The sequence below is a fragment of the Eulemur rufifrons genome, chromosome 15, assembly GCF_041146395.1.
Source record: "Eulemur rufifrons isolate Redbay chromosome 15, OSU_ERuf_1, whole genome shotgun sequence".
NCBI classification, from domain to species: domain Eukaryota; kingdom Metazoa; phylum Chordata; class Mammalia; order Primates; family Lemuridae; genus Eulemur; species Eulemur rufifrons.
The window spans coordinates 2,540,294-2,674,567 of NC_090997.1; the positions used below are offsets into that span (position 1 = coordinate 2,540,294).

The 134,274-nt window shown below is 51.3% G+C and overlaps 11 protein-coding genes, 1 long non-coding RNA gene, 4 other non-coding genes and 2 pseudogenes across 29 annotated transcripts in view; 10 read left to right on the forward strand and 8 right to left on the reverse strand.

Moving 5' to 3' along the window:
* Positions 1 to 1,912: 1,912 nt before the first annotated feature.
* Positions 1,913 to 22,234, forward strand: MSH5 (mutS homolog 5). The gene is made up of 25 exons (XM_069487572.1): positions 1,913 to 2,192; positions 2,290 to 2,427; positions 2,985 to 3,108; positions 3,802 to 3,882; positions 4,034 to 4,096; positions 4,864 to 4,985; positions 5,167 to 5,276; positions 5,507 to 5,542; positions 5,881 to 5,963; positions 7,219 to 7,264; positions 11,644 to 11,782; positions 11,914 to 11,976; positions 17,915 to 18,043; positions 18,341 to 18,413; positions 18,572 to 18,681; positions 18,904 to 18,984; positions 19,219 to 19,306; positions 19,518 to 19,707; positions 19,809 to 19,935; positions 20,381 to 20,530; positions 20,874 to 20,948; positions 21,153 to 21,296; positions 21,500 to 21,637; positions 21,802 to 21,875; positions 22,111 to 22,234. Exons 1-25 carry the CDS (start codon positions 2,097 to 2,099, stop codon positions 22,220 to 22,222), a joined length of 2,592 nt encoding a protein of 863 aa, XP_069343673.1. The 5' UTR covers positions 1,913 to 2,096; the 3' UTR covers positions 22,223 to 22,234.
* A 432-nt stretch (positions 22,235 to 22,666) lies between these two features.
* On the forward strand, positions 22,667 to 24,772 carry SAPCD1 (suppressor APC domain containing 1). 3 transcript variants are annotated; one of them, XM_069487573.1, is made up of 5 exons: positions 22,667 to 22,864; positions 23,116 to 23,256; positions 24,045 to 24,140; positions 24,230 to 24,334; positions 24,430 to 24,772. In XM_069487573.1, exons 1-5 carry the CDS (start codon positions 22,667 to 22,669, stop codon positions 24,523 to 24,525), a joined length of 636 nt encoding a protein of 211 aa, XP_069343674.1. In that variant the 3' UTR covers positions 24,526 to 24,772. The 3 variants fall into 3 exon arrangements, with proteins under 3 accessions (XP_069343674.1, XP_069343675.1, XP_069343676.1); XM_069487574.1 differs by having other exon boundaries at positions 24,245 to 24,334; XM_069487575.1 differs by having other exon boundaries at positions 24,269 to 24,334.
* Positions 24,773 to 25,200: 428 nt separating this feature from the next.
* On the reverse strand, positions 25,201 to 33,269 carry VWA7 (von Willebrand factor A domain containing 7). Its single transcript, XM_069488419.1, has 17 exons — positions 33,051 to 33,269; positions 32,484 to 32,732; positions 31,881 to 32,162; positions 31,288 to 31,384; positions 30,609 to 30,719; positions 30,035 to 30,230; positions 29,760 to 29,929; positions 29,242 to 29,354; positions 28,893 to 29,009; positions 28,222 to 28,407; positions 27,241 to 27,373; positions 26,980 to 27,132; positions 26,776 to 26,868; positions 26,114 to 26,415; positions 25,899 to 26,038; positions 25,496 to 25,670; positions 25,201 to 25,382 (listed from the first exon to the last, which is right to left on the reverse strand). Exons 2-17 carry the CDS (start codon positions 32,715 to 32,717, stop codon positions 25,209 to 25,211), a joined length of 2,676 nt encoding a protein of 891 aa, XP_069344520.1. The 5' UTR covers positions 32,718 to 32,732; positions 33,051 to 33,269; the 3' UTR covers positions 25,201 to 25,208.
* Positions 33,270 to 33,502: 233 nt separating this feature from the next.
* On the reverse strand, positions 33,503 to 48,027 carry VARS1 (valyl-tRNA synthetase 1). Of its 2 annotated transcripts, none has more exons than XM_069487590.1 (30): positions 47,848 to 48,027; positions 47,138 to 47,553; positions 45,636 to 45,770; positions 45,409 to 45,547; positions 45,042 to 45,166; positions 44,869 to 44,953; positions 44,537 to 44,637; positions 44,276 to 44,403; positions 40,280 to 40,444; positions 39,957 to 40,038; positions 39,403 to 39,522; positions 39,206 to 39,314; positions 39,025 to 39,119; positions 38,717 to 38,807; positions 38,341 to 38,465; positions 38,152 to 38,255; positions 37,763 to 37,921; positions 37,583 to 37,673; positions 37,348 to 37,453; positions 37,188 to 37,258; positions 36,981 to 37,106; positions 36,557 to 36,661; positions 36,406 to 36,474; positions 36,245 to 36,323; positions 36,014 to 36,141; positions 35,575 to 35,730; positions 35,196 to 35,402; positions 35,010 to 35,121; positions 34,568 to 34,893; positions 33,503 to 33,619 (listed from the first exon to the last, which is right to left on the reverse strand). In XM_069487590.1, the coding sequence occupies exons 2-30, from the start codon at positions 47,522 to 47,524 to the stop codon at positions 33,551 to 33,553; spliced, it is 3,795 nt and encodes a 1,264-aa protein (XP_069343691.1). In that variant the 5' UTR covers positions 47,525 to 47,553; positions 47,848 to 48,027; the 3' UTR covers positions 33,503 to 33,550. The 2 variants fall into 2 exon arrangements, with proteins under 2 accessions (XP_069343691.1, XP_069343690.1); XM_069487589.1 differs by having other exon boundaries at positions 44,869 to 44,956.
* Positions 48,028 to 49,319: 1,292 nt separating this feature from the next.
* Positions 49,320 to 56,588, reverse strand: LSM2 (LSM2 homolog, U6 small nuclear RNA and mRNA degradation associated). Its single transcript, XM_069488200.1, has 5 exons — positions 56,377 to 56,588; positions 55,688 to 55,755; positions 50,098 to 50,128; positions 49,924 to 49,983; positions 49,320 to 49,818 (listed from the first exon to the last, which is right to left on the reverse strand). Exons 1-5 carry the CDS (start codon positions 56,377 to 56,379, stop codon positions 49,693 to 49,695), a joined length of 288 nt encoding a protein of 95 aa, XP_069344301.1. The 5' UTR covers positions 56,380 to 56,588; the 3' UTR covers positions 49,320 to 49,692.
* A 944-nt stretch (positions 56,589 to 57,532) lies between these two features.
* On the reverse strand, positions 57,533 to 61,865 carry LOC138395290 (heat shock 70 kDa protein 1-like). The gene is made up of 2 exons (XM_069487973.1): positions 61,789 to 61,865; positions 57,533 to 59,914 (listed from the first exon to the last, which is right to left on the reverse strand). Exon 2 carries the CDS (start codon positions 59,899 to 59,901, stop codon positions 57,976 to 57,978), a length of 1,926 nt encoding a protein of 641 aa, XP_069344074.1. The 5' UTR covers positions 59,902 to 59,914; positions 61,789 to 61,865; the 3' UTR covers positions 57,533 to 57,975.
* A 596-nt stretch (positions 61,866 to 62,461) lies between these two features.
* On the forward strand, positions 62,462 to 64,812 carry LOC138395353 (heat shock 70 kDa protein 1B). The gene has a single exon (XM_069488110.1). It carries the CDS (start codon positions 62,634 to 62,636, stop codon positions 64,557 to 64,559), a length of 1,926 nt encoding a protein of 641 aa, XP_069344211.1. The 5' UTR covers positions 62,462 to 62,633; the 3' UTR covers positions 64,560 to 64,812.
* Positions 64,813 to 74,059: 9,247 nt separating this feature from the next.
* LOC138395362 (heat shock 70 kDa protein 1) lies at positions 74,060 to 76,465 on the forward strand. Its single transcript, XM_069488140.1, has one exon. The coding sequence runs from the start codon at positions 74,228 to 74,230 to the stop codon at positions 76,151 to 76,153; it is 1,926 nt and encodes a 641-aa protein (XP_069344241.1). The 5' UTR covers positions 74,060 to 74,227; the 3' UTR covers positions 76,154 to 76,465.
* A 4,837-nt stretch (positions 76,466 to 81,302) lies between these two features.
* Positions 81,303 to 83,536, forward strand: LOC138395403 (uncharacterized). The gene is made up of 3 exons (XR_011235541.1): positions 81,303 to 81,631; positions 81,856 to 81,896; positions 83,136 to 83,536. It is a non-coding gene; the product is annotated as an uncharacterized lncRNA (long non-coding RNA).
* LOC138396191 (small nucleolar RNA SNORD48) lies at positions 81,691 to 81,752 on the forward strand. The gene has a single exon (XR_011235656.1). It is a non-coding gene; the product is annotated as a small nucleolar RNA SNORD48 (small nucleolar RNA).
* LOC138396186 (small nucleolar RNA SNORD52) lies at positions 82,971 to 83,037 on the forward strand. The gene has a single exon (XR_011235651.1). It is a non-coding gene; the product is annotated as a small nucleolar RNA SNORD52 (small nucleolar RNA).
* On the forward strand, positions 83,353 to 83,435 carry LOC138396224 (small nucleolar RNA ZL8). Its single transcript, XR_011235680.1, has one exon. It is a non-coding gene; the product is annotated as a small nucleolar RNA ZL8 (small nucleolar RNA).
* Positions 83,537 to 89,949: 6,413 nt separating the features above from the next.
* LOC138396076 (U2 spliceosomal RNA) lies at positions 89,950 to 90,047 on the reverse strand (annotated as a pseudogene).
* Positions 90,048 to 96,253: 6,206 nt separating this feature from the next.
* LOC138395315 (glyceraldehyde-3-phosphate dehydrogenase pseudogene) lies at positions 96,254 to 97,400 on the forward strand (annotated as a pseudogene).
* A 5,616-nt stretch (positions 97,401 to 103,016) lies between these two features.
* NEU1 (neuraminidase 1) lies at positions 103,017 to 107,421 on the reverse strand. Its single transcript, XM_069487606.1, has 6 exons — positions 107,173 to 107,421; positions 106,574 to 106,766; positions 105,339 to 105,601; positions 104,399 to 104,581; positions 104,028 to 104,250; positions 103,017 to 103,931 (listed from the first exon to the last, which is right to left on the reverse strand). The coding sequence occupies exons 1-6, from the start codon at positions 107,332 to 107,334 to the stop codon at positions 103,705 to 103,707; spliced, it is 1,251 nt and encodes a 416-aa protein (XP_069343707.1). The 5' UTR covers positions 107,335 to 107,421; the 3' UTR covers positions 103,017 to 103,704.
* On the forward strand, positions 105,685 to 105,801 carry LOC138396098 (U5 spliceosomal RNA). The gene has a single exon (XR_011235579.1). It is a non-coding gene; the product is annotated as a U5 spliceosomal RNA (small nuclear RNA).
* Positions 107,422 to 107,815: 394 nt separating the features above from the next.
* Positions 107,816 to 119,760, reverse strand: SLC44A4 (solute carrier family 44 member 4). 2 transcript variants are annotated; one of them, XM_069488041.1, is made up of 21 exons: positions 119,724 to 119,760; positions 118,028 to 118,076; positions 117,404 to 117,477; positions 117,214 to 117,292; positions 116,208 to 116,307; positions 116,000 to 116,125; positions 115,739 to 115,799; positions 113,847 to 113,928; positions 113,681 to 113,764; positions 113,175 to 113,410; positions 112,971 to 113,070; positions 112,224 to 112,316; positions 111,870 to 111,972; positions 109,788 to 110,041; positions 109,601 to 109,695; positions 109,394 to 109,497; positions 109,208 to 109,281; positions 108,907 to 108,977; positions 108,709 to 108,803; positions 108,546 to 108,630; positions 107,816 to 107,968 (listed from the first exon to the last, which is right to left on the reverse strand). In XM_069488041.1, the coding sequence occupies exons 1-21, from the start codon at positions 119,758 to 119,760 to the stop codon at positions 107,832 to 107,834; spliced, it is 2,139 nt and encodes a 712-aa protein (XP_069344142.1). In that variant the 3' UTR covers positions 107,816 to 107,831. The 2 variants fall into 2 exon arrangements, with proteins under 2 accessions (XP_069344142.1, XP_069344143.1); XM_069488042.1 differs by lacking the exon at positions 116,000 to 116,125.
* A 453-nt stretch (positions 119,761 to 120,213) lies between these two features.
* EHMT2 (euchromatic histone lysine methyltransferase 2) overlaps positions 120,214 to 134,274 on the reverse strand; it is a 15,953-nt gene continuing 1,892 nt past the window's right edge. The window contains exons 5-28 of one of the 10 annotated variants that reach the window (XM_069488973.1): positions 132,618 to 132,702; positions 132,490 to 132,530; positions 132,200 to 132,355; positions 130,273 to 130,407; positions 130,049 to 130,163; positions 129,790 to 129,891; positions 129,423 to 129,571; positions 129,189 to 129,332; positions 128,868 to 129,103; positions 128,608 to 128,790; positions 128,433 to 128,515; positions 127,865 to 127,971; positions 127,660 to 127,782; positions 127,462 to 127,563; positions 125,730 to 125,834; positions 125,456 to 125,610; positions 125,204 to 125,371; positions 123,959 to 124,103; positions 123,520 to 123,597; positions 123,030 to 123,145; positions 122,850 to 122,936; positions 121,440 to 121,518; positions 121,103 to 121,278; positions 120,214 to 120,717 (exon numbers count right to left, since the gene is read on the reverse strand). In XM_069488973.1, coding sequence (XP_069345074.1) covers positions 120,537 to 120,717; positions 121,103 to 121,278; positions 121,440 to 121,518; positions 122,850 to 122,936; positions 123,030 to 123,145; positions 123,520 to 123,597; positions 123,959 to 124,103; positions 125,204 to 125,371; positions 125,456 to 125,610; positions 125,730 to 125,834; positions 127,462 to 127,563; positions 127,660 to 127,782; positions 127,865 to 127,971; positions 128,433 to 128,515; positions 128,608 to 128,790; positions 128,868 to 129,103; positions 129,189 to 129,332; positions 129,423 to 129,571; positions 129,790 to 129,891; positions 130,049 to 130,163; positions 130,273 to 130,407; positions 132,200 to 132,355; positions 132,490 to 132,530; positions 132,618 to 132,702 — 3,051 coding nt within the window. In that variant the 3' untranslated portion in view covers positions 120,214 to 120,536. Of the gene's footprint in view, positions 120,718 to 121,102; positions 121,279 to 121,439; positions 121,519 to 122,849; positions 122,937 to 123,029; positions 123,146 to 123,519; positions 123,598 to 123,958; positions 124,104 to 125,203; positions 125,372 to 125,455; positions 125,611 to 125,711; positions 125,880 to 127,461; positions 127,564 to 127,659; positions 127,783 to 127,864; positions 127,972 to 128,432; positions 128,516 to 128,607; positions 128,791 to 128,867; positions 129,104 to 129,188; positions 129,333 to 129,422; positions 129,572 to 129,789; positions 129,892 to 130,048; positions 130,164 to 130,272; positions 130,408 to 132,199; positions 132,356 to 132,489; positions 132,531 to 132,617; positions 132,703 to 134,274 lie in introns of all 10 variants that reach the window. The other 9 variants (XM_069488974.1, XM_069488971.1, XM_069488978.1 and 6 more) reach the window with 9 other exon arrangements.

The following is a 134,274-nucleotide window of genomic DNA, read 5'->3' on the forward strand; positions in this document are numbered from 1 at the left end:
GGGGAAGGCCTGTTCCTCTCCAGACAGAGGGAATATATTTGGTATTTGCTCCCTTGAACTGTAACAACCTATTAGGACATAGAATGATTCCATGAGTGCATGTGTGAATCCTGTCCATGGTGACCCTAAAAATCTGCACACAGGACCCTTTCCTACTGAGGGGTGGGGATCACAGCAGCTCCACTTCCAACTGGTCAGTGTCAACTAGAGGATATCTGCCCCACAAAGATCATCCCTCTGAGAGAAGCCTTGGGTCAATGGAGCTAGTTTGAGACTTAAACAGGTTTGGCAGCCTCTCCCCTGCCTCTCTTTTCTCTCCTACAGCTTTGTGGCTACAGCTGCCCTGATCATCAATATTGACTTTGCCTGGCTGGCATGGCTACCCACAGGGTATCTTGCTTTAACTTCCCAGGTGACAGGCAACACTACCCTCTCCTGGAACCATCCAGCAATGCCTCATGGATCTGAGGCCAGGGCTGCACCCCCAAGTCCTGCATCACAGGTTTCTCTCCCATCTCATCTCCCTGTCCTTGTTTTTCTCCCATTTCAGTATCTCCCCTTTCCTTCCCTAGGCTTCTTTCCACTCCCTCCCCTTCCTGGGCTTGGTAAACCAGTCTCTAATCTCTTCACACCCTAGATTGGAAGGTGTGTCCCTCTCTGACACTCCCCAGAGCTGTCACCAACCTTCTCCAGGTTTCCATAGCTCCATTGCTCAACAATTTGCCAGGGGTAACCATTAACCCAGCCCTTAACTCTGCTCCACCACCTTTCTCCCTGGAGGGAATTTTCCAATCACTGGTCAGCACAGCCAGGTCATCTCACTCCCACCATCTTTCCTAACCTCTTGGGAAGGAGGAATCTCCTTATCTCAGGGTACTGAGAACAAAGCTGGGGAGGAAGGTGCATTTTAAGGGACTTTTAAAAAGTATTTATTGGTTTATTTCTTTCTCCCTCACAATCTCCTCCCCGCCTACCCCCAACACACACACATACACACTAATAAGCTTTATGGAGCAGAGACTTTATTATGTCCACCGCTTTAAATCTATCCCCTGGCCCAGAGTAGGCACTAAATAAATAGTCGCTGAATGTATGCATGCTACCCCTCTGTCCTTAGGACTGTGTATGTGTATGTAGGGATATGGACATGTCCCAATAGTAGGTGGTGTTCTGATCAGATCTACTTCTCTCTGCCAGAATTTGGTGTAATTCCAATGCTTCCACCTCCGCTTGAGCAGCCCAAATAATACATTAGGCACTGTAATACCTTTGTGAGAGTGGTCATGGCTTGCACCCAGGAAACAGGCAAAGTAGGGTTGAGACAGGAGTCCCGATTATTTCCGCTTATAAATTTAAAAAACTTGCGTAGCTCTTACTTTGCCAGGCAGTGTTCTAAGCTCTTTCCAAATATTAACTCAGAGGGTACAATATTAACTTAGAGTTGTTGTTGGCATGGGTTGAGTCAATGTTGCTTATCTCCACTCTCCAGGAAAAAAATAGTGCCTCTGGCCCTTTAAGGTCGGCCTCCTCCGCATACCCACCCTCAACGCCCCCAAGACTCCTTCCCCGGGCGGGGACTCTAGTTCGGCTTCCGACCTTCTCGCCCGCTCCCGCTGAGCCAATCAAAGCCCAGAAACTCTGAGACCGGAGGCCCGGCTGCTAAACAACTACGGAGGGCGGGAAGTTTGAACGTTCTGGACCCGCCTCGAATGAGAATAGGCCAATCACTGTCCAGACTTTTCAGCCTCTGCAGTTCACTCCTCCCTCTCGCCCTGTCGGATCTCTAGGCTGGATCCGGGTATCTCCGACCGATAGCGGCTGGGAGGGCGGGGCGTGTGCGTGCGCACCTCGCCCACGCGCTGGCGCCAACCCTCACCGCGGGCTCGTGGCGGTTGGTCAGTGGGGTGGTGTGGCTCACGTCGCGACCCAGGTGACAGAAAAGGCGGGAAAACGCCGCGAGTTGGCGGCAACTAGGGGAGGAGGGAGTCCAGAGCGTGAGACGTGATTACCAGAGGCAGTGAAGTTGGACGTGCACAGCTCGCTCACTGGGCCTCTCAGACGATCTCCTTCCAAAGTACAACCTCCGCGTGACAGAAATGAGGGTGGGGCACGTAACTGACAAGTGCCCTCTCAAAATGCCCCCATCCCTGTCACCACAGCTTTCCAGGCCCCTCTCAGCCCTCTCGCAGAAGGTCTCAATGGGACTTGCATTTCTGCGCGCCACCTTACCCCAGCCTCCTCGTGGGTGAAATGTCACTTCTGAACTGCCTTCACTTTCCGCATCCGCAGAGCCTCATGGCCTCCTTAGGAGCGACCCCAGGCAGGACGCCGCAGGGACCGGAACCGGGGGCGACCTCTGTCAGCTTTCCCAGCCCGGGCCCCAGGGAGGCACAGCAGGAGAACGACGCCGAGGAGGAGCTGGCCGAGGTCTCTGGGGGTGTGCCGGAGCTCCAGTCGAGAGAGCAGGGAGTTGACGGGAATGTTAGAATAAAAGGGGGTTGGGAAGAGCTCGGCAACTCTCTTAGCTCTGCTGAGCGTCTGTTTCACATTTACTAAGTGGGGGTGATGATGCCTGTCCCAGAGATTTGATACAATGATTAACATTTACACACATAAATAATGTAGTGCTTTTGGTTGTCACTATTCTCCACCATTCACAGAACAAAAGTTTGGTATTTAAGTCTTCCACAATCTTCCATTACTGTCCCTTTCCACATTTACTGTAATGTAGTAAATGACACTACCAAAACGTCCCTTGGCCTGACCCTGGATGTGTGGACTTCCTCGGGTTGCTCCTACCCATTAGAATACCTTTGCCTCATCTCTGCACGGTAAAAATCCACCTGCCAATGGTCAGATGGTGACAACTGTGGAAATAAAGACAACAAAATGAGGGTGAGAAAGGTTAACATGAAATAAACATGGCAATAGCCTACACTTATGAATGATTCAAATATTAGTTTTCTTTCTTCCTCACTGGACAGATCCATCTGTGTGTGCTGTGGAATGCAGGATACTTGGGCATTGCCTACTATGACACTAGTGACTCCACCATCCACTTCATGCCAGATGCCCCAGACCACGAGAGCCTCAAGCTTCTCCAGAGAGGTGGGGACAGAACCATGAACTCTCCTACTCTCTGGGGTTGGAAGTGTGTTTCATACATGTGTCCTTACCTGACCATCTTAGTCCATTTTGTGTTGCTATAAAGGAATACATGAGGCTGGTAATTTATAAAGAAATAAGATTTATTTGGCTCACAATTCTGAATGGCTGGAAAGTTCAAGATTGGGCATCTGCACCTAGTGAAGGCCTCAGGCTGCTTCCACTCATGGCAGAAGGGGAGGTACCACGTGCAGAGATCATATGGTGAAAAGAGGAAGCAAGAGAGGGAGGGGGATGCCTCCCTCTCTTGCTTAAGCCATCCTCCCACCTCAGTCTCCAGACTAGCTGGGACTACAGGCATGTGCCACCACACCCAGCTAATTTTTTAAAATTTTCGTAAAGACAGAGTCTTGCTATGTTGCCCAGGCTAGTCTGAAACTCCTGGCCTGTAGCGATCCTCCCACCTCAGCCTCCCAAAGTGCTGGGATTATAGTCATGAGCCACGACACCTGGCCAACTTTTCTAAATCTCATTCCTGACTCTTACCTATGTTCCCATTGTGCAAAGCACTCCCTATCCTTAGAGGGAGGAAGTAAGTTTTAGAGGGGGAAAGGGGTAGCAAGAGGAGGTTATGGGTTCTCTCTTAGACAAACATAAAGATCCTTTAACTCATGTGGTCTCTGTTCTCCTTCCAAGTTCTGGATGAAATCAATCCCGAATCTGTTGTTACAAGTGCCAAACAGGATGAGAATATGACTCAGTTTCTGGGGAAGCTAGGTAAGGACTGGGGAAGGGAGAGAGAGAAAATGGAGAAGAACTAATGTATGGAATATTATAAGAGGCTAAAATTGGGTGAGAGGGAGGGTCAGACAGAGAGAGAAGGACTGAGATGTACAGAATAATGGCCCTTTCTTTGCCTCCCCCACAGCCTCCCGGGAGCACAGAGAGCCTAAGAGACCTGAAATCATATTTTTGCCGAGTGTGGATTTTGGTATCTCTTTCCTTTTGCTTTGTACAATCACCCCTCCAGTGTCCCAACCTTTTCTCCTAACTCCACCCCCATCATCAGAAATCTTCCCTCAGCCTTATCTCATCCTAAGCCTTTGTTCTTTCCATGCCCGGTGACCAGTCTCCCCAAGATCTCTTTTCCTCCCTACCCTTTAATAATATGCAGTTTATTGTGAAGCCCCTGCTTAGGCATGTCTAGGGATGAGGGCCTACCCTAAGAGGGAATGGTGATACTTTTTTGGGACAGGTTTGATGGTTGGAATTTTCCCCATGAAGCCAAAGCCATATATCACCAAAAAAAAAGGCACTGCCTCAGCGATGATCCATAAGGCACTTTCATAGCCTTTCCAGGTTTACAATAAGGACAGAGAATGTTTAATTAGATGTTGAAGCATTAGTGTTATTAGTTCCTCTATAAATACAATTTTTTTTTACCAAAATCCCCAATTCCAGACAGATATCTTATTCCCTTGAACCATGTATCTTTTTCAGATTGTGCTCTCAGCCAAATATCTTTATATTATATGTAGACTAAAAAGAGAATTAGACTAAGAGCCTGCAAATTTGGTTCTTGCTTCAGCTTTCTGTTAACTGCCAGTGTGAGCTTGAGTAAGTTACATTATCTCTCTTGCTTCTATTGTCCCATTCTTAAAATGGGATGAAAAAATTGGGCTATAAAATTTGGCTTAAAATGGGATGAAAAAATTGGGCTATGAAAAATAATTTCCTCCTCTTGCCTTCCCCAAATAGGTCTGGAGATAAGCAAGCAGCGCCTCCTTTCTGGAAACTACGCCTTTATCCCAGACTCCATGACTGCCACTGAGAAAGTTCTCTTCCTCTCCTCCATTATTCCCTTTGACAGCCTCCTCACAGTGAGATGGGTCCTGGGAGGGCTGGGAGGGGGCAGCTTGGAGAAAGGTACAAGAACCTTAGTCCTGGGGTTGAGTTCTGTTGGGAACTGGCCCAGCCCTGGAAAAGAGCCATTTTCCCTGGTGTTGTGCAGCCCCCAGGACATTAGGATTTACCTCAACTCCACTGCTGATTCCCTCCCAGGTTCGAGCACTTGGAGGGCTGCTCAAGTTCCTTGGTCGAAGAAGAATTGGGGTTGAACTGGAAGACTGTAATGTCAGCGTTCCCATCCTGGGCTTTAAGAAATTTGTGTTGTAGGTGATTCATCCTAACCTCAGTCAAAGTAAGGTCGGGGTGGGAGGGCGGTGGGCAGTGACCCAGTGGGCAAAGTGCTCTAGGACACACAGGAGAACCCGAGAGGATGTGGAGCTCTGGGGAGAAGATGGGGGCAATATTCAGGGAGTGGGGCAAAGGAGGTGGAGCTTTGGAATTAACTCAGACTCCTCATACCCCAACCACCTTCCTGCTGGTTTTCTGTCCTCAGGACCCATCTGGTGAGCATAGATCAAGACACTTACAGGTAAGGAGGTGGAGGCAGGCTGCCACCTCTGGGGAGGGAGAAGGATTAAGTTTAAAGCTCTCATAATCCTAATGAGGCTCTAGTTTCCCTAATCCTGGGGCTATTAAGATCTCTCTTCCTGAAGAAAGGGGAGGGGGGTGAGGAGGAAGAAAAACACATAGGTATCACCTTCCTTTTCTAAAGGGAGAAACTGAGGTACAGAAAAGTGAGGGACAAACTTTATGTCAAGATTTGATCTCAGGAGGATATCCCCAGCCCCATCCCATTTTCTCAGTCCTCAATTCCCATTCCCTTGAAAAATCCAGATTACCCTGAACTACTCCATTTCTCCCTGACAGTGTTCTACAGATTTTTAAGAGTGAGTTTCACCCCTCGGTGTACAAAGTGGCCAGTGGACTAAAGGAAGGGCTCAGCCTCTTTGGTAGGTGTGCCCCATTCCTCATCTCACACTACAGAAACCTGCCAGAAAAGCAGTTGGCTCCACAGATGTATCCCAGCTCTTCTCTTGCCACTTCTCTCCCATCTTCAGATGTTTCTTCCACTCCAATCCAGGTTTTTTTTTTTTTTTTTTTGAGACAGAGTCCCACTCTGTTTCCCGGGCTAGAGTGCCATGGCATCTGCCTAGCTCACAGCAACCTCAAACTCCTGGGCTCAAGCCATCCTCCTGCCTCAGCCTCCCGAGTAGCTGGGACTACAGGCACACACCACCATGCCCGGCTAATTTTTTCTATCTATTTTTAGTTGTCCAGCTAATTTCTTTCTATTTTTAGTAAAGACGGGATCTCGCTCTTGCTCAGGCTGGCCTTGAACTCCTGAGCTCAAACAATCCTCCTGCCTCGGCCTCCCAGAGTGCTAGGATTACAGGCGTGAGCCACTGCGCCCGGCCTAACCCAGCTTTCTTCACCTCTTTGTACCCTCTCTGAGCTTGAGCATCTCCCCGTGCTCCATAGCTATACAGGTTGTTTGCATATCAGTTGTTCTTTCACCAATTCTATGTTTCTTTCCTGGGTTTGTATGAATGTTTCTACTACTTGGGCACCTGTTAGGGACTTTGGGAGGCCCTATGTATAGAGGAGAACTACGCAACTGCTCAACTGCCTGCGTTTGATTTGCATAGTCTTTATCAGTTGCCTGGCTTAAAGGTATATTAGGGACATTGCCGAAAGTATGTCAGTGAGTTGTGTCCAAGTTTTATGTAAGTGTGTTGAGCTCTTTGTGAGTTTTACCTAGGCCTGCCTTGTGTATTTTTCTGGCTGAGTGTTTCTGTGAGTGTCCATCCCTCCCCCCATGTCCATATACAGTAATCCTGGCTCAGATTTGTGGCCAGGCAGGCACCAGCTTTGGCTGCCATTGTGTCCTGTATCCTGGCCCCCCAAGGCAGCCTGCCCAATACCAGCACCTCTGAAGAAAGGGGAGGGGGGTGAGGAGGAAGAAAAACACATAGGTATCACCTTCCTTTTCTAAAGGGAGAAACTGAGGCACAGAAAAGTGAGGGACAAACCTTATGTCAAGATTTGATCTCAGGAGGATATCCCCAACCCCATCCCATTTTCTCAGTCTTCAATTCCCATTCCCTTGAAAAATCCAGATTACCCTGAACTACTCCATTTCTCCCTGATGCCTCAGTTTAGACACATACACATGTCCCATTCCCTGCCTCTACCCTCCCCCCACAGGAATCCTCAACAGATGCCGCTGTAAGTGGGGAGAGAAGCTGCTCAGGTGAGTGGGTCTCACATGCATGCTACATGCTAATGATGAGTTCCATGTACCCACTACATACTGAGGCCTACTAATAGCAGTATACAGATTCTCACACACACCACCCCATTGAGCAGTAGTGAAACAACCGCCCTTTACTGAGAACTGGCTAAATATATTTCATCCTTACAACAGCCCCATGTGGTAGCTCGTATTATTCTCATTTTTTGTTGTCAGCACAGATACACATACACCTATTGATGATACACAGACGTGCACACACAAAGCAGCAGAAACACAACCGTAAAATGCTACTGTAACTCAGAGTAATATCTTTTATTATAAAAGACAAACTTCACATTTCCTTAATGACTCTGAGATTGTTTCTCTAGTTTCTAACTCCATATGTGGCATATTAATTGTGTATCATTGCCACCTGCGCTTTTCACAGGCCGCTCAAACTCAGTGCATCTAGACTGATACCCACGACGTATTCGTCTTCCTGGGTTCCCTTTTCAGGCTAATGGCATTGCTGGCAGTACAGCTTCTCAAGCTATGAACCTTGAATTGATGCTTCTCCCTCAACTCCCACATTCAGTTGTTCACTAAGGCCTATTAATTCCATCCTGAAATGTCTCTCCCAGCCATCCTTTTCTCTCTCTTTCCATTGCTCTAATTCTGGCTATGATCTAACCTGGAGCATTGCATTTGCCTCCAAATTGGTCTCTCTGCCTCAAATCTCTTCTTTTTCTAATTCATCTTTCATTCTAAAGTATGTGTCATTCCAAAATAGAGATCTAAGCATATCACTCCACTTTCAAATGCCTTAAGTAGAAACAAACAAAATAACATAAACCTCAGGAGGATTTTCCATTACCTTCAGGATGAAGATTAGCATCTTTAGCAGTGTAGTGTTCAGGGTCTTTCCCATTCCCCCCAATTTTAATTTCTAGGCTCTTCTTCCGAAGCCCCTTTAAGTCCTTTCCTACTGGATCTGCTGTATATTCCAGTCATTTAGGGCCACTTGCCGTTATGGAAACACATGATGCCTGTGTTTGTGCTGTTCCCTCTGGAAAGTCATACCCCTGTTCACCTGTCAAAATCTTACATCCTCTTTAAGGTGCAACCCAACTATTACCTTTTTTTTTTTTTTTTTTTTGAGACAGAGTCTCGCTCTGTTGCCTGGGCTAGAGTGCCGTGGCATCAAGCTCACAGCAACCTCAAACTCCTGGGCTCAAGCGATCCTCCTGCCTCAGCCTCCTGAGTAGCCGGGACTGCAGGCATGTGCCACCATGCCCGGCTAATTTTTTTTCTATATATATAATTTTAGCTGTCCAGATCATTTCTTTCTATTTTTAGTAGAGACAGGGTCTCACTTTTGCTCAGGCTGGTCTCGAACTCCTGACCTTGAGCGATCCTCCCGCCTCGGCCTCCCAGAGTGCTAGGATTAGAGGCCTGAGCCACTGCGCCCGGCACCTCCCCCCCCCCTTTTTTTTTTTGAGACAGAGTCTCACTCTGTTTCCCGGGCTAGAGTGCCATGACGTCAGCCTAGCTCACAGCAACTTCAAACTCTTGGGCTCAAGCAATCCTCCTGCCTCAGCCTCCCAAGTAGCTGCCACCATGCCCAGCTAATTTTTTCTATATATATTTTTAGTTGCCCATATAATTTCTTTATATTTTTTTTATTAGCGACGGGGGTCTCGCTCTTGCTCAGGCTGGTCTCGAACTCCTGAGCTCAAACAATCCACCTGCCTCAGCCTCCTAGAGTGCTAGGATTACAGGTGTGAGCCACCGTGCCCGGCCCGACTATTACCTTTTTGATGAAGCTTTCACAGGTACCTTTAAGGAGATCGAAGTGCACCTTCCTTGTGCTCACATAGTGCTTGTTTATGTTTTTCTAGTTCCACTGTCACATCAGGTTAGAATTAGAAGTCAGTGAATCTGCTTGGCTCCGTAGCTGTGCACTTTGTCCAGTGGCCATTCCTGTTACCTCAGTGCCTGACACATGACCTTTTACATAGGAGCGCTCAGTGAGTGAACACAGTACATGAATGCAAGCGTATGGGTCACATCATCTCTAAAAACTCAGAGTGGAAACCTTTGCTAGCCTACAGGTACACAATCCCTTCCCCACTTCACCTGCCCTGCAATGTGTGTCTTTTAGGGATTAATTTAGGATAATCTCTGAGGTCATCTCCAGATAATTGGTGGGGTAATTTAATTACCCACACATTCTCCAGTGCCTCCGGTGTAGATCTCTACTCTCAACCAGGGATGGAGGGAAGGAATTCTCAGTGAAGAGGTGGGGCTTAAAGGTGGGGAAGGAGTGCAGATTCCCCAGATGGGATCCAGCAGGGCATGGAATCATATAACCTGAATGATGAAATAAGGACCTAACTAGCCTAAAGCAGGACAGGATACAAAGAAGGTAACTGAATGTCACGGTATGTGCTAAAGAGCACTGTCCTAGCATTCTGAAGACCTGAGTTTGAGACTCAGCTGTAATTTTCACTACCAGATGACTGTGAATAAGTTGCTTATCCTCTAATGGCCTCATTTCCTTGGCTGTAAACTTAGGGAGTTTGGCTTGACTAAGGTCTCTCCTGGCTCTAGCAGATCATGAGCCAGAAATACCTATGTGTTTCACAAGAAAGTCTGCTTAGTGAGGCTCATGTGCTCTCCCAAGTGGGGATGGGTATTCACAGTCTGATCTACACTGCTGTGGCTGAAGCCCTCAATGGTCAAGGAGCACAGGTACCTAAAACCCACCCTGAAGCCATATGGGTGCTCCGCTTCATTCTACTCTGGGGAATTCTAACCCTGAGTAACTGGCCATAGACTGCAATGTGAGATACAAATTCTGAGGCCCTAGTGTCTTAACAAATCGGCTTTTTTTTTTTTTTTTTTTTTTGAGACAAGATCTTGCTCTGTTGCCAGGGCTAGAGTGCAGTGGCATCATCATAGCTCATTTGCAACCTCAAACTCCTGGGCTCAAGCAATCCTCCTGCTTCAGCCTTCCAAGTAGCTGGGACCACAGGTGTGAACCACCATGCCCAGCTGAATTATTTATTTATTTATTTATTTATTTGTAGAGACGGGTTCTCGCTATTGCCCAGGCTGGTCTTGAACTCCTGGCCTCAAGTGATCCTCTCTGCCTCAGCCTCCCAAAGTGCTGGGATTACAGGCATGAGCCACCATGCCTGGCACACATTGGCTTTTTTTTTTTTTTTTTTTTTTTTTTTTGAGACAGAGTCTCACTTTGTTGCCCAGGCTAGAGTGAGTACCGTGGCATCAGCCTAGCTCACAGCAACCTCAAACTCCTGGGCTCAAGCAATCCTGCCTCAGCCTCCCGAGTAGCTGGGACTACAGGCATGCGCCACCACGCCCGGCTAATATTTTCTATATATTTTTAGTTGTCCAGCCAATTTCTGTCTATTTTTAGTAGAGACGGGGTCTTATCTTTGCTCAGGCTGGTCTTGAACTCCTGACCTCGAGTGATCCGCCCGCCTCGGCCTCCCAGAGTGCTAGGATTACTGGCGTGAGCCACCACGCCCGGCACACATTGGCTTTTATATAAAATGGCTGCTCAGTTTTATGTAGAAAAGAATCTGCAGGCTCACAAGTCCTTATAGAGTCTCACATTCTTCATAGCCATAGGAAGATAGGGACACCCAGAATTGGACAAACACAGATGAGACATTATTTCTGTATACTCATGTATTTTAATTTATTAGGAAATACCTCCAACATGCAAAAAGATAATAATAATAGTAATAGTATAAACCTCTGAATATCCACCAGCCAATTTTGGAATAAGATGTTGTTGAAGCCCCTTAAATGTCCCCCATCCTTCTTTATTCTCTGTAGAGATGACCATTATTATGAATTAAAGGCTTATCATTCCACACGGGATAGCTACATACTTTCACAGAAAGGGCACAAAAAGGCGAATGTCTGTTCTATTAATTAGCTTTCACAGCTAATATAGACACTTGCACAGCTAAATACAGACATACAAACTCATACTGACTCACCCTGTCCTACTCAGCCAGAGAGAGAGCTGCAGTGCTGGCACACAAATACCTCAACACACTGCTCTCCCTCTAAAACATTGACAAGCTCCGCCACATACCCACACGGAATGACACATGGTCTTATCCATCAAAACCGTGATATGCAGACACAGTCATGCTCTCATCCAGAGATTTTCAGTAGATACACATAAACATACCCGCATGGATAGGACACTACATTTGTCACTACATTCCTGTAGCGTGTCACGGATACATACTGCCACAATCCCCAGGGACCTGAAAACACACATTTTGGCTAATTGAGATCAAGACAATGATGAGGACAGATGTAATTTCTAGTCCCCTCACCTCAACTCTCACTTCCAGGCTGTGGTTCAAACGTCCCACTCAGGACCTAGGGGAACTCAATTCCCGTCTGGACGTCATTCAGTTTTTTCTGCTGCCCCAGAATCTGGACATGGCTCAGATGCTGCATCGGCTGCTTGGTCACATCAAGAACGTGCCTGTGAGCTCTGGGTTGGGGGCAGGGAGGTGGCGGAGGAGGTTGCGGGGCCCACACTGGACACTGAACTGGGTTTCTGAGGGGCATTACAGTGTGGGAGGGAAAACAGTGGCTGTCACCTTGTCTGACTGTAGCTGATTTTGAAACGCATGAAGTTATCCCACACCAAGGTCAGCGACTGGCAGGTTCTCTACAAGGTAAGGCCTCCCTTCTTGAATGCCAGAAGTCCAGGTTAAGCCCCTCAGCTTGTCTTCCAGACCCTCTGTACTTGGGACACCCTGTTCAACTTTATTCCCATCACTTTTTAAAAACTTTGTAGGCCGGGCACAGTGGCTCACGCCTGTAATCCTAGCACTCTGGGAGGCCGAGGCAGGAGGATTGTTTGAGCTCAGGAGTTCAAGACCAGCCTGAGCAAGAGCAAGACCCCGTCTCTACTAGAAATTAGAAGGAAATTATCTGGACAACTAAAAATATATAGAAAAAATAGCCGGGCATGGTAGCACATGCCTATAGTCCCAGCTAGTCGGGAGGCTGAAGCAGGAGGATTGCTTGAGCCCAGGAGTTTGAGGTTGCTGTGAGCTAGGCTGATGCCACGGCACTCTAGCCCAGGCAACAGAGCAAGACTCTGTCTCAAAAAAAAAAAAAAAAAAAAAATTAAAAACTTTGTATTGGCCGGGCGCGGTGGCTCACGCCTGTAATCCTAGCACTCTGGGAGGCTGAGGTGGGCGGATCGTTTGAGCTCAGGAGTTCGAGACCAGCCTGAGCAAGAGCGAGACCCCATCTCTACTAAAAATAGAAAGAAATTATATGGACAGCTAAAAATATATATAGAAAAAATTAGCCGGGCATGGTGGTGCATGCCTGTAGTCCCAGCTACTCGGGAGGCTGAGACAGGAGGATCGCTTGAGCTCAGGAGTTTGAGGTTGCTGTGAGCTAGGCTAACGCCACGGCACTCACTCTAGCCTGGGCAACAGAGTGAGACTCTGTCTCAAAAAAAAAAAAAAAAAAAAAAAGAAAAACTTTGTATTGTAGAAAATGTCAAAAACATTTAGAGAGAATAATATAATTAATCCCCATGTGTCCACCAATGCAGCCTCAATACTTTGACTCATGCCAATCTTGTTTCATCGATATCTTCTCCCACTTTCCCCTTCTTGGATTATTTTGAAGCAAAATTCCAGTATTATATAATTTTATCCATAAATATTTCAGTATGATTTCTAAAAGAAAATTATTTTTATTTGTGTATGTATTTTTTTTTTTTTTGAGAGAGAGAGAGAGTCTCACTCTGTCACCAGAGCTAGAGTGCTGTGGCATCAGCCTAACTCACAGCAACCTCAAACTTGGCTCAAGCAATCCTCTTGCCTCAGCCTCCAGAGCAGCTGGGATTACAGGTGTGCACCACTGCACCTGGCTAACTTTTACTATTTTTAGTAGTGATGGGACCTTGCTCTTGCTCAGGTTGGTCTCCAGCTCCTGAGCTCAAGCGATCCTCCCACCTCAGCCTCCCAGAGTGCTAGGATTACAGGTGTGAGCCACTGCACCCAGCCAAGAAAATTATTTTTTAAAAGAATAACAATGCCACTGTCTTACCTAAAAAATTAATATAATTCTTTAATATCATCAAATATCTGATATTTAAATTTATAATCATCTCTTCAATGTCATGGTTTTATTACAGTTCATTTAATTAGGATCCACATACAGTCAACATATGGCAATGGATGGGATGATGGCTCTTTAGTCTCCTTTAATCTGTGGGTTCCTTCTCCATCTCACCTCCCTCATTCTCTCGCTCTCTCTTTTTTTCTTCCCCTTGCAAGTTATTTGTTTATCTTTTTTTTTTTTTTTTTGAGACAGAATCTCACCCCGTTGCCTGGTCTAGAGTGCTGTGGCATCAGCCTAGCTCACAGCAACCTCAAACTCCTGGGCTCAAGTGATCCTTCTGCCTCAGCTTCCTGAGTAGCTGGGTCTACAGGCATGCGCCATCATGCCCGGCTAATTTTTTCTGTATATTTTTAGCTGTCCAGATCATTTCTTTCTATTTTTAGTAGTGACGGGGTCTCGCTCTTGCTCAGGCTGGTCTCGAATTCCTGACCTCGAGTGATCCACCCGCCTCAGCCTCCCAGAGTGATAGGATTACAGGTGTGAGCCACCGTGCCTGGCCTCAATACTCTTTCATAATGGAGGAACATAATGTCTGATATGTCTGTCTCTTTGTAATGTTAGCAGCTTCTGATGTTTAATACCTAAATCCATTAATTCTTTAGGGATTACCAAGTAGTGTTATTCTAAGTCTGTCATTCCTTCTTCATTAATTAGCCAGAAATTTCTGTAAAGAGAAACTTCCTCTCAACTATATTTGCTTACCCAGTGATAGAATTCATATAGAAATGTAGAAAATTGGCCGGGCGCGGTGGCTCACGCCTGTAATCCTAGCACTCTAGGAGGCGAGGCGGGAGGATTGCTTGAGGTCAGGAGTTCGAGACCAGCCTGAGCAAGAGCAAGACCCCGTCTCTACTAAAAAATAGAAAGAAATTATCTGGACAACTAAAAATATATATAGAAAAAAAATTAGCTGGGCATGGTGGTGCATGCCTGTAGTCCCAGCTACTTGGGAGGCTGAGGCAGAAGGATTGCTTGAGCCCAGGAGTTTGAGGTTGCTGTGAGCTAGGCTGATTCCATGGCACTCTAGCCTGGGCAACAGAAAAAAAACAAAAAAACCTTTATTAAAAAAAAAAAGAAATGTAGAAAATTGCTTTTTTCCCCCCCTCGTTTATCACCCGTCAATATAGTCAATTAGTTTCCTAAGATCCTCTAAAGTAGCCAGTGAGTTTTTTTGTTACTGTTGCTGTTGTTTTAGTATCATTACAAACTTATGGGTTTACGCATGTGTTTCAATCGCTGCATTTTAATTCTTCTTTTTTCTTATTTTATATTTTTCTTCCTTTTAAAACCTAAGTTAGAAACATTTTAATTCTTTATATGTGTTCCAATTATTCCATCTTTGGCCAGTGAGAGCCTCTTTATGTTGGCTTCTGAGCCTTTGAAATATCGCTTCCCTGCTCTCTGGTCTGCCAAGGCGTATCAGATACACTGTCTGCATCACCTGCTTCTCACCCAGAATCAGACATTTCTCCAAGGAGCCCTGGGTTCTTTTAGAGGGGAGGGATATTTCAGTAGCACAGTCTGGAGGACAGAAGGTGCTCAGTATGTTTTGCTTATTGCTTTTAGGCCTTTCCTATGGACAGATCTAGGAAATTTAGAAAATAAAATAAAATACACGATAAATTGGTACTGGTACCACTAATTCGAATTCAGAACCACCGGGTTCTTACCTCCTATATTTCTTTACTTCCTCAATATTTCCTTTCTTCCACGCTGAAAATTCTGGTTCTCAGTAACACCAGGAATGATAAAATTAGGTTATCATTCATTTGCTTTTCCTCACACTACATCCACAACAATCTTAGAACTGCAATACCAGCACTACTACCAACTATATGATTACTGAAAATTGTTTTTTTTGTCTTTCTTTTTTTAGGAGTAGGGACAGTTCTTTTTGTCTCCACTAGGGATATACAGTCAATTACTGTGTTTTAGTCACCTGGAATAGTTTCTTTCTATGTGGTTATGTTGCTACTTGGATATACATTATGTTCATTTGTTCCATCCTATTTTTGATTTTTAGGAGTTATTTTTTCAAATTTTACTTGATTTTATAATTATGTAAAATATTTACATAGTTCCAAACAAAGTGTACTTAACTAATTCTGGCTTCTATCCTTGTCGTCTCTCACCACTTTTAGATAACTTTCTTTTTTTGAATTTTAAGATTGATCCTTCTATTGTTTTAACTATTTATTTTTTAAATAATCGAGACAAAGAAAAGTTGCAAAAATTATAGAGTCCTCATATAGCCTTTCATCCAACTTATAGTAGCTTTGGTCATTGGGAGTTCTTTCATGTTGGGTTTTTTTTTTAGAGATGAGGTCTTTCTTTGTTGTCCAGACTGGTCTTGAACTCCTGGGCTCAAGTGATCCTCCCACCTCAACCCCATTTATTAGCTAGGACTGTTGGCTCTGGTTGGCTTTTTTTTTTTTTTTTGAAACACAGTCTCACTCTGTTACCCAGGCTAGACTTCCGTAGCATCAGCCTAGCTCACAGCAACCTCAAATTCCTGGGTTCAAGCGATCCTCCTGCCTCAGCCTCCCAAGTAGCTGGGACTGTAGGTGGAAGCCACCACACCTGGCTAATTTTTTCTATTTTTAGTTGCCCAACTAACTTTACTATATTTTTAGTAGAGATGGGGTCTTGCTCTTGCTCAGGCTGGTCTCAAACTCCTGAGCTGAAGCAATACTCCCACGTCAACCTCTCTGAGTGCTAGGATTTCAGGCGTGAGCCACCACACCCAGCTCTGGCTGGCTTTTGATATGCCCTTTTGACATGTTCTCCAATTCTTTTTTTTTGAGCACTTCCTAACTTTTTTTTACTTTAGACTCATCTTGTGTTTTCCTTCCCCAGCCCTGGAGTCAGTTTCTCTAAGGAGCCCTGTTACTTTTTGGAGAATGGTATAAGAAACCAAGATCTGGCTTCTAGGTGTAGTTACTGCTCCTGGGGTATCTGACACTTCTTCTAGGCCCTCACCATAGATGGTGCTGGGAAATATATGTATGTATACTAACCCATGCACACACATCTATATTCCTGTATCTGTCTATAATAAAGAAACCCTGAGTTCGTAATGATATTACTGATTCCAGTCCACTACCACAGGGTTCACTCTAGACTTTTCCTCCTTTCCTTATTTGTACCTTCTTTCTCTGATAGTGAGAAATGTGGTTCTCATTATCTGCAGTACATATGCTTAACACATAAAGTAATCTCAGTTTTTAAAAATATGAGTAGACACGTATGACTATTTGTATCCTCCTTTCCCACTGCTTCTTAACATTACCCTCTGCTTCAGCCAGGCTGCATTTCAGCCCTCTGCCTAGGATACCCACCGTGCCCCTGCCCAGGAGAGTGTGCTGGTGAAAAGCCAGACACCTGGGTTCAAATCCCAGCTCTCCCATTTACTCGCTGTGAGACCCTGAGGAAATTACATCACCTCTTTGTGCTTTAGGTTGGTTATGTGTAAAATTGAGATAATAGTAGTTCCTACCTCATAGGAGTATTTTGAGCAATGAATGAAATGAACACATGTAAAAGGTTAGAACATTGCCTGCACAGAGCAAACAGTCCGTAAATGTTAGCTCTTATTCCTACCACTGTTCATTAGCCCATGCATGCTCTTGCCCTCACACACAATTCCTGCCTGCCTGCCTTCATAGGAGCCTTATTTAAAGCCCAACTCATTTCCTTTTCTCTGCAAGGACATCCCAAACTATCTTAGCTACAGAATAAGACTGTATTAGTCTTACTCTCTGAACTTCCTTAGTAATTTGAGTCAGTTTTACAACTTGGGCAGTCTCTCTTATGGTTAATCATTGTTTTTGCTACTTGTTTGTTTCCATCATGGCTAGATTATAACCCCTTTGATTTAAATGCTTTATACATCCCCTGCCACAAAGTAAGGCACCATAAATGTCCAAGGGATTGGGTCTGTCCACTCAGTCTAATCCGTAGTTAGACTGGCTGCCTCAGGTCTCTAACCTTCACCCTGGGGAACTAACTCTCAATGGCTCCCAGCCTTCCTCTCTTCCTGCTCTCCTTTATCCCAATGCCGCCATTGCCCCTCCTCACATATACCTCTTCCCTGCCCTTCATAGCCGTGTTTCTCTTTCTTCCTCCTCTATCCAAACTCTTTCTTTGGGAGTTTGTGCAAACCTCTATCAAAGCACTTACCACCTTATTTTTAAATCTTTAGCATGTATTTCTGTCTTCCTTACTAGACTGAGAGCTCATCTGGGACAGGGACCATATCTTAGTTGTCTTTGTAGCCTCAATGTTTATTACAGTACCTGACACATAGTTTTATAGATGCCATTTTCTCTCTCACTGTTCCTTTTTGCCTTTGAGAGCTCTCTTTGTTATTGTGCTTTTCCATGGTGGTCTTTGTTCTTGTGCGTCTGTGTCCCCTCACCTCAGCCCAGCCTGGATGCAGGCCCCTTCCTCGATGCGTTTCTCCCATAGACTGTGTACAGTGCCCTGGGCCTGAGGGATGCCTGCCGCTCCCTGCCCCAGTCCATCCAGCTCTTTCGGGACATTGCTCAAGAGTTCTCTGACGACCTGCACCACATCGTCAGCCTCATTGGGAAGGTGGTGAGTGGAAGGAAAGAGGCAGCGCACCTGGGGAGGTTGGACTAGAGCGGAGAGGGACTGGGGCCTGGTTCTCCACGGGGAAGGCTGTGTGGGAGAGGGGGAAGCATGGGAGATGTTGAGGTCAGTTGTGTGGCTAGAGAATGGGATGATGAGAGAAGGTGGCAGAACTTCAGGGAAGTGCCTGAAGGGTGAGGGTAAAGCAGGACTGTAGGGACAATTGGGGCCCAAGGAGAGCCGAGGAACAGGACAGAGAGAGGGGGGCTGGCTGCTGGGAAACTGGACTTCTTATCTCCACAGGTGGACTTTGAGGGCAGTCTTGCTGAAAATCGCTTCACAGTCCTCCCCAACATAGATCCCGAAATTGACGAGAGTGAGTGTTGGGTGTGCGGATGGCCTGGGAGCCCTGGAACAGGAGCCTGCGCAGTGATGGGGCACCATCCTTGGCAGGCAGTCACCACAGCTGGGGATCGTCATAGCAACCAGGCAGGAACCTCACTTTGGATATCCATATCTTTTCCACCCTCCTAGAAAAGCGAAGGCTGATGGGACTTCCCAGTTTCCTCACTGAGATCGCCTGGAAGGAGCTGGGAAATCTGGACTCTCGTATTCCTTCATGCAGTGTCATCTACATCCCTCTGGTGAGGGCAGGAAAGTGGGTGTAGCCTCCAGGAGAGGGTCTTTTAGGGGAGATATTAGGCCTATGAGGGATATATTGGTAAGTAAGGAAACTTAGGGGAGCCTGAAGAGCATGAACACCTTTTGGTGAGGACACAGGGGTCTCTGGGCTTCCTCTGCAGAGAGAAGGTGCCCAGTAGGTCTCCTAGCAGGAGAGTAGAGTATCTCCTCTTCACTGTCCCCAGATCGGCTTCCTTCTTTCTGTTCCCCGCCTGCCTTCCATGGTAGAGGCCAGTGACTTTGAGATTGAGGGACTGGATTTCATGGTAAGACCCTCGACCTCTATAGGGAGGGGATAAGGAAAATGAATCAGCAGCTGAGGAAGGGCCGTCCCCCATTAGCACTGCCCAATGTGGGATCTCTCTGTAGTTTTCTCCGAGCTTTCCATCTCTGAGACAAACGAGAGAGAAGTCAGGATGGGGGCTGGAGGTGGCGTTAGGTGGAAGAGGAGAGGAGGACCAAGAGATACAAAGCCCGTGGCTTTGACCTCTTGTACCCAGTTTCTCTCAGAGGAGAAGCTGCACTATCGTAGTGCTCGAACCAAGGAGCTGGATGCTTTGCTGGGGGACCTGCACTGCGAGATCCGGGGTGAGGAGAAGCCAGAGGCTGAAGGGAGCGAACAGCTCGCCGATGCTTCCCTTGCTGCTGTCTGTCTCTCTCGCTCTGACTCTGCATCTTTTCAGCTGAATGTCTCTGGGGGTCTCAGACGGTATCTGCACACCTGTTTCTAGGTCCCTCTGGGGACCTCTGCCTCTCCTTCACTTTCCCCTGGATCTGACCCCTCCCTCACCCCCTGCAGACCAGGAGACCCTGTTGATGTACCAGCTGCAGTGCCAGGTGCTGGCGCGGGCAGCTGTCTTGACCCGGGTATTGGACCTTGCCTCCCGCCTGGACGTCCTGCTGGCTCTTGCCAGTGCTGCCCGGGAATATGGCTACTCAAGACCCCGTTACTCCCCCCAGCTCCTTGGGGTACGAATCCAGAATGGCAGGTGAGAATAGAAGGGGAGAATAGAACCCCAAAGGCCCCATCCTCTGGGGTTCATCTATCTGGATCTACTGGCCACGTGAGGTGCCTTTCCACCCACTGCAGACATCCGCTGATGGAACTCTGTGCCCGAACCTTCGTGCCCAACTCTGCAGAATGCGGCGGGAACAAAGGGAGGGTCAAAGTCATCACTGGACCCAACTCCTCGGGAAAGAGCATATACCTCAAACAGGTGAGAAGCCCTACAGCCTGGGCACCTGGCATCTTCTCCATCTTCTCCACCCCCCCTGCTGGCCAACCCAGGCCCCTACAGCTCTCCTCCCCTGTGTTCCAGCCCCACCTGTCATGAAAAGACCACCAGGCACAGCCCGGCTCTTCCACCTCACATGTTCTCATTCTCTACTGAGGGAGAGCCGTGCTCTCATGAATCTTTCCATGGCTTGAACTCCCTGCACCCACCTCTGAACAGGCACATGCCATCCCGCAGTGTGCCTCTGCCCACTCCCCGGGGCCCCCTCACTGACTCTAATGAGGCGCTATGATCAGGCTTGGGGGAGGAGAGGGACAGGGTGCGCTATGCCCGTCTCTCTTTGATCTATCACTCATGCCCTCAGCTGAGCCTCACTTTCACCTCACCCACAGCACCAGGCCCCAGCCCTGTCCCCTCCCCTCTTCAGGTGGGCTTGATCACATTCATGGCCCTTGTGGGCAGCTTTGTGCCAGCAGAGGAGGCCGAAATTGGGGCAGTAAACGCCATCTTCACCCGAATTCATAGCTGCGAATCCATCTCCCTTGGCCTCTCCACCTTCATGATCGACCTCAACCAGGTCAACGGGAGCAAAGGGAGGTGGGACTGGGGTGGGGATAATGAGGAAGGAAGCCCTGAAAATGCTCAGAACGGAATGCAGTCCCTCTGCTGCATGCCCTGCACTGGGGTGGGGAGCACCCAGGCCAGAGACGGGAGGAATCAGCCCCGCAAAACTTTCCTGAATCTTTGCTTCTTGCGGGGCACTGCTGGCAGTGGAAGGATGAACAATCGCGCTCCTCACCACGGGAACCCGCAGTGCAGCAGGGGCACCGACGCAGCTTCGTTCCTGGGCAGACTGTGGTCAGTGCACCACAGGCCTCAGATACTAACGAACCTTTCCCTCGTCACCCCCTGCCCGGCAGGTGGCAAAGGCAGTGAACAATGCCACTGCGCAGTCTCTGGTCCTCATTGATGAATTTGGAAAGGGAACCAACACGGTGAGGGGACAAGCTGATGAGGAAAGGAGGGAAGAAATGGAGGAGGATGAAGGAGGGGGACGGGGAGGCTGGGCCCTGGGAAAACAATAGGGATGTGTGGACAGAAAAGAAACAGAAAACACTAGGAAGGGAAAGGCCAGGGCAGGTGCAGGGGGCACGTGGGGTCCCCACGGCTCTGCACCTTCACCTGTGCCCTCTGTGCAGGTGGACGGGCTCGCACTTCTGGCCGCTGTGCTCCGACACTGGCTGGCGCTTGGACCCACGTGTCCCCACATCTTTGTGGCCACCAACTTTCTGAGCCTTGTTCAGCTACAGCTGCTGCCACAAGGGCCCCTGGTGCAGTATTTGGTGCGGAAACCAATCTAGGCCCCAGGAGTCCCTAAGCTGAGCATCTCCCAGGGGGGCATCGGCTTCTCTATAAGAACAGCAGTTCCCTGGGCACAGAGACCACATCCCTTCCCGTTTCTCACTCCCCACAGGGACCGGCCAAGGGTTTCAGGGCAGGAATCAGGTGATTGAGGACACACTATCCCCTTTTATTCTCTTTTAAGGCCATGGAGACCTGTGAGGATGGGAACGACCTGGTCTTCCTCTATCAGGTTTGCGAAGGTGTTGCCAACGCCAGCCATGCCTCCTACACAGCTGCCCAGGCTGGGCTTCCTGACAAACTCATTGCTCGTGGCAAGGAGGTGACAAGATCTGAATATCCATCCGCCCCCACCTCAGGGCTCCCTTCCACTGGCCTGACTCCTCTTGGAGATCTCGGTTTCTGGACCCACAGGATTTCTCACCCTTGTTTCCTCTTCTCTTCCCAAACACCCCACTGCCATCCCTTCCTCCTTGTCGTTCCTAGGTCTCAGACTTGATCCGCAGTGGAAAACCCATCGAGCCAGTCAAGGAGCTGCTAAAGGAGAACCAGATGAAAAAGTGAGTGTGTGGCCTCCGTGTCTTCACTCTCTCGAGCATCTCCTGCAGCTCTGTCCTCTTTCCCAGGGGCTCAGCCAGCCTTCTCCAGCATTTTGCCCTTCAGAGACCCATTCTTTCTTTCTGAAGTCCCTAAATCTTCAAGGCGCTGGGTTTCCTGTGCCACAGCCTCTCCCCTCTGCGCAGAGACTCAGTTATCCATTCTCCCATAAATCTTGCTCTTCTCTCTCCCATTCAGTTGCCAAGCTTTAGTGGAGAAGTTTCTGAAACTGGATTTGGAAGACCCTAACCTGGATTTGGACATTTTCATGAGGCAGGAAGTGCTGCCTGCCGCCACCGCCATCCACTGAGAGTCCTTCCTGTGCCCTCCCCAAACCCCTGAGACCCCGGTGGGCTGCCATCTCTCTGTTTCCTTATCTCCTTCAGACCCAGAATTCTTAGTTTCCCTAGAAATTTTGTTTCATATTAGGAATAAAGTTTCTTTCAGAGAAAAGTATTGTTCCCTGAGGCCAGCCAAAACAAAACAAGAGAATAGGAAAGAGCTGAAACCTCAAGCAGGAGTCCACACAGGAACTTGCCCCGCCTCATTAAAAATACAGGGACACTGCTGTAGGGAGACCCTCAGATTCTACCCAAGGGGACTTCATGAGAACAAACCACTTAGGCCCTACAGAAACAGATTGGAGGGAAGACACAGGGGCCCAAGGGAGATGGTCTCTCCCCACAAGTAGGAACACCCCAGCCTCAGACACACATGGCAAGAAGGGGCCAGGGAGACTGCAAGACAAGGCAGGATGGGTGTGAGGCAGGGGTGGAGGGGGAGGGACCAGCCTGGGTTACACCAGTGGGAGTGGCTCCACCCTTCCCAGCTCAGAGCCATGGGGAGCCGGGGTCCCGGTGGGCTGCCTCTGGTGCAGGCTCCGTACACAGTTCTGCTGCTGCCGCTGGGGACAAGCCGCCAAGACCCAGGGGCCCAGAGCTTCTTCCTCTGGGTGAGTATTACCCCAACAAGAGGTCCCAGAGGAAGCCCCTCTACCTAGATCTGCCCTTTATATTTCCACTCAACTTGAGGACCCACAAAGTCTTCCTGCCTGCTCCCCCTTGCCCTCCCGGTCCTCAGTGGCCAGTCTGGGCTCACACTCAGTGACCAGACAGTGAACCCAACCAGGGGTGGAAAGAAAGGGCCATGGCCCAGAGCCCTGCTGTGGCACAAGAGTCAGCTTCTGCTGCTTGTCTTTCCCAGCTGCAGAGGATGCAGGCTCTGGAGAGAGAACAGGATGCCCTGTGGCAGGGGCTGGAGCTGCTAGAGCACGGCCAGGCCTGGTTTGAAGACCGTCTGAGGGAGGCACAGCAACAGCAGCTGCATCTGGGGGCCCTTGGTGAGGTATGGGGCTGCCCCTCTGTGTGAATGGGGGGCAGGGGAGGGAGAGCAGAGCATGTGAGGACACAGCCTGAGACCACTCTGGAGAGGGGAGAGTTAATGGGCAGGGATCATGAATTGGAGGCAGCATCATAATGACAAGATGCCACCAAGCATTATGTTGGTGTTCATTGTTGGTGCTGGTGAGGCTGGTCTGCATTCCATTCAGAGGGACTGGATTTGGATCACTCCACAGAGATGAGGGCGTGGCCGGGATTATTCCAATGGAGCAGGGATGGACAGGGAGGATCCACATAGAATAGGGAAAGGGGGAACCGTGCTATCTGGGGGGGATGGAGAGACTGACATGTTAAAGAGATGGAGGGGAGGCTGGGTGGTGGCTCACGGCTGTAATCCTAGCACTCTGGAAGCCTGAGGCGGGAGGATCGCTCGAGTTCAAGACCAGCCTGAACAAGAGAGAGACCTCGTCTCTACTAAAAATAGAAAAAATTAGCCAAGCATGGTGGGGTGCACCTGTAGTCCCAGCTACTCGGGAGGCTGAGGCAGGAGGATCGCTTGAGCCCAGGAGTTTGAGGCTGCTGTGAGCTACAATGCTACCACTGCACTCTAGCCTGGGTGAGAGTGAGGCTCTCTCAAATAGATAGAGATGGAGGGGAGAGTACTGGATTTCCCACCGGCCTGGGATGGTATTGGATGAGGGGATGCAGATGAGGAGAAGGTGGTGACAGAACAAGAGTGGCAGGTGGACATCAGGTTTTCACCATGTTGTCAGCCTCCAACTCCTCCTTTAGAATTTTCTAACAGATTCACACCCAGAGCCTGGTGGCCCCCAGTTAGCCCAGATTCAAAAGGTGAACATCTGTTTGCAGAATCTGATTCAGGGGAAGGTGAGTTTATTGTCTTCAGCTTAGACTTTTGGGAAGTGGGACTATTGAGGGGAGTGTTGGGGTCAGCACTAGTTTAACAGAAAGCACAGCGAATCTCCCCTCAGTTCTCCCCATGTCCACTGAACAAGGCCAGTTCCTGTGCCTCGCGGGATTGGAAGGAAAGGCTATGGAAGCAGAATGTGTGGCAGCAACAGGTAAACTGTAAGGGCGTGAGGGGAGGGCAGAAACCCCCACCCCACAGGGTAGGGAGAGGCCCAGATGCCTAGTTCATTTCTCTCCTCTTCTCCAGGAGTTGTCAAAGCAGCAGAAAGGAGTCACCCAGCCAAAAGGGGAGACGGCTAAGCTGGGCTGCCCCAAGGAACGAAGGGGTCCTACCCGTGTCTAAACCCTCTTCTCACTCCGCTTAGTCTGGTGAAGGAGCAGGCTGAGTCAAGACCCCCAGCCTCCTTATTCTGCTTCTTAACTCAGCAGCTAAATGGCTCCAGCTAGTGGGTCAATGAAGTTCAAACTTGGTGTAAAGTTTCTCCTGTGGTTCGGAAAACTTCTGTTTCATCTTGGTGTGCCATGCCCTCTCTCTGCCCTATATGATGCGTAAAAATGATCTGTCTTGGAAATCCCTCTGGGTAGAAGACATGTTTATTGAAACTGTTCTTTAGGCTTAAATATAAAAATAAAACAGAAACTTTTCCAGAATTTAATACAAAAACAATCTATAAATAACATTTTCTGGTATCTTCCTACCCCACTCCCAATGCTCGTCTCCTCCCCAGATATCTTCCCCTCTACCTGAGCCTGGGAGAACATGACTAGTTAGTGGAATAAAGATGCTACAGAGAAACTGAAAGTAACTTTCTCCAAAAACTCCTTTGGTTTGTTTCCCATAGGATTAGGGAAAATCCTCTACCCTCTATCCCCATCTCGCAGTTTTTAAGAAAGAGAAGGCACAAGTGCATGAGAAGGAACATCTCTCCAGCTGGGAGAGAGAAAGCCCAAGGCCCCTGTGACCTCCTTACCAATGGGTCCGATTGAAAATAGTGCTGGGGACCCATCCCCCGAGGGGCTGTTGTGTCACCAGGATGCCAAGCCTAGCAGGAGCAGCCCCCCTCCAACTGTGCCCCATAAGGGGTTGCCAGCCATCCCCCCACCTGCCCTGCCCTGAGTCACTAAAGTGAAGGGGCAAAAGGCAGGGGTGGGCGTGGTGAGGACAGGGCCAGAGGAGTGGGCAGGGGCAGCGAGCTGGTCCTAGGGGAAAGAGGGAGAGAATGTCAGGGTGTGCTGGGGCTGTACCCAAATTAAGCCTACACCGCGCTCCCTCTGCCCTGCCCACCCTGCGATGGAGAGTGGGGGGACCTCACCTGCAGGGCTGGGGCCAGCACCAGGAGCCGGAGGAAAGCATGGGTCGGGGGCACTGGGCTGGCTTCTTGACCCACCGCGGTCACAGTCACCATCACTACGGAGTCCGGGGCGGCTGAGTCCGGGACCTCCAGCCACAAGCGGCCCCAAGCGGACTCATTCTGTCCCAGGCGAACCCTGGAGAGTGGTCCCAGGCGTCCGGCTGAAGTCTCAGGCAACCCCTAGCCGAGAGCCAGGGGCGGAGCCAAGGGCGGGGGCGGGGAGGCGAGCACTCGGAGGGCCAATAGGAAGGTCCAGGGGCGGGGCTTGGGTGGAGCGCGTGGGCCGGAGTATCCAAGCCAGATGGGCGGCGCCGGGAGAGCCGAAAGGTGTGGCCGGAGGGAGCTGGAGGGTTCTGGGGCCTACCTGGACAGGTTGGAGGTGAGGGCGAAGCTGGGGCTCACTGACATCGTAAGGTCAAGATCCTGAGGGGCCGAGAAGCTGGCGATGCGGAGGCTGAGCGGGACCTTGCTGCCCGGGGTCAAGAAACCTGGGGGGCCGCTGAGCTGTGGAGAAGGGCCGGTCAGGGCAGGACCCCAGCTCTACTCCAGCCTCAGCCGCACCTTCCCTTTGCGTCTCACCTCCAGAAGGACGGGGACCACAGTGCAAGGCTGAGGGGCTGCCCTGTGCAGACGCCGCCCCGCTCCGTCCTGCCCGAGCAGCTGCAGGGAGAAGGGCCCAAGCGTGGACAGCAGCGTGGGCGGCAGCGAAGCCGCGAGGAGTCCTCGCTCTGGGGGTCCCACGGGCTCCAAAGGCACCCGGCCTAGTTCAGCGCCCTCCAGGACCCCTCGAAGGATGACGTGGGAGAAATGCGGCCAAGGATCCCCAGAGTTGCCTCTGGATCCCAACCCTATCACTTCTACCAGCAGCTGGGTCTGGAGACCTGGGACAGGGGAAGGGAGGGGAACACGGTGGTCTGCATGAGATTCAGAGACACGGGGAAAATGAATGAATGGCTTTCGGAGTAGGGCTTACATCTGGGGACACGGATGGGGAAAGGGGTTCCTGAGGGGTGTTGATGGGGAGCACCAGGAGGGGGCCCAGGGTGCAGGTAATGTTCTGTATCTTGAACTGGCAATGGTTATATGAAATGCACCAAGCAGTGTACTTAAGTTTAGTGTACTTTACTATAAGTAAATTATAACTCAATAAAAAGGGCATATATATACACATGCATATATGTATGTATACATATACATAAAACTAATGAGCTGGGGTGGGGAGGGTCAGGGAATGGACGTACCTGCAACTGGCTGAGTCAGGGGGTACAGGCCAGGGTGGGGTCCATCCTCCATGGGGATCCCAAAGTGGAAGAGGAAGTCCAGGGAGGTCTGTGCTGGGAGAGACCAAAGGCAGTCAGAGACTTTCCCCAAAAGCATGTGACTGATGCTGCTCTCAGAGGCCTGCAGTCTCCCCTGCCCCTTCCCAGGAATACCTCCCTCCTTACCTTGCACTCTTACCCGGGGGGTACCCTCAGCTGTAACCTGGATCTCCCAGGTTCCCGTCTGTGGGGGGTCATTCATGGTCACCATCCAGAACTGCCCAAAGTGGCGAGTGTGACCTAGAGGACCCACACCTTCCTCCTGGCCCTGGGAGATCCCTGGGGTCAGGGCAAGAGATTGTCATGTGAAACAATTCCTTTCCCTTAGTACGCCCCCCAGTTGTCCATCCCCCATTCTTCCCTCTGCCTTGACACGCAGGGAGGTACCTGCAGGGTTCTTGATCCAGAAGCTGCTGATGTCCCCGTGGATCCGGACTGTGACTTTCTGGAGCAGCCCATCCACACTGAACACAAGTGGCCTCCCAGACACCACAATAGGAGGGTCCAGCGGAAGAGTCACCTTGGGGGATGGGCGGGATCCAAAAATGAAGGAAAAGATAAGGTATGGGCCGGGCGCGGTGGCTCACGCCTGTAATCCTAGCACTCTGGGAGGCCAAGGCGGGCGGATCTTTTCACCTCAGGAGTTCGAGACCAGCCTGAGCAAGAGCGAGGACCCATCTCCACTAAAAATAGAAAGAAGTTAGCTGGACAACTAAAAATATACAGAAAAAATTAGCCAGGCATGGTGGCGCATGCCTGTAGTCCCAGCTACTCGAGAGGCTGAGGCGGGAGGATGGCTTGAGCCCAGGAGTTTGAGGTTGCTGTGAGCTAGGCTGACGCCACGGCACTCACTCTAGCCTGGGCAACAGCGCAAGACTCTGTCTCAAAAAAAAAAAAAAAAAAAAAAAGATAAGGTATGGAATGAGGTGGGAACAAAGACAGGAGAAAGGTGGAGACAGAAAGAAACCAATGCACATACGGAAAGAAATCAGGACACCAGCAAGAGAGGGGCCCAGGGCCAGGGATGGAGTTTTATGGTCAATGACAAAGGTGGAGGCGAGGGATTCAGGATGAGGCAATCACTTCTTGTCCCCCCCTTAAAAGATGGCAGGACTTTCTGTGGCAGCCCTGAGGGCAGGAAACTGGAGGCCAAGGTGGGGGAGGGCTTTACTAATATGGAAGGACAATGCGGAAGGTGGGTAGCCATGGACCTCAGAGGGAGAGCAGCTTCCTTTCCCACCCCTGTGACCGGAATAGCAACACAGCAGTGGGAACCATTCCCCCTTCTCCAACAGGAAGAGAGACACAGCGTTACCACCCTTTAGCTCTGAACTGAGGGCACCGGCCCCTGGGGCCCCACGTACTCACCAGGGCAGCCATGCTCTCCCCAACAATGGCTGCCACGTCCCGAATGTGCTGGTCTTTGGTGAAGATCACCTCTCCTCCTGAGGCCAGGGCCACTGCTTCATATGGCTCAAAACGCAGAGGGGACAAGACCTCGCGCCGAGCTCGGGCCTGAACCCTCGATGGGTCTTCAGTCACCAGGAATGTTACCTATGGCCAGAAGAGAGCCCAGTGCTTGGGGTGTCTGAGTGCCTTCTACTGTTAAAATGAGAATCCCAGTGCTCGAGCTTTCTTCAGAGCTTATGATTAGCAGTAAGTTCTCTCTGTTTACCCTCTGGCTGCTACAGCAGGGTCTGCTAGCGACACAGCTCCTGGCCTTCAGTTAGCCATTGGTCACCCCCTTGTAACTGTCAATATTTCACAGTGGGTTTCTGGCAACTAGATCTCCAGCTCTTCAAATGGTTTATGGGGCAAGTCCAAATATACATTCAGCATCACTAAAGGGGTAGGGCCTCCCACGTGCGAGTATTGTTAAGGGTATGAGAAAATGTTATGTTCATTGTCTACTTCTTCCATCACGCGCCAAGGCTGGTTGGGCCACCAGAGCGTGGTGTGACCCGTGTTACGAGATTGTCGTCACAGGGTCTCCCACATCCCTGGGTGGCTAACACTGGGTCTCCCACAGCCACGCTCACCCTGCAGCGCCGCTCCTGAGTCAGGGATTCCACCTGGTTGGTGAGAAAGGCATCCTTGGGGGAGGCGTCCGTGAATACAAAGATGTCTGAGAATGGAGGTGTGTGCAGCAGGGCCAGCTGGCGGAGAGGGAAAGGGCCACTGTTAAAAGTGGCAATGGCAGGGGAATGGGTAGAGCCGGGGGACAGAGCAGAAAGGAATATGGCCCTGGAACCCTGAAGTGAAGCTAGTGAAACTATTAAACAGGTTCTAAAGGCGGAGGGGACAGAGCGGGAGGCGAGGAGCCCTCGGAAGGATCTAGCTCCCCCTAGCGGAGACCTGGGGGATAAGCGGGGAAGGGCGGCGCCCGACCTGCAGGGCAGACAGGCACATCTCAGGCTCGTCTCCGCCCCCCAAGGCGTGGATCTCATTGAGTTGTTGCCAGAAGCTGTCAGGGTCACTGGCTGTAAAGACTGGGCCGAACCCTGGGGAGGGGGAAGGAGGTTGAGATGAGTGAGGAAAGCGCTCCCCCCCCCCCCCCCCGTTCCTCCCCAGGGCCACCTCCCCCGTTGAGAGGCCTACTGTGCTCCTGCGGTGGACAAGTAGTTTTTATTTTTGAAAGGCAAGCATGAAATTGAGGTTTACTGAGGAGAGGAAGCTAGGATCATAGAGCAAGAGCCAGATACAGGTTTACCGAGTGTGACAGACACACCACAGAGGACAACTGGACCCCCTGTCGCAGGTATGCAGAAGAGGCTCACTCAGGACCACAGGAAGGGCCCCAGTTTTGTTTAGGAAGTGGAGTCACAAGGCCCACTTCCTCATCAGAAGCCTTCATCCCCTGCCCTGGACTTCCCTTCCCTCCGCTGTCCTGGCCAGACCGCAGTCACCTGGGTCATGGAAAGGCACCAGGACATAGTGGGCAGGCTCCATGGGGCTGCCGCGCCGCTGCTCCACGATGCGGCGAGCCTGGATTTTGGCAGCGGTGATCTCCTCGCCCATACTGCCTGTGGTGTCCAGGACGAAGCTCAGGCTGGAGGCTGGGGTGATGTCCAGCAGCCTGGGGAGCAGGCCAGAGGCACAGTGAAGGGCCTGCGCGTCCGTCCCCAGCCCCAGGTTTCTCAGCTCCCCCGGGAGCACCTACTCATCTCCAGAGGCCGCTCACCTGGAGAAACCCCTGTCTCCCAGGCGGCTTCGCAGCAGGCTGAAGGCCTGGATGGAGGCCAGAAGGGCCAGTTTTGCAGCCTGGAGGTGCAGCATGTGGTGGGGGGAGAAGCCTGGGGATGTGCTATCCTTGTTGATGCCTCCCCGGGGCGGCTGGGAGCTGCTCCGGTCAAAATGGCCCCCGTGGCTACATTTCCCTGGGATGGGGACAGGGGTCTGGAGAGCGGGAGGCCAAAAGCCCACTGCCTCTTACGCAACAGACGCCCTTTCTGGCCTGGCCTGTCCCTCTCACCCCTCTGCAAAGGATCAGCAGAAAATGATGACACTCTCTGGGGGGCAGTCATCACAGCACATGGTGGATCCCTGATCCGCCAGCCAGGCCCCAGAAGCTGCCCCCACCCTGGCGCCCAGGCCCCTCAGCGGGCCTTCCTCCGCCCGCCCTGTTCCCGACATCCTCTCCCCCTAGGAAGGGGTGCCCCAGGAAATGGGACACGGCCTACAGGACTGAGGTCCTGCGCAGGATCGAAGGCAGTGACTTTCTCCCCTTCCTTCTGGGGAGCTTTCCTGCCTGGTACCTGGAGGTTTGGGGGGATGAGTTCCAAAGTAGCCAGAAGTGAGCCGCGTGAAGCCCAGCCAATTCCCGGGGCAGCTCAGCCCCTCGCAATCGGAGCAAGTAGGGTCGCCCACTGGGGAGAGAGGGCAGGTGGCTGGAACCCAAGACCCTGCCACCCTGGCCTTTGTCCCTGTCCACCCAGACTTCTTCAGCTTTTCCTCCCCGCTGGGACAGGGGGAGAGCCCGCGGGCTCCCTGGCAAGCTTTCCGAACCAAAATCTAGGATTCGTGGGCTGGGGGTGACACTGAATATTTGCGACTGGGACTGGGCTAGAAAACCAGGAAAGGTGGGACCCAGTCCTATGGGGACTGTGGACAGGATGCGAACCTATAATGGACGGGGGCAGCTCCTGGTCCTACTTTGGTCGGGAGGATGAGGGGACTGTGAGAGAAGGGCCGTGGGAGCCAGCGGGGGGAGGAAGCCGCACGAAAGACTGGACTGAGGTCTGGAGACCCAGTCCTGCTACTCCCCCGTGTGACCTTGGGAAACCACTTCACTGACCTGGCCTTTGGTTGGACTGGGGGACCTCACTGTCCTTGCAGAGATGACCTATGTGACCTCAGAATGTGACACGGTGGGGCTGGGTGGACTGAAGAGGTGGCTCTGTGGGCTCCGCCCCACCACTGGGGTCGTGGCCGTACCTTGTGCCAGGCTCTGGAGCTCCGGCCTGGGCCAGAGGAGGTGAGGGTGTGGCTGCTGCTCCCCCAGTTCCACCCAGTTGCTGTGACTGTAGAAATCCTGGTCCCAGGACAGGAGAGAGGGACAGGCACTCGTCTGACTGTTCTCACCATCTCCTGCCCCGATGTGCCTCCAAGTTCCCCACCCAGAAAGTCTCCTCCCAGCCCCGCTGCTCCTGCCAGACACCCCACGTCCCCTCTGCTGCCCTCTGCTCTGCCTCGAGCAGAGCTTTGCCAAGTGGGAACGTCCCAGCGTCTCTGCCCACCTCACTCAGCGTCTAACCGAGGCCTCTCAGCAGCTGCGAGGCCCTGCACCAAGTACTGCCCCCCCCCCCCCCGCCTTCCTCCCTCCTTGCTCACCCTCCCCTCTCTCCAGCACCCTCCTTGCTGTTCCCACAGGGAGCACTGCAGGGAGGAGGTGGGGAGCGGGGACACAGCCTCCAGGCCCTGGCAAGCAGCAGTCCCTCTCAGAGGAGGGGGCACGATTAAGGCTTCCATCCCAGACAGGAGACCGGAGGTGAAGGCCCCTCTAACCATTGCCCCAACTCTGTTGTCACCTGCAAGGCATGAAGCGCAGCCCCAAGGCGCTGGCGGGCCAGGCTGTGGTCAAGGGCTCTGGCTGCCACCAGGGTCTCCCGCAGAGCCCCCACCAGGCGTGTGCGCCCCTGGCCCAGTCGCTCGGCATCAAAGTGCAGGTCGGGGTCGTTCCTGGAAGTTGGCAGGAAGTCCTGGGCTGCATTGGCACGAGACACCTCGCCTAAGGCTGCTCGGAAGCGCCGAGAAGGAGCCCCAGGTCCAAAGTAGGCGGCAAAGAGGTCGTCGGCAAGGAGGGTCCTGCCCTGGAGAGAATGGTGGGGACAAGGGCTCCAGGGAAGCCCCTTGGATGGGACCGTTGCCGGCATCATCTCAGCAACTGCACTGGAGGCTGCGCGTGGGCAGAACCGAGGTGCTGAGCCCTGCCAGGGAGGGCGGCCCTGGCCCTATGTAAGGGGGGACTCCTGAGCTCAGAGCCAGGACCACCGAGTACTGCTGCTGCAGGGGTGGGGGTGGCGAGCAGGTGGGGCAGTGGGTGCCCCTTCTCTCGGCAACCAGAGCCCTCAAGGAGGTCCCAGGGAATTGGGGAACCTGGCGGGGAAGTAACAGGACCCAGGGATGCTCACCAGGAAGTCCTCAAGACGCAGGAGGGGCCGGCCCGGGGGTGGCTGCTCCAGGAAGAGCTGCAGGGTGACGTTGAGCGCTGCCTCCTCAGTCAGGTCCTGGTGGGTGATGGAGCCAGGGGCAGCCAGCAGGCTCCAGATGTTGGGGAAGAAGGCAGATGTGGGGGGCAGCAGCAGCTGCAGCAGAAGCAGCGCTGAGGGGCCCAGCAGGGGTGGGGGCACGTCTGCGCAGAGCATGGCTGAGGCATGGACCTGGGGGACAGAAGGCTCTCAAGGGAGGAAGCAGCAGCGACTCCAGGGCAGTCCCCGCTCCACTGTCTCCACGGGCACCTGCTTTGCCTCAAACACCTTGTCTGCTCCGGCCTGGCTTCCCTGCCCCGGCTGTCACCCAGACAACCCGGGGCCCTTATCAGGCCAATAGGGACATGCACCTGCCAGGAGTGGGGTCTAAGGCTCCTCCCCCAAGGTCCCCTTCCCAGCCCCAGGCCGAGTCCCCAGCCCTGCTGCAGGGACACCCGACCCCTGCCACGCACAAGAAGTCTAAGTCTCTCCTCTCAGGCCCCTCCATACCTGGTTGCTGGGTCTCCTGGGCAGGGCTGGCCCGGGCGTGGTGTCACAGGGCACTTAGGTCAGAGTTATAATTAACCGGGACTCAATGGAGGGGGAGGGAGGCCCCAGCACGGTGAGGCCGGGACAGGCAACCCCTGGCCCCTCTGCTCAGGCCTGCCCAAGGCCACAAGCAGCAGCCGGTGCCAGGGCGGACCTCCCTGGACCGCAGTGCAGAGTGAGAGCTGGGGAGGAAGGCGTGAGCAGCACAGCATGACTCAGGCCTGGCACAGTGCCAGGCACAGACCCAGACAGACACCCCCCTCTGCACCCCAGGACCAGGGCCTGGCTCCCTGCCTGCAGCCCCCGCACTGCTCACAGGCAGCCTCCGAGGACTCAGGAACCCAGCCCTCTGCACCCTCCCCATCCCCCCTGCAGACAGACACGATTTTGTGGCAAAATATTTTATTGTTGCCATCCCCATGGTGGACTGCTGGGGGCTGTGAGGGCTGAAGCTGGGTGGATCACAGCATCTTCTGAAACAGGGCGATGGCCTCGTCCACCTTCCTGAGCTCTGCTTCCGTCTGCTGGAGCTGGAATGGGGGGCGGGGGGCCAGGGGTGGTGGTGAGGACCCAGGCCCAAGCCAGGAGACCCTCAAACACCCAGGATGGCAAAGTTGGAAAGATGGGTGAGGCCCATGAGAGGGCAGGAGTTTGGGGGGATGTGTGCGTGGCTGGCCCTGCACCCCCTAATTCTCACCAGCCTTCCCATCAGCAACACCCCCTCTTTTCCACCACGACCCAGCCTCTTGGGTCTTGCTTTTCCCATACAGTGGTCAGTCCCTAAGGACAAGGGGCCTCAATTTCGTTGTAAGAATGTACAAGAAAAAAACAAAAAACAAAAATTAAAAAACAAGGGGCCTCAGAGCCCACGTGCCTGCCCCGTGCCCAACCTGGGCAGGAGAGCACAGGCCCCGGGCAAGCCACTCAGCCTTCCTGTGTGACACGAAGATGGCGCAACTCGAGGGCTACTGGGGAACCACGTCCACTCCAGGCTCCCGCTCTGGGCCTCCGTGCCTGTGTTTCCCTGTGTCTGTGCCGTTCACCCCACTGCTCCTCCCTGGAGGAAGCCAGGAGGCTGGGGGCCTGCGGGGCAGGGGACATGAGGAGGCGAGCCCGGTCTTCCAGGGCCAGCCCAGTGGGCTGGGAAGGGGTGCTAGGCCCAGGGCTCCTGACTGTCACGTGCGTTTCCATGTTCCGGGCAGCTGGGTGGGGTACGAGGGGTCTGGCTGGGAGGCAGGATGGCTGGGTCTAGGTCGGCTTCTGTCTCCAACCTGTCCTGTGAGCCTGGGCTGTGTCCCCACCCCTGGCTATTCCCACGTCGGGGGCCTGAGGGGAGGGCACTGCATGGTCCCTGCTCGAGGGGCCTGGGCTCCGTGCTCCCCCATGGACACGCCAGGGCTCAGTACAGGGTCCAACTTCCAGACCAGGGTTTCGATGGAGGGGCAGATGGTGTGGGAAATGCCCCTGGCGCCACACACCTTGGCTTCGTCTGCCTCCTGGACTTCGAGGGGCACCTTGACAGGGTAGCCGGAGGCGGCGCGGCGTTCCCGCAGCCGCTGGGCCTGCCGCTGCGCCTCAGCCCGCTTGGCCTGCAGCTTGCCCAGCTCCCGGGCCGGGTCCACCAGTCCCTGCAGCTGCAGGTGGATGGAGCAGCGGTCAGAGGCCAGGGCCACAGCGCAGCCCTGTGGTGCGGGCGCCCCCAGGGCCAGGACAGCCACCACACCCGCGCTGGCCAGCGCCTGCACGTAGCCCGACACAGCCGATGCCAGGACACCTGTGGCCTCGTCAGCCACTTCCAGGAAACCTGCCGGGTAGGGAGGAAGGTGAGGCCTGGGCCCAAAGAGGTAGGAGGCTAGGCAGCCACAGCCGGATTCTGGGCCTGGGGACAGCGGGACGGGGACGTGGGGGCCCGAGGCTCACAGTCGGGCCGGATCCGGGTGAGGTTGTAGTCGGCACGCAGGGAGCGAACGGCTCGAGTGATGCTTAGTGCCAGCTCAAAGGCGGCTTCCGCCTCAGGGTCCTTCCAGGAGCACTGTGGGGCGGAGGACAGGGTGAGGTGGCCTGGGAGGGCAGGCCAGAGTCCCCCCTCCAGCCCGTGCCCCGTACCTCCGAGGGCTCCGGGTAGGGGGTGACGCAGAGGCTCGGGGGAGCCTGTGGCGTCTTCCGAGGCAGCCTCTGGAACAGCTCCTCTGTCACGAAGGGCATGAAGGGCGACAGCAGCCGTAAGCCGACATCCAGGCAGGTGTAGAGGGTCTGGCGGGCACACTCGGCCGCCACCTGGTCCACCCCATTCAGTACAGGTTTCAGACACTCCTAGGGCACAGAGGCACAGGGCTCAGGGCTGGAGGTCTAGCCTCAAGCCCTCTGTGAGCCCATGAGGACCAGGAGGGGACGGGTTGGCTCAGGGCTCACGGCCATCCCCGGCAAAGCTGGGCCCAGGGCTCCGCCATCCTCTCCCGGACCCCTCCTCTCGCCTGCTTCTCACCAAGTAGACGTCACAGAGCTCGTAGAGCCAGAAGCTGTACTGGGCAGTGGTGACAGCTGGGAAGTCGTAGGCCTGGAAACCGTGGTTGCTGAGCCGCACGGCCTCGGTCAGCCGGCTGAGGATCCAGCGGTCCGCCAGGCTCTCGCGGCCTCCAGGCTGGGGAGAAGGCGCATCAGCCAGCGGGCCCTGGGGCGCGGCCAGGAACCGTGGGCGAGTTCGCACCAGGAGTCTGATGGGGTCCAAAGCAACCGAGCATGTGCCCTGGATCAGGGCACGAGGGACAGGCCCCCGGCCACCTCGGGGAGGACCCCAATGCCCGGGCTTTCCCTGTAACCATGTGTCTCTGTGTCTATCTGTCCCTCCAGCTACACGGAGGCCCTACAGGGCAGGGGAGCAAACTGTGTGGGTGCTGGCAACCTTGCCACCCACCAGGCCTTACCCTGGAGGTGGGCGAGGGCACGAAGCCCTTCCCAAGGCCACGCAGGGCAAACTTGGTGGCATTCCAGAGCTTGTTGCAGAAGTGGCGGTAACCCAATATCCGGTTCACATCCAGGTTGATGTCACGACCTGGGTGGGGAGTGAAGCGCACCGTTGTGGCTCTCAGCCCACGCCTGCCACAGGCCAGGGCAGAGGCCGGGGACGGGCCTCATGGGAGGTCTGGGGGCCATACCCTGGGACGTGTAGGCGCACAGCCCAAACCGGAGAGCATCGGTGCCACACTCGGGAATCCCCGCCGGGAAGTCTGCCTTCTGCAGGGAGGAGGCAGAGCGGGAATGTCCTCAGCCAGCCCCCGCCCTCCCCTCACACCCCACCCGGGCCCACCCTGCATACCTGCCCTTCTTTGGCCTTCTCCACCTCGCTGGGATCCAGGTTGCTATTCAGTAACTGGTCATGGAGGCCCTGAGGGCGGAGGTGGGAGCGGTCAGGTGGCCGTGGCCACGGCCCCACAGCCCTTCCCGGCTGGCCCAGCGCCCGGCCCCACCTGCAGGGAGACTCCGAAGATGACGTCCAGGGGGTCGATGACGTTGCCTAGAGACTTGCTCATCTTCCGGCCGTGAGCGTCCCGCACGATGGCGTGGAGGTAGACCTGCAGGGCAGGTTGGGGAGGCCGAGGGGCTGAGTCCCCTCCCTCCCTGGCCTCGGTGCCCCTCAACCAGCCTACCCCACTCTGAACCTCAGGCCCCACCAGTGTCTGCACCAGCCCGTTCGGCCCCTTTATGTGAATCAGAAGCGCTCCCCACCCCCTCTGCCTCCCCGCCGGGAAGACAAAGTCCCGGGAGTCACCGAGTGGAGCTGGCCTGCCCGCAGCCGGCCACAGGCCGCCCGTCGCCCCCCCACCGCCCCCTCCCCCGTGCTGAGCCAGAGCTGCGGCGGGGCGGGCGAGGGGGCCTCGGCTCTGTCCGCACCTCTCTGAAGGGCAGCCTGCCGGTGAGCTTCAGGCCGAGCATGACCATCCGGGCCACCCAGAAGAAGAGGATGTCGTGGCCTGTCTCCAGCAGTGTCCCCGGGTAGAACACGCTCAGGTCTTCTGACTGTGGGCAGACCAGGTGTGGAGGAGAGCCTAGCACCCACCTTCAAGGCCCCCACCCCGCCGCCCTGGCCCCAGAACACACCTGGTTGGGCCAGCCCAAGATAGAGAAGGGGAAGAGGCCGGAGGAGAACCAGGTGTCCAATACGTCCTCATCTGAGGGAGGCCAAAGGTCAGAGGTTAGAGGGGGTGGAGCAAAGAAGAAAGCCCCAGCTCTGGCCCCCCATGCCCAGGCCCCGCCTTGCCTTGCTGGAGACCGATCCTGTCAGGGGACACTCCAAACTCCTTGGCTGCCTTCTCCCGGGCCTCCGCCTCGCTGCGTCCGCTCACCCAGTACCGCTCGTCAGGGTCCTGCCACGGTAGCGGGAGCACCGAGGGGTGCCTCGTCTCTGCCTTGCCCTGCCCCTCCCCCCACCAAGGACCCAGTAACCCCAAAGCTCCCCGAGATGTCCCAGTGTCCAGCTCTGGCCCTGTCCTCACCTCCCCAGGGGGTACCGCTGGGTCGTTGACGGTGACAAAGTAGGCTGGGATGCGATGGCCCCACCACAGCTGCCGGGAAATGCACCAGTCCCTGCAAATGTGGGGGGGGGCATCACGGAGGGCCTGGAGGTGCCCCGGCCTGTGCCCTGGCCAGCCCCTGGCCCAGGCCCTCCTACGCACCGGATGTTGTCCATCCAGGCATGCCACGTCCGTCGATGGGCCTCGGGCAAGATGCAGAGGTCGCCCCGAGTGACAGCAGCGCTGGCGGCCTGGGCCATCTCCCCACAGCGCACGTACCACTGTGGCCGCAGCAGAGGCTCCACCACGTCCTTAGACCGGCTGGGGGACAGGAGGGGTGGGGAGGTCAGGTGGCGAACACCTTGAGGAGCACCCGCCCCGCCACCCTCCCTGGCCCCGCCCCGCCCCGCCACCCTCCCTGGCCCCGCCTCGCCACCCTCCCTGGCCCCGCCTCGCCACCCTCCCTGGCCCGCCTCGCCACCCTCCCTGGCCCCGCCCCGCCCCGCCCCCCTCCCTGGCCCCGCCTCGCCACCCTCCCTGGCCCGCCTCACTTGCACAGTGGCACCACCATGGGGTTGTCCTTGATGCCACGGAACAGTCCCCGATCTTTCAGTGCTGCCAGCACCACCTTCCTGGCCTCAAACCTGGGCAAGCCCTGGGTAGGAAAGAGGCCTCGTCACGGCGATGCCTGGGGCCCCCCATCTCCCCGACCCGGGGCCCCACACCCCGGCCTGCCTCACCAGGAAGGGCGGGGGCACGTTGACAAGGGCCCCACGGGCGTCCATGATGCTCACGGCCTCCAGCCCGTGCCGCTGCCCAACCTCATAGTCATTCTGGTCGTGTGCTGGGGTGATCTTCACCGCACCTGGGTGTGCATGGGGTGTCGGGGTCACGAGGGACTTGCAGAGCTCCTCCCCGCACTCACCTCTTCTGCTGAAGGACGCGCTACAGACCACCCTGGCCCCACTTCCCTAACACGGTCCCCTGAGAACCAGCCCAAGTCCTGCCCATTTGGCTAAAGCTTATTTTCTGTCTCTCTGAGAGTGAAGATAGATGGCTGGGCTGTGCTGTGCCCTGCAGTCCCCTGCTGTCCCCGGGGAACTGCCCCGTGCTCACCTGTGCCGAACTCCATGTCCACAAATTCATCAAAGACAATGGGGAGGCTCCGAGACAGGAACGGGTGGACCACGCTCTTCCCCTTCAGGTTCTGGGGGCGCAGGGAGATGTCAGAAATGTGCGAAGTCCAGGGTCCTGATGACCCAACATCAAACTCCCCCAAACGGTCCCAACGCCTCCACCCTCAGAGCGGGGAAAGGAGCTGGAAGATGAGTTTCTACCCAATTTCCTCTCCTCAGGCGGTGGCCTCAGACCCTACCCAGCCCCAGCCCCGTGAGTGGGGCCCTTCCGGCCAGCACTCTCCCCACCTGGTATCTGGGATCTTTGGGGTGCACAGCTATAGCCACATCTCCCAGCATTGTCTCGATCCGAGTCGTTGCCACCACGACCTCCTCGTCGCTGTCTGGGGTGACAGAAGGCCTTGTGGTCTCAGCCCTGGCGCCTCCCTGTCCCCTACCCAGCCCAGGATCTGTGTGCCCCGGCTCCCACCTGAGCCTTGGACCTTGTAGGCAAAGGACACAAGGACCCCAAACTCCACCTTCTCCTTGTAGCCAGGCACAGAGAGCAGGGTGCGACCTGTCAGCTCCTTCTTGTCCACCTGTAAGACGGGCACTTAGAGAAGTGGCCCAGGGGCCAGGGCTGGGGGCAGAATGGAGATGGAGACAGGCTGGGTGTGGGGGGCACACCTCAATGTCAGAGATGGCGGAGTTGAGGGTGCAGGACCAGTTGACGAGGCGGGTACTGCGGTAGATGACGCCTTCTTCGTGAAGCCGGACAAAAGCCTCCGTCACGGCCGTGGACAGTTTCTGGGGTGAGCAGGGGAAATCAGAGAGGGGCCTTGGTGCCCGGGGCCCAGGCAGACACCCGAGGCAGCAGGCTCCCGGGAGGTCTGTTCCGTCCAGAGTCCCACCGGCCGGCACACAGACCCCTTTGAGGGGAGAAATACTTTACTTGAGGGGAAGAGGGGACTATGGGAACACAGGGGCAGGCAACAAGCCTTGCGATGCTGGACATGGCAGGGAAGTCGCTCGGCGGGGGACAGGTGCTGACGCAGAGAATCTTGGGAGTTCAGGCCCCACGGGAGGGATGTGCAGCCGCCAGAGGCGGGCTGGGGAACACACAGGGCCATGGCATGGGCTGAGAAGTGCAGGTGAGCCCTCAGCGGTGTCCTACGGGTAGGCTCAGCTCCTGGGGAAGAGCCTCCCCATCCTGCCCCAGCCCCAAGACCCCTCCTACGCACAGGGTCCATAGTGAAACAGGCTCGGTCCCAGTCCAAGGAGCTGCCAAGCTTCTTTAACTGGTGGTAAATCCGGTCACCTTTCCTGGAAGTGGACAGACAGGCCGGGGTCGGCACTCAGGCCTCGGCTGGAGGGAGACGTTGGGCGGGTGATGGGCAGCGTGGGCATTTTTCAGCCCTCCAAAATGGACCCAGGCCTGTAGCCAGCTGCCACTCTGCCTCTGTGAGTGGAGTCCGGGGCTATGGCTAGGGGTGGCTGGTGACAGAGGTCTTTTCTGGACGGGATGGGGGCAGGGCTGCAGTACCCAGGGATGCCGCACACTCACTCCTCCTTCCACTTCCAGACCTCCTGCAGAAAGGCCTCTCGGCCCAGCTGGTGCCGGCTCAGCCCCTGCTCGCGCCACAGTTTCTTCTCCACCACCACCTGGGTGGCGATGCCCGCGTGGTCACAGCCAGGGTTCCACAGGGTGGTCTCCCCGCGCATGCGGTGCCTGCGGGAGGGGTAGGGAGGACAGGGGGTGAGCGGGCTGGCGGAGCCCGGCACCAAAGGAAGCAGAGGCTTCGGCAGGGAGTCAAGGGACTCTCCGGAAAGAAGCCAGGTAGGCGGAGCTGGAACCTGTGGATTCTAAAACTAGAGGGGAGAGAAGATTTGCAAGAAGAGTCAAGGCAGTCTAGAAAAAGAACAAAGAGGAGACTCTTGTCCAGCTGGATAGCAAAACATGAAAAAGTTAGGATTGTTAAAAAAAGTTACTACACGAGAACGTAGTAACAGATTAGGAGAACAAAACAGTGTCTGGAAACAAACCCAAGCAAATTTAGTATTTGTGAAATGTGCCATCACATATCAGTAGGGTAAGGATAAACTATTCATTTAATGTGTTTGGAACAACTAGCTAATTATTTGGAAAAAATCTCCCTACTTCCCAATATTCACAAAAGGAAATTCTAGACAAATTAAAGAGTTCAACATAAGAAAACCAAACTGTAAGAAAAGCATTAGAAAATGATATCATTTCCCAGAAATAAAAGATAAGAAAATAACATAAGTAAACATGTTTATAATTTTGAGGCAGGACAAACCTTCTGTAACAAGACACAAAGAACAACATCGGGAAACTGACTAGATCCAAAGGTGAAACCGACTAGATCCAAAGGTGAAACCTTGGAACAATAAAACTTCTAAGTAAGGTTAAAAGACAAGTCCTAGACCACTTTGGAGAAAATGATTGGGAACTAGTAATGCTTTAGGAAATTAATCCGGAGATGAACTAGACAGACGGAGATAATATTATCTTTTTTTGTGACCTTTTAGAATCACTAGGCAAACTAAAAGGGGAGAAAAGGAACTTACTATAAAAACACAGTGACATTGTATCGCTACGTTATTTTAAATGACTCATAACACTATGCATATTCATTACTTTATAGGTCTGTTTATGCTACTATGTTCAGATCTCAAGGACAGAGACTGTAGCAACTCTATTCCCTTGAAGATAACAGATACTCAGGAAATGTTGCTTATACACCACAGAGGACAGAAACATATTTTATGAACTCCATGATGCTGTTAGGTGTTACTATTAGAGAAGTGAGGCATAAGAAATCTTATTAAGAAATGAAGATCAAACTACTGTTTCACGAAAAGTATCTTTTGGGGCTCAGATAAACTTAGCAAAAAATACATCAGTAAAATGTCATAGACATTTGCAGAAAATTCTCTGATTGAAAAAGAAAAAAGGAAACACGCGGGGCACGGGTGTGGACTTACACTTATAATCCTAGCTCTCTGGGAGGCCAAGGTGGGAGGATCGCTTGAGCTCAGGAGTTCAAGACCAGCCTCAGTAAGAGTGAGACTCTGTCTCTACTAAAAATAGAAAAAAATTAGCCAGGCATGGTCGTGCGCACCTGTAGTCCCAGCTGCTTGGGGGGCTGAGGCAGGAGAATTGCTTGAGCCCAGGAGTTTGAGGTTGCTGTGAGCTAGGCTGTCGCCATGGCACTCTAGCCCAGGCAACAGAGCAAGACTCTGTTTTAAAAAAAAGAAAGAAAGAAAAAAGGAAATAATACATACAACTCACTGTCATTTCACTTTTTATTCTAAAATATTGATGTAAATCCATTTAATTAAAGTAATCAGAGTTTCCAACATTTTATTTAACCATGTTCATTAGAAAAAATGTTTCTACCTTAAGACTTTTATAAGAAGTGTTAATTCTGTTCTCAGGTAAACAACTTGGCTATTATATGTTATGTGTACTTAATACCACTGTTTTTCTAGCTCTCAGTTTGCAAAATGCTAAACATGGTATTCCCAGTGCCCAGAACACAGCTGGCACAGTCACGTCCAGTAAATATTTTTTGATCAAATTAATTTGGTAAGTAAGACACAGGAAAAAATTCTCAAAAAAAAAATTTTTTTTTGAGACAGAGTCTTGCTCTGTTGCCGGGCTAGAATGCCATGGCATCAAGCTCATAGCAACCTCAAACTCCTGGGCTTAAGAAATCCTTCTGCCTCAGCCTCCCGAGTAGCTGGGACTACAGGCATGCGCCACCATGCCCAGCTAAGTTTTTTCTATATATATTTTTAGCTGTCCAGATAATTTCTTTCTATTTTTAGTAGAGACGGGGGTCTCACTCTTGCTCAGGCTGGTCTCGAACTCCTGACCTCGAGCGATCCTCCTGCCTCGGCCTCCCAGAGTGCTAGGATTATAGGTATGAGCCACCACGCGCGGCCTAAAATACATTTTAAGGAAATTTGTTTCCACTGAGTGTGGTAGCTCATGCCTATAATCCCAACACTTTGGCAGGATTGCTTGAGGCCAGGAATTAGAGATCAGCCTGGACAACACAGTGAGACTCTATCTCTACAAAAAATATTAAAAATTAGCCGGGCATGGTACGCCTGTAGTCCCAGCAACTGGGGAGGCTGAAACAGAAGGATCACTTGAGCCCAGAAGTTCAAGGCTGCAGTGAACTATGATGGTGCCACTGTACTCCAGCCTGGGTGACAGAGTGAGACCCTGTCTCTTAAAAAAAAAAAAAAGTTAAAAAAAAAAAATCTGTCACCTAAAATATTAGACCTTATAGTTGTTACTAATTAAAACATTAACAGTGAAAAGAAAGCAAAACAAGAGAAACATATACAATAATAGAACTACCATACAATAACAATACAATGAGAACATTTACAACATTTACAACAAAAAAACAATACCAAGGGTAGGTAAAGAATTCTCTAACAAACCAATTAAAAATGAAAAACAGTAAAGAATCAACTAAATGGGCAAAAGATACGCACAGTCAATTCACATCAGGGGAAATCTGACTGGCCAGGAAACATATGAGAAGAGGCACAGCCTCAATAGTAATCAAAGAAACACACAGTGAAATAAGAGAAGTACCATTTTTTTGCCCATCGGATGGGCAACATGAAGACCAATAAAGCCCAGGGTTGGCAAGGATGGGGAGATGAATATCCTCCGGTGCAATTCCTGGAGGTAGAGAACAGTAGAGCAGGCCTAGAGGGCAACTTGGCAGCTTCCGGGCATACTTAGTATAGGTGTGCCCTGCCCACCTAGCAGTTTCACTTCCTAGTGGCTACACCAGAGAGATCCTTCCACACGTGCTTCAGCACAGATGTACAGGGATGTACCTTCCAGCAAGGTTTCCACAGAAAAGAATTAGAAACAACCATTAATAAAAAAGTGACTCCACGATGGTATAGCCACACTATAGAATACTATGGAGCAATTAAAAAGAAAGAAGTCAGTCTGTACACAAAGACAACGGAAGACCTCCAAAAGAAACTGTTAAGCGCAAGAAGGAAGCTGCGGTATAAGATGTTTGGTGTGAACCCTTTGTGATAGAAAATAGAATAAAAAGGAAAACTATAAATTTCTGTGGGTACATAGACATGTAAGTAAATAGATAGGAAAGGTCTGGAAAGACACATCAAAGTGATAACAATGGCTAAATCTTGGGAGGAGTAGGTGGGGGGGTCAAAGAGACTTGAAACTTTAAATTTCTCACAAGAATATATTCACGTATTTCTAGTTAAATTCAAAATAAAGTTACTTTTTGTAGAAAGAGAAATGAGAGAAGAGAGTCTGCGAGTGGGGGTGTTGGATGGGATTATGTGACTAGGAGAGGACGCTAAATGATCACATGGGAAATGACAGAAACAGAGAGAAAGAGAAAGCGTAGCGCCACCAGGGGGCAGAGCTGAGGGCCAAGCCAGAAGGAAGGAGGCTGGCGGGCAGGGTCGGGGAAGAGAAGGGCGCAGAGAGGAAAGGAGGAGGCAGGCCGAGTTGCAGACAGGAGCTCACCATCGAGTCAGGGAGTCCTGGATGGCGTTGGTGAGCGCGTGGCCCAGGTGCAGGGAGCCTGTCACGTTGGGGGGTGGGATGCACATCATGAAGACACCTCGGGGATTTGGTGCTGACACATTAGGACGCTGATGGTGGAGAAGGATGGCATGCGCTAAGGCCTCATGTCACCTCTCCCAGCCCCGTCCCAGGCAATGTTTCCTTCAGCCCTGCCCTTTCCCCCCACTCCACCCCCTGGGCCAGGCAGCAGTGCCCACTTACCCCATACTCTGGCTTGAAGAAGCCCTGCTGCTCCCACCAAGGGTACCAGGCGGCCTCCACATACTGAGGGCTGTAGGAGTCGGGCATGGTGCCACTGACATCTGGGGGAGAGGAGGGCAGGGCTCAGCACGAGGCTGGGAACAGCTAAGAGGAGGACAGGCCAGCAGAGAAGGATCAGGGGCCCTGTGGCTCACATCACAAGACAGGCATTGGAGGCCTGGGGGACTCTGCAAACTCTCACCAAGCAAAGTGGTGGGAGCAAGAACAGAGCAAGAAGGGGTGAACACTTGGAAGGAACAGCTGAAGGGCAGGCCCCTTCCCCCTCCTAGTACCTTTCTTTTCCCCGGGTGGGGTTGGGAGGTCATAGGTAATGACCCCAGGATCCCGTTTTTCCCTCTTCTCTGCTTTCGGTTTCTTCTGCTTGGGAGGGAAAAGACATAGGCCCAGACATTAGCCACCCCACCATGGCATCAACCTTCCTTCCAGCTCCGCCCTGGCCTCTCACCTCCCCCAGAGGTGGATGCTGCTGTTGGATCTTCTGTTTCTGTTGGTATTTCTCTAACTTCTCCCGTTTCTTTGCCTCTTTCTTAAGCTGAGCAGCTGTCTTTGGGGGTGCAGGGACCTCGGAGCCTGGACAGAGGCACAGAAATTCAGACTCGGCCTGCTGGGGACCCTGTGTGAATGGTGCTAGCAGGTTTCAGACGGGCTATTTCAGTTGCCCAAGGGCTCACCCAGGCTGTCCTTCCACCTTACCCTCCCCTCCCGCAGGCCACTGCCCCAGTGATTCTGCCATTCTTATGAGAAGAAAGAAAGTGAGTTGTACGGGAGGCCCCACAGGAGCCCCCATCCTCCCACTCCTTACCCTTCCTAACCTGACTGTTGAGAGAGAGGCCTGGCCCCTGAGAATAGAACCACTTCTCCCAGTACGGCCCGGAACTCTGGCTGTCGGACACACATGAGAAACCAGCGAGTCACATTACCCCAGATCTGGCGGGCAGGTGGGTCGAGGACCTGGGATGGGAAAGAAATGATGACCCTCAGTCACTCTACAGTGAGGTCTGAGGGGAGCACTCTTCTTCCCCAGGCCCCGGTGACTCACGTATCGGAAAGGCAGCAGCAAGGCTGTGACAGCCGCCAGGTCAGCCAGAGTGGGGGCCTCCCCGGCTAGGTAGGTGTGCAGCCGAAGCCACTCCTCCAAGGGGCTCAGGGCCCTGCCCAGGGCCCCCAGCACAGCCTGGCAGGAAGGGGAAGGGTATGAGACAAGGCTTGACCCACCTCAGTCCCCACCCTCGCCTCCAACCCCACCCAACCCATTTGGCCTCCCTCCACTCCTACTGCCACACATCACCACCTCTGAGGCCAGGTTCTTCTTCACTCCAATGGGGATAATAAAAATACTTCTGATTCACCCAATAAATCCCCACTGAACACACATGCAATATATTAAGCACAGAGCAACACAGTAATGCCAGGTCCAGAGCATCAACAAGTGTCTATTCAGCACCTCTCGAAGGAATGAGACAGGCCGGGCGCCATGGCTCGCGCCTGTAATCCTAGCACTCTGGGAGGCCGAGGCAGGTGGATCGTTTGAGCTCAGGAGTTCGAGACCAGCCTGAGCAAGAGTGAGACCCCCGTCTCTACTAAAAATAGAAAGAAATGATCTGGACAGCTACAATTATATATATAGAAAAAACTTAGCCGGGCATGGTGGCACATGCCTGTAGTCCCAGCTACCCAGGAGGCTGAGGCAGTAGGATCGCTTAAGCCCAGGAGTTTGAGGTTGCTGTGAGCTAGGCTGACGCCATGGCACTCTAGCCCGGGTAACAGAGTGAGACTCTGTCTCAAAAATAAATAAATAAGGAATGAGACAACAGGAACAGAGCCCTGACCTGGAATAGTTTACATTCTAGTGGGGGAACAATAAATGAGCAAATACATAATACATTGCCCTATTTTCTGAACTCCTATGAAGGAAAACAAAGCAGGCTGAGGGGAACAGGAAATTCCAGGAGAGAGGGGCTATTTTTGATAGGGTAATCAGGATATGAAGGAGCAAGCCAGGGTCTGTCACACAGTCATTCATTCATTCAAGAAATACTATGTATCCACCATATGCTCAACACTGTGCAAGGAGGCAGAGCCGTCAGTACACTAGGCACAGCTCGACTCTAGAAGCACTTCCAGTTACAATCTAGTGGTGTTCTCTCCCTCACTGCCCTTCCTCATTGCATTCCTCCTGTATCTCCTCCCAGCAACTGTATCTCTTCCCTCACCCAGTCTTTCCCTGCAATTCAAATAATCTCTACTCTCATCAGTTTCAGACTCATCAAACTTTTACTCAGAGACAGACCATGTGCTCTGTGCAAATCTTTTAATCTCATTAACTCAGTGAGGCAGGTATTACCTCAACTTGTGTGTTTATAGACTAGGAAGACCAAGGCTCAGAGAATTTAACAACTGTGCCCAGCGTTACCGTACCAGGTAGCAATCTGGGATTTGAGCACTCTTTTTCCACATGTGACAAGCTACCTTCCTGTCTCATTATCCATTCCAATCCTTGCTTCTTTCCTCTGAATGTCCCCTCTCCACCCCCGCTCTCACCTGGGGGTCTTGTGTGGAGCTTCGAAGTCCCAGGGCTGGCAGCGTGGCCCCACAGGCAGCTGGTATTAGCTCCGTGTCGGCGTAACTGACCCACTGTTGGACGAGGACAGCTGCCCTGCTGCCCCCAGGACCCCCCAGGCCTGCTGGCCACAGCAGCTGGGCCACAGCCGTGGCCCCCCACACCCAGAGTCCCCCCGGCCCCTGCTCCAGGGCTGGCAGGCGGGGTGGGGGAAAGGGAGTCCTGCTGGTCGGGGGCGGCTGGAGACAGATGCGGGGGGGTGCTCCTCCCCAACCGGGACCCTGCCCAGCCTCCCCATAGCGAGCGGCTATGAGGGCTCGGAGGCTGGGGAAGGCATCCGGGTGAGGGGAGACGTAGAGGATGGACATAGTTGAGGGGTCCGAACGAAGTGGAAAACCTAGGGAGAAGGAGACACGCGGAAGACTGAGGGACCCAGGGGGTCCTATGTTTGAATAGAGAGGGGCCCCTCTCGCCTGGGTCCTCCGGAGGCCCCCAAAATCCCGAGGACTGAGGGTCTGATTAAGCTATAGGACATGAGGACCCGGCTCTCAGAGTGGCAGTGACAGTGGGGAACACCTGGGAAGAGGGGGACGGGGGACTGCCCGCGATCGCGGGGCCTCGGGGAGTGTGGGAGACTCGCGGGAGCGGGTCGGCGTCCGCTAGGATGCGGGTTCGAGCCGCGTTTACGTACTGGCGGGAGAGGATCAGACCGGGCCGGGAATCCACCTCACAGCCAGGCGCCGGCTGCGGCTGGACCGGCCGGACGGCCCGGGCGGAGGAGTCGGCCGGGTGGCGACGAGGGGCGGCTCTCCGGGTGACCCTAGCTCCTGGAGACCGCAGCCCGGGAAGTCGCCGCCCACGTGTTCCCCCCTTTGTGACAGGGAGCGCTTCCGGGCCTGCGGGTCCTGGCGGGGGCGGCCGTGCCCCGCCTGCACGTGCGCGCGGGGCCCAGCCCGACACCGCCCCCGCGGCCGCGCCGCTCGCCACCCGCCGCGCTCACGGAGAACAGCGCGGGGCGCGGGCGCAGGACCGGAGGACGCCCCCGGAGAACGCGCTTCCGTCAGGCGCCGCCGAGGGCACCTCGCACGGGTCCTCGGGCCGGGCCGCGAGGGCGGCGCCCAGCGGGTGGCGGGGGAACAGGCCGGGAGGGTCGGGCCCGGGGCGAGAGCGGTCCCCAGCTGGTAGCCCGAGCCAGCTGAGGCGGGAGCTGCGTGACAGGGACCGAAGGAGAGGTCCATTTGCTACGGCCCTGAGCGTCCAGCTTCCTCCCTGAACCTCATTTCTTTTTTTTTTTTTTTTTTTTGAGACAGAGTCTCGCTCTGTTGCCCGGGCTAGAGTGAGTGCCGTGGCGTCAGCCTAGCTCACAGCAACCTCAAACTCCTGGGCTTAAGCGATCCTACTGCCTCAGCCTCCTGAGTAGCTGGGACTACAGGCATGCGCCACCATGCCCGGCTAATTTTTTTTTTTTGTATATATATATTTTAGTTGTCCATATAATTTCTTTCTATTTTTAGTAGAGACGGGGTTTCGCTCTTGCTCAGGCTGGTCTCGAACTCCTGACCTCGAGCGATCCACCCGCCTCGGCCTCCCAGAGTGCTAGGATTACAGGCGTGAGCCACCACGCCCGGCCCTCATTTCTTCATATATGAGAAGAGGGCCACGCTAGATGGTCTTTAAGGTCTCTAAGGCTGAGAATTCTCATTTGTTCAGGAACTCGTATTTGCTGAGTGAATGAAATGTAGTCATCCCCACATATCTTCTCTTCACAATACAAATTGCATCACTTGTTTTTATTTATCTTCTACAGATATTCAGAAAAAGTGTATTGATTTGGCTGGATTGACGATGAAACCCACCAGCATCAAATGCATTTTGGTGTCTCTTGACACTGTCACATTAATAGGACACAGAGATGGAAGGGCAGGAAGCACTCCAGTTGTAGGTACAGTATAAGCAAAACGCCAGAGGGAGAACATGGAGGTAGGGGCGTGTTCAGGAAACATGGTGTAGTCCAATTGTATTATATGCTTTCTACCAAGGAGAGTGGTGGCAGATAATGCTGGGAAGTTGGGTTGGGTTCTTGGCTGGGGGAATGGGAAGTAACAGGGCTGGGATGAATTCAACATCCTTTTCCACCCTCCAGTCCCCTTCCCAAAACACAAACTACGGAACCAGAACTCAAATTTGCATCATAAACTTTATTCCCGATGCGGGACAGATTCCTTCCATCCCCCAAATGAATCACATGCTGCCCCGGAAATAACTTGGAAACTCTCCCAGCATCTCCAGGGAAGGACAGAGTGGCAGATGCTGGGGACTGGGAAGGCTTTGTAGTTTCCCAGCCTACCTATCCTCCCCTTCTCAACAAAGGATAGCTGTTCCCCACTATTACTCCTCTTATCCCTTTAAAAAAAAAAAATCACTATGTAAAAGAAAAAAAAAAAAAAAAACACCTCAAGTGCTGGGGGAGAGGGGTCCTGGGCTGGGACTTGAGGTTATGGGTCAACAATGGAAGAAGAGGACAGAGGAGGAGCCGTCACTGTTTCTGTTGCAGGGCTTCCTTCCTTGCTGCATCCTGTAGCAACTGCGTGTCCACCTCATCTGCCGGCAACTGCACATAGCGGACCACTGAGCCCCGGATGAAGCAGTTCTTCACTGATAACTAGACAAAGATAGACAAATATGAAAACACCCTTTAAAATGTCCTCTAGCCACTGGGGCCAAATGCTTTAGAGGTGTTTCCTCTTCCCCACGCTTCCCAACTCACCATGTGAGGATATTTCTCAGGATCTGTGACACTGATGTCAGTTAGTTTTATGTTGAGATACTACGAGAGGAAAATGAACACCATCACAACCCGAGAGACACAATGCAAATACCTAACCCTTAAGGTCTCTCCTCTCCTCTAAGAACCGATTCCGGGCCCTTGCTAATAGCTCACCTGATCCACAGAATGGAGGGTTCCACAGATGCTGTCAAGGGCAGAGGAAGGGAAGAGCCAAATTAGTTTACACCGAAATCAACATAGAGGTGACTTCAGAGCTATGATGAGAACATGGCTGGGTGAAGTCAAGGACTTGAGAAGCCAGAGAAGGTGGAATCAAAAGCGGCATTCCTAGGCCTGGAGTAGGAAAGACAGAGCTGACGAGTGGTTTGTTACTTTAGACCCCACCTCTCTCCCTAAACCAATCCGTTCTTTTTTTTTTTTTTTTTTTGAGACAGAGTCTCTCTCTGTTGCCCAGGCTAGAGAGAGTGCCGTGGCGTCAGCCTAGCTCACAGCAACCTAACTCCTGAGCTCAAGGGATCCTCCTGTCTCAGCCTCCCGAGTAGCTGGGACTACAGGCATGCACCACCATGCCCGGCTAATTTTTTCTATATATATTTTTAGCTGTCCATATAATTTCTTTCTATTTTTAGTAGAGATGGGGTCTCGCTCTTGGTCAGGCTGGTCTCGAACTCCTGAGCTCAAACGATCCGCCCACCTCGGCCTCCCAGAGTGCTAGGATTACAGGCGTGAGCCACCGCGCCCGGTGGTTCTTGATAGCTACCATTAAACAACTGTTGCGGGCTACACCTGTACTCTATATAGTATTTGTAATCTTACCATCCAGGGGTTCAGAGACATTGTTCTAAATTTTTTTTTTTTTTAAGGAGACCGAGACTCATTATGTTACCCAGGCTGGCCTTGAACTTCTGGCCTCACTCAATCAATCCTCCCACCTTGGCCTCTTAAAGTGCTAGGATTACAGACATTGGCCACTGCACCCAGGCCCATCAACTATCTTCAAACCTTTGTTGCTTGGGAATCAGAGTCCCATACGTAAATAAAGGTAGCTAGCACTGCTCTTGATGATGCAGGCACAACTGATGTCCTTTCTTCCCCAATTCTCAAAACCCCTGAAATGTTGAAGACTGCTTCCAAAACGCCACTGCTCCAAGCCATGCTACCTCTCTCCCAACTTAATTCTGTCAATGGCTTCAATACTACATCTTACAACCTCAAATCCCATGAGTTGTACTTCTTTACCTTCCATGTCCGTGAATCCCCATCTTCTGCTGACTTGTTTTGAACATTTCTGTAATTCCCTTTTTAGTCTGACCTCTGCAAACCAAGGTCTTTTGTTTGTTTGTTTTGAAACAGAATCTCACTCTGTGGCCTGGGCTAGAGTGCTGTGACGTTGGCCTAGCTCATAGCAACCTCAAACTCCTGGGCTCAAGTAATCCTCCTGCCTCAGCCTCCCAAGTAGCTGAGACTACAGTCGTTCGCCACCATGCCCGGCTAATTTTTTGATTCTATTTTCAGTTGGCTGGCTAATTTTTTCTATTTTTAGTAGAGACGGGGGTCTCACTCTTGCTCACGCTGGTCTTGAACTCCGGACCTCAAGCGATCCTCCCCCCTCGGCCTCCCGGAGTGCTAGGATTACAGGTGTGAGCCACCACACCCAGCCAAAGCAAGGTCTTATTACTTTGCACCTCAATCCAGGTCAGGCCAGGCAGGGAGGCTCACACCTGTAATCCTAGCACTCTGGGAGGCTGACATGGGAGGATCGCTTAAGCTAAGGGGGTCGAGACCAGCATGTGCAAGAGCGAGATGCTGTCTCTACTAAAAACAGAAAAAATTAGCCAGGCATTATGGCGCACACCTGTAGTCCCAGCTACTCAGGGGGCTGAGGCAGGAGGATCACTTCAGCCTAGGAGTTTGAGGTTCCTGTGAGCTAGGCTGATGCCATGTTACTCTAGTCTGGACAACAGAGCATGTCTGTCTCAGAAAAAGACAAAAAAAGAAAAAAATCCAGGCCAGCCTTTCATCTGGCCACTTTGATCATAACTGTCCTGCATGTCATCACCAGATTCTAAGAATCATTTATGTGTACTCAAATGTTTCATGAGCCCACAACAAAAAACCACAATATAGTGTATGTATGTGGTGTGCTAAAGGTTGCCAATAGTTTTTCCCTAAGAATAATTGCTTTTCAATTGCCCTTCCTGGTTTTTTTGGTATTTAAAAAAAAGAAAAAGGGCAGGTGTGATGGCTCATTCCTGTAATCCCAGCACTTGTGGAGGCTAGGCAGGAGGAATGATTGAGGCCAGGAGTTTGAGACAAGCCTGGGCAAGCCCGTCTCTACAAAAAATTTAAAAATTAGCCAGGTGTGGTGGCTTACATCTGTAGTCCTAGGTACTCGGGAGGCTGAGGCAGGAGGATCACTTGAGCCCTGGAGTTCCAGGCTGCAGTGAGCTATGATTGTACCAGTGCACTTCAGCCCGAGTGACAGAACAAGCAAGACCTGTCTCAAAAAAAAAAAAACAAAAAAAAAACACAAAGTTTTTAAATAAAATGATTGTAATAAATGGCAGTTTTAAAAATGTTCTTACCTTGCCAAAAACGAAGTTAGCAGTTCTCTGTTGGAACCCAATTTTTGTAAAATTCTAAAAAAGTCTTTGAAATCCAGTATCTGAGACCTACTGCCTCAGTGGTGTTCTCACCATAGACCTAGATGCTGAAATACTTTTGACAGCACACCACCATCTGCAGCAGTGAAGTAACATTTAGGAATTGCATAAACGGGTATCATTTCATTCATTCCCTTAAGGAGGAGATATGTGACACGGAAGTGGTCTGACAACAAGCATGAGAGAAGGAGCTTTTCTCTCAATACATAAGTTACGTTAGGGGTTGGGGCTATAACACAACAGGTATGCTTGCCATATGAAAGGTCTAGGCAGGACAAATGAGGAAAATCAAAGACAAGTCATCTTACCAAATTGCCTAAGGCTTGTTTTGATTTCCACACTTGTCTTGTTTTAGGGCTCCAACCTATATGCCATCAATAAATACCTCTTGCACTGCCAGTGCCATAAACGGAAACCTCTGCTCTAAAAGGCAAAGGCCATCAAAGTCCCTCTCATCATTCCCTGCCATGTCAATGTGTCCTCCACCAAGAAATTATCTTACTTAGAAATGTGGAAGACATTTTGGGGAAGAGAATACTTTGATCTAATCTTTTTAAAGGACAATCAGGTAGTACGTATATTTTAAATGCACATTTTAAAGGATTTTTTCTAAAGAAACAAACAGATGTGTATAAAGATATGTGCATGAGGATGTATAGGGCAGCATCTTTTGTTTTCTCATTTTGTTTTTTTCTGAGACAGAGGCTCACTCTGTTGCCCGCACTAGAGCACCGTGGTGTCATCACAGCTCACAGCAACCTCAAACTCCCCGGCTCAAGCAATCCTCCTGCCTCAGCCTCCTGAGTAGCTGGGGCTACAGGCATGCGCCACCACACCAGCTAATTTTTTCTATTTTTAGTAGAGACAGGGTCTTGGGGTCTCACTCTTGCTCAGGTTGGTCTGGAACTCCTGACCTCTAGTGATTCTCCTGCCTCAGCTTCCCAGAGTGCTAGGATTATAGGCCTGAGCCACTGCACCTCAGCCAGGGGCAGCATCTTTTGTAAAAAACAAAGAACTGGAAAAAGCCTAAGTGACCAACAGCAAGGATTTGGTTAAATTACTTCCAGCTATCCAATAAAAGTGCCATTCAGACGTTAAGAATGTTAAAGATCAGGCTGGGGACGCTGGCTTATGCCTGTAATCCTAGCACTTTAGGAGGCCAAGGTGGGAGGATTGCTTGAAGCCAGGAGTTCAAGACCAGCCTGAGCAATGTATTGATACCCCATCTGTATGAAAAAAACATTTTTTGTTATATTTTTTCTTTTTTTATTCTTTTACTTTATTCTTTTTTTATTTTTTTGAGCACCATCTGGAGAGGAGAATTTAAAATTTAGCCAGTCATGGTGGTGTGCGCCTTTAATCCCAGCTACTGAGGCTGAAGCAGGACTGCTTGAGCCTAGGAGTTCCAGGTCACAGTGAGCTCTGCTTGTGCCATGCACTCCAGCCTGGGTTACAGAGTAAGACCCTGTCTCAAAAAAAAAAAAAAAAAAAAGAATGTTAAGATCAACTGCTTTATTGACATGGAAAATATCCACAAGACACAATATACTGTTAAGTTCTGAGCTGAGATGGCATTTAAAGAAAAAAGAACAACATACTGTTAAGTGAAAGGTTTCACAAATGCACAGAGAATATGATCTTTGGCTGGGCACAGTGGCTCACACCTGTAATCCTAGCATTCAGGGAGAGCAAGGCAGGAGGATTGCTTGAGCTCAGGAATTCAAGACCAGCCTAAGCAAGAGAGACCCCATTTCTACTAAAAATAGAAAAAAAAAATTAGCTGGGCAACTAATAATAGAAAAAATTAGCTGGGTGTGGTGGCATGTGCCTGTAATCCCAACTACTCAGGAGGCTGAGACAGGAGGATTGCTTGAGCCCAGGAGTTTGAGGTTGCTGTGAGCCAGGCTGACAACACAGCACTCTAGCCCCTGCAACAGAGCAAGACTCTTCTCACAAAGAAAAAAAAAAAAAGAGAGAGAGAACATGATCTTGTTTTTTAATTAAAAAAAAAGGAGCCAGACAGAATTGGATTTCAGTTCTGGCTGTGTCATTTACTAGTTTTGTAGACTTGAACAAGTTTCTTAGCCTATCTAAGCCTTAGTTTCCTTATGTGTAAAACAGCAGCAATACTATATATCACTTTGGGGTGTTGTGAGAATTACATTAGTAAGTGTATTCAGAATAGTGCTGAGTCAATAGGTCTTCAAATGTTAGCTATTTTCCTTTCTTTAAGCACCTACCATATACCTGGCCTATGCTAGGCATTAGGTACACAGTGGAGAGCTTAGATATGGTCCTGGCCCTGTACAAAGAAGAGACCATAAACAGAAAATATCATTCTATGAAATCACAATTTGAGAAGCACCCACTAGGAAGAAAATTGACTCTATGATAGAGGGGTCTACTTGGCTAGAAGGATCAGAAGTCTCTCCAAGGATACAGCATTTAACCCAAGTCCTGAAAGATGTTCAGGAGCCAATGATAGTAGGGGTAGGGGATGTAAAAGCAGTACATACAGAAGGGACTGCATTAGTCTTCTGTTTATCCTTTACATTTTAACACAAGGGAGATTATGCCACATATACTATTCTGCAAATGCCTTCCACAGCAGTACATCTAATTACTATGTGATAGCTATATAATATAGAAGTATCACAATTTAATCCACTACCTTTCGATGGGTTGATAATAGATGGATATTTAAGGTGTTTTCAATTTTTGGCTGTTACAAATAAAGCTACAAACATCTTTCAGTATATATTTTTGTGTAACTGATTCTCAAATTTCTAGAAGCTACATTAGAGTATATAATTTAATCAGAAAAAAACTATGGTTTTCGAAAAAATTTATTGATGCCTCTTCTGACCTCTCTCTAGTACTCACTCTTTAAACTATATATTGCTTGTATTGTTTCCAATACATGATACAACTCCCCAGCTAATGTGTAAACTTAAGGCACAAGTCATTCGTGTCTTCTGTATCTCCCATCTTGCCCAGCCCTCAAATACTTGTCAAATTAAAGAGGTTCCAGGACTCTGGGCACACTTACCCGCTACAAACTTGTTGGAATAGGTACCTACCTCAGGTCATTCTTGAGTTCCACGACCACATCCTTGCCCACAAGGGACTTGAAAAAGGAATAGAAGAGCTGTTGGGCGAGAGGGGGAAAGACATCATATAGGAAGGAACATGGTAGGGAGGAATGTCCCCCTGCCAGTATTATCAAACACTGGGTATTGGGATTACCATTGCATCTCTGGCAGTTCTCAAAACTTCACAGCAAAGAATACTAGGTTGACAGGTGTGAAAGGCTGGTGCCCAAATAACTCCACATACTTCACTGAACCCCTCTCTTAAAGCCCGAGACTCTGCCCTGCACCCCTCGGCGGCCCCGGCCTGCTCTTTCAATCGACCTCTCCTGGGGTCCCTCAGCACTCTTTTCAATGAATTGCAGAAACGTCCCACCCGCACCCTCCCTAAGCCTGGTCTCCGGCAGGGAAATGCTCCTGGAGGTCTAGCTTTTCCATCGCCTGCTGTCTCCACCTATTCTCTCGGAGTTGTTGAGTTTTTTCCCTCATAACGGAAAAAAAACCCCATCTGCCTTCAGGTGTCTTCTCAAAGAACTTGAGGAGCAGGACTAAAGATGGAAAGAAAAACCCCGGGCCTAACTCCAGCCCAGAGGAACAAATCCCGGACTCCCACACGACTCCAACCGTCCGAACAGCCCGCGCTCTGCGAAGGCGCCCCCTTGTGACGTCACGGTACCCACCATGGCGCTGGCGCCGCGGGCTACGGGCCGGACCGGGAAGGTGAGGGCTGGGTGCTGCGGGCCGCACACCGGGAAGGAACCGGGGCGGGAACCCGCGCGTGGGGCGGGATGACAGCCGCGCAGGCGCAGCGGAAAGGGCCGCGGAAAGCTCCAAGTGCTGAAGACTAGAGCGCAGCAGCAAGACCGTAGCTCCACGAGAGCGGGCGGGGTAGAGCCGCCGGGACCCGGAAGCCGAGAAAAAGGCGGGGCTTCCTGCCTTCTGACTTCCTCCGAGGGCGGTCGGCTCCCACTGCGCAGGTGCGGCCCTAGGAGCGGGCCTTGGGGTCAGGGGAGGTTCGCGCTCCTTCGGAAAGATTTTTGTTCTTTTACAAAACAGTGCCTTTTCACAGCGTGATTTGCTGACACCCTACACACTTCCTATTGAGAACTGTTGGGGAGTTTGTGCAAAATTATGATTTGCACACTTTTCTATATATGTTACACTTGGATAAGTGAAAACATTAAAAAATGTTGAGGAGTCACCAAGATCAGGGGGAGCTTGAGCACAAATCTTGATTTTATCAAAGATACTGAATAAATACAATTCTCCCAGGGACTCAACCTCAGTCTCCACGTTTCTTACACACTTTTGCCTAGGACTATTCTGTAAAGGACTGAGTAAAACTAAACAGACTGTGGCTCACGATACAAATAACCCATTATAATATTTCACTTCCAAATTTTGCTCCTTCAAACACACAGGGACACAAATGCACAGTTACATATAATTCTATACTCATGTCCTCCGAGGTTTTTATAAATATATGTTATTACGATACAATAAGTGAAAATTCTTTTACTGGAATAATTATAGATCCTCATTTTTCATCTTGCATAAAAGTACGCATTTGTCAGGAGTTTGTTGTACAAATATTTTCAGCATGCAATGGATGTAATAATGGACTCTGTGAGTGCAGATACTGACTCTCCTGGACCCCACCTATAAGGACATCAAGCAGGGTTTCTCTCCCCGCTCCCAAACCTAAACACCTAAACCAGCCTATAACTGATTATAAGCAGTAACTATAGTTAACAACTACTCCATCAGGGCAAAAGTGCCTGAAGATCAAAAATTACTTTCCTGTTTGAAACAATGAGCTTGTGAGAATTCAAACAGTTTCCCTTACCAGTTTAATCATTCACAATGAGCTCACAATCAGAGAATCATGCTCTTTCCATGAACTCTCATTTTCCATATTTTTCAAGGTACACTCACAGCCTAAAGATACCAGAAGTAATTTCCATTAGGAACAAATTTACTGAGTGACAAATAACCATCCACACAGGAAGAAGAAAGTTAGGGTGGCCAGAAATAAATAACAGACATTCACATTCATCAAATGGTTCCAAGAGGGGCGTTGTTATCCTAAGAGTCCACTCCAGAGTGAAAAACAGGACGCTGAGGAGTGTGAAAAGATGGTGTATGAGACTCCTCCATCAGAATCCCAAAAGGTAGTAACTTAGGTTCAGGTCCAGTCAATTCCAGAATCGTAATGATATTTGAAGATGAGGGGAAAATTCACTTAGAGGCACCCTAGAACACTCCAATTCCTGAAAAGATTAATCTACTTCTTCAATGGTGGGGCCTGTAGCAGGCCTTCCAGGCGTGTACCCTGTTCCACAGGTAGGCCCAGTGCATCCTCCTTGGTAGAGTTTTGTGATGATGGGGTTACACACCTGCTCCAATTCCTTCCTCTTATGATCAAACTCGTCTTTCTCAGCCAGTTGATTGGCCTCCAGCCACGAAAGGACCTCCTTGCATTTATCCAGTATTTTCTTTTTATCAGATTCACTAATCTTGCCCTTCAGACCTTCGTCACTCACAGCACTCTTCATGTTAAAAGCATAGGATTCTAAGGCATTTTTTGCAGCGATTTTCTCCCTCTGGACCTCATCTTCAGCTTTATATTTCTCTGCATCCAGAACCATGCGCTCAATCTCCTCCTTGGTCAGACGGCCCTTGTCATTGGTGATGGTTATCTTGTTGGCCTTGCCGGTGCTCTTGTCCATGGCTGTGACATTGAGAATACCATTGGCATCAATGTCAAAGGTCACCTCGATCTGAGGAACTCCCCTTGGTGCAGGAGGGATTCCAGTCAGGTCAAAGCGCCCGAGAAGGTTGTTATCCCGTGTCATGGCCCTCTCACCTTCATACACCTGGATCAATACCCCAGGCTGGTTATCTGAGTATGTGGTGAAGATCTGCGTCTGCTTGGTGGGGATGGTGGAGTTGCGCTTGATCAGGACAGTCATCACGCCCCCAGCTGTCTCTAACCCTAGGGACAAGGGAGCCACATCCAACAAAAGCAGGTCTTGTACCTTCTCAGACTTGTCACCCATCAAAATGGCTGCCTGTACCGCAGCCCCATAGGCTACTGCCTCATCAGGGTTGATGCTCTTGTTGAGCTCACGTCCATTAAAGTAGTCTTGAAGCAGCCTCTGCACCTTGGGGATGCGGGTGGATCCCCCTACTAAAACAATGTCATGGATTTTTGCTTTATCCATCTTGGCATCCCGAAGAGCTTTTTCCACAGGCTCCAGCGTGCCTCTAAACAGGTCTGCACACAACTCTTCAAACCGGGCTCTGGTGATGGATGTGTAGAAATCAACGCCTTCATAAAGTGAATCAATTTCCAGGTTGGCCTGGGTGCTGGACGACAGGGTCCTCTTGGCCCTCTCACAGGCGGTGCGCAGCCGCCGCACAGCTCGCTTGTTCTGGCTGATGTCCTTCTTGTGTTTCCGCTTGAACTCTTCCACGAAGTGGCTCACAAGCCTATTGTCAAAGTCCTCTCCACCCAGGTGGGTGTCGCCAGCCGTGGCCTTTACCTCAAAAATCCCATCATCTATGGTCAGGATGGACACATCAAATGTACCTCCACCGAGATCAAAGATCAGGACATGTCGCTCTCCCTGACCTCCTTTATCTAAACCGTAGGCAATGGCAGCAGCTGTGGGTTCATTGATGATTCTTAGCACATTGAGTCCCGCAATCACACCTGCATCCTTTGTAGCCTGCCGTTGAGAGTCATTGAAATAGGCTGGCACTGTGATCACAGCATTCGTGACAGGGTAGCCCAAAAAAGCCTCAGCAGTCTCCTTCATCTTAGTCAGTACCATCGAAGAGATTTCCTCAGGGTAGAAAGCTTTATTCTCCCCTTTGTAGGACACCAGCACCTTGGGTTTGCCTCCTTCATTGATCACTTGAAAAGGCCAAAGTTTCATATCTGATTGCACAACCGGATCATTAAATTTCCTGCCAATCAGACGTTTGGCATCAAAGACAGTGTTCTGGGGATTCATGGCTACCTGGTTCTTGGCGGCATCTCCAATGAGCCTTTCTGTGTCTGTAAAGGCCACGTAGCTGGGGGTGGTGCGGTTGCCCTGGTCATTGGCAATGATCTCCACCTTGCCGTGCTGGAACACCCCCACACACGAGTAGGTGGTGCCCAAGTCGATGCCTATGGCCATTCCCTTGGCAGTAGCCATGGTTTTCCGAGGCCTATGGAGAAAGAATGAGATACTATTTTGGCAGATTGCTTTTTATTTGTTATTTATTATTTTTTCAAAGGGAAGATACCTACCCATTATATTTATTTTATTTTATTGATTTATTTATTTTTGAGACAGTCTCGCTCTGTTGCCTGGGCTAGAGTGCTGTACGTCAGCCTAGCTCACAGCAACCTCAAACTCCTGGGCTCAAGCGATCCTCCTGCCTCAGCCTCCCGAGTAGCTGGGACTACAGGCATGTGCCACCATGCCCGGCTAATTTTTTTCTATATATATTTTTAGCTGTCCAAATCATTTCTTTCTATGTTTTAGTAGAGATGGGGTCTTTGTCTTGCTCAGTCTGGTCTCGAACTCCTGACCTCAAGCGATCCTCCTGCCTCGGCCTCCCAGAGTGCTCAGATTACAAGCATGAGCCACCGAGCCCGGCCCCATTACTTTTTATTTTGGTAAAATACACACAAAATGTACCATCTTAACCATTTTTAAGTGTACAGTTTGGGAGTGAGTTCAATCACAGTGGTGTCCAACCATTTTCCAGAACTCTATTCATCTTGCAAAACTGAAACTCGGCAGTCATTAAACAACTTCCCAATTCCCCCTCCCCCAACTCTCTGGAAACCACCATTCTTTTTTCTATCTCTATGAATTTGACTATACTCGGTACCTCATATAAGTGAAATTATATAGTATTTGTCCTTTTGTGACTTGGCTTATTTCACTTAGCATGATGTCCTCAAGACTCATCCATGTTGTAGCATGTGTCAGAACTTCCTCTCCTTCTAAGGCTGATTAATACTCATTATACGTATACACCACACTTTGCTTACCTCTTCATCTCTCCACAAACATGGGCATACAAATATATGGAGACGCTACTTTCACAGCAGAGTGATTTTTGACAGGGCAGACAAAAGTATTTTCATCCTAGCACTCTGGGAGGCCGAGGTGGGCGGATCGTTTGAGCTCAGAAGTTCGAGACCAGCCTGAGCAAGAGCTAGAACCCATCTCTACTAAAAATAGGAAGAAATTATATGGACAGCTAAAAATATATATAGAAAAAATTAGCCGGGCATGGTGGCGCATGCCTGTAGTCCCAGCTACTTGGGAGGCTGAGACAGGAGGATCGCTTGAGCTCAGGAGTTTGAGGTTGCTGTGAGCTAGGCTGACGCCACGGCACTCACTCTAGCCTGGGCAACAGAGTGAGACTCTATCTCAAAAAAAAAAAAAAAAAAAAAAAAAAAATTAAAAAAGTATTTTCAGCTACTCAAAGAAAGGAAAAGGGTGTATATTGTTTTCAATTTTTCACAGGACTTGATTAAACTGTCCTTTTCCTATGCCAGTGATATATTTTGTTGTGAGGCAGTATCTGCCTTTTGCAGAACTAAGATTATTTTACATTCTGGTCTCCTCAAGAAGCTGCCTTGCTGGGCTGCTTCACCCTCTGTTAGGGACTCATGGGGAATAAAGTCTGGCCACTATGAAAACAGCTACAAGGAACTCAATCAGCCCTCACAAGTTATCTCAGAGGAGGTGGGGCTCTCTAGACAGCAGTTTCTCTATCCTCCTCTCCTGAGTAAAACCCCTGTTTTCTGGAGCCAAATTGAGCAGATCAAGAAAGGCTTTAGGATCTGCCCCCTCCCCTCCCCAAATTCCTAGGATGTACCCCCAACCTTGAGCCTAATTTCAACACCTCTGAACAATCCCAACCACCTAGGCTTTCCTCAGGTGATCCCCCTTCCCTGATAGGCCAATGCCCCATACCTCAGACTTAAACAAACTAGGGAACTTTATAGCATTTTCTCAAACCAGGGTCTACTGGGCCTTGCAGATTCCCACCTCGTTCCAATCAGATCTCTACTGGCTCACCTAGTTTCCCGTCGCCTTCGCTCCAGTTTGGAAACGTTCAGATTATGAAGCCCCTACGAGTGGGGGCTCCCTCAACATCCAAACTCCACAGCCGGCGTCCCCCCACCCCCCTCCCCGCCCCGTCCTGCAACTTTGAGCCGGCGCTGGCCCGGTCCTCCTGATTCCAAACTGGGCCCTGAGGTCAGAGGGAGCGTAGCCATTGTAACGCACCAGGTGGGCGATGTCAAAACAAACGCCCTCACTCCACCCTCCCTGCGTCAACCCACACTCCCCCGCGCCCCTACCCACAACTGCGCAAGCACCGCACGGGCCTATGACGACTAGTCTAGCGCGGCCCCTGCCTGTCAATTGCGCACAGCGGGCGGGCGGCCAGCTTCGCCTCAGAGACCCAGTCAACCCGCACCTCGCCCCCGCCTCTCCCCTCCTCTCGGCGCCTGGTCCGCCCCGCCCCCCGCCCAGTGAATCCCAGAAGAATCTGGAGAGTTCCGAGGACGGGCGGCACCCTGGACGCTGATTGGTCCCAGGAAGCCCGGGGGCAGGACGGGAGGCGAAACCCCTGGAATATTCCCGACCGGGCAGCCCCGCCGACCTCGGTGATTGGCTGAAGACGGAAAAGGCGGGGCTGGCGGCTGACTTATAAAAGCCGCGCTGAGCACCCGGCGCGAGCAGCAGCCTGAGGAAAAGCCAAGAGCAGTGGGTGGGCTTCCCGGCGTCACTCCGCAGCTGCCCAGGCCTCCGGCGCGGCGCGTCCAGTTTCCAGTTTTGAGAAGAAACCGAGATCCTGTCGCGGATCGCTCACAGATCGCCCGAGCGTCAGAGCAGAGCCGAGAGAGCGAGGCACCAGCATGGCCAAAGCCACGGCGATCGGCATCGACCTGGGCACCACCTACTCGTGCGTGGGGGTGTTCCAGCACGGCAAGGTGGAGATCATCGCCAACGACCAGGGCAACCGCACCACCCCCAGCTACGTGGCCTTCACGGACACCGAGCGGCTCATCGGGGATGCGGCCAAGAACCAGGTGGCGCTGAACCCTCAGAACACAGTGTTTGACGCGAAGCGGCTGATCGGCCGCAAGTTCGGCGACCCGGTGGTGCAGTCGGACATGAAGCACTGGCCTTTCCAGGTGATCAACGACGGGGACAAGCCCAAGGTGCAGGTGAGCTACAAGGGGGAGACCAAGGCGTTCTACCCCGAGGAGATCTCGTCCATGGTGCTGACCAAGATGAAAGAGATCGCCGAGGCGTACCTGGGCTACCCGGTGACCAACGCGGTGATCACCGTGCCGGCCTACTTCAATGATTCGCAGCGCCAGGCCACCAAGGATGCGGGGGTGATCGCGGGGCTCAACGTGCTGCGGATCATCAACGAGCCCACGGCCGCCGCCATCGCCTACGGCCTGGACAGGACCGGCAAGGGGGAGCGCAACGTGCTCATCTTTGACCTAGGCGGGGGCACCTTCGACGTGTCCATCCTGACGATCGACGATGGCATCTTCGAGGTGAAGGCCACCGCCGGGGACACCCACCTGGGTGGGGAGGACTTCGACAACCGGCTGGTGAACCACTTTGTGGAAGAGTTCAAGAGGAAACACAAGAAGGACATCAGCCAGAACAAGCGAGCCGTGCGGCGACTGCGCACCGCCTGCGAGAGGGCCAAGAGGACCCTGTCGTCCAGCACCCAGGCCAGCCTGGAGATCGACTCCCTGTTTGAGGGCATCGACTTCTACACGTCCATCACCAGGGCGAGGTTCGAGGAGCTATGCTCAGACCTGTTCCGAAGCACCCTGGAGCCGGTGGAGAAGGCTCTGCGGGACGCCAAGCTGGACAAGGCCCAGATCCACGACCTGGTCCTGGTCGGGGGCTCCACGCGCATCCCCAAGGTGCAGAAGCTGCTGCAGGACTTCTTCAACGGGCGCGACCTCAACAAGAGCATCAATCCCGACGAGGCGGTGGCCTACGGGGCGGCGGTGCAGGCAGCTATCCTGATGGGGGACAAGTCGGAGAACGTGCAAGACCTGCTGCTGCTGGACGTGGCTCCCCTGTCGCTGGGGCTGGAGACGGCCGGGGGCGTGATGACTGCCCTGATCAAGCGCAACTCCACCATCCCCACCAAGCAGACGCAGATCTTCACCACGTACTCCGACAACCAACCCGGGGTTCTGATCCAGGTGTACGAGGGCGAGAGGGCCATGACCCGGGACAACAACCTGCTGGGCCGTTTCGAGCTGAGCGGCATCCCTCCGGCCCCTAGGGGCGTGCCCCAGATCGAGGTGACCTTTGACATCGACGCCAATGGCATCCTGAACGTCACGGCCACGGACAAGAGCACCGGCAAGGCCAACAAGATCACCATCACCAATGACAAGGGCCGCCTGAGCAAGGAGGAGATCGAGCGCATGGTGCAGGAGGCGGAGAAATACAAGGCGGAGGACGAGGTGCAGCGCGAGAGGGTGTCTGCCAAGAACGCCCTGGAGTCGTACGCCTTCAACATGAAGAGCGCCGTGGAGGACGAGGGGCTCAGGGGCAAGATCAGCGAGGCTGACAAGAAGAAGGTGCTGGACAAGTGTCAAGAGGTCATTTCCTGGCTGGATGCCAACACCCTGGCCGAGAAGGACGAGTTTGAGCACAAGAGGAAGGAGCTGGAGCAGGTGTGTAACCCCATCATCAGCAGACTGTACCAGGGTGCGGGTGGCCCCGGGGCTGGCGGCTTCGGGGCTCAGGCCCCCAAGGGGGGCTCTGGGTCTGGCCCCACCATTGAGGAGGTGGATTAGAGTTTTTGCCCAAGATTGCCGTGTTTTGGAAATGGTTGGCATTTGAGACTTTAAGTTCCTTTATATATCTATTCTTGGTTCTCATCTTTGCATATTGTTTGCAGTGCTGAACTGAGTTTCTTTTTGGTGAAATGCTATACTTTTTTGCCAGGCTCTAAATGCGGAGAAGATTTATACTGCCATCTTTTGTCCATTTTCTTTTTTGTAATACGTTTAACTCAGGCCAATTTTTTTATTCGTGCTTCAAAATAAACTTTAAAATTCAGTCATGTCTGTGTGCCTTTTATTTTGAGGTCTGTAGGGTGTGCATGGGTTTTTCTCATTTTCTAAAATTGAATGGTGTTTTTGGCTCAAGGCCAGAGATTGGAGAAGTATGGTTATATTATGTGATCCATTTATGTTAGACAAGTGTTATCCTTCAGTGAATTTAAGAAAAGAAAAGCCTGTTTATCATAAGTGGGTGGAACCTGTGGGTCCAGAAAAAGTTAAAGATACCTGGCTCTGGGATTAGTGTCTTTATTAAGAAAAAAAAAAACACCTGGCAGGGTGGCCTCAAGGTGGGTGAGGGGGTGGACCTGTGTAAGATTGGCTTTAAAAGAGGCTGGGGGTGGGGGATGTTCCTGCAGGGCAGAATGGAGAGGTTGTTAGATGGGAGAGCAATGCTTCTCTTTAAAGTACACTTGAAATATTCAGAAACTTTGTATTTAGGGTAGAATAAATATGGAATGGAAAGTCCTAAATTGGCAGTGAAAAGACAGGGTATATGCACTGACTTGCTGAGTTACGCACAAATGCCTTCACTGTGATCCCTAGTTCTTATTTTAAAATGGAAGCGCTTGGCTTAATGCCCAGGTCTAAAGTAAGTTCTTCTTTCCTTTTCTCTCTTCTCTTTTCTGTTGCCAGGTTAGAGTGCAGTGGCATCATTATAGTTCGCTGCAACCTTAAACTCAGGGGCTCATGCGATCCTCCTGCCTCAAACTCCCTAGTAGCTGGGACTACAGGTGTGCCACCACACCTGACTAATTTTTTTGGGGGGGGTAGAGATGGGTGTCACTATATTGCCCAGTCTGGTCTTGAACTCCTGGCCTCAAGTGATCCTTCCACCTCCGCCTCGCAAATTGCTAGGATCACAGATGTGAGCCACGATACTCAGCCTAAAGTTATTTCTGAAAGGATGCTGAAATAGGAATACTACAATCTTAGCAATTACCACCTACATTTTAAGTACCCCTGTGAGCACCTTAGGGAGGAGTCCCATAGAGTATAGTGGCTCAGTAGCCCAAGGACCTCTATATTTGAGGACTCTATTATATCAGGCAGTGTACTGAGGCCTTTTATGTGTTGCTTTATTAATTCCCACCCCACCACACTTCATTAGATATTGTTGATTTTCACAGGTGAACGTGGGGAAATCTATAAGGTACTAGCTTAAATAAAGGTACTTTAGGGGCCGGGCGCGGTGGCTCACGCCTGTAATCCCAGCACTCTGGGAGGCCGAGGCAGGTGGATCGCTTGAGGTCAGGAGTTCAAGACCAGCCTGAGCAAGAGCGAGACCCCATCTCTACTAAAAATAGAAAGAAATTATCTGGCCAACTAAAATATATATAGGAAAAAATTAGCCGGGCATGGTGGCATGTGCCTGTAGTCCCAGCTACTCGGGAGGCTGAGGCGGTAGGATCGCTTAAGCCCAGGAGTTTGAGGTTGCTGTAAGCTAGGCTGACGCCACGGCACTCACTCTAGCCCGGGCAACAAAGCGAGACTCTGTCTCAAAAAAAAAAAAAAAAAAGGTACTTTAGGGTTAAAAAAAAAATCACTAGGAAAGAGTTGAACTTGGATGCCAATTAAGGACTTAGAGGTTTTTGCCACACTGTCTTACGTCCACTGGGCTTTGTTTATGCATGCCTGGTTCCAGGTTGTGTTTCTACCCTAGGTTTCATAATTATCCCTTTTGCCTTTACTCTGTATAATCCTAAACAATTATGCCAGATAACAAATCTGCCAGCCCAGAACCAGGAAGACCGAGATATAGACTTCCCTCCTGTAGACTTCTTTCCCTTGGAGATGTGTCATGCCCTACCTCCTAGCATCCTAGGAGTAATTCCTTGAACAGCCTCCTTGTTGGAAAAACGCCTGCCACAGTCCTCCAAGCTTCAGGAGTGAGCCCCTTTAAAAATCGGTTGTACGGCCTAAGCAAGAGTGAGACCCTGTCTCTACTAAAAATAGAAAAAATTAGCCGGGCGTGGTGGTGCATGCCTGTAGTCCCAGCTACTCAGGAGGCTGAGGCAGTAGGATTGCTTGAGCCCAGGAGTTTGAGGTTGCTGTGAACTAAGCTGATGCCACAGCACCCTAGCGCGGGCAACAGAGTGAGACTGTTTCAAAAATTAAAAATAAATAAAAAATAATGAAAAAAATAAAAATCAGTTGTATCTGGGGGTGATGAAAATGTTTTGGAACCAGATAGAGATGATCGTTGCACTGTGAAGGAACTAAATACCACTGCACTGCAATTGCACACTTCAAAATGGTTGATGTTAGTGAATTTTTCACAACAAAAGAGAAAAATATCAATTGTATTAACATTACATAAAAGCACTTTGATGGGATTTGAGGTACACAAAACCTCATAAACTGTTAAATATTTGCTATAGGCCAGGTGCAGTGGCTCAGGCCTGTAATCCCAGCACTTTGGGAGGGCAAGGGGAGAAGAATGCCTGGAGGCCAGGAGTTCGAGACCAGCCTGAGCAACAGAGTGAGACACCTCTCAACCCCCATCTGAGAAAAAAAAAAAAGGTTTTTAAAGTCCCACTTTCTCATAAGGCTGAGGTAGGAGGATCACTTGAGCCCAAAAGTTTGAGGTTGTTGTGAGCTGATTGATGACACCACTGCATTCTAGTCTGGGCAACAGAGCAAGACCTGTTTCAAAAAAAAAAAAAAAAAACTTGCTACGAAGAAAATCTAGTACGGGAATGGCACATACAGGTAGATCTCACCTTGGCAGTTTGGAAATGGGAAAGAAATGTAAGATCCTTAGGTTTCTGGCCCAGCCTATAGATGAATATTTATTCCTTATGGTAGTTAAACTGTAACATTGTGCACTCTAGCCACAATGTAAATCAATCTTCATGGTCATATGCACTTGCTATAGGACCTCCTTGCCCCCGTAAAGCTGCAGTAGCATTTGTGACTCTCATTTGCAGACAGTACAGTGACTCTTTTTAAACCAGTAGCTACTACCTATCACTACTTTGGGATGGGAGGGGGGCGGTGCGGGGGGCGGGGAAGGGTAGTTGGAAAAGGGTGAAGATTGGGAAGGACCTACCAAACACCTTTGATAAGAGAGATTAGGGAAAGCTCCAGAAACAACCTTGAATGGAAAAAATAGAGTTCCTATGATCAGATCAGTCAAGGTTATTAGTAGGTATTTTATCAATAAATCAATATGTTATTCCCTGCCTGCGTCCTAGCACAGAGTACAGAACTTTAAAATACTTTGTAACCTCAAGGAGATCAGGCTGAGGGAACTGTAGAATTGAAAAGATAACTGCAGTGCCATCCACAGAAAAATGTTTTGAGTAGCAGAGGAACTTTGAGGAAGGGAAGGTGCATCAGGAAAAAAAATGCAGATGTGGAAAAAATTTTAATTATTTTCCCGGACGCCAATCACCCCGTGCCTTCCTATGCCAGGCCTCAGCAGGCAGGAGGCTACGGCAGTCAGACCGATTTTGTATGGCTTTTGAGCCCAGGATATTGCCTCGTTAGAACATATATACTTAACTGTTCTTCCTGGTCTTTAGGGTGCTTGTCATCCTCAAAAGACGAAACAGATACCAAAACAACTAAAAATTCACTGCAATATTTTACAAATGTGAGAGAAGTGGGCAGGAATGCGGCTTTCCGCTAAGAGGAGATGGGGGTATTTCAGGGGAGGGGCCAACACTGGCGATCTCTGAGGGGGTGATCGTCACACAGACGCGGCGACTGCACTCACTCCTCACTCTAACTGATCTAAATTCGTCTGCTTGGGATACCCCCCCCCCGAAGTATCCGGCGCAGTTCGGCCGGAGGGAGTAACCCACCAGACCCTCGCTCTGTCCTATCACTGCTATTTACAATAAATGGAGATTCAAGGGGTCGGCCGCGGAGCGCCTCAGGACGCAGAGCTAAACCCGCCCCACCGCGTCTGCCTACGCGGGCGCCACATTGGAAGAGACTGAGGTGGGAGGGTGGCTCGAGCCCAGAAGTACGATCGCGCCACTACACACTCCAGACCGCGCAGCAGAGACACCCCCCCCCCCGCCACACACACACACGGAACTGGAGGAGCGGGCACCACCAGGCAGCGTGGGGCAGGTCCACAGGCTGGAGCTGGGCGGCGGCGGAGCCCAGAAATCGAGACTCAGAAACTCCCGAGGGCCTCACTGGCTTGAGGAACTGGCTGCGGCGCTGAGGCGGCGGCGGAGAAACCCGCCCGCTCCAGGCGCACCTCTCCCCGTGGTCGCGTCCCTGCGCTAGCCTCGGGCGAGGGGACTTTCTTCTCGCGTCTGGCCACCCAGTTCCTCTGGCTTAGTTGTATGGGAGTTACAAGACTTTCCAGTGTTTCCGTCTGATAAATTAGCTCGTATGAGAGAAACTCTAAAGATCTTCCCTTTTTTTTCCTCCCTTTTCCGGAAAAACCATCGGGAAACGCAGGCACAGGCCGGGCAGCCCCGCGGCCGCCCTCAGGCCCCTAGCGGCGCCCCGCCCCCTTGCCTCCTGCTCCTTTCCGCTGTCGCTGGCTGTGCCTGGAACTTTCTGACCTCGAAGTGGGGACCGCCCCATCATTGTCTTAGTAACACTCCTCAACAAACAAACTGCCCCACCCAATTCTCTCTACCCTCCCAACCCCGCCCTAGAACGGCAAGCTTAGTCAGGACTCTACTTTTAATACCCAGAAGATTCCGTGAACGCTTTGCCCGCCTTGCCCCAGCAAGAGGGCTCCCCCTCCGCTCCCCTCTCTGTGACCAAGCAGTCTGTTCTGCCGGGAAGGGGAGGGATGGTAGTGAGTTAGAAGAGGGGAAGGGCCAGGAGAGAAGTCCCTGGCTGGTCATATACCCCATGGTGCCCTTAATGCTCGCAGAGTCCGGACATTCACTCTTCACTCCCTTCTCCTGTGTTCATTTGTTTTCTTCTTTGTGGAGAATAAAACGATTAGGTCAACGAGCCAATATTGGAAGGAGTACAAAATAAAAAATGTGAGGACATGTAGGTCCAATCACCAGTTCTGTAATTACCTGTCCTTTGGGTGACCAGATCAAGCCATTGAACTGCTTTGATACTTTGTGCTCCTATTTGAAAATGAAAAGGTTTGGCTGAGTGGCTTGTGCCTAAACATCTTAGGACAGTTTCTACATTAAGCTGAAATTAACACCATTGTTCTGGTAGTGGGTTGCCAATTTATGAGCACCTCAATACGAATGACTAAGAGTCAGACCTGAGAGTATGAGCTCCCCAACAAAAGGAGGGAGAAAGGAGAAAACTTTTAAGAATGTACTCTATAACTGAAGGGTCACCCCATTAATCCTGATGACATCATCCAATGAAATAGATAATTGTTAATTCTATTTAAAAAATGAACATATAGGCCGGGCGCGGTGGCTCACGCCTGTAATCCTAGCACTCTGGGAGGCCGAGGCGGGTGGATCGCTCAAGGTCAGGAGTTCGAGACCAGCCTGAGCAAGAACGAGACCCCGTCTCTACTAAAAATAGAAAGAAATTATATGGACAACTAAAAATATATATATAGAAAAATTAGCCGGGCATAGTGGCGCATGCCTGTAGTCCCAGCTACTCGGGAGGCTGAGGCAGGAGGATCGCTTGAGCCCAGGAGTTTGAGGTTGCTGTGAGCTAGGCTGACGCCACGGCACTCACTCTAGCCTGGGCAACAAAGTGAGACTCTGTCTCAAAAAAAAAATAAATAAATAAAAATAAAAAATGAACATATACACCAGGCCCAGTGGCTTGGGCCTATAATCCTAGCACTCTGGGAAGCCCAGGCAGGAGGATCCCTTGAGCTTAGAAGTTTGAGACCTGCCTGAGCAAGAGTGAGACCCCATCTCTACTAAAAATAGAAAAATTAGCCAGGCATGGTTTATGTCTGTAGTCCCCGCTGCTCGGGAGGCTGAGACAGGAGGATCACTTGAGCCCAGAAATTTGAGGTTACAGTGAGCTATGGCCACTGCACTCTAACCAACCAGGGTGATACAGTGAGACTCTGTCTCAAGAAAGAAAAAAAAAGAAAGAAATGAACACATATAAACTTATGTAATTTAGTCAACTTACAAGTACTGTATTTCATTATTAAAAAGGAAAAACAGCCTCAAGAAAGAAGTAGAAATCAGATGCAAATCCAGGTCTTCCCCTTCCCAGATTTTTTTCCCATGCTGCTGGAAATCTCCTGAGTTCTCACATCACTGAAACCTTTGCCATTTGGTTGTTAAGAATGCCTGGCTCTAAGTTTCATATCAGTTATCTCTTTTGCTTTCTTCTATACAAAACTATACCATCTTTTAAAACCAACAGAACTGAGGAGAAAACTGTACTGTTTGAGAAAATACAAAAAGGAGAGGGAAAAAGAATCTGCAGTATCAGGCTGAGGAGGGAGCTCCTCCCCCACACTGCTGTGGCAGTCTGTGTTCTTGGCACCTCCTATTCAGTCCCCTCCCCCCTCAGGAGTACATGACCTCTATTCCATCTGGGGAACCTGAGCTCTGATCCTTCCAAATATGAAACCCAATAAAAACCTAATTCCAAAATTAATCAAATTAAAGTTCTGGAAAATCTCTTGGAGTTCTATTCACCTTAAACAGCAATTAAACTTGTGTCTGGGCTTCCAGACACAAGGAATGCCTTGGGAAGCATTCCACCTAAAAGAAAAGACAAAATTCAGCTGACCCTCTCCTGATCAGCAAATGGATGAGGAATATAGATGTTACCAGGCTAGTCCACAGAGCAAGACTTAACTAAAAAGGTAGATCAACTATAGTACTGGAGATTCTGACCGTAGTGTGTAGCTGTCTGATTCGTTGAAAACAGCATTTCCAGTAGATCTTTTTCTGCTACTCTGGCAGCAGCAAGATTTGGGGTCCTATCACCATGTCCACCTGCCAGGCAGTGGAGACAGTGGTGCCCTTGGCAATAGAGAAATATTTTAAATTACACATTTGGAAGGCAGAAAGTGAATCCAGAACTGACAGGAGTAGTAGTTCATGGTGAGGAAGCTTCCAGAAGGAAGGGGGTAAGGTTAAAGGTCTCTGGAAGGATACCTATGCATCTAAGATGAAAGCTTGGGGAGATCCCCAGCCAGACACTGCTTAGAAAAATGGGAAAATTCCTGAAGTTTGACCAGTTTGACTAGTTCAGGGAGGTGATTCATTAGGGAGTTTTATCTTAATGTAAAAGTTACCACCTACCTGCACACACAAACACACACAGGATTATTAAAGCGATATGAGTTTAGATCTGTGTGTGTATGCCCGCACATGTGAAGAATGCCAACTGAGCAAAGTGTTCAAAAGCCAGATTCTTTCATCAAAAAACTGCCTCCTTCCACCCGAGTTCAAGAAATGTGGGCAGAGCAATGAGTTTATGTTTTTTCCATGGGTTGTAAAACCAGTACTATTGTTCAAAGGCCCCTCACGTTTTCCTTTCAGGCACCTACCTAACAAAGGATCTTGCATCCACACAAACGATGGGGGAAAAAAGGGCAAAGTAAATCACTAAATGTAATTGTGTCTAAAACGGGAGGGAGGGGAGTCCGCAGGAAGCTGGTATCTAGAATAAAAAACTGTGTGAGGCAGGGCGCGGTGGCTCATGCCTGTAATCCTAGCACTCTGGGAGGCCGAGGCAGGAGGATTGCTCAAGGTCAGAAGTTCGAGACCAGCCTGAGCAAGAGTGAGACCCGTCTCTACTAAAAATAGAAAGAAATTAGCTGGCCAACTAAAAATATATATAGAAAAAATTAGCCAGGCATGGTGACGCATGCCTGTAGTCCCAGCTACTTGGGAGGCTGAGGCAGTAGGATTGCCTAAGCCCAGGAGTTTGAGGTTGCTGTGAGCTAGGCTGATACCACGGCACTCTAGCCTGTGCAATAGAGTGAGATTCTGTCTCAAAAGGAAAAAAAAAAAAAAAAAAAAAGGCGAACATTCCCGCCCTTCCATCACCACCCGGTTACATTTGACCTAAAAATGGTTGACAGCCCAGGGGCTGCAGGCACAGAAGATCCTATTGGGGACTCTGAGGTTAACCCCGGCCCCACCCACCATCCAGGACTGAACCAGGAATAGAGAAAAAAGCAGAGAGGAGGCGGCTCAGCCCCCAAGCTAGGAAGGGTGAGTGAAAGGGATAAGCCCAAAAGGCCTTAAAGAGAACTAGCATTCTATGCAAAATTTTTTTCTTACTAATGCCCCGTCCAAGCACAGGGGAGTGGCTGTGGGCGGGGACAGGGGCGCCTCACAACCAGCGTCCTTCGCAGCGCGTTCCTTCTCGGATTGCTGGAGTCCTTCTCTTATTAACAAACATCTCTTTAGCCGGGCGCGGTGGCTCGTGCCTATAATCCCAGCACTCTGGGAGGCTGAGGCGGGAGGATCCTTTGAGCTCAGGAGTTTGAGGTTGCTGTGAGCTAGGCTGACGCCACGGCACTCACTCTAGCCCGGGCAACAGAATGAGACTGTCTCAAAAAAAAAAAAAAAAAAAAAAGAACCATTTCTTTAAACGATTGCTTTTCTTGAAAATTCAAAGCTCCCCCAACCCCTAGATACCTCATCCATGTAGGTTAAAGAGGATGACAAAAACTATTATCTCTTTCCTTCTGGTTCCCACTGTAAACCTAAAATGGGAATACGAAGGCCAGAACATTCTTCAGGCCGCCCAAGCGTTTTGGCCCCTCGGTAAGAGGCCGGAAAGGCGGCCCGTCCCTCACAGCCACGGTCCAATCAGGATCTCCTTGCCCCATCAATGCCCCGCCTCCTTCCAGAAACTCGGGAATTTTCTATGTGGTGTTTTCTTTTTGCTTTAACCCCTTGGTCAACTGGCAACTGTTCCGCAGAGTGTCCCCGCAGTCATCCTACAAACCATGCAGCACGCTACAGTGACTAGCCTAGCGCGGCCCCTGCCTGTCAATTGCGCACAGCGGGCGGGCGGCCAGCTTCGCCTCAGAGACCCAGTCAACACGCACCTCCTCCCCGCCCCTCCCCTCCTCTCGGCGCCCGGTCCGCCCCGCCCCCCGCCCAGTGAATCCCAGAAGAATCTGGAGAGTTCCGAGGACGGGCGGCACCCTGGACGCTGATTGGTCCCAGGAAGCCCGGAGGCAGGACGGGAGGCGAAACCCCTGGAATATTCCCGACCGGGCAGCCCCGCCGACCTCGGTGATTGGCTGAAGACGGAAAAGGCGGGGCTGGCGGGTGACTTATAAAAGCCGCGCTGAGCACCCGGCGCGAGCAGCAGCCTGAGGAAAAGCCAAGAGCAGTGGGTGGGCTTCCCGGCGTCACTCCGCAGCTGTCCAGGCCTCCGGCGCGGCGCGTCCAGTTTCCAGTTTTGAGAAGAAACCGAGGTCCTGTCGCGGATCGCGTCCTACGACTCGACTGGCAGATCGCCCGAGCGTCAGAGCAGAGCCGAGAGAGCGAGGCACCAGCATGGCCAAAGCCACGGCGATCGGCATCGACCTGGGCACCACCTACTCGTGCGTGGGGGTGTTCCAGCACGGCAAGGTGGAGATCATCGCCAACGACCAGGGCAACCGCACCACCCCCAGCTACGTGGCCTTCACGGACACCGAGCGGCTCATCGGGGATGCGGCCAAGAACCAGGTGGCGCTGAACCCTCAGAACACAGTGTTTGACGCGAAGCGGCTGATCGGCCGCAAGTTCGGCGACCCGGTGGTGCAGTCGGACATGAAGCACTGGCCTTTCCAGGTGATCAACGACGGGGACAAGCCCAAGGTGCAGGTGAGCTACAAGGGGGAGACCAAGGCGTTCTACCCCGAGGAGATCTCGTCCATGGTGCTGACCAAGATGAAAGAGATCGCCGAGGCGTACCTGGGCTACCCGGTGACCAACGCGGTGATCACCGTGCCGGCCTACTTCAATGATTCGCAGCGCCAGGCCACCAAGGATGCGGGGGTGATCGCGGGGCTCAACGTGCTGCGGATCATCAACGAGCCCACGGCCGCCGCCATCGCCTACGGCCTGGACAGGACCGGCAAGGGGGAGCGCAACGTGCTCATCTTTGACCTGGGCGGGGGCACCTTCGACGTGTCCATCCTGACGATCGACGATGGCATCTTCGAGGTGAAGGCCACCGCCGGGGATACCCACCTGGGTGGGGAGGACTTCGACAACCGGCTGGTGAACCACTTCGTGGAAGAGTTCAAGAGGAAACACAAGAAGGACATCAGCCAGAACAAGCGAGCCGTGCGGCGACTGCGCACCGCCTGCGAGAGGGCCAAGAGGACCCTGTCGTCCAGCACCCAGGCCAGCCTGGAGATCGACTCCCTGTTTGAGGGCATCGACTTCTACACGTCCATCACCAGGGCAAGGTTCGAGGAGCTGTGCTCAGACCTGTTCCGAAGCACCCTGGAGCCGGTGGAGAAGGCTCTGCGGGACGCCAAGCTGGACAAGGCCCAGATCCACGACCTGGTCCTGGTCGGGGGCTCCACTCGCATCCCCAAGGTGCAGAAGCTGCTGCAGGACTTCTTCAATGGGCGCGACCTCAACAAGAGCATCAATCCGGACGAGGCGGTGGCCTACGGGGCGGCGGTGCAGGCAGCTATCCTGATGGGGGACAAGTCGGAGAACGTGCAAGACCTGCTGCTGCTGGACGTGGCTCCCCTGTCGCTGGGGCTGGAGACGGCCGGGGGCGTGATGACTGCCCTGATCAAGCGCAACTCCACCATCCCCACCAAGCAGACGCAGATCTTCACCACATACTCCGACAACCAACCCGGGGTTCTGATCCAGGTGTACGAGGGCGAGAGGGCCATGACCCGGGACAACAACCTGCTGGGCCGTTTCGAGCTGAGCGGCATCCCTCCGGCCCCCAGGGGCGTGCCCCAGATCGAGGTGACCTTTGACATCGACGCCAATGGCATCCTGAACGTCACGGCCACGGACAAGAGCACCGGCAAGGCCAACAAGATCACCATCACCAATGACAAGGGCCGCCTGAGCAAGGAGGAGATCGAGCGCATGGTGCAGGAGGCGGAGAAGTACAAGGCGGAGGACGAGGTGCAGCGGGAGAGGGTGTCTGCCAAGAACGCCCTGGAGTCGTACGCCTTCAACATGAAGAGCGCCGTGGAGGACGAGGGGCTCAGGGGCAAGATCAGCGAGGCTGACAAGAAGAAGGTGCTGGACAAGTGTCAAGAGGTCATTTCCTGGCTGGATGCCAACACCCTGGCCGAGAAGGACGAGTTTGAGCACAAGAGGAAGGAGCTGGAGCAGGTGTGTAACCCCATCATCAGCGGACTGTACCAGGGTGCGGGTGGCCCCGGGGCTGGCGGCTTTGGGGCTCAGGCTCCCAAGGGGGGCTCTGGGTCTGGTCCCACCATTGAGGAGGTGGATTAGGAGGCCCTTTCTTCCTTTCACCCTGTTTGTGTTGGAGGGAGATGGTTTGGACTCAAAAGACTTTGCTATTGTCGTATATATTTTTTTCTACTTCAGCAGTCTACTAGTAGTAAAGTTGTAATCTGATGGTAATCAGCTGGCTTCATTATGTTTTTATAGTATAACCAATATGTTCGTTAGAGATCTTTGCATTTCATGAAAGTTTTACTTTGAGTTTCTCTCAAATGAATCAGCACTGCCACCTTCTGTACTTTTTTTGCTTTGCAAAACACACTACAAAGGGAATGTGTGACTTTATAATTTTACATAAGTATAAAAAATAAAATGTTGAAAATATGTTTGTTTGTTTGTATTTGGGGAAGGATAACGGACCCTTTGTGGTATGTCTGAAGTCTAGATCCCTAGACTGAAAGGGACAGTACTTCTGAAGGGAGGTACCCGTTAGAAGTTCTGGCCATGGGTATTTCTGTTAGGGCTTAGCTGGGGATGGGTAAGGAGACAAATTACAGGTGCCCATTTTGATTGGAGTGGGGCCTGTTTCGCGGAAAAGTAGGGATGGTAGCTGTAAAAGGGTTTGGGGGAGGAGTGGCTGATCAGCTTTTCTGACATCTGTGGGTCCACAGAAAGACAAACACCGCATTCCCACGTATGTGGAATCTAAAATGTAGAAGCAGAGAGAATGGTGGTTCCTGGGGGTGGGGGAATGGGGTAGATGATGGGCAAAGGGCACACAGCCTCATTGGGACGAGGAAATTTTTGAGCTGTATTGCAGAGGGTGGTGAATATAGTCAATGTGTATTTCAAAATTGCTGATACTAAATTTCAAATATTACAAAAAGTATTTAAATATTAGTAAATGTTTGTGAGGTGGACAAAATAGCAACAATGAGATGCAGATTCACACTATGGCTCTGTAAATTGCAACTGGGTGACCATGTGCAAATTATTTAGCCTCACTTAGCTTTTGTTGCCTCCTTTTGTCTGAATGGCCTCACTTCAAAACATCTAAGATCATTTTGAGCAGAAACATGTAGATGAACATCTTCAGCCATGGTCACCCTGGTTGCAGTTATCCAGACAAGAGTCTGAAGGAGTGAGAGACAGAATTTGGGGGGATGGCAGCAGAGGAGGGAAGGGCCAGGCACTGTAGCAGGTTCTTTGTGTCACCTCTGGAATTCTCATCCCACCCCACTCTACAGGAGGTATCTAAAACTTTTTTCCTGGTCAGCTGGGAGGTGGAGGTGGTCAGCTGTATCCTGGCCAAGATTAGAGACCAAAAGGTGGCAGTTTTGGGGCCATGTTTTTTTCCCCACTTCCTGAATGTAAGGCTGGTGGCGGGCACCACTCCCTTCCCTAATGGAAAAAGAAGCAGCCCACGAGACCTGCCGAAAACAATGCCTGCAGGGCCCAGCTAAGTTAAAGAATAGCCACACCTGGATGGTTACTCTGATAAGGGTCTCGGTTCCTGGAGTCACACATACCACCAGCTCCTCCTATTTCTCAATACCCACCCTAAAACTGCAACGGAAAATTCCTTGCTCTCCCCATCATAAATCTTCCTGCCAAAGAAACCCCTACCCCCGGCCCTAAAAACATATATAAGCCCACTCAGACTTCTGGGCGATGCCACTTCCCAGGTCTCTCTCTCTCGGCCCGTGAACCTCGCCGGGGAGCGCCCCAATAAAGCCTCGTTACTTTACCCCTTTCAACTCTGCTTGTCTTTCTTTCTCTGGGGCCGGCCAATCCAAAAAAACCTTACACTGACTGCTGTTGGCATTTGGTGGTTCCTGTCTGATTCCAAGTGATGGTTTTACCTCAGATTTAACAAAGTTTCCTTGTCCTTTCTTATGGACACTTTAAAAAAAAAAAATACAAGAGGAGGATAAAGTTGCACCGCACAGAGCTGGGAAGGTTGAGGGGCTGGGTTTTCCTCCCAAGCAGGCCTTTCCCTCGGGGGTTCCTCCTGCTGTAGCAGTTAGTTGTCCTTAATTCTTCCTCTAGCCTTCGAGAATCCCAACCTCCTTCCTCCCGAAAATCTAGCCTGGAAATATCTACTCCAAGACCAAACAGATTAAAGTTCCATGTTACACTTTTTCACTAAATCCTTACCCTCTAGGAAAATCAAACATTTTAGGAATGACAAAGTAGAGGAAGCCCTCCTTGAAAGCCGTTGGAGGAAACAGCATGATTAGGAGTTTCTTTGGTTCCTGGGCCAATTCTTGCTGAACTTTTCTTTTCTTTTCTTTTTTTATTTGAGACAGAGCCTCAATGCCCTGAGTAGAGTACCCTGGCGTCAGCCTGGCTCACAGCAACCTCAAACTCCTGGGCTGCTCAAGCGATCCTCCTGCCTCAGCCTCCTGAGTAGCTGGGACTACAGGCTCATGCCATGACCTAATATTTCTTTTTTGCCCATGATTTGAGAGTCAGGGAAAATATTTCTATTTTTAGTAGAGACAGGGTCCTGTTCTTGCTCAGGCTGCTCTTGAACTCCTGACTTCAAGTGATCCTCCTGCCTCAGCCTCCCAGAGTGCTAGGATTACAGGTGTGAGCCACTGCGCCTGGCCAGAAAGTCACCATTTATGGTGTTTTTCTATTTTCTGATTGGTGGTCACTGTTGCATGGTCTAATTACCCCATTCTTTAAGACTGAAATAACTGTTTTCCCAGATTATTTTCCCTGATTATTTTCTATTAACTAGTTCCTTCTTATTGTTTTTCTTTAACTGTTTCCTCCTTCTTGTTTTTCTGCTCCTATCATTCCATTACCTCTTGTTTTTCTGTCCCTAACACAACCTGCCTCAGCCTCCTGAATAGCTGGGACTACAGGCATGTGCCACCGTGCCAGCTAATTTTTTTAAATTAAAAAAAATAAATGTAGAGATGTGGTCTCGATATTGCCCAGGCTGGTCTGGAACTCTTGGCCTCAAGCAAGCCTCTTGCCTCCACCTCCCAAAGTTGTGCCCAGCCAAAACATTATCTGAATTTATAAGTAAAGGGATACTGTTATGGACCAGAGCGAGAAAGTCAACCATGAAAGACTGATTGAAATTTAGTGAGTCTTTATTAGCTGGCCAGCGGCACGCTCTCTGGCAGGGATCCCACCGAGCTCGGAGTGCAGCCCTGAGCACAGGTTTTGTGACAACTTACATACCCTTCGCCATTGCGCCATAAGGAACATTAAACATATACACCTTGGGACATCTTAGGCAACAATTTCCAGCTTCAAGGTTAAGAGATCATCCAAAGACCCTCCAGTCCTATCTGATTAACTATTTTAAACAATCGAGTAAAAAGCAAGCAGGTTTACAGAAGCAGATAGCATCAGTTAGAACAAAGTACAATTTCCTACAACCTAAATAAGCATTGTAAAATTTAACTTCATATAGCTGGGCAGTATTTGTTAAATCGACTCCCCCTTCCCTCGGACCTAGGACCTGCCTTAGGTCACCTTGATTATGCACCCATTGTACTATGCTAGCAGATAATCATCAACACAATCAATAATCAGGAGACCTTCTTTCTTTTCTCTGCATCTGGGGTGGACTCTGGCCTTTCACCTAACTGGAGAGACCAGAATTTACGTCTGCTTATCACAGTACAAGAGGGCCCCCCAGGAAGATGGGGATTTGGGATGATACAGGCGGGGGTGGATTAGGAGCCAAAGGCAAATGACTAAGGAAGATTTTGGAGGGAGGGAAAACTAAAGAAGGGAGAGTAAGGCCGGGCTATTGCCACCCTACCCCAACTCGGTTTGCTTCCAACCCCGCTGTGACAAAACATGATGCTACTGAGAGAGTGCCGGATACTTCCATCCACTTTTGGCCAACTCCCAGGCCACACGCTGCTCATAAAAAGTGCAGGAAGCAGGGGGAAATGGAGTTGTCTAATGGGCATAGCGTTTCAGTTTTGCAAGATGAAAAAATCCCGGAGATCCGTTGTACAACAATGTGAATATACTTAACACTAGTTAAATGTACACTTTAAAAAGGTTCAGAGAAGCCTGAGCAAGAGCAAGACCCCGTCTCTACTAAAAAAATAGAAAGAAATGATCTGGACAACGAAAAATATATAGAAAAAATTAGCCGGGCATAGTGGCGCATGCCTGTAGTCCCAGCTACTCGGGAGGCTGAGGCAGGAGGATCGCTTGAGCCCGGGAGTTTGAGGTTGCTGTGAGCTAGGCTGACGCCACGGCACTCACTCTAGCCAGGGCAACAGAGCGAGACTCTGTCTCAAAAAAAAAGGTTCAGAGAGCAAAAATACTTATCAAATTGTATATTTTATTTTATTTGAGACAGAGTCCCGCTCTGTTGCCCAGGCTGGAGTGCCGTGGCGTCAGCCTATAGCTCACAGCAACCTCAAACTCCCGGGCTCAAGCGATCCTCCTGCCTCAGCCTCCCGAGTAGCTGGGACTACAGGCATGCGCCACTATGCCCGGCTAATTTTTTCTATATATTTTTCGTTGTCCAGATCATTTCTTTCTATTTTTTTAGTAGAGACGGGGGCGGGGGGCAGGGAGGGGTCTCGACCTTGCTCAGGCTGGTCTCGAACTCCTGAGCTCAAACGATCTTCCCGCCTAGGCCTCTCAGAGTACTAGGATTACAGGCGTGAGCCACCGCGCCCGGCCCAAATTGTATATTTTAAACATGCATAGTTTATTGTATGTCAATTATATCTCAATAAAGCAGTTAAAAAAAAAAGACACGAAGCTTAAGGTGCTTGACAATCTGCGCGCAGGAAGGCAGGGGACAAACTCAGATTTTCCCCCGCGGTCCGAGCGGGGCGTCTGCGGACGCGCGAGGACGCTGCACCGCACCAACAGCCGCGCAGGACCCTGGGCTGAGGAAGGGGCGCCCAGCTCGCGCCGGCCGGCCGGCGCCGGGGCCTTTCTCCCGCTGGCCTGCCAGATCACCCTGTTTTTTGTTTTTAAAAATTCACAAAACACCTCCAAATATTTGCCTAGAGGAGTGTGAAACACACTTTCATGGCCTTTTTTTCGCTTTGTTTTGTTCCTATTGGACGAACGATGGGGAAAATGCCGTGCGTCGAGCCAGGCAGATAGGAAGACATCCATCCCGGTCAGGCCCCCGACCGGCGCAGCCATAAATAGCCCGGCTCGGCGCGCGCCGCTCTCTTGGCGCGGTGGGCTGGCTCGCTGGTGTTGGGCATGCGGTCGTGGGTGTCTTCCTGGCGCCTGCTGCGGAGCCTGCTGCAGAGCAAGGGGAAGCGGCAGGCTCCTGCGCCCTGCGCCGCCTTTGCACAGCAGTCCCTGCACGGGTACCTCCGAGCCCGGCTGGGGGAGGGGACTGCAGGGCTCGGCGGACCTAGGTGAACAACCGTTGCAGAGTAGTTTGTGATGTCTGCCTGACGCCATTGCTTGGAACTGACCTAGGTCAGGTCGGGGAACTCAGCTGGAGACGCCCCGACCTCTGCTGACTCATTGGTTTCTTCCCAAGCTTCTGATCCTCGCAGCGCCATGATGGTGAGTGAGTTGTGCTATGATTGCGAGACGGACTGGCGGTCGGCCTGGCGGTGGACGGGGGTGATGACGACCCCAGGTGACTGAGTGTCTCGCTGATGCCAATCACCGCAGCGCGCTGACCGCCCCCCGGGCCAGGGTCCCTAGATCTGGGCTTGGGGAGAAGTTGATGCTTAGGAACAGTTGTATTATTAAACTTAAGCTCCTGTGTCTCGTTTCCCCATTAGGAGTTTTAAGACGTCCATCGGTGTGTTGTCCTTGAATAAAGGTGAGTACTGGATGCGAGAGCTCCCTGAGTGCCTCTCGCTATTTTATTCCCAAGCTATTATGGGCATTATGGAGGTCTGCCTATTTTCTAATGAACACATGCAGCAATGAAAACATTTCACCTGGTGATTTTCTAAAGACTGCTTTTTTTTTCCCGTTTTATTTTGAGACTGTAGTTCTGTGGCCTAGGCTGGAGGCAGGGCCAGGGTCATAGCTCACTGCAGCCTCCAATGCCTGGGCTCAAGCAATCCTGCCTCAGCTTAGCCTTCCCATTAGCTGGGACTACAGGCATACCTCTAGGTTTTTTTGTTTGTTTGTTTGTTTGTTTTTTTAGAGTCAGGATCTCCCTATGTTGCCCAGGCTGGGCCTGAGCTCCTGGCCTCAAGTGATCATCCTGCCTCAGCTTCCCAAAGTGCTGGGGTTATAGGCCTGAACCGCTGTGCCAGCCTTAAAGACGACTTTTGGTTTACATTTCACTTGTGACTATTATTTATACCTTAAACATGTTGTGCATCTTTCCCCCATATTTCTTTCTTTCTTTCTTTTTTTTTTTTTTTTTGAGACTGTCACTCAGTTGCCCGGGCTAGAGTACCGTGGCTGTCGGCCTAGCTCACAGCAACCTCTAACTCCGGGCTCAAGCCATCCTCCTGCCTCAGCCTCCCGAGTAGCTGGGACTACAGGCATTTGCTATCATGCCTTGCTAATTCTTTCTATATATTTTTAGTTGTTCAGCTAATTTCTTTCTATTTTTAGTAGAGAGGGGGGTCTCCCTCTTGCTCAGGCTGGTCTCTAACTCCTGAGCTCAAATGGTCCACCCGCCTCGGCCTCCCAGAGTGCTGGGATTACAGGCGTGAGCCACCACACCCGGCCCTTCCCCCATATTTCTACTGTAAACCTGGAGGTACACTGGTACCTCCCAGTGGAGCTCATCTGCAGTTCTGAATTATTTCCTACTCCTCTGTCAAACTTCCATCCCTGGACTCATTTGTTAGATCCTTATATACTGGAACTGTGGTCTCTGGAGTGTACTAGGTCCCTTCGGAATGGCTTCCCTTGATCCAGGTCTCCCTAAATTGGGGATGATGAGTTCACAGACTAGAGTCTCTGACACTGGTCCTGATGTCAAAACTAAGTTCTGACTCATTTAGGGAACTGGATACTTGGGTCCCTGAGAGGAGCCAAAGGCAAGGCTGTTAACTCTCTGCTTATTCTCATTGGTGGTTCCATTTCCTCTTTCTAGAATGAGAGTTCTGGAAGCCCAGCCAGGGGATTCTGCACTAACCTGATGGCCAGAGGCCTAAAGTTTGGAACCTACTCCTTTGGGGACTTGCTTTTGGGAAGGCTGTGATGCCTAGATGATGGTTCCTGCTGCCTGACCTTCAGGCTGTGCCAAGTGGAGAGCCATTCCCTTTCTCCTTGTTTGCAGTGGTGAGTGTCCTGTATTTTGGTTTCCAGCCCCAGGGTGGTAATGATGACCTGGTTGGACTAGAGTCTCTGAGCTTGTCTCTGAGGATCTCTGAAACCACCTGATCCACTCTTCACCTCCCCTCCATCCTGTCTGGCACCCCTCCCCTATCTGTCCATCTTCATATATTTTTGCTGCCAATTGCCTACATGGTTTTAATGTATTCCTTTTTATGAAATTTCAGGATTTTGCTGACACAAAGGATGTCCTCTAGTTGGTGTTGAGCAGATCCTAGGAACTTCTTTATTAACCTGTGTGAACAGCTATAATCTTATTGGAGAAAAAATTACTTAGAAATTTGGGGTCACTTACCTGTCAAGTAGATAGCTTTCACTTGTATTTGCTTTATCTTGTGCAACAATCTGGTTTTATCTGAAAGACTCCAATAAAATATTTTAAAGCAAATATTGTTTGGTCTCAGTGAAAACAGAATAGTACAAAAAGATTAAATAATGTCTCACCAGTGAATGATCATCAGTTTGTATCCAGCTATACCTCTTTATAGTTAGGTATAAAATATGAAGATGAGATTGCAACACACATTAACACTAAGGATTAGCATTGTGGGTTTTTTAAAAGTATATTTACGTTTCACAGAAGATTGCCATATCGTTCGAATGTGCTAGATGTTATGGACAAGCATTTGAGGGTTTTGATGATGGTAAACTATCAACATGGGCATTTGATTTGCCTTTTGACCAATCAGTGAAAACAGGGTGTCCAGACATCTGTAAAAAGAATGGACTCCGTTGTCTTTTTGTTTTACTCTTTCGAAGATCCCTACCCACATGGCAGGTGTATATTGATGGTAAGAATGGACTATTACCCAGCTTCTGTTAGGTGACATTTAGATTCCCAGTCATACTATACTTGTGCTGATACCCTGTTATTTGTACTCATTTGGAGTTGTGTCCTGGAATACATTTTCAGAAATAGAATTTCAGAGTCAAGATTTGGGGGCCATGCTTAGCTCATAGCTACAATCCAGGCACTTAGGGATGCTGAGGTGAGAACATCACTCGAGGCTAGGAATGAGTTTGAGACCTGTCTGGGTAACAGCAAAACACTGAACAATAAACAGGAAAGTTAGCCAGGTGTGGGGGTGGCACAAGCCTGTAGTCCAGGCTACTTAGCAGGCTGAGTTGGGAGGGTTCTTGAGCCCAGGAGTTTGGGGTTACTGTGAGCTGACTGTGCCACTGCACTGCAGCCTGGGAGACGCTAAAGCAAGATCCTTCCTGAAAAAAGCATGTGTATATAGTATGTAATGTTTAAAAACAACTGAAGAAGGCTGGGCGTGGTGGCTCACGCCTGTAAATCCTAGAACTCTGGGAGGCCAAAACGAGGATCCCTTGAGCCCAGGAGTTTGAGGTTGCTATGAGCTAGGCTGATGCCACAGCGCTCTAGCCCAGGCAACAGCAAGACTCAGTCTCAAGGAAAAAAAAAAAAAAAATATATATATATATATATTGCTTAGAATTGAGTGTAATATAGTAAAGGCAGAAAGAAGTGCCTTTGGATTACTAAATACTAAATTCAAGATAGTTGCCTGGGCTGTCTGTTACAAGTGGGTGAGTAGGGAGAGTGATGCAGTCGGGATGTGTACATAGAGGCTCCATAGGAGAACTCATTGTATAATTTTTGTATGTTTGAATTTTTATTTAGAGACAGGGTCTGGCTCTGTTGCTTGGGCTAGAGTGTAGTGGTGTGATCATAGTAACCCGGGACTCAAGTGATCCTCTTGCCTCAGTCTCCTGAGTAACTGGGACTACAGGTGTGCACCACTACACCTGGCTATTTTTTAAAATTTTTTGTGTAGAGATGGTCTTGTGATACTGCCCAGGCTGGTTTCAAACTCCTGGCCTCAAGCAATCCTTGCATTTCCGCCTTCCAAAGTGCTGGGATTACAGGCATGAGCCATTGTACCCAGGCTGAAATATTAGTAATTTAAAAACAGTTTGGAGAGTCGATCTCACGCCCATGTGCTTGTGGCACCTGTGCGGGTAACAGCCTGGTGTTGGTGTCTTTAGGGCACCTCTTGCACCTTGGCTCTAGCTGTCCGCTGGCACTAGGTTGCGCCCAGTATCCTGTGCACACCCCTTGCAAGTGACAAGTCTGACTTCCAGTTCCAGGGGGCGAGTTGAGTGGAACGCGCAGTTACCATTGCTGCTGGAACATCAGTGCTAAAGGACTGGCTCTCAAATATAAACTTACTCAAAATCAAACAAAACATTGTATCGCATTGCCCAACTTGTCAAATTATTAATCAGCCAAAATTTTCAGCAGAAGTCGATCCTCGAGGTATTTATCCAAACGAATTATGGCAAATGGATGTAACTCATATTCCAAAATTTGGAAAATTAGGAATAGTACATGCTACAGTAAATACTTTTTCAGATTCTATTTGTGCTACGCCATCTACTGGAGAAACAGTTAAACACGTTATATCTCATATGTATAACTGCTTTGCCATTATGGGCGTACCAAACACTGTTAAAACTGACAATGGACCTGCACATTCTTCACGTTCTTTTTCCACCTTTTGTTCTCATTGGAATATAAAACATACAACTGGTATTCCATATAACCCTCAAGGTCAAGGAATCATTGAGCGTGCACATTTATCTCTTAAAAACATTGTTAAAAGAAAAAGGGGAAGGGGTACCGTCTCCTAAAGGTAGATTAAACCAGCTTTATTTACCTTAACTGGGGGATGGACACCTTTGAAGCTCTGACTTGGGGGGGGTGGGGGGCAAGGGCAATATACGTAACCTAAACTTTTGTACCCCCACAATATGCTGAAATAAGAATAAAAAAAAAGGTGACAATAGTACAGCAGTAAAAATACATTGGTCTCAAGTAATAAAAAGATCTAATTATCAACCTATATGGTAGAAAGATGATAGTACAAATGTGTGGACAAAGGGATGGGCTAAAACGTGGGGTCGAGGTTTTGCTTGTGTCTTAACAAAAAATAGATGATACAGATACCGAGCCGGCGTTTCAAACCCAAAACAAAAGATGCCAAAAATCATGATGGATGCGATTGAGGCGGAGCTAAAGCGACTGGCCATAGCTCCTCCAAAAAAGCCACCCCGACCTTCTCGCAAGACCCAGCAAGCCCCACTTGTGACCTGGGGTCACCTGAAGAGAACCTGTGAGAAAGCAAATGAGACCTTGACTCAGACTAATACTCCAAAAACCTCCGTAACTTTTTTCCTTGCCCTTAGCTCCGTCCTGAACATGACGATAGGTGGCAGCACAAACCAATCTTTTCATTATCGGGCGTATGTACCCAATCCACCTTTAAATAAAGTCGTTACTTGGACGGATTCACCTTTTCCTATTTTTGTCAATGATTCTAATTGGATGTCAGGACCATATGATTATAGGGGACCCGCCTTTCCTAGAGAGCAAGGACTTCATATTGATCAATATAAAGTGGATATGGAGGGGCCACCTATTTGTATAAGAAAAGGTCAACATTGCATAAAACCTCAACCACAAACCTGACTGGTGTCTGTAGTGAAACCTAAGAATAATATCCATGTGCAATTATCTTTATTACAGGCCACTACTTTTGCCTTCACTACCAAATATCGTAACAATCCTCCGGATATGCCACTTTGAAAAAAACCAAAAGTGTCTGACTCTAAAGACTGGGTACACTGGGAGGATTGTAGAGGCTCTTTGGGCCGCATAATTGCAGGATCACCCTTTGGCCCTATTGTAGACTGGATCCCTTATGGCCAACGTTTCTCTGCTAAAACGTTTTCTTATCTGACTTGGAAAGAGAATGAGAAAAGGATTTGTATCATCATAACAGACAATCGTACAGGAGACGCTGTTACTTGGATGGTGGATGGGTTGGCACCTCCTGCCCCACATATGCCCAAAGGCCCAATCCATAATCAAATTTGGAAACTAATGGCTGCATTTCAGTCATTAACTACATGGACAAATCCATTTAGCAGAGAAAACAATAACACACACAAAAATGGACCTTTAATTTAAATGATACCAAATATATACAAGCTTGTATAAAATTGCCATATTTAATTATGATTGGTAAAACAGTTTATAATAAATCTAAATTTTTAGTAACTTACAATAATTGTCACTATTACACTTACATCAATAGATCAATACCATTTCGCCCTTATAAAGACTCTCTCTATATTCTAAAGACTAAAAATGGAATTTGGTTGCCAGTTAAAATGAATAGGCCCTGGCAAAAAAACCCCTACAATGTATTTATTAGATAAATTGTTCAATCATATTCTAAAACACTCAAAAAGATTTATAGGAATTTTAATAGCTACAATTTTGGAAATAATTGCAGTAACTGCCACCACAGCCGTTTCTGGCATTGCCTTACACCACACAGTGCAAACAAACTACAGAGTTTGTTAAAAAATGGCATCAAGATGCCAATCAATTATGGACTACCCAAAACCGAACAGTAAATTGGCCACTGAAGTTACAGACCTACAACAAGCTGTTTCCCTACTTAAGGATCAGGTTGTTAGTCTAAGAAAACAAATAAGACTGTGTTATAATTGAAATACCTCGCAGTTTTATGTAACTCCACATTTATATAATGAAACAAAGTCAAAAGCATTTACTAAATCAAAAAAACCTGTCAAGTGAAATTAGAAATTTACAATAGGAAATTATCAATACTTTCAGTCAAAAACTTGATCTACTGTCAAGAACCAAATGTGATTAACAGTATCACCTCTAAAATAAATAATTTAAACCCATCACCACATTTACTTATAATTGGAGGCTCAGCAATAGGACTTACAATACTTATTACAATTTGCTTACTCATAGTCTGAAAACAGCTACAAAGACAACAAAAAAACCAAGAGCAAAGGGTGACAGTAATGATGGTGCAGCTTCATGAACTCACAACAAAGAAAAAAGGGGGAATTGATGGGGATAAGACCACTGGGGCTTAGAGACCCCATTTCTGAGGCCGTGGGAGGAGAGGAGGTGAAGGAACGCTGCCTGAGCAGGAGCCAGAGACAAGGGCAGAAGTTAACTGTCTAGTTGGGGGACATTCCAGCGATCTGGGAGCACAGCAGAGCAGACTCCCACCTTAAAGCCTGAGGAGCCTCATGCCTGAAACACCACAGAGCGGCTTGACATGAAAGCCACCCACAGCTGTAGAGGAAGATTGCAAAATGTCTCCGGGAGAAGAGGGAAGTCAGGCTCCAATTCTTAAAAACATCAGGCTAAGCTCCTTCCCTCCCCTTTTTCTGTAGAATGCCTCGGCTAATGGGAAGCTAACCTCCCAGTAAGGAGTACTAATCAGTTTGTTCCTCAATGGAACTGACCACAGCTGCTGAGTTCAGAGATACTATCTATCTGTACACACCTTAAGGTATAGCTGTGCTTAGTAATGAGCTATGTGTTCCTGCTTCTATAGATAAAAGAGTAATTAGCTAAGGCATCTTGTGACTTTTAGGGGAGACTTGAAACTTTTACACATTGTAACCCACGAGCTTTTCATGGGAAATCACTGTAATCTATAGCATGAAAAAGAGAATAAAAGCAGGTGCTGGACTTCAGTCAGTACTACCTGGCTCACGGGAAGGCTGGTGGTCCCCCGACTTCCCCACACCCTTTCACCTTGCCTTTTGTGTCCATGTCTTTGTCTTTCCCATCTCTTACAGCACACACTGCCCGGGGACTCAGTTATATCGGGGGCGTCACGAACCCCCGATAGGAAATCAAATGATATGAAAAGAAATTTTTGAAATATGAAGGGTGGAATCAGATGCGCTCACTCTGGTGCTGCTTGTTTAGAGCTGCCCTCATCACGCGGTTTGTTCCACGAGCCTCTGTCTAGTGGCGTAGCGGACAGCAGGCTGTCAGCATCTCAGGCCCATCTGTTTATTGTAGAGCTTCCTTTCATTAACATCCTACTTACCCATGACTGTTTTCTGATTGCTGTGTTATTCCCAAAGCATAAGGAAACAAATTATCCTAAGGGTTAAAAAGTCCCTGCCTGGAGGGCTGGGTGGCTCAGGACTATAATTCTGTCATCTTGGGAGGTGGAGGCGGGAGGATTGTTTGAGGTTAGGAGTTTGAGACCAGCATAAGCAAGAGCGAGACCCTATCTCTTCAAAAAAATAGAAGAATATATCAGGCGTGGTGGCGCGTGCCTGTAGTCCAAGCTACTCGGGAAGCTGAGGCAGGAGGATCTCATGAGCCTAGGAGCTTGAGGTTGCTGTGAGCTATGATGACACCAGGGCTCTCGAACCCAGTTGACAAAGCGAGATCCTGTCTAAAAAAGAAAAAAAAAAAAAAAAAAAGGACCTACTGACTCTTGAAATCTTAAATTTTTTATTTTTTTGCCCCCAGTCAGGTGAACCTCAGAATTGCATCACATTCTAGGTTAGCTTTAGCCTGTCATTAAACCATTGAATTCTAAAGAATGTAGTGAAGATAAAGATGTCAGCTAGTAGTCCCCAGTTACATGCTGATAGCAAGCAGGGAGAGGAGAGCGCTCTTCAGAGGGCCTTGCAACATGAGTAAGTACCATCTGGGGTCAGGGAGCCACACTCATCTCCTGGCGTCACAGAATGGCTGTACTGACTTCCTCTAAAAGAGGCCAAGCAACTGTTACACTGATAAGAACAGATACTACACTTGATCTTAGCCAAAAGGCCTGGAATGAAGCAACTTTTTTTTTTTTTTTTTTTTTTTTAATTTTTTTCTTTTTTTTTTTTTTCTTTTTTTTTTTTTTTTTAGTAGAGACGGGGTCTCGCTCTTGCTCAGGCTGGTCTCAAACTCCTGAGCTGAAACGATCTTCCCACCTCGGCCTCCCAAGTGCTAGGACTACAGGCATGAGCCACCACGCCTGGCCGAGGCAACTTTTATAAAAAATACTTTTAAAACCTTTTTATTATGAAACTTTTAAAACAGGATGAAGAATAGTATAAAGTACATCTATCCACCCACTACCTAAATCCAACAATTGTCAACATTTTTCCATATTTGAAAATATGGAGGCCGGATAAATAAGGATATTTATCTACATATCCACAATACTATTATCATACGTAAGAAAACTAATTCCCGGCCGGGCGCGGTGGCTCACGCCTGTAATCCTAGCACTCTGGGAGGCCGAGGTGGGCGGATCGTTTGAGCTCAGGAGTTCGAGACCAGCCTGAGCAAGAGCGAGACCCCACCTCTACTAAAAATAGAAAGAAATTATATGGACAGCTAAAAATATATATATAGAAAAAATTAGCCGGGCATGGTGGCGCATGCCTGTAGTCCCAGCTACTCGGGAGGCTGAGGCAGTAGGATCGCTTGAGCCCAGGAGTTTGAGGTTGCTGTGAGCTAGGCTGACACCACGGCACTCACTCTAGCCTGGGCAACAGAGTGAGACTCTGTCTCAAAAAAAAAAAAAAAAAGAAAAGAAAACTAATTCCCTAATATTAATTAATTGATATTCAAATTTGTTCAAGTGTCCCCAAAATGTCTTTTATGGTTTGCTTGTTTTTAAATTGATAGTGCCAGTCGGGCCCAGTGGCTGACGCCTGTAATCCTAGCACTCTGGGAGGCCGAGGAGGGAGGATCACTTGAGCTTAGGGGTTCGAGACCAGCCTGAGCAAGAACAAGACCATCTCTACTAAAAATAGAAAAATTAGTGGGGCGTGGTGGCATTAGCCTGTAGTCCAGCTACTCGGGGGGCTGAGACAGGAGGGTCGCTTGAGCCCAGGAGTTTGAGGTTGCTGTGAACTAGGCTGACACTACGACATTCTAGCCTGGGCAACAGAGTGAGACTCTGTCTCAAAATAAATAAATAAAATAAAATAAAAAATAAATAGTGTCTTGCTATATTGCCCAGGTTGAACTCCTGGGCTCAAGCGACCTCCCGCTTTAGCCTCCCAGAGTGCTGAGATGATTTTCATATTTATAAAAGGGAAAGAATAACCCCCAGGCTGTAGCAAAACCTTCAAGGTATGAAAAAAGAGTTTTAATTATTTCTTTAACGGTTTGCAAAGGGGGGGTTTAGAAATAAATTTTTTTTTTTGAGATAGGCTCTCACCCTGTCTCCCGGGCTGAAGTGCAGTGGCTTCATCATAGCTCACTGTAACCTCCAATGCCTGGGCTCAAGTGATCCTCCTGTCTCAGCCTCCTGAGTAGCTGGGACTACAGGCACGTGCCACGGTGCCAGGCAGTCTTTTGGGTTTTCTGGTTTTTTTTTTTTTTTTTGAGACAGAGTCTTGCTTTGTTGCCCGGGCTAGAGTAAGTGCCGGGGCATCAGCCTAGCTCACAGCAACCTCAAACTCCTGGGCTTAGGCAATCCTACTGCCTCAGCCTCCCGATTATCTGGGACTACAGGCATGCGCCACCATGCCCGGCTAATTTTTTCTATATATTTTTATTTGTCCATATAATGTCTTTCTATTTTTAGTAGAGATGGGGTCTCGCTCTTGCTTGAACTCTTGAGCTCCAGCGATCCTCCTGCCTTGGCCTCCCAGAGTGCTAGGATTACAGGCGTGAGCCACCTCGCCTGGCCGACATTGATCTTTTGAAGAGACTAGGCCAGTTCTCTTATAGAGTGTCCCACATATTGGATTTGTCTAACTGTGCCGTCTTCGTGTTTTTAACTTATTCCTACATCTTCTGCATTTTCTTTAAACTAGAAGTAAGACCTAAAGGCCTGATTAGATTCTAGTTACATGGTTTGGGCAAAAATACTTCATGAGTGACAATATATATCCATTTCCTATGGTTGCTGTAAAAAATTGCCACAGACTTGTTGGCTTAAAACAACAGAAATTTATTCTCTCCCAGATCTGGAGCCAGAAGTCCAAAATTAGCTTTACTGGGCTGAAATCAACATGCCCGGAAGGCCTCACTCCCTCCGGAGGCGCTAGGGGAGAATCGTTTCTTGCCTCTTCCAGCTTCTAGTAGCTGCCAGCATTCCTCGACTTGGGCCATGTCACTCCAGTCTCTGCCCTTGTGGTCACACGGCCGCCTCCTCTTCTGTGTGCGTGTGTGTGTGAAATCATCTTCTGCCTCCCTCTTATAAGGATACATATGACTGCATTTAGGACCCACCTGGGTAATCCAGGATGGTCTCCCCATCTCAAAATTCTTAATCATAGCTGCAAAGACCCTCCCACCTCCCATGTGAGGTAACATTCACAGTATCCAGAGATTAGGATGCATATGTCTTTTGGGGGACTATTTTTCCGTCTACCGCACACTATGTCCTTCACATCTGGGGATCACAATGTCTGCTTGTCCCACTATTCCTGATCCCAGTTTGATTACCAGGTTAACGTGGCGACCCCCAGATCTCCACTGTACAGGTGTTTTCCCCCTTTGTGATTGGTAAGATTGGGGTAATTCTTTGGCACCATGTAAATGAATATCCAGTTTCCTATTGTGATATTATAAAATATATATTTGGTCTTCCACCCAGTTTCCTGAAATACAACTCCTAAAGTCCTTAGAATCTCCAGAGTGACGTCTTTTTGTATGTCTTTTGGATGGCTAGCAGCCCCTAGGCAGCTTCAGGATGGGTCTGGTCACCAGAAAGTTGAGAGCGGGATTAGAGGTTGGGACTTTGAGCCCCACCTCCTAAGCTTGGGGAGGAGAGAGGGGTTGAAGGTGAAGTTGATCACCAATGGCCAATTATTTAATCAAACATGCTTAAGTATAGTAATAAAGCTTCCATAACATCCCAAAAGGACAGGGCTTGGGGAGCTTCCTGATAGATGAACACATGGAGGTTCCTGCAGGGCAACGCACCTGGGGAGGGCATGGAAGCTCTGTGCAACTCTTCTTCTGTATCCTTTGTTATAGCTTTCATATTAATCATAGACCTGTAAATGTGTGTTTCCCTGAGTTCTGTGAGCCGCTCTAGCAAAGTAATCGAACACAAGGAAGGGGTCATGGGAAGCCCAATGTGTAGCCAATTGGTCAGAAACACAGGCAAAACAACCTAGATCTTGTGATTGGCATCTGAAGTGGGGGACAGTCTTGGGGACTGAGCCCTTAGCCTCTGAGATCTGACATTGTCTCCAGGCAGACAGCATCACAATTGAATTGAATTAGAGGACACTGAGCTGGTGTAGCTGGTGTCCCCTGCAGAACTGATTACTTGCTTGCTGATGGGGAGAAATCCCCACACATTTGGTCACAGAAGTCTTCTGTGTTGATTGTTGTTGAGTGAGAGAATAGGAAAAGCATGTTGGGTTTGTTTTTCCTAAAAGATCCATCAACCTTTTTTTTTTTCCTCTAACGATTTTAGCATCCATTGATGATCTTTGCCTGAGTTAATTATTTCATTTGAATTTGCAAAATGGTGACTTTCTACTTTGGTTATTTTTCCTACACTCATTAGCTTACATTCCTCTGTAGAATGAGTGATAAATACATCATCTCAGGGGGAGGGGGAGAAGGCGAGGGGTTAAAAACCTACCTAACAGGTACAATGAACACTATTCAGGTGATGGGCACACTAATAGCTCTGATTTAAGCATTGTAGACGCTATCCACGTAACAAAAACATTTGTACCTCCTTAATTTTTTTTTTTTTTTTTTTGAGGCAGAGTCTCACTTTGGTGCCCAGGCTAGAGTGCCATGGCGTCAGCCTAGCTCACAGCAACCTCAAACTCCTGGGCTCAAGTGATCCTCCTGCCTCAGCCTCCCGAGTAACTGGGACTACAGGCATGTGCCACCATGCCCAGCTAATTTTTCTATATATGTTTTAGCTGTCCATATAATTTCTTTCCATTTTTAGTAGAGATGGGGTCTCACTCTTGCTCAGGCTGGTCTCGATCTCCTGAGCTCAAAGAATCCACCCGCCTCGGCCTCCCAGAGTGCTAGGATTACAGGCGTGAGCCACCGCACCCGGCCCCCCTTAATATTTTGAAATAAAAAAAATATGTCATCTCATCAACTGGTGCTTTGTTTAACCTGAACTACCTGTTTCTACTGCAAAGACAAGATAAATGATGTATTCTTTTCCTTTATTTACACCATTGTGTGTATAATGAGGTGGTATTGTCAACCTAAAATAATCTAAAGAGTCAGAATCTAGTTCAAAGAGAGTTTATTCACTCACAAAGTTTGAAGATGGGCTGCCTGGAAGCACAGGTTCCAAAGAATGGAAGTCTACATTCCAAAGTGGAGAAGTTTATAGAAGCTTGACAGAATTTCAACACATTTCTATGTAAGGTTCACTGCCTAGTTACAATGATCTGATTAGTTGAGGTGGTCTTTTTTCTTTGGGGAAACGTATATTTAACATTCCACACTGAAGTTGTAAGAGTCCTGGGGTCTTTGGGCGCCATCTGGTCTGTTTTAGGTATAGGACAATAAAAGAGGCAATCTACAACAAAGATCAGCGATTAGATCAGGGATCCTGGCCTCTGGTCTCTCCTAGTCATTTACAGAACAAGAACAATGAGGAAGAGAGTTAATCTACAATCTAAGCAGCAGAATTGCAAACATGCTGTGTGACTCCGTCTCCAGGGCTAACTTCCCCCTTGGCATAATAAATTTAGAGGATCCTAAATTTTTATTTTCTTTTATAGTATAAAAGTCTCTTCTATTGATGGTGAATAAATTTCCCCCTCTTTTTTGTGGGTCCAGAAAATTTCCCTCTGGTCCCTGAAATGCCTTGCTGAAATCCAGGCAGGCTGAGACACTGACTTTCCTCTGGTCTCTCCTTCTGGAACCATGGCCAAGGAACTGGTGCTAGGGTTAGCATGACATCCTCTGTGAACCCCTCTTAGTTCCTGGACATTATTCTGTACCAGGCTCCCACTGTGGTGCTTTCTACCTCCACCTCCAAAAGCAGGGACATCTCAATATTTCCAGGGATTTCAAAGTATCAGAATTGAGCCAGGCACAGTGGTGCACACCAATAGTCACAGATATTCAGGAGGTTGATGCAGGAGGATTGCTTGAGCCAGGAGTCCAGCCTAGGCAACCATAGTGAGAACCCCATCTCTTTTTTTTTTTGAGACAAGTCTTGCTCTGTCCGGCTTAGAGTGCAGTGGCATCATTGTAGCTCACTACAACCTGAAACTCTTGGGCTCAAGTGATCCTCCTGGCTCAGTCTCCCAAGTAGCTGGAACTACAGGAACATGCCGAGATGCCTGGTGAATTTTTCTATTTTTAGTAGAGACCGGGTCTGGCTCTTGCTCAGGCTGGTGTTGAACTCCGGACCTCAAGCGATCTTCCCACCTTGGCCTCCCCAGTGCTAGGGTTACAGGCGTGAGGTCTCTTTCTTTCTTTCTGCGCCATCCAGAATAAGACTGATCCAAGCTTGCATAGTTGTTAAAATTTAAAGCAAAAAACAAAACAAAACAAAAAAACAGAATGAGTCCGGTTCATCCACCGAGGATGTGGCCTCTTGATATTTTATTTATAAAAAGAGGCAACCAGCTTGCGGGCCTCAGTTTGCCCACTTGATTTTTTAAAATATTGCATTGGCTGGGCATGGTGGCTCATGCCCGTAATCCTTGCACTCTGGGAGGCCCAGGCAGGAGGATTGCTTGAGGCCAGGAGTTCGAGACCACCCTGAGCAAGAGTAAGACCCCTGTCTTTACTAAAAAAATAGAAAGAAATTAACTGGACAGCTAAAAAAAAAAAAAAATATATATATATATATATAGAAAAAAAATTAGCCGGGCATGGTGGCACATGCCTGTAGTCCCAGCTACTCAGGAGGCTGAGGCAGAAGGATCGCTAAAGCCCAGGAGTTTGAGGTTGCTGTGAGCTAGGCTGACGCCCCAGCACTCTAACTGGGCAACAGAGTGAGACTCTGTCTCAAAAAAAAAAAAAAAAAAAAAGGCTCTCTGGTCCTCCCGTTTGACAGACAGCCACATCTTCTCGCGCAGCGCTGAGACACCATGGTGAAAGTGAAGGCCGGAATAAACGGTTTTGGCTGTATCGGGCGCCTTGTCACCAGGGCTGCTTTTAACTCTGGCAAAGTGGATACTGTCGCCATCAATGACCCCTTCATTGACCTCAACTACATGGTCTACATGTTCCAGTACGACTCCATCCACGGCAAGTTCCATGGCACGGTCAAGGCAGAGAACGGGAAGCTTGTCATTAATGGCCATCCCATAACCATCTTCCAGGAGCGAGATCCCACCAAAATCAAATGGGGTGAAGCGGGTGCTGATTACGTTGTGGAGTCCACTGGTGTCTTCACCACCCTGGAGAAGGCCGGGGCCTACCTAGATGGGGGTGCCAAAAGGGTCATCATCTCTGCCCCCTCTGCTGACGCCCCCATGTTTGTGATGGGTGTGAACCACGACAAGTACCAAAACAACCTCACCATCGTCAGCAATGCCTCCTGCACCACCAACTGCTTAGCCCCCCTGGCCAAGGTCATCCATGACAACTTTGGCATCGTGGAGGGACTTATGACCACAGTCCATGCCGTCACCGCCACCCAGAAGACCGTGGATGGCCTCTCTGGGAAGACGTGGCGTGATGGCCGTGGGGCTCTCCAGAACATCATCCCTGGGTCGACGGCACCGCCAAGGCCATGGGCAAGGTCATCCCTGAGCTGAACGGGAAGCTCACTGGCATGGCCTTCCGTGTCCCCACTGCCAACGTGTCCGTGGTGGACCTGACCTGCCGTCTGGAGAAGCTGGCCACGTATGACGACATCAAGAAGGTGGTGAAGCAGGCGGCCGATGGCCCCCTCAAGGGCATCCTGGGCTACCCTGAGCACCAGGTTGTCTCCTCCGACTTCAACAGTGACACCCACTCTTCCACCTTTGATGCTGGGGCTGGCATCGCCCTCAACGACCACTTTGTAAAGCTCATTGCCTGGTACGACAATGAATTTGGCTACAGCAACAGGGTGGTGGACCTCATGGCCCACATGGCCACCAAGGAGTAAGAGCCCTGGACCACCAGCCCCAGCCAGAGCGCAGAGGAAGAGAGAGGCCTCAGCTGCTGGGGTGTCCCTGCCTACTCAGTCCCCACCTCACTGAGAATCTCCCCCCCTCAAGACACAGTTTCCGTGCCAGAGCCCCTGAAGAATGGGAGGGGGCTAGGGAGCCCCACCTTGTCATATACCATCAATAAAGCTCCCTGTACTTGGAAAAAAAAATTGCATTAAACCTTATTTAATATTTGTTCAAAAAATATACCTTAGAAAATGCCGGAGTTCATACTAAAAGATATTTTAAATGTGAAAAAATATTTAATTGGAGAGAAACCCTACAACAGTAATGAATGCAGAAAAATACTTGTTCAGAAAATACACCTTAGAAAACCTTATTTATCTTGATTCTTGAGATTTTTGGTGTCCCCTTAAATTTAGCGCATGAAGAGTACCCCACTCAATCCTTTGTTGGGGGGAAGGGCACTCTTATTTAACTTCCAACCTGCCTCAGAACCCCGGCTTTGTCTCCTGTCTTTTGTTTGTTTGTTTTTTCTTTTCTAGATACATTGTCCATAGAAGCTGGCTTTGTCTTCTAATGGCAAACTCGTGACCCACTGAAACCCTGACGTAGGTGCCAAGGATTGGCTGGTGTCCCCAGAGCAAACAGCCAACAGCGCCAGGGCCCACTTGCTTTTCTGGAGTCTTACTTTCTATGGTTGACCTAAAAGGAAGAGGCTGAAGCACAAAATGTGATTTAAAGAGTTTGCGTGAGCCAAAGGACAGCTGCCCAGAAAACTCAGATCCAAGTAACCTTAGATATGAACTCGATTTGGCCTTTTTTACAAGCAGGTTCCTATTTATTTTATTTCTTTGAGACAGTATCTTTCTGTCACCTGGGCTAGAGTGCTGTGGCATCAAAATGTTCCCACTGATTATTTTTTCTTAAGACAAAATTCATATAACATAGAGTTCACCACTCTGACCATTTTAAGTGTATAATTCTTTTTTTTTTTTTTTTTTGAGACATATCTTGCTGTGTTACCCAGGCTACAGTGCAGTGGCACCATCATAGCTCACAGCAACCTCAAACTCCTGGACTCCAGCGATCCTCCTGTCTCAGCCTCCCAAGTAGCTGGGACTATAAGTGTGCACCATCACACCCAGCTAATTTGTTCTATCTTCAGTAGAGACAGGGTCTCACTCTCGCCCAGGCTGGTCTCAAATTCCTGAGCTCAAGCAATCCTCTTGCCTGGGCCTCCCAGAGTGCTAGGATTACAGGTGTGAGCCACCGTGGCCTGGCCATCATATCCCCCTTTGATAAAAAGAAATCTTTCTCCTTGAAAGTATTGATGATCAAAATTTGCGTGCTAAGGTGTCACTCTCTGGGCTTGATACTTTAAAAGGACTTGCCTTCTTCAGATAAAAGTTCTTTTCTTTTCTCACTATTATTTATGGTTTTTGAGGATTTCTCTTACTTTCCTGCCAGCTAAGACTTGCACTAGAAAGATGTTTAAAACAATATATTATCCATGGCTGGACATGGTGGCTCACGCCTATAACCCTAGCACATAGGGAGGCCAAGGGGGGAGGATTGCTTGAAGCCAGGAGTTTGAGACCAGACTGGGCAACATAGCGAGACCCTGTCGATACAAAAAATTTCAAAAATTAGCCAAGTGTGGTGGCTCACACCTGTAGTCCCAGCTACTGAGGAGGCTGAGGTAGGAGGATCCCTTGAGCCCAGGAGTTTGAGGCTGCAGTGAGTCATGATCATGCCACTGTATTCCAGCCTGGGCGACAGAGCAAGACCTCGTCTCTAAAATACATAAATAAATAAATATACCTTTCCCAAAAGAAAAAGACCACCTTAACTAACCAGATCGTTTTGTAACTATGGACTAAGCTTTACATAGAGAGATGTTGAAATTCTGCTAAACTTCCCGTAACTTTGTCTGTATAAACCACCTCAAACTTCTACACTTTGGAACATGGACTTTCATTGTTTGGAATCTGTGTTTCTGGGTGGCTTATCTTTAACCTTTGAGCTTGAATAAACTCTTTAAACTAGATTCTAAGCTGGGTGCGGTGGCTGGGGAGACTTGTAGTCTCAGCTACTCTGGAGATCAAGGCAGGAAGATGCCTTGAGCCGAGGAATTCAAAGCCAGCCTAGGCAGCATAGGAAGACCACATCTCTTAAAAAAATAAAAATAATGAATAAACCAGATTTTGACCTTTTTGATTATTTTAGGTTGGCATCACTTTGTCCCACATGTACAAATAAGCTCTCTCCTTTCCCCTTTCAGTCACCTGCCACTTCTCCCAATCCCCCCTTTGTATTAAAAGAAAAGAGGATCTTCAACCTTTTCTGCACCCCTGACGTACACATAACTCATATTAGCTGGACACTAGCACTTGTTTAAAGGGCTTAAAAGTGTTCTGACCCTGGTTTTCAAACTTAAGCATGCTTTGCAATCACCTGGAGGGCTTGGCAAGTTACTGGTCACTGGGCCCCACCCCCAGGGCTTCGGGGTTCCCAGGTCTGTGGGGAGTGCGGGAGGGGGGAGGCTGAGCATTTCCAACGCTCCCAGGGAGTGCTGCCCATCCGGGACACTGCTGAGAACCGCTGGCCCAGCACCTTACCCATTTTGGATGTGTCTTTCCTTATGTATCAAGCACCCGCCACGTGCGGGGGTACTGTGGCAGGCATTCAAGGTGCAGCGATAAATAGGGCAGGTTTGGTCCCTGGCAGCTATTATGATTTTGGTTTCTTTAGACACAAATTTGTCTTGCCATTTTCTCTTTTGAGATTGTTCTTCAGTGTTTCTCGAAATCTAGTCTTCCTAAGTCTAGGCTAAATGTCTAAGAGAATGTTTCCCCAAGTGCATTAAAATCTCCTGCAGTTCCTATTTCAAATGCAGACTCTGGGACCCTGATTCTAGAAATACTGAACCTGCAGGTCTGGGGGGCGCCCAGGGCTCTGGTTTATAATGAGCTCCACCCCCCCCCCTTCCTGGGGAGGGTCATCTCTTTAAGCTGAGGGTTCTTGGCTGTGAAGAAGGAAAGCGGTCACTTTCTCACAAGCCTCCTGCCGCTTGTACTTGACCAGGCAGTAGCTCTGGGTCAGACATTCATAGTATCATTTCCCTTCTTTCTTCCACTATTTCTGATAAATAAAGTTGTCAACAAGAATTTTGTTAGATGTGCAACTCTTAACGGTACTAGCCATGCAGATGTCCCAATTGCTGCAGACGCCTCCCCCTGAACCCGCTTTCTTCCTTGCTTCATGTCTACTTAGTGGTCTGTGTTGGAAAGGCAGACCCCACAACCACACTGCCTGAGTTACTCGCCCCCTGCTTCCCGCAGGCCTGTAGCTTCTGCCTGTGTATGTGCGTCCTGTGGGGTAACAACGCGGTGTACTGACCAAGGCAAAGTATTGCGTTCCTTCACTCTGAGAACTGGTTACTAAAGGGGATAATTAAGCATTTATTCTGCCTTTCCTATATAAACCATGTTTCAGGGTAACCAAATATCCTTGATGAGGGAAAGCTCTTTTTTATTACTTTAATTAAAAAAATCATTTATTCATTTTTTTGAGACGAGACTCACTCTGTCACCCTGGTTTGAGTGCAGTGGGGCAATCATAGCTCACTGTAGCCTTGAACTCCTGGGCTCAAGAGATCCTCCTGCTCCAGCCTTTTTTTTTTTTTATAAAGTATTTTCTATTCTTCCTCCTAAGTATTGTTTCCATGGGACTGCCTCAGCCTTCTGAGTAGCTAGGAGTAGTAGAGGTGCACACCACCATGCCTGGCTAATTTTTTTGTAGAAACAGGGTCCCATTATGTTGCCCAGGCTGGTCTTCAACTCCTAGGCTCAAGCAATCCTCCCAAGTTGGCTTTCCAAAGTGCTGAGATTATGGGTGTGAGCCACCATGCCTGGCCTTAATTTGTTTTTAGGGCCAGGATCTCACTCTGTTGCCCATGCTGGAGTTCCTGATCATAGTGCACTGCAGCTTCCAACTCCTGGGCTGAAGTGATCCTCCTACCTCAGCCTTCTGAGTAGCTGGGACTACAGGTGCATGCCACCACACTTGGCTAATGTTTTTATTTTTTGTTGAGACAGCCTCTTGCTATGTTGCCTAGGCTGGAGAAGTCTCTTTTTTACTGAAAAATTTCAGCTAATAAATAAAGAAGAAATAATAGAATTTTAATATTACCATTTTGCAACCCCTTATGAAATAACTGAATTAGTCAAAATTTATCCATGGGTCAGGTGTGGCAGCTCACGCCTATAATCCTAGCACTCTGGGAGACCGAGGAGGGAGGATCACTTGAGGTCAGGAGTTCAAGACCAGTCTGAGCAAAATCGAGACCCCCATCTCTACTAAAAATAGAAAAATTAGCCAGGTGTGGCGACATGTGCCTGTAGTCCCCAGCTACTTGGGAGGCTGAGGCAGGAGGATTGCTTGAGCTCAGGAGTTTGAGGTTGCCGTGAGCTACAATGACACCACAGCACTCTACCTAGGGCAACACAGCAAGACTCTGTCTCAACGCCCCCCCTCCCAAATCCAAACCAAACAAACAAAAAACTCATCCATGGATGAAACTGTCAGTTGGCAGGTTGCCGAAGAAAATTATGAGGGAGAGGTCAGGTTATGGCCATCTGAAGTGCTCAATCTGAGCTTTACTCAGGGACAAGCAGACAGCACGTGCCTCCTGAAGGGGTGCGTAGGAAGCACACAGCACTCACGAAGGAATCTTGCTCTTCCAAATGGAATGTGGGTCCAATCAAACCTTCAGAAGTCTGATAAGTGAAAGTACAAGGGATGAAGGAAGAAATTAAATGACATTGAGGAAGCAAACTGACAAATCCAGAGAGTAGAACATTCTACAGGACAAATAACTGCATAGATGGGGTTAAAAAAGAAATAAAGAGGAGAGGAGGTGGACTCCTGTAGATTAAGAGACTTAAAAGACCAGCTTGGGCAACATAGTGAGACGCTATCTCTACAAAATATTTTAAAAACTAGCCGGGTGTGGTGGCGCATGCCTGTAGTCCTAGCTGCTTGGGAGCCTGAGGCAGGAGGATCCCTTGAGCCCAGGAAGTCAAGGCTGCAGTGAATTATGATTGGGCCACTGCACTCCAGCCTGGGTAAGACCCTCTCTTTCTCTCAAAAAAAAAGAAGATATCAAATGCTATGTATAGATTTTCTTTGGATCCTCATTTGAACAAATCAACTATAAATAAGACATTTCTGATGAAATTTGAGTATTGACTGCATATTAGATACCACAGAGTGATTGCTATTTTTTTTGGTGTACAATGTCATAATAAAATGTTCATTTTAAAGATGAAATATACACTTAATGTAGAATCCTAGCACTCTGGGAGGCCGAGGCTGGCGGATCATTTGAGCTCAGGAGTTCGAGACCAGCCTGAGCAAGAGTGAGGCCCCGTCTCTACTAAAAAATAGAAAGAAATTATACGGACAGCTAAAAATATAGAGAGAAAAATTAGCCGGGCATGGTGGCGCATGCCTGTAGTCCCAGCTACTCGGGAGGCTGAGGCAGTTGGATCGCTTGAGCCCAGGAGTTTGAGGTTGCTGTGAGCTAGGCTGATATCACGACACTCTAGCCCGGGCAACAGAGTGAGACTCTGTCTCAAAAAAAAAAAAAAAAAAAAAAAATAATAATAATAATGATGTAGTTTTTTGTTTGTTTGTCCTCCCAGAGTGCTAGGATTACAGGCATGGGCCACTGCGCCCGGCCGCAACCTGTTTTTCTGTGGCAAGAAGGAATGTCAAAGAGAAGAGGATTTGATTTGCCGAAGTCAGAATTTCCCAGGCAATGAGCACACCAGCTCTTTTCCCAAAACTCGTTCCCAGCCTCACAAGTGTACTTGGGGAAAACAGACACGAAGATGTGCATTGACAGAACCACAGAGACTCTACAAATGTTCATTCTCTTTCATTAAAAACTTTAAGTTGCAAACATTTTGGTTCATAAATAGTCAAGGAGCATGGTGCAGCTACTTCCTAACCCTAAAGCCAAATATCCTGCCCTCCAGGGACTTTCACCAGCCCTGTTCAAAACCAGCATCTTCCCTCAACCCCAAAGAGGAAGCTCAGCCTTCCCCAGTTCCCTGAGTTCACATTTATTAAATTCTGTGGGCCCATCAGCCTGCCCACGACGGGACCAATCCATGTCCTGGGAGGGCGGAAAGGCCGGTGGCCGGACCCGCCACGTGGAAAGAAGTGTTCCCAGGACTTCCTGTGCCGAGAGGAAGCTGGGCTTTCAGTCATAACGGAAGTGATTTCCCCATCACAGGGAAGTTGAATTTATAAACCGTTGGAGTCTAAAGGAAGATGGAACCGTGTTTAGGCACCGCTAGCACATCCTCTACAGACCGGGTCGTGAAGGCTGCACCCAGGCAGGCCTTCTACCCCTGTGGCAGGGGCGCGGCTCAGAGTATCCCGTAGACACTGATTTTGGCCACAGAGATGCTCTCTGTGTAGTGGTTCCGGCCTTTCTCATACAGCACGTAGAGCTGGGGGGCCTGCTCCTCTCCACCCACACTGCCCTCCAGGGCTGCCAGGGACGAGTAGCCGCTGGGCCCCGGCCATAGCTGGACCTTCTCTTTCTGCCATGAGGTATCATTGCTGAAGCTCCAGCGCAGGGTCAGGTTCACTCCTGGGGAGAGCAGCAGGGTCAGGGAAAGAAGGTCTCTGCCCAGGCCTTGTCTAGACACAGGGGCTCCCCCTGTTGACCCCACTGTCAGGCACTCACGGAACTCTGGATGGGCTGGGTTGGAGAAGAAGACAATGCCAGAGCTGGTGGCTACGGCTCCTGCAGCTACCACAGGGTCCACAAGCTCAGGGTCAAAGGTCACATCACGGGTTCTTAGGGTATCACAGGCGTCATAGCTGCGGAGGACGATTCGGCAGCGGCAGTGGTAGTTGTTCTGGTTCCGGGCATTGATGACAACTGAGCCATCTGGGAGCTCATAGGGCTGAGGAGAGAGAACAGGACCTCAGGGAGGGAGCAGGGCAAATGCCCAGGTCCCTGAGGGAGCGGGTGGCACAGAGCAGGGCAGCGAGCAGTGGGTGTGGAGGACAAGGCAGGTCGAGTGGGTGGGGAACATGTCATGGACTCCTGACCTGACATTCATCGGGGTTGAAGTCTTTTTCCCGCTTGGGCTGGCCGTAGGGGATGCCTCTGACCCCACCCCCGTAGCGCCAGGAAGCACCGTGGTCATCACTGAGGAGACAGAAGACCCCATCCCGCTCCAGCGTCCCATGGCCACACACGATGAGGCGGCCCTTCGCCGGCTCCCACTGTTTCTGTGGGAAGGGGAGCTGGGTGTCAGAGAAGGACACGTGGTAGGGGCTCAGAGGCAGGGACGGGGAACGCACCACCTCCCAAGTGCAACGACACGTCTGGTCCCCTTCAGTTCTGCCCTTGCTCACTGAGGGTTCCAGAAGGATCCTACAAACACACATTGCTTGAATTAAGCATCTCTTTTTCAGAATAAGCTACTTTAGGACATCCAGGGTGTAGAGCTGGACATGCTGCGCACAAGGGGGCCTAACCACAGGGGTGCATGAGAGCTTAAACCTGACTGTGCTCACTCCCCAAACTGTGCCCTGGTACAGGCTTGTGTCTGCCCAAAGCAAGAGATGCCTTTTTCTACTTTGCATGAAAGTACCTAATGGACTGGCACAGTCCTGTTGACAACCCCAAACGGGAAGCCAATAGCAAAGTTCCCTCTTCACCTGGTAGGCTGTTCCTCCCAAGATGTCTTTTTCTTTCTTCTTTTCTTTCTTTTTTTATTAAAGACAGGGTCTCGCTATGTTGCCCAGGCTGGTGTGCCATGACTCCTGGCTTCAAGTGATCCTCCCACCTTAGCCTCCAGAGTAGCTGGGACTACAGGCACATGCCACCACACCTGGCAAGGATGTCCTTTTGTTTCAAGGAATCTCACCCAAGACAAAAAATCTGATTTCACAGGATCTTCCCCTTGGGAAAGAGTCCATTTGGGGGCATCCCTCAGATTCTCCATGAGGCAGCCCCCTTCCTCCTATCTCCCACGACAGAGACCTGAATGCCAGAGCCTGGTCCAGGGGCAAACATTTCAGTGCCAATATCCAGGGAGAGATTCCGGGGCGGGCTCCAGGAATTGCCATCATCCTTGCTCCATACCAACATGGTGGAGGCCACTGGGCAGCCGGCCTTGTGAGCACAGAGGGAGTAGAAAAGAAATACCACTCCTGTCTCAATATCGCTCACCACTGCCCCCAGGTTCAGCCCGTCGGGGGTCTCCCCGTCATCTACAATGAACTCTGTAGGGGACCATGTGCTGCCTGAAAAAAAGGTGAAGAAGAAAGCCAGCGTGAGCATGGTGGATGTGCCCTTTCTACCACTTCCTGTTCATTTCCCACCCCCAGTGCTCTGGTTTCGCTTCAGAACGAAGAAATCATTCACCTTTTACTGAGGATTTTCGTGGCGAGGAACAGTTATGAGTTAATAATCAAATTTCTTGAGGCCTTGTTTGGGCAAGGCTAAGTTAAAAAAAAAAAAATTCCTACCTCCTGGTAGGGACCTGAGGCCTTCCTATAGCCCCGGGGTGCAATCAAACACCAGTATTCCCTATACCTCTTGCCCAGTTTTATATTGCTCCATTGCATTATCACCTTCCAACACACAAAAAAATTTTACTTATTTATTATGCCTATTTGCCTCCTTCCAATAGAATATAAGTCCTGTAAGGGCAGAGATTTTGGTCTGTTTTTTAAAATGGCTCATAGAATCTAGAAGAACAATGCCTGGTATGTAGTAGGAACTCAATAAATGCTTGGTAGGCTGGGCATGGTGGCTCATGCCTGTAATCTTAGCATTCTGGGATGCCAAGGCGGGAGAATCTCTTGAGCTCAGTAGTTTGAGACCAGCTCTGAGCAAGAGCGAGATCTCGTCTCTACTAAAAAAAGAAAAATCAGTGTAGTGATGTGTGCCTGTAGTCCCAGCTTCTAGAGAGGCTGGGGCAGGAGGATCAATTCAGCCCAGGAGTCTGATGTTGTTGTGAGCTAGGCTGATACCACAGCACACTAGTCCAGGCAACAGAGCAAGATTCTGTTAAAAAAAAAAAATGCTTGCTGAACGAATGTTCAACTCCTTGGTGACCTCAATTTCCAGATCATTGCAATAGACACTTTCCCTCCTTAGGATCCCCCTACCATTCAGGGACCCAGGTGTCCAGACCTCCAAGTTCTCCTATCCTCAGGGCCCTTGGACCCCTCCGACTCCCCACCCATCCAACCCAGCAGGCATCTTTATACCTTGGTCCACGGACCTCCGTAGGGCGATGAATTTGGCCCCTTTATCAGATGAAGACATTTTTCTGGCCTCAGCAAAGGCAAGGAGAGTGCCCTGAGGAGTGGTTGCAATGAGCGGGATGCGGAAGGTGTCCACTGAGCCGATCTGTCTCCCGCTTACCCACAGCAGTTGCTCCATGGTCACCAGTGGCCGCACCTGCCACGGGAAGAGACAGGGACAAACCAGTCTTGGCGTTTTAGGATAATATCCACTCGAACTAAGGTACCGATGGCGGAAGGACGGTAATGGGGATCCTGAGCAGGGGCTGGAGTCCTAGAACAAGGAGAGTTTGGAGCCAAGCTGGCGGCTCAGAGCGGGGGAGGGGCTACGAGAGGAGAAGCAGCCCTCAGGGAGGGAAGGGGACCCCAAAAGAGGATGGGGTTCAAACGGTGAAGGTGGGAGGCCCGGAGAGGGAGAGGGGCTGGGAGTGGATGGAGGGAACGGGGTCGGGAAGAAGGGAGAGTCCTGCACGGAGAGCGGCTCAGTCGCCCGCGTCCCGTGGGGCACTGGGCATAGACTCCCCGCGCGGGTCGGGGATGGGGCTATGCGGGACGTGACTCACCAGACCGAAGTCGTCCTTAGCTTTCGTCCGGAATTCTGCCGGAGACAACAGCAGCAGGAAGACCGCGGCTAACACCTGAACCGCACAGCGTCCCCAGAAGCCCAGCATCCGCAGTGCTCGCGGTGTGCCCAGGAGCGCTGTGCCGGGTCGCTCCCCCGTCATCTCTCCCCTCGGCCCCGGCCGCTAGACTACCCAGGGTGGGAGTCGGTCAGCTGACCCGGACCCTATAAAGCGGAGATTCACCCGTCAATACGCCCCGGTTCCGCCCCGCCGCGCTTCCGCGACTCTGATTGGTTCTCGAGCGTCCCGCCTTCCCCACGTGATCGCGCAGGACCCCGGAGCTCGCCCTCCCATTGGCCCTCAGTGGGCCGGAGCGCGTGACCAGGGAGAGGAACGACCTGGCCTGGGTGAGAAAGGGGCCGGCGAGAATCTTGTGATCCTTTTGATTGGCCGCGGCAGCCGGACGCGTCACAGGGGCGGGGCCGATTTTAAAGAGCCCGGCGGCGGAGGGAAAGGCCGCAGGTCGCCGTGGAGGGAATAAAAGTCACAGACTTGTTGAGAAAACGAAGTATCAATCTTTAATAAAATACTTTTACTACAAAATTGGGATCTGTAGGGAAATACGGCTGGGCGGCTGTACAGACGGATGCAGTGCTGGATCAGGGCCGGATCTCTCTCTGCTTCCCCTTCTTGTTGCTCTGGGGCGTCTCGTTCTTCTTGCCCAGAATCTTCAGGAGGGACTTGGACATGTAGTAGGGCCGGTCCAACGAGCCGTCGTTCCGCTCCAGGTCTTCCACTGGGCCGCCACATAGACCGGTTAGAGCGACCCTCGGGCCACCCCACTCCCGGGGAAGTCCGGACCGGAGGCCAGCTGCCAGGCCCGCACCGCCCGCAGCGGCGGATTTTTTAACCCGGGCAGGTTTTGTAACCTCACTTGCCTCATGTAAAGTGGGGTCGGCAATACTATATTTCAGGGTGATAAGGTTCAACGGAAAAAATGCATGTTAATTGCTCAGGCAGAGCCTGACACTTAGCAAGCCCTGAATGCAGGTACATGGTAGGGTAAGAAAATCCCCTCTCACTACAGCCACCTGCTGGGGAGTCTCTCTCGCTGCTAACTTCTACCCTAGAACCCCTAGGGGAAGATGGCAGGGGCCTCTCCCCAGGAATGCTCCTTCCTGGGGAGAGCCCACCAGCCTGGGGGCCCACTCCCTCCTTTGTTTTCCAACTCCTGGCTTTAGGATGTCACAAGGGGCATCCTCTGGCTCTTTTAGCTCACAAAGTCGCTGCTTCTAGAAGCATTAAATCTCCAGAAAAGCCTGAACAGTTGGATACCTTGAGGTTGGGGGAAGGTGGCTGGGGGTGTCACTTACAGAAACAGAGGAAGAGCGTATCCACACACATGCCGAAAACGCTGAAGAAGCCACTAGCGATGACGTAGGCGCCCAGGATGGAGGTCTGGAAGACACAAGGCCTGTTGGGGCTGCTGGGTTCCTTTGGGGAGTTAGGGGAGAGGCAGAGAGGGGAGTCACTCACCATGATGGGCAGCCAGTAATAGTTGAGGTGAGGGTTCTCAAAGCCTTCACCCAGCCCCTGGATACGACCGGAGAAAAAGAAGAAGGACAGGACCCCTGTGGGAGAGTTGTGGAGGTCAAGGTTGCTCCTCTGAGGCCACTTCTTCGGCTGCCCAGCACCTCTACCCTGTGCCCCTGCAACCCTGGCCCTGGCCCTTACCAACACCTCCAACCACCAGCAGCTTCCCAAAGAACAGCAGCAGGTCTGTGACTTTATCCAGGACGACCACCCTGTACCGGAAGTTAGGGCAGGTTGGGGATGAGAGGCCTGGCAGCGCTGGGAGCAGAAGTGGCTCCATGATTGCAGGGACCCGTGCAAAATGAAAACTTCACATTTCAACATGGCGACAGCGGAGCATTAAACCAGGTGTGGGGCCCTTCTGAGCACGGCATGCCCAGGAAGCCAGCCTTGGGTGGGAGATCTGAGGAGGGAGCCACACGGGGGTGGAGAACAGCCTAACCTGAGAATGTTCCGCATGAGCAGGATGAAGGCATTTTTAGCTGAGACACAGAAATTCTTCCCGTAGATGGCGATCTGAGGGAGGTGGGAAGGTCAGAGTTACCAGTAGTGAGTTTGCCTGGACCAGGATGGGGGGCTTGGGCCAACGGGCACTCCAGCAAGGAGTTGCGTGCACAGTGTGGCTCACCATGATGTACGCATTGCGGTTTAGGAACTTGATAAACTTTTCCAGGCACCAGAGGCAGCACTTGAAGCAGCACATGATGCAGCGGGCTATAGGGTTCTGCACTCCTGGGCGCAAGGAAAGCTCGTATTTGGTCATTGGTTCTGAAGGTCCCTCGCCAAGGATCCAGCTACTCAGCCTGGCCTTCCCAGCTCCTCACTCCCGGCTCACCTCTCAACTTGTGGTCAATGTACTCCAAGATGACCCGGGCTATCTGCACAAGGGTCAGGATGAGGGCTCCAAATGCCAGTGACCCGGTGTGGTAACTGCAGAGGAAGTTAGATAGTCAGGGGCAGCCCCAGGACCCCTGGGACCCCCATGCTGACAATTAATTCCCAGGCCCCTGTCCTGGGCTTACCGGAGTGTGCGGATGAAGGCAGAGCTCAGGGGGAAGGTGGGGATGTCCCGGGGCTTGTGGAAAGCCCAGTAGAAGGAGGCAAAGGCCCCTGCTAGGACGCATTGGCCCAGGGCCAGCACCCAGTTAAGGGTCCAGAAGAGCCCCAGGACCCCATAGATTTGCAGGTTGAAGAGAGAACGTTGTACTAGGCCTGTGGACAGGTAGCCTTGGAAGACGCACATCAGCCCTGGGCACGAGGAGTTCACGGGCTGGGCCTGGGTGGGAGAGAGGGTAAGCTCAGGCCCAGCCTTGAGAGACCTCAGCATGGAGCCCTGGCCTCCTCCCGTTCCCACCTAGCTCCCGCCCCTCTAGAGTAGAGGCGGGTAACAGCCTCCCTGAGCTGGGGGAGCCCATTCCTTCCAGGAGTTCCATCTCTAGGCTTGAACTGGGTTCAGTCTGCCTATTGTGTGAATGTGATTAGCTCCCTTCAGTCTCCCCATGATGAGAGCTCCCAGGCTGTGTGGGCCACGCCTTTGTGGTGTTCATGGTGAGCATGAAGGTGGCATGACCTTCTCTGTGCACGTACTCAGCAATCCCCTCCTAGAGCAGCCTCTGCAGCTTCTACCAAAACCCTTTCCAGCAAATTGAACAGACTGGGTATTTGATGACATTAAGGAATTAGTGTTAATTTTCTTGGGTGTGATAATGGTATAGTGGTTATGCTTTTTAAAAGGTTCTTCTCTGTTGAGATCCATCTGATGTACTTACTGGTGAAATGGCATGATACCCAGAATTTGCCTTAAAAAACTTGAGAAAAAAAATTTATAGGTGGAGGGTGGGGAGACAGATGAAATAAGAATGGAGAAAGTTGAGGGAATCCGAGTACAGGGACTCACTGTACAATTAGTCTACTTTTGCATGTGTCCATAATAAAAGTAAAGCCACAAAAATAGAAAACAACTCTTTCTAGCAAATATGACCCCCAAAAATCCTGATTATTTCTGAAAGTGAGTCTATGTTTGAAATTTTATAATAAAAAATGGCTAGACACGGTGGCTCACACCTGAATCCTAGGCACTTTGGGAGGCCGAGGCAGGAGGATCGCTTGAGCTCAGGAGTTCAAGACCAGCCTGAGCAAGAGTGAGACCCGTCTCTACTAAAAATAGAAAAGATTAGCCGGGCATGGTGGCGAATGCCTGTAGTCCCAGCTACTTGGGAGACCGAGGCAGGAGGATCGCTTGAGCCCAGGAGTTTGAGGTTGTAAGTGACACAGCGAGACTTCCACAGTCTGTATGTAATTGTGGGTTTGCCATAGTCCTCACTGCTAGCTCAGGAGCAAGCTGAAAGCAAGAACCATGTTGTCATTTTGGGCTGTGTAAACACAGTGCCTGGCACGTAGTGGCTCCTTCATAAATGGAAATCAGCCTCCCTCTTTTCATAGGGCACAGCCCATGGCCCCAGGTCAGATGAAGTGACGACATGACAGCTTTGAGGACAGTGAATTCCCAGCAGTCCAGTGCTGCTCCTTGGAAACCTCTCAGGGGAGTTTGGGAAGCAGCTTCTCTCAGGCCCCCCCAGGGAGTCCCACCTTGCTGCTGCCTCCTGCACTGTGTTCCAAGGGAGGAAGAATTAACAGAACAAACAACTCAACTAGCTGTGGAGCTCTTACCAGGTGCCAGGCATTGTACTAAGCACGTTATGTGCCCAGTAATTTAACCTTCCCAGCCACCCAGAGGGATGGGAATTAGGATTCTCTCTATTCTATGGAGGCAGGCCGAGGCTCAGAGGGTGAATGGTCCTGACGGCAGAGAAATGTCCAGGTATCCAGGCCTGGCCCTGCCTTCAGGGACAGCATGCCATATCTCTCCCAGCCTCAGTTTCCCTCCCTACATACTGGACAGCTCAGCAGGAGGAGTACCAGGTCTGGAGTCAGGGGACTGGCTACTTCCAGCTCTGCTGGGAGTCGGGAGTATGACCTTGAGTGAGCCCTTTGCCCTCTCTGGCCTCAGTCTCCTCTGCACAATGAGGGATTTGGACCAGTTGGTCCCTAAGGTCCCCTCAGCCCTATTGGTGGCTCTTCTGTGTTCACCCCCTTCTTCTCACCATGGGGTCGCATGATGTATTCACTAGTACTTCCTCACAGCTGGGCAAGCTGGCATTGGGTGCCCAGAAGATGTACTGGGGTTGCCCCGATGTGGCCAGGTACCCAGAGGGGAGTCAAGGAAAGCAAGGTCACGTGGGGACTCCACAAGCTGCTCCTCGGGGACCTGAGGTGCTTGTGCAGGTTGTTCCCTGCACAAAGGGGGTGAAGTTCAGCCTGTGCTCACCCTTTCTGTGTCTGCACAGAGAAAGGGGTGCCCTCTTGCAATTACACTAAGGCACTACGTGGACAAGAATTGCCTCATTCCCCCACCGCCCAGGACTCCAGGAGGGGCTGGCTGTGTGGGCAAAGGATACAGAGCAGTCATGGCCCAGTAGACAATGCAGATGAGCAGGAGGACAAAGGTGACCAGAGGGTAGAACATGGTAGACATCATCTGTCCCACAGCCCTGCAGGGAGACAAGCGAGGTGTCCGCCGGGATGGCCCTGGCTATCCATCTTCTCAAGGGGCTGACCCTGGCAAGGGCCCCACCTCTGTCCTCACCAGGGCATGCTCCACTGTCCCAGGCCCCAGGCTGGGAGCAACCGGGGCAGGGACTTTGTCTTTCATACCTGTGTCCCCAGGGCCTCAGGGCTGGGCACACAGTAGGTGCTCACCAAATGAACTGAACTGAATAAATCAGGCTCAAGGGACCCTTAGAGGAAACTAGAGCCACAGAGAAGCCACCTGGGGCAGCTTTAGGGGGAGTAATGGAAGAGAGCCCCAAAGCGTGATCTCTTGCCAGATCGGGCAGCTCCTGGCTGATAGCAGGCTGCCGCTTCTCCTCCCTGCCTGGATTCCCTGCGGTCCCCTGACACCACCGCCACTCCTGCCCTGGCACGTGGCAGACCCCAACTCATTTAATCCTCATGACAACCCTGTAAGGTAGGAACTATTATTACCCCCATTTTGCAGATGGAGAAACTGAGGCTCAGAGAAGCTAAGTCACACAGCAGTGTTAACCACTGTGCTTCTCCTCTGGGGCTCCCTGCCACCTCCCTAGCACCCCAATCCTGGGCCCGCACTGCCCTCAGCCCCAACTCCTTCCCAGAGAGGCCCTAACTTGCTGGCCTCCGTCAGGAGGGCAATGGCGATGCGAATCCGCTGCCGCAGGAAGATGAGCATCAGGAGCAGGATGCCCTCAAGCACGGCCAACACGATCACTGCAGGGGACAGGAGCAGAGGGGGCTGGGTCAGGGCCAGGGCCAGGCTTGGCCCAGGGCAGTCCTTGGGTGGCCGGTGGCTCCGGGGTGGGCAGGGCACTCACAGGCGGCCAGCCAGGTCTCCTGCACACTGCTGTAGGCACTGAGGTTGGTGGTGAAGCCCAGCTGGGAGATGGAGGCACCCTTGTCCCGCAGCACTCGGTACTCCTCCCAGCAGTAGTAGATGCCATACGCCAGCACGCCCAGCACCCCTAGGATCAGCACCAGCACCAGGGGCCCGGCCACCAGGCGCAGGAGCAGGATAAATAGCAGGCTCAGGACCAGAGCCACGCCTAGGGCACTGTAGGCAGGTGAGAAAGGAGAGGGTCACTTCTGGTCCTCCAAATCTTTCCACTTTCAGAGGTCCCCAAATGCCTTTCCTCATACCATCCAATATCCTCAGATTGGACCCCCTTTGCTTTATAAATCCTGTAGGGCTTGGGGGTCCATTCTGAGCGCTGGCTCCTCGTCCTCTGCCAAAGCCTCTGCTTCAGACATTGGGCTAGGGGGTGGAGGATCAGGGAGGGGAGGAGGCAAGGACAAGAGAGTAGGGGGAAATCTGGTGACTCACACAAGAATCCAATACCAGGATTGGGCAAAATCTTCAAAGATCTTAACACTGATGTCTCGGACATTGAGGCTGTCAATAAGACCACTGTTGAGGAGAGACAGAGTCAGACGGTGCCGGGGGTGGGGAGGGCTGTAGGACAGCAATGTGGGGGGAAGGAGATGCCTACCTGATGGCCTCAGAGATGTTGCCGGTAATCCCTGGGAGTTCAGGTGAAGTAACATTGGACCACGGAAAGCAACGCCCCAGAGCTGGAGGGGAGAACCCAGATGCTAGGTGGGAGGGCCAGGGCTTCCGCTGGAAGGTCTCTGGCCCCCTCCCAGCCCACAGGGCCCTCAGGGGAGGGAGGAGTGATGGACTCTACTCCCCAGCCGCTGCTCTGGACCCCATGGCCAAACAGGAGCTCCTGCCCTGCAGGGCCTGCGCATGCTCATCTCCCTTCCCCAGGCTGCCTTGCTTCAGATCCTCCTGCCCTCTGGCCTGGCCTCGTACAACACCTTGCCGCCCTTCAATCTGCGCTGTGCCCGAGTGCCAGGGAGACCACGGCACAGCAGGGACCTCATCGTTCCAGGGCTCCAGGTCCCTGGGCTGCTCAGGCATCTCCAGCCTCTACCCCGAAGACAGTGTCTGTGTTCCCGTCAGAGTCCAGCCCTCTTTCCCTTCACCTCTATACCGTTCTCTTGCTGTGGCTCTCTCAGCGCCCTCTCCTCCAGAACCCCATCCAGCTGTTCAGTTCTAGCTCCATCTCACCTCCTCCAGGAAGCCTTCTCACCCCATCCCTATCTCCTGTGGCACCTGTTGTGTGCCCAGGAAGCCATTTATTGCCATCCTCACAGCAACTTCACCAGGCAGGCTTGCTTGTCATTTACATTGTAAACATGAGCAAACAAGGCTCAGAGAGGTTGAACAGTTGGCCCAAGACCACACAGCTAGAAAGTGCTAGAATTTAAAACCAGATCTACTTGACTTTGGAGCATGCACTTGAGATACATCCTATTGAACTCACATTGAGAATTGGACATCTTTTCTCATGCTATAATTTTTTTAAAAAATCCTTTCTATTAAAAAATGACATTTGCTGTTAGAACGAAGAGCATTAGCCTGAGCAAGAGCAAGACTCCATCTCTACTAAAAATAGAAAAATTAGCCAGGCATGGTGGCACATGCCTGTAGTCCCAGCTACTTGGGAGGCTGAGGCAGGAGGATCACCTGAGCCTGGGAGTTGGAGGTTGCTGTGAGCTGTGATCATGTCACTGCACTCCAGCCTGGGTGTCAGAGCAAGACCCTGTCTCAAAGAAAAAAAGAAAAAAGAAAAAAGAGAACATACAAGGCTGGGTGTGGTGGCTCATGCCTGTAATCCTAGCACTTTCGGAGGCCAAGGTGGGAGGATCGCTTTAGGCCAGGAGTTAAGAGACCAGCCTGGGCAATAGCAAGACTCAGTTTCTACAAAAGATAAAAATTAGCCAGGCGTGGTGGCATGTGCCTGTAATCCCACAGGAGGTTCACTTGAGTCCAGGAATTTGAGGTTGTAGTGAGCGATGATGATGCCACAGCACTCTAGCCAGGCAACAGAGTGAGACTCTATCTCAACAAAAAGGAAGGAAGGAAGGAAGGAAAGAAGGAAGGAAATACAAAAAAAGGTCAGCTGTGATCCCACCACTCAGCCACATTAACATAACATTTAGATAAACATCCTTCTAGTCTTTTCCATGTGCACATATAAAAAGACGTGTGTATAGATTCACCCGAGTTTGTTTTCATGGGATTCTCATGCAGTCCGTGTATGAACATGCCTGATCTTTCCACCTGGAACACAGCTGAAGCAGGGAGCAGTTTGCATCTTCCCTGCCTCTGCTTCCAGCACCTGGCACGTAGCAGGTACCCGAAAAGCATGGATGGTCTGACTACAGGATCACGCCGCAAAGAGAGAAATGACCTGTCGCTAATTCCAATTTTGCCATCAACAAGCTGTGTGACTTTACTTTCTGGGTCTGGTTTCCTCATTTGAGCCACGAAAATATTGGAGTAGATGCTGTCTAAGGAAGGAATCTGTGCTCTTACCTGGAGTAGAGGGGAGGAGGAAACTGGGGCAGAGTTCCTGTTTCAGGCTTTCGAACACTTGCTGTGATGTGTGGGAGGACAGACAGACACACAGACACAGAGTAGGATGAAGTGGGTCCCCTCATTACCACCACCACCGCGGGGCTCAGCCTGTCCCACCCTCCCCAGGACAGCCAACCTGGTGATCATCTTCCCAACTTCCCCTTCCACTCCATTGTGGGCCCTCCTGGGTGACAGGGATGGCGTTGGGACAATGCTCACCATATCCCAGGGCACCCCCGGCAGACAGAAGTTTCTGTTTTGAGAATAGAAGACCTCCCCAACTGTTTGCAAGAGCTGGTTCTCTCCCACGGTCCACAAGGCCTCTGGGCAGGAGGACACACACACCTAGGGGCAGAGAGCGTGCTAAGGGGCCGGTACTCAAGACCCTGGGGGAAATCTGGGGCAGATGCAGGTCCCAGGCTCTGACCTGGGGCGTGGGGCACTGTAGACCATTCTCAACAACTGTGATGATGTTGGTGGACAGGATGCAGCTGAAGATGTTGAAGTACAGCAGATATGGTTTATCTCTGCAGGAGGGGAGGAAACACATGCATCAGGGCCTGGCCAGGTGTTGGGGGAGAAGAGGTTCTACTAGGGTGGTCCCCGAGACTGCAGTGGGCCCAGCATGGGCCAGACAGGTCACACCAAGCTCCTGGCCCTATCTCAGCTGGCAAGGTAGGGGAGACATTGGGAGGATTTCTCAGAGTAATTCGGCATTGCAACAACTAACAAATGGCTAAGAGCATGAACTTTGGAGCCACATACCTCTTATCAGTTTTCTGACCTTGAGCAAAGTAGAATTCCATCATGTATAAAATACTAATAGGGCTATCTCACAAGGTTTATTTATTTATTTATTTTTGTAGAGACGGGGGTCTCACTCTTGCTCAGGCTGGTCTCGAACTCCTGAGCTCAAACAATCCTCCCACCTCGGCCTCCCAGAGTGCTGGGATTACAGGTGTGAGCCACCGCACCTGGCCTCCTCATAAGGTTTACATGAGTTTGTGTGTGTAAAGCGCACTGCCTGCCTGGAGTAAATGCTGTATAAATGTTAGAGGTTTCATTATTTATTGAACATTTCCTGCATGTGAGGACTGATGGCATCATTTCTGGAATCATCTTTGAGTTTCAGACAAGGAAATCAAAGCTCAAACAAGTTGAATAACCTGCCCGGGGCCACACAACCAAAGCTTGGTCCAGTTGGGGATGCAAACACCAATCTCTGAACCCTATAATCCGTGCACGTAACATGACTCTGCATTGCCTCCCACTTTTGGGGGGACTCAGGGGCTTAACTGTCCAGTCTGGCCTGGAGTGGTCCAATTCAGGCAGACCGAGGGTGGGGGTGGGAACAATAGGGAAAGGGCGTGGAAGAGCATGGCCACCCCCGCCTCACCTCCCTCCTACACACCTCTTCTCGCTTTTGTACTCACTTGTTCTGCCCTACCCCACAGTAGGCCCCGGTGGAGTTCCTGGGGTAGAGGACTTGCCGGGGGTCTCCATACATCCAGGCTGGAGACAGACACAAGGATGACTCACTGGAGGGAGCAGCCGTGGGTGTGGCACCTCCCTGGGTTACTGCCCCTCACCCGCCGCCCCAGTGCTGAGCAGCTGGAAACTCACCCACGATCCCCACCACGATGTAACCCAAAATAAAGAGCAGGAAGAGGATGCAGCAGATGACATCTGTGCAGCCCCTGGGAGAGAATGAGAGTTAGAGCTGGGGGAGCCTTTGGAGAACGGATGCGGGGGCGGGGCATGGTGTGCATGGGTCGCAGGCTGCAGAACTGGGGGATGCTGGAGAGTGGGCATCAGTAGGTTCTTTTTTTTTTTTCTTTCTTGAGACAGATCTCACTCTGTTGCCCGGGCTCGAGTGCCGTGGCGTCAGCCTAGCTCACAGCAACCTCAAACTCCTGGGCTCAAGAGATCCTTCTGCCTCAGCCTCCCGGGTAGCTGGGACTACAGGCATGTGCCACCATGCCCGGCTAATTTTTTTCTATTTTTAGTTGTTTGGCTAATTTTTTTCTATTTTTAGTAGAGACGGGGTCTTGCTCTTGCTCAGGCTGGTCTCGAACTCCTGAGCTCAAACGATCCTCCTGCCTCGACCTCCCAGAGTGCTAGGATTACAGGCGTCAGCCACCATGCCCAGCTGAGATTTCTTTTTCACAAGTCTCTTACTAATATTTCAGCAAATACAAAGCAAATATAAGACTCCCCCCCTTCCCGAGGGCAGAGCCCAGAACTCACCTGTTCTTGATGGGGCCTCGAAAGGAGGGGTCGTATTTGACTGGCTTCCCTGAGGGGAGTGGGGAAGAGTGTGGAAAATGAGGAGTCTTTCTCCCCATGTCCTTTCCTTCTGAATCCTTCCACCCCAGGATCCTCCCCAGGCCACAGGTGTTTGCGGGAAAACAGACTGGGGCAGGCCTGGCAGGAGGGGACACTGGGGAACAAGGAAGGGAGGCTCTGCAGGACAGCAGCCCTGGCGGGAGGGGAAGGGGGCCTTTATAGTTTCCTGCTCACACCTCAAGGCTGTCAGCCTGGGAAGCGGCCTTGGTGCCCTGCCCCACCCTGCCCCACTTCTCCTCAGTGTCCCACCAGCTGGGATGTGGGACTGTCTCAGCAGCTCTCACTCCCTCTTCCTCGCCCGCTCTCCCTTTCCTATTCCCTGCCCAAGGGCCACACAGATCCCCAAACCCCTCAGGGAGGTCACGGTCCCTCCCCACCTCTGCCCCAGGCTCTATCTCCACCCTCTGGCCCAAGGCCATGGGAAGGAAACTGGAGCCCAAGGTGCCAACCCCTGCAGGGCCTGGGGAGGGAGGGGGCCTCTGCAGACCTCCACTCTGGAGGAACCTCAGTCCCTGGGCCACCGCCAGGCCAGGCAGTCAGGGTGACACCTGAGCCCGGCCATTGAGATTGTGGACGCATCCTGTTCCTGGTCCTCCCTGAGTACACACAGGGAGGAGGTGGAGCCAGGCTGCCAGGGTCCGTGGGCACCGCAGAGGGCGGGAAGGGGCGGGGTGGGGTGGGGTCCACGCTCCCCAGGTGCTCTGGACTCTGTCCCTCAATGGCTTATGGACACGAGATCAATCATTGACCCAAAGCTGCTCCAGGAAGTCTACTTGGGAGTCCTTGCTGTTCCTTCCCTAAGGCCCTAGGGGACTACAGCCCTGCCTCCAGGAGCCCCCTCCCTCAGGGTCCCCCCACTCCAGACCAGGAGCTCAGACCCCCAAACCCTACAGGGCCTCTGCAGGCAGGTCCCCTACCCCACCCGAGGCTGGTCCTCAACCCTTTCCTCGGACCCCTATTCCTCAGAGGTTCTGGACACAGGCTCCCTCCCTCTCTGCCCTCAGGCCTCACCCTTCCCAGGAACCCCAGAAGGTCCTGCCTGCCGTTCCAGACTGGCTCCCACTCCTTACTGCCCAGAGACCCAGGGGAGACCCTCAGCCCCAGCTCCTCACAGGGACCCCCAGCAGAGCCCACTCCTGCCACTTCACAGAGACCCCGGCAGGAGGGCCACCAGCAGCTTTCCCCCTCAGGGACCCAGAGTCCAGGCTGAGATGCTTCCTCACAGGGACTCCAGCCTCACCCCTGCAGGCCCTGCGGCACCCACACTCCCAGCCCACAGGCCCATTTCCTGCTCAGGACCCCAACCCTGCCGGCCTTCCAGGCTTTGCTTCCCAGGGCCCAGCCTGGGGGGCCCAGAGTCCAGGCCTGAAATCCCCCATGCCTCCAAGGGACCCCAGCCCCACCTCTTCACACACAGACCTCAGCTGCACTCCCCAAAGGCTCCCAGCCCCAGCCCCAGCCCCAGCCCCTGACTCCTTCCTTCCCAGGACCCACGACTCTCCTTATTTCCACTCCCTGGAGCCAGCCTCAGCCACCGTGCCCACAGCACCGGGCCTCCCCTCCCTCACAGGGTCAGGGCCTCCGCCCCCAGCCTCACCGAAGGCCGCCTGGTCCTCGTTCTTCTTTCCCCCCATGGCTCAGTCTCCAGAGTGATTGGAGCCAGGGAGACCTGGCGTCTCACCTGCCACCCGCCCCGCCCTCTCCCACGTCACAGCCCCACCCCCGTCTGTGGTCCCCGACACACTCTAGTTCCTTCTCAACTCTGTACCCTGCCAGCCAGGACGCTTCAGCCTGGGACAAGGGCTCAGGGCCTGCAGACCAGTGTGAAGGACCCGGCACTCTGATAAGAAAATGCTCCCTAACCTCACAAACTACCTCAACTGTGGCACACTCCCCACCCCCAAAGATTAAGTATCGAAATTTGCCTTTATTTAAGCCCCTGACCAGCCCCTGCCGCACATGGTCGCTCACAGCCCTCCTCCTGCCAGGCAGCTGTCCACAGCAGCCACACCTGCCCCGCTCTGGCCCTTGGACCCACGTTCCCTCTGGCTGTTGCTTCTTCCCCACCCCACACCACAGTCACCCAGTTTATTACCAAACCCAACATTTATTGAGAACCAAAGAAACCCGTTGATATAGAGGCCCGATTTCAATTCATCAAACTTCGGCTGAAGGTAGGGGGCAGGTGGTGGCCAGCCCTGAAGTCGCCCTCCCAGGGAGGAGCCAGCTCTGGGAGAGAGGGGCTGTCAGACCTCCAGGGCCTGGCTGGGGTCTCTGGTTAAGGAATGTGTGAAGGGGTGGTGGGGAGAGAAGACGGCGGCACCCCCAGGCGTGGGCTGTGGGCAGCACGTGGAGGAGGGTGCTGAGCCGGTGGCCATCCAGGCTGGGACAGGGAGCCTGTGGTCTGTTCTCAGGTGTTGACTGGGGCTAGCGAGCCGAGCTCGGGCAGCAGCTCGGGGTGGGGGTCCAGGCGGGCCAGGCGGCTCTGTTCCAGGGCAATGGCTTCAGCTGAATGCTTGCACTTCTCAGAGCCACACTGGCAGGTGAAGTATTTGCTTTTGATGTCCCAGAAGCGGTCGCCATAGTCAAACCTGCCAGGAGCACAGGAGCTTGTGGGACCTGTACTCAGTCGCCCGAAGCCCACCCAGAGACCCTGTGGATCCCACTGCCTAGGAAGGACGCAGGCACCCATCCCCATCTTCTCCAGATGGGTTCTAAGCCCTCATATAACATGTTCCATGAACTTGCAGCATCAACATCGCCCGGTAACGTCTCAGACGCCTGGCCCCATCCCAAACCTATTGAATCAGAATTTCACAGAGCAGCCCAGGACTCTTCACTGCAACACACCTCCCAGGGGACTTTTACGTACACTGAACAGAGAAGCTCGCTCTGATCCATGCTTGGAAACCAGGCACTCTCCAGCCCTCAGGTACCACGTGTCTCCTACCCCTGGCAGAGCCCCTGGAGTCTCACCCTAGCTCCTCCCCAGTCCGGATGTCTCGGGAACTGAAGAAGGCGATGCGTGGAAATCGCAGGTCTTGGTGCAGCATGAAGACCCGGACAGGAATGATGTTGGGGTCACACAGGTGGTTGATGAAGCGGCTGATGTTGCCGTAGTAACGGGCATCAATGCAGTACACCTCTCCGTCCTGAGGGCGGGGCGTCACTCTTCATGTCCACCCTGCCCTGCCCGGCTGGCCAACCTCCCCACTCTGACCAGTCCCTCCTCCCAGGTTTCCATCTGCTGACTTCCCAGGGGGCTCCAGAAACCCAGCCACTGGGAGCAGGGGGAAGGGGGATCCCTGCCCACCTTGTTGTCTAGGTCAAAGAGGTAAGAATCATCCTCTCTCACATCAGCCTCGGCATCGGAGATCAGCTCCCCGACATACCTGTGAGATAGGAAGTGATGCTCTGCAGGTGAGCAAGGTCTCTCCTCACAAGCCCCTGGGACCCTCCTCCGCTACTGGTCAACAGCTCTGTCGCTGTCCATGAACCTCCCAGACCCCAGGGCATAGTGGGCCCAGAGGAGATCAGGAGGGGGGCACATGGAGACACAGGCACGTGAGGGACAACATGGCCCAATCCTGCCAACTGGGGTCCCCCTGCCAGCTGGAGCGACAGGCAGGGCTGGCAGGTGTGGGCGAGGGAAGACCGGGGGAAGCGGTGGTGGGCAGGTTAAAGGGCAGCATTCCAGCCTCAACGCCAAGCCTGTGTGGTTAAGGGGACTGACGTCTAGGGGCAGTTGGCTTGGGTGGGGACATTTGTTTGGGTTTACACACAGGCAGGTTTGTGTACTAGGAGCCCACCGGTGGGGACGGTGCCGCAGGGCTGAAGGACAGGAGGGGCCAGGGCTGCAGGAAGAGCCAGAGCCACAGGAGCGACGAGAAGCTCAGGGCATGAGTCAGGGCTGGGGACACCCACATCTGGACAGCAGTGGGGGAAGAGGAGCCAGTTGTCTAAGGGGGTGAGCAGAAGCCAGGAGAATGAAGACCAAGACACACGGAGCAGGAGCTGGGGCGGGCGTGACCGAGGACAGGCAGCGTCAGCAGACTGGGGGCAGAGGCTGATTTTGGCAGGGACAGGCAGTGAGTAGATGGTGGGGAAGCTGAGGCTCAGCAGGAAGGGGCCACTTGTCCAACAAGTTGAGAGATGACATGGTGGAGAGAAGAGAAACTAGAGGGCCCCTTGGACAGGAAAATGGGGCTAAAGGGCTGGTCTGTTTTTTAAAGGCGAAAGGAGAGCTGGGTGAGTTTGAGGGCCATGGGGTAGGAGCCAGGAGAAAGGGGGAGATTACAGATGCTGGGCAGAGAAAGGACTGACGGAGAGGGACAGGCCTTGCAGGTGGACAGAAAGGTAACTGTTGTCGCCTCCATTTCACAGAGAAGAAAAATAAGGCTCAAAGAGGTCAAGTAACTTGGCCAGGACACCCAGCAGCGGAGCAAGGCTCAAACCCAGGCCTGTCTCCAAGACTGGTGCTTCCCCGGAAAGTAAGGGTGGGGAGGGTGCACGGCTCGGAAACACGCGGAGATGGGGGAGGGGAGACAGGCTCTGTGGTCTGGGCGGTGGAGGTAGGTGGGGTCCTCGGCTGTACGGGTGCGGGTCAGAGGAGGCTGGCGGGAGAGTGGGCAGGAGAGACAAGACTCAGGAGGCCTGGGGGTCAGTGGTAGCTGTGTGCCCCTCTCCCCAGGTGGCAAGGCACCCCCCCCACCCCGCAACTTACTCGCAGATGAAGGTCCCCTGGGGGATGGTCTGCAGGGCGCGGACCCCCCAGCCCATCTTGGCTGTTCTGTAGAGCTGCAGCCGAACCCTGGGGGAGGGAGAGAGGATGCCGTTGGATGCAGGCCCTGGAAAAGCCCCAGGGGAAGGGCAGGGTGGCGGGCCTGCAGGGACAGGGCCTCACTTGATGCCGCTCTGCACCACACGGTTCTTGCAGTTTCTCCAGCAGGAGCAAGCCTGGTTACACTCGAAAATCAGGGGGGGCTCAATCTTGTTAAATTCCTGCAGCAGCCGCCCGTCCTGGGGTGTGGAGGGAGAGGAGGACAGTGATTTCTCTGGCGGGGGGTATCTTAGCTGCCCAGAAACCCCAGGACTCTACAGAAAAATCCACTGTTGACTCCAACACAGAGACAAGGAGGATGGGGTGGGGGTGGGGCACGTAAGCTCTGAGATCAGGGAACAGGAAACACATGACCATCACTCTTGATTTGCATAGACCTGGGCACAGGCTCATCGCTGTCCTGGCAGCATCCCAGAAATCCCTAAGTCTTCCCTGTCTTCTCTGTCACTTCCTCCATAGGGCAGGAGGTGAGGAAAGGTCCCAGGGAGTTGGCGTGGGGCCCGCTGCTCTGAAGGAGTGGCCAAGCATCACTGGCCAGGCGAGGGGCACGTACCTTGTCATACCAGCACCGGATGCTGAGCTGGCCGCACAGGCAGTTGGAGCTGGAGCAGTCGTCCACACACGTGCAGTGCTGGGGCAGGGAGGCAGAACGTCAGCTCGACCCCCAGAATTGGTCTTGGCTCAACTCTCGGGCTCCCCGAACCCCCAACCACTGTCCTTCCTTGGGTCCATGTTTCAGGACAATGGGTGGTGATGGTCCCAAAGTGAGAGGAAATCAATTTATGTTGCTGATGGGGGTGTCCCAGGGCTACCATGAGCTCATATGATACCTTAACATGACCCAGAAAAGGGACTGTTTCCCCTGGGTGGATGCAACCCCTTGCCAGGACTCCCTCTCAGCGCCCGTCCCCTTGGCCAGATGCCCCTGCTGGTCCACGACTTTCCCAACTGTACGTGGCAGCTCTTTTGGGAAGGCCCAAGGCCCCCCTCACCTGCAGGTGGGTGATGTTGCGGTCGATGTTCATGGTGGACGTCTCGCAGTTCTCGGAGATATACTTGTAATCCTCGGGGCAGGGCTCCCCGTCCACACCGTTGACACAGGGAATGGGCACATTCTCATAGCCCCGAGCCACATCCCTAAAGAAGAGGGGGAGTCTCGGTTGGGGAGCTAGAGCAGGGGTGAGGGGCTCCCCTAGATACAAGGAGAGAGCTGGGGAGGTGCCTGGGCACGGGGAAGGGACAGGACTCAGGGGAGTCAGGTTGCCAGATAAAACGCAGGACAGCCAGTTATATTTGAATTTTAATAAACAAGAAATGGGCCGGGCGCGGTGGCTCATGCCTGTAATCCTAGCACTCTGGGAGGCCGAGGCGGGTGGATCGCTCGAGGTCAGGAGTTCGAGACCAGCCTGAGCAAGAGCAAGACACCGTCTCTACTAAAAATAGAAAGAAATTATCTGGCCAACTAAAATATATATATATAAAAAAAAAATTAGCCGGGCATGGTGGCGCATGCCTGTAGTCCCAGCTACTCGGGAGGCTGAGGCAGGAGGATCGCTTAAGCCCAGGAGTTTGAGGTTGCTGTGAGCTAGACTGACACCATGGCACTCACTCTAGCCCGGGCAACAAAGCAAGACTCTGTCTCAAAAATAAATAAATAAACAAGAAATGACTTTTCAGTATATGTATGTCCCCATTCTTTTTTCTTTTTTTGAGACACAGTCTCACTCTGTTGCCCGGGCTAGAGTGCCGTGGCGTCAGCTCACAGCAACCTCAAACTCCTGGGCTCAAGCGATCCTCCTGGCTCAGCCTCCCAAGCAGCTGGGACCACATGCACGTGCCACTACACTTGGCTAATTTCTCTATTTTTTGTAGAGTCGGGGTCTCGCTCTTGCTCAGATTGGTCTGAACTCCTGGCCTCAAGTGATTCTCCTGCTTCGGCCTCCCAGAGTGCTAGGATTACAGGTGTGGGCCACCGCACCCAGCGGCACTAGACATTCTTACATGAAAACAGTACGCTTTATTCATCTGAAATGCCAGTTAACTGGGTGTCTGTCTTCTATTTTTATTTGCTGCATCTGGCAATCCTAGTGGGGAGAGGGGCTGGGTGGTTCTGGGGACTCAGTGGGGCATGCGGAGGGTTTGGGGGATATTATGGGGCTGTATGAGACGGGGGGGGGGGCAGGTGGCAGTTCTGGGTTTGGGGGGCGATGGGGGGTGGAGGTGGGTGCAAATCTCACCGGCAGATGATCTTCTCAGTGCGGATAGCTCGATTTCCCACCCCGAGCCGCAGCTTGCGGTTGAGCTGGAGCGCAAACCACACGTCGGAGCGCTCGGGAGTCAGGTCCCACGCCGTGTCTCCCTCCTTGTTCCGCAGCTCAGGGTTGGCGCCACGTGACAGGAACAACCTGGGCAGGGGACAGGCCACCCACGTGTGGGGTCTGGGGCTGTGAGAGGTGGGGAAAGGGCCGTGGGGTGGGGTGTGGGCTCACAGCACGCAGTCGTGGTAGCTCTCCCGGGCCGCGATGTGCAGGGGCGTGTCCCCATGGTAGTTGACGGCATGGAGGTCACAGCGGGCATTCAGGAGGACCTCAGCGATGGCAGCGCTGCCAGTGAAGGAGGCCCAGTGTAGGCAGATGTTTTCCTCCTGCGGAGGTGGGGAGGGATGGGGTGCAGGCAGCTAAGCCCTTGGATCCAGCCTCCCCCCTTGCTCGGGGGCCTGGGGCTGTCCCCACCTCCTCCCCACGCATCCAAGTTCCCACTCACGTTGTCAGTGAGGGTGACGTCGGCACCCCGTGTCAGCAGCATGCGGATCACCTCAATGTGCTTGTGTTCCGCGGCCCAGATGATGGGCGTCCACCCCCCGCTGTCCTGTGGGTGGGAAGGGGGTGACGGAGGGAGGGCAGGCAGCTGGCCCTGCTCACCGAAGCGGCACACGGTCAAGGGCACACGTCTGGAGCCAGACGTGGAGCGTGACTCCTGGCTCCACCACCCACAAGCTGTGGGACCCTGGGCAAGCCACCTAATGTCTCTGGGTCTCATTTCCCTCATCTATAAAACAGGACTAAATAGTGCCTATTGGCTCCAGGCTGTGGAGAGAACGAGAATGCGGAGGTAATCTAAAAAATGCAGCCAGGTGTTTCCTTACATCTGAGGAAAAAGAAAAAAAAAAATACTAAGCAGCTGGGTGCAGTGGCTCACACCTGTAATCCTAGTATTTTGGGAGGCTGAGGTGGGAGGATCGAGTGAGGCCAGGAGTTCAAGACCAGCCTGAGCAACATAGTGAGGCTCTGTGTTTAAAAAAAAAAATTTAGCGGGGTGTGGTGGCATGTACCTGTTGAGTCCCTAAACTCTAGCCTGGGCAACAGAGTGAGGCCTTGTTGTAAAAAACAAAACAAAACAAAACAAAAAGTAAAACACAGAAAATGAAGAAATAAATAAAAACCACAGGCTGGCTGTGGTGGCTCACGCCTGTAATCCTAGCACTCTGGGAGGCCGAGGCGGGAGGATCACTTGAGGTCAGGAGTTCGAGACCAGCCTGAGCAAGAGTGAGACTCGGTCTCTACCAAAAATAGAAGAAAGTAGCCGGGCATGGTGGTGCATGCCTGTAGTCCTAGTCACTCGGGAGGCTGAGGCAGGAGGATTGCTTGGGCCCAGGAGTTTGAGGTTGCAGAAGCTGTGATGATACCACAGCACTCTACCCAGGATAATAGAGAGAGACTGTCTCCAAAAAAAAAAAAAAAAAAAAAAAAAAAAAAAAAAATCCAGAGAGGGCTGGGTGCTGTGGTGTACACTTGGGAGGTTGAAGCAGGAGGATGGCCTGGGCCCAGGATTTCAAGGCTGCAGTATGCTCTGATCACGCCTGTGAATTGCCACTGCACTCCAGCCTGGGCAACACAGCAAGACCTCTGTCTCTTAAAAATACAAAACAAAAAACCACATTTACTAAATCTGCCTATTCAAAAGTCCTAGGTGCAGTGGCAACCCCATAGCAATAAACACTGCAGGGCACACAGATCACACACTGTAAAAAGTGTTTCCCATGTAAAGGAGCAAGGGTTTCCTAGAGAAATGGTAGATTCTGAGTGTGGGGCAGGAAATGTGCTGAAAGACCAAGAGACTCTCAAAGGCCACAGGGTCCTACTACAAGGGGCTTCTCCCGGACAAAGACGGAACAATTCAAAGACCAAAAAGAATGTCAGTAACAGAGTAAAACACGTACAACCTATGAAAACCCAAGAGTTAATGAAAAAGCCTCTGTGGACACTTTCAGAGATTGAGGCAGGAACCAATTATTCTGCAAATTGATAAAGAGAAAGAAGCGAGAATAAGAAAACAGTGAGGAGAAATACAGATGAAGAAGGAAGGCGGGGACAGGAGGGGTGTGACACAGAGAGAAAGGGTCAGGGATCAGATAAGGAGAAAGGGGACCCCAGGCCTGGGGCCGGGCCGTGCAACCCAGGTGCCAGGGACCCAGGGGAGCTGCCTGGGCGCTGACCTGGGCGTTGACGTCCACCTGTCCTGTGCCGAGCAGCAGGTTGACCATCTCTAAGTTCCCGATTTTGGCCGCATGGTGGAGACAGGTGGAGCCATCCTCCTCCTGAGGAGACACGGGTAGATAAGCCCTCTGGCCGCCACCCCAAAGCTGGTCCCTGACTCCCGGGGCCACTCCCTGCTGCCTGCCCGGCTGACGCACCTTGCTGTAGACGCAGCCGCCACGCTGCACCATGTAGCGGGCCACCTCCAGGTGGTTGTTCACCACGGCCTCCATCAGCGGCGTCCGTTGCTGCTTGTCCACTGCATTGATGTTGGCTCCAGCCTGTGAGGAGGGCAGGAGGGCTGGCACCAGGGAGGCGCTGGGCAGGGGAGGGGTCCGAGGCAGAGGGCCGGCCCGTGCTGACCTGCAGCAGCACGTGGCAGATCTCCACGGAGCCCTTCTGGGCAGCCGCGTGCAGGGGCGTGCGCTTGCTCTGCTGGTCGCTCTGGAAGTTGGGGTCCAGGTTGTCCACTGCGGGGAGAGCCCGCCACACCGGGAGAGGGAGGGATAAGCGGTAAGCAAGCTAGGGGGTGGGTGGCACTTCCTCCAGTAAGGCTTCTCAGGGCCCCAACCAGGTCAGGAGCCCCTCTTGGGCATCCTCTGTGCTCGCCTCCACCATGGCACTGGTCGGAGGGCGGGGCTCCAGAGCACCAGCTCTGCCTGGGCTCAAAGCCGGCCCTGCCACGCACCGCCACTCAACCTCCTTGTGCCTTTGTGCAGGGAAGGCCTCAGTGGGTTAATGTGTGTGAGCACTCAGAACAGTACCCGGCACCTACGAGTCACCACCGTCCCCACGGTCACAGGCTATGTGTGCCTTTCTCTCGCCACACTAAGTCCTTCAGGACAAGGACTGTACTCCTGGCCCTGAGCCCCGTGCCTGGCATACAGTCGGTGCTCAGCCAAGGTGTGCTGGAGGAAGGAGAGGCACTCACACAGCATCAGGATCACCTTCTGCAGCTCCCCCTGCTTCACTGACAGGTACAGCTGCCGGGGGTGGAAACGGAGCTTCTTCCGCCTGCCATAGGAGGGAGGGGGGGAGGCGGCGCTCAGATTCCAGCCTCAGCCTCAGCCCCGCTCCGCCGTGCCTGAGAGCAGCCCCTCGCTCACCTCTCTGACTCCTGGATGACCAGGGCCTTTTCCAGGGCCTCCCGGCCCGGCCCCAGCGGCAGCCCCACGGCTGAGAGGCAGCCCCCATTAGGCAGGGTCAGGGATGGCCCCGAGCTGTCGATGGTGTCGGTCAGGGGGTCACACGGTGGGCGCCGGGGCTCCCCGTGCCCTCGCATCCGGGCGCTGTGGGAGAAGGTGCTGATGTCTGGGGGAGACAGGAATGGGGCAGGAAACAGACAGAAGACAAGGGGGGCCCGTACCTGGGCTGGGAAGTGTCTGCTCTCCCAGGGGCGTCCTGTGCCAGTGGTGGGGGCGCAGGGGCTGCAGTGCCGGCTGGTGGGGTTACCCCATCACCCCGGGGGATGGTCACCTCCTGGGCCTCGGAAGCATCTTCCCCACAGTGGGGACAAAAGACCATGCCATTCAGCTGGGACACACAGGCCTTATGGAAGCGGTGGGCCACACGGAAGTCAGGGTGGCACTCCAGGAAGGTGCCCTGGGGGCAGGGAAAGGACACGGTCAGGCTCGCAGGGCCTCCTGCCCTATGGGGAACGCCACCCCCTGCCCCACTGGTGACTCACTGCTGTGCAGAAGTAGCCGCAGCCTGGGCAGCAGTGGTGTTTGACCATGCGGGCGCGGTGGGTCTCACAGAGCACCATCAGGGCCACACGGCTGGATGGCCTCATGGTCTCCCGCTTAAGGATCGCGGTGTTGCAGCCCAACAGCTGCAGGCAGTGAGGATGGGCAGGAAGAGAGGGTGAGGCTGGGGCCCAGGGCTGGACCCCCTGCTCATCTCCCACCAGCCCACGGCCCACCTCTCCGTCCACGCTCTCGGTGGCCATGCACTTGTGCCCCGCTCTCTCGCTGATGCGGTCGATCTTGGGTGCCTCCATGCGGCAGCTGCAGAGCGGCAACTCCTCAAACCCCCGCTCTGTCTCCAGCGAAGACGTGTCATTGGACACCCCTTGGATGGAGGAAAAAGCAAGCTGAAGAGGGCTCTGCCCCTCACCTACTGGATCCCTGGCAGCTCTTCTCACTCCCGCCCCACCTCTCCCTCCACGCTCCAGAACCCCCAAAGCCTGGTACAGACACCCTGGCTCTGGCAGTGTTCCCCTCCTCCCCTTTCCCTCCTGCCCTGAGGGCGCCCCCTAGTGGCTCCCTGTCCCAGCAATCGGCAATTACCAGCGTGGTTGGGGGACAGGGTCCCCTCGCTGGGCAGCTCCAGGGACCCCAGAGGGACCTCCATGTACTCACTGGGGCCTGAGGAGCCCACACCATTCACTCCTGACACAGAGACAGAGAGGGTGAGAGTGCGAGCTCACAGGTGCCTGGACGAGTGGGTACATGCGGGTGGACATGCGTGAGCGTGTGTGTACGTGCGCGCTCTCCGGGCTAGGAGGGGACTCCATAAAGGGACGCAAAAACAGAGGCGCCTCCTCACCTCGAGGCTCCTTGGCCCGTGGAGGCTCCCGCTTCCGCCGTTTCCGAGAAGGCTTCACCCACGGGCTGTCCTTCCGCCATTTCTTCTTGGCCTTGCGCCGGCCACTGGAACCACTCTGAAGAGGAAGAGGGTTAGGGACCTCGCCCCGCCCCCAGCCATCCCTCCAGGACTCAGACCTCCAGCCCCACAGGCCCCACTCCTCTGGAGATGCCACCCACTCTCACCCGATCTGACTGATTCCCTGACTCCTCATCTTCCTCTTCTTCTTCCTCCTCTTCTTCCTCTTCCTCCTCCTCTTCTTCTTCTTCCTCTTCTTCCTCCTCTTCACTCAGTTGTTCAGCCAGAGCTTCAACTTCAGACTGAGAGAGACAGAGCAGGACATATCCAACCCCCAGGACTCAATGACATAAATAAAGGAAAAAAACCACCACCACCACCACCACCGCCGCCGCCACCACCACAGCCACCCAGGTGTGGCTCCCTGTAGAAGGTAAGTGTGGGCAGCAAAGGAGGCAAAGGGCAGGGTAAAGAGAGGATGTGTGGAACATTAGACAGCAGTGAAAAGGTGCTGAAGCTACAACAGTGTATATGGGTCTTGGCAACACAATATTAAATAAAAAAAGTTGCGGAAGATAAACATATAGTTCAATGCCCATTTTATGAGGTTCACAGATAGGCAAGACTACCAATGGCTGCTAAAAACACTAGATGAAAAGCTAATGAGGAACTTTATAACGAAGGCATCAGGCTGACATCACCTAAACCCACTGGTTAATTTTCATGTCACCAATAAGAATGACCAGACGCTCTTCGCGTCCTAACGTGATGCCATCCGAAGCACACATACCCACTGCCAAGTCTTCTTGGAACCTGAAGCTGATCATGCTTCTAGATCTATCAGTTCACAGGAAATACTGGGCAGAGAGGAATGTGTCACTCCCCACCCAATCAGCCAACTTCTGAATATGAGAAATTCTGTAGGGCAACTGACCTGGATTCTTCAACAAATAAATAGGGAGGAAAAATATTTTTAGAAGACAGGGAAACCTAAATACCAAAAGAGTCCTAAGACATGTGTCAATCAAATCAACCTGTGGACCTCATTTGGATTTGATAAAAAGCCATTCATGAACAATTGAGGAAGTGTGAAGACTGACAGGTTATTACATGGTATTAGGAAGTACTTTCTAGGTGTGAAAATAGTAACGCAGTGATGTTAAAAAGAGATCTTATATTTAGAGATATGTATGGAAACATTTCTAGGTAAAATGATACGTATGTCTGGGATTTGCTTTAGAACAGTCCAGCAAGGGTGGGTGTAAGCATACAGATGGGTCAAGACCAGATGTGGATTAACACCCGTTGGAGCTGGGTGATAGGTACATGGGAGCTCGCTGTTCTACTCTTGCATGGACATCTGAAAGTGTCCCTGATAAAGCGTTAAATAAAAAGCAAAACCAGGCCGGGCGCAGTGGCTCATGCCTGTAATCCTAGCACTCTGGGAGGACGAGGCAGGCGGATCGTTTGAGCTCAGGAGTTCAAGACCAGCCTGAGCAAGATCGAGACACCATGTCTACTAAAAACAGAAAAATTAGCCAGATGTGGTGGCGCACACCTGTAGTCCCAGCTACTCGGGAGGCTGAGGCAGGAGGATCGCTTGAGCCCAGGAGTTTGAGGTTGCTGTGAGCTAGGCTGACGCCATGGCGCTCTAGCCCGGGAAACAGAGCGAGACTCTGTCTCAACAACAACAACAGCAAAAAAAAAAAAAAAAAGCAAAACCAGCAAGACTAAACATTACACTGCAGACAAATATATGAGATAAAACCAAACAAAGGGCAAGGGAGTAAGCAAGCAAACAACAAATAAACAACAAAATGAGATGCTTTTGAATTTTATATATATGGCATAATGTATGTTTTTTAAAAAAAGAGACAATAAATCCAAAGTGGCTGGGCCATGGCCATCTCTGTGGACAGGGACAAAGAATGGAATGGGTGGGAGCGCACACTGGCAACAAGTCCCAGACAGCACAGGGCAGGGAATTAGTGGGTGTTCAGAAGACAGGAAAGAAAGAGAAAAAGGCAGGGAACAGGGAAGGCTGGAGAGCCCGGGCCTGGGAGAGGGCTGACAGGAGGGCAGGCCGGCCCTCACCTTGCTGTCAGAGTCCACGCGCTCATCCACAGAGTAGGAATCGTAGTAGAGGCTGAAGTCGTCACCTACCACTGTCTCCCACTCCTCTAGGGGCCCGGGGTCCCCCTTCTGCACGGTCACTTCTCCTGAACCCCGGGCAGAACCCAACTCCTCCGACTAGAAAAAGATGAGAAAAATTGAGGCCGCCGGCACCCATTTTCACCCATTCCTCTGGAGAGCAGGATGCGGGCCCAGGGCCTGGGCTCCCTGGGAGCAGCCCCCGGGGGAGAGGCCCTGCCCCGCAGGCTCACCAGTCCAGCTCCCGAGTTCAGCTTCCTCCTTTTGGCCATGTCTGCAAGGAGAGAAAGGAATGAGGCCTGTACTCTAAGCCCTCAGGATAGACCACAACAAGCCACAGGGCATGAGAGGTGGGACTGACCTGAGGTCACCTTCCCCAGCGAGTGGACGTCATCACTCATGCGGAAATGCTGCACTTCAGGGGGCCGCTTCTCGGGGACTGGGGGCTGGGGGCCAAGAGGGAGCACACTTAGGGTCAGAGAGCACCTACAGTGCTTAGCCTGGAGCCCCAAGTGGAGGTGAGGTGGTGAGCCACACCCTCAAAAATGCCATCTGAAGCTCCAGTAACCAGAAAGCAGCAGTAAGAACACCTGCTGTTTCCCCACAGGAAGCGTGTCAAGCATGCCCCACACCTAACACTCACTCATCTTCGCACCCATGCAGAGAACGTTGTTTTCTCATCCATTTTACAGATAAGAAAACAAACTCAGCAAAGCTGAAGGACCTTCGTATGCCAACGTTGTCGTAGCAGCGCTATTCACAATAGCTACAACGTGGAGCCATCCAAGTGCCACTGATGAATCAATAAGCAAAACGTGGTACATACACACAATGGAATATTATTCAGCTATGAAAAGGAAACTCTGACGTGCTACAGGGATAAACCTCGGAGACATTATGCTATGCAGAATAAGCCAGTCACACAAAGACAAACACTGTATGATTCCACTTCTATGAGGTGCTTAAAGTAGTCAAATTCAGAGATGCAAAGAAAAGGTCATCGCCAGGGACTGGGGGTTGGGGGGAAGGGGAATGAAGAGTTATTGTTTAATAGGTACAGCGCGTCAGTTTAAAAGATGAAAAGGCTCTGGAGATTGATGGTTATACAACATTATGACAGTATTTAATACCACTATCCAGTATACTTTTTTTTTCTGGAAACAGGGTTTCACTCTGTTGCCCAAGCTGGAGTGCAGTGGCGTCATCATAGCTCACAGCAACTTCAAACTCCTGAGCTCAAGCGATCCTCCTGCCTCAGCCTCCCAAGTAGCTGGGACTACAGGCCTGTGCCACCACATCTGGCTAATATTCCTATTTTTTGTAGAGATGGGGTCTTACTCTTGCTCAGGCTGGTCTCAAACTCCTGGCCTCAAGTGATCCTCCCACCTCGGCCTCTCAAAGTGCTAGGATTACAGGCGTGAGCCACTGTGCCCGGCCCTAAACTGTCCATTTAAAAATGGCTTAGATGGTAAATTTTATGTTACTAGTAGCCCCCACTTACCTGTAGTTTCTCAGTGATGCTGGTGTATCATTATACTTGTGCTATTTTATCATTAGTTATTGCTATTAATTTCTTACTGTACCTAATTTATAAATGAAACTTTACCATGAGAAAAAAACACAGCTGAGTAGTCTGAGCTATGTGAGATGCAAGTGCCCACCCCCACTCAGGCAACTGTTTAAAGGTCTTTTGTTCCTGCTAGCTGTGCTATCTCATCCTTTATCTTCAAGTTCCCAAAATTTGTGATACAAAGAACAATGTATAGCCAATCAACAGCTTACGTTATTTTAATGTAAATTATCGGCAAACAACTTAGGAACCGCCTCTCCTTTTCCTTTAGAAACCTATCTGTAACTGCAGCAGGGAGTGGAAGTTGCCCTATGACCTAACTTGCTCCTGGGTTGCAGTCCTCAAACTTGACCCAGATGAACCCTCTACTTATATTAAGTTTGCCTCAGTTTTTCCTTTAGGTCCACAATAGGTATGACACCAAGAGCCCTAAAACCTTGTCAGGGAT

Coding starts and splice junctions, on each gene's coding strand:
- VARS1 (XM_069487589.1), bottom strand. CDS start 47,524: ATGTCCATCCTCTACGTCTCCCCTCACCCGGATGCCTTCCCCAGCCTC. Junction 37,674..37,762: donor GCCTGGATGGACAACATCCG/GTGCGTAGGAGG, acceptor CCACATTTGCAG/GGACTGGTGCATTTCCCGGC. Junction 37,259..37,347: donor CAGGATCGGTCTCCAGCAAG/GCAAGGCGGGGC, acceptor GGCCTCCCTCAG/ATGAGGACGTATTGGACACC.
- VWA7 (XM_069488419.1), bottom strand. CDS start 32,717: ATGCTCTGCGCAGACGTGCCCCCACCCCTGCTGGGCCCCTCAGCGCTG. Junction 29,930..30,034: donor GGAGACAGGGGTTTCTCCAG/GTGAGCGGCCTC, acceptor CCTGCTCCCCAG/GCTGCTGGACATCACCCCAG. Junction 27,374..28,221: donor GGGAGAGCATGGCTGCCCTG/GTGAGTACGTGG, acceptor CCATCCCCCAAG/GTGACTCTTCCGCTGGACCC.
- LOC138395290 (XM_069487973.1), bottom strand. CDS start 59,901: ATGGCTACTGCCAAGGGAATGGCCATAGGCATCGACTTGGGCACCACC.
- LOC138395362 (XM_069488140.1), top strand. CDS start 74,228: ATGGCCAAAGCCACGGCGATCGGCATCGACCTGGGCACCACCTACTCG.
- SLC44A4 (XM_069488041.1), bottom strand. CDS start 119,760: ATGGGGGGAAAGAAGAACGAGGACCAGGCGGCCTTCG. Junction 109,282..109,393: donor ACCGCAATGCGTACATCATG/GTGAGCCACACT, acceptor CACCTCCCTCAG/ATCGCCATCTACGGGAAGAA. Junction 107,969..108,545: donor TACGCTCTTCCTCTGTTTCT/GTAAGTGACACC, acceptor GTGGCGGCCCAG/TGGAAGACCTGGAGCGGAAC.
- NEU1 (XM_069487606.1), bottom strand. CDS start 107,334: ATGACGGGGGAGCGACCCGGCACAGCGCTCCTGGGCACACCGCGAGCA. Junction 105,602..106,573: donor ACGGAGGTCCGTGGACCAAG/GTATAAAGATGC, acceptor CCTTTTTTTCAG/GCAGCACATGGTCCCCTACA. Junction 103,932..104,027: donor CCCAGCCCATCCAGAGTTCC/GTGAGTGCCTGA, acceptor TGCTCTCCCCAG/GAGTGAACCTGACCCTGCGC.
- MSH5 (XM_069487572.1), top strand. CDS start 2,097: ATGAGGGTGGGGCACGTAACTGACAAGTGCCCTCTCAAAATGCCCCCA. Junction 2,428..2,984: donor CCGAGGAGGAGCTGGCCGAG/GTCTCTGGGGGT, acceptor CTCACTGGACAG/ATCCATCTGTGTGTGCTGTG. Junction 18,682..18,903: donor GTGTCATCTACATCCCTCTG/GTGAGGGCAGGA, acceptor CACTGTCCCCAG/ATCGGCTTCCTTCTTTCTGT.
- LOC138395353 (XM_069488110.1), top strand. CDS start 62,634: ATGGCCAAAGCCACGGCGATCGGCATCGACCTGGGCACCACCTACTCG.
- LSM2 (XM_069488200.1), bottom strand. Junction 49,984..50,097: donor CCCTCCATTCTGTGGATCAG/GTGAGCTATTAG, acceptor TTCCTCTCGTAG/TATCTCAACATAAAACTAAC. Junction 49,819..49,923: donor CTGAGAAATATCCTCACATG/GTGAGTTGGGAA, acceptor ATCTTTGTCTAG/TTATCAGTGAAGAACTGCTT.
- SAPCD1 (XM_069487573.1), top strand. CDS start 22,667: ATGGGTGTGAGGCAGGGGTGGAGGGGGAGGGACCAGCCTGGGTTACAC. Junction 22,865..23,115: donor CCCAGAGCTTCTTCCTCTGG/GTGAGTATTACC, acceptor TGTCTTTCCCAG/CTGCAGAGGATGCAGGCTCT. Junction 23,257..24,044: donor ATCTGGGGGCCCTTGGTGAG/GTATGGGGCTGC, acceptor CTCCTCCTTTAG/AATTTTCTAACAGATTCACA.